The sequence below is a fragment of the Arvicanthis niloticus genome, chromosome 7 (genome assembly GCF_011762505.2).
Source record: "Arvicanthis niloticus isolate mArvNil1 chromosome 7, mArvNil1.pat.X, whole genome shotgun sequence".
Classification (NCBI taxonomy): Eukaryota; Metazoa; Chordata; class Mammalia; order Rodentia; family Muridae; genus Arvicanthis; species Arvicanthis niloticus.
This window is the reverse complement of record NC_047664.1, coordinates 66,406,428-66,517,635: the sequence shown is the minus strand read 5'-3', so window position 1 is coordinate 66,517,635 and position 111,208 is coordinate 66,406,428. Positions and strand designations below refer to the sequence as shown.

Below are 111,208 nucleotides of genomic sequence, written 5' to 3'. Positions count from 1 at the left end.
AAAAAACAAAAACAAAACAAAACAAAAAAACCCCAAAAAAAGAAAAGAAAAAAGAAACATTCCATGTCCTGCTGGACTTGCTGACTTTAGAATAATGTTGTGTGAACATGCAAGCATGCACATGCATATATGTGTGTATGTGTTTTCTCTAGAATTTAGCACTCTTACTTTCATACACCACCGTATCACAGATATTTGTTTATGTCTGTTTCTTCTCCAGACAGGACAAGGGCAGCCACACCCCAGCTTCTGAGTCCCAGCAGCAGAGACTCACTTCTTCCTGGTCTGATCCTTACTTGCAGTCCTCATCCTGGCTGATGATAAATATTAGCTGTAAACTGATTAAGTGGTTGCTGGTAAGGGGATAGGATTGCAGGTTTACTCACCAGGATCTGCTAACACGATATTGATGATGTTCCTTAATAAACAAGGTGGTGGGTACTGTACATAGAAATCTATCCTATGGAATTATACTCAGTCATAAAGAAAAATAGAAATTGCGAGGAAATGGATAGATCTGGAAAATATAGTAACTGAGCTAACCTAGATTCAGGAAGACAAATACATGTTTTTTTTTTCCTCATATGGAGCCTGTTAATGATTGAATGTGTGTGTGTGTGTGTGTGTGTGTGTGTGTGTGTGTGTGTGCATGGCGTGAGACTGAAAAGGGGACCATAAGAGTAGACAAAAAGACGCTGAGGAAGGGAGGGTAGGGTAGTAGAGTCCATGTGTCCTAACAGAATAAACAAGGCTAAGAGGTAGAGGGTCCAAAGGGCTGTGGGAGAATGGAGGGAAGAAGATCAACAGAAACAAATTGTACTTGAAATGCTACAATGAAACCAGCCAGTGCAGCCCAGAGTTGCTGTCCGTCATGAAGGGAAATCAGGGCAGGAACTCAAGCCGGGAACTGAAGTAGAGACCATGGAGAGTTGGGGCTGACTGGCTTGCTCAGGACCACCTGCCCAGTGGTGGCTCTGACCTCACTGGGCTGGACCCTCCCACACCAATCAATCATTAATCAAGACAATACTCCAGACATACCTACAGGCCAATCAGATGGAGGCACAGACTTGCCTATAGGCCAATCAGATGGAGGCATTTTTTTTCAGTTGGGGTTCCTCTTTTCAGATAATTCCAGCATGTATCAAGTTGACAGAAAACAAACTGGGACAGATGACAACCTTAGGATAAGGGATGTGAAAGGCACTTTTGCATTTGAAAAATCTAGCTATGATCTGAGGACAGGGAAGATACTTCCAGATTCTGGATTTAGTCTACCTGCCAAGATTTGGGGTTTTATTTATTAATTTTAACTTAATAACCTAATAAGCTCATACCCATCAAGCAAAAACATCTAAATATGACATGTTATCAAATAAACTTAGAGGTCTAAATGATTTTAAAGTATTTAAATCAGAGTTCTCAACCTTCCTAATTCTGTGATCTTTGATACAGTTTCTTATACTGTGGTGACCCCACACCATAACTGTAACTTTGTTACTTTTGTGAATTGTAATATTAATACCTAATATGTCAGATACCTGATACGCAACCCTCAAAGGGGTTGCAACCCACAGGTTATGAACTACTGATCTAAAGGATACTTTAAAAAAATTCCTCCATGAATTTTATACTTACGTACTGGGAATTGTGTATGTCAGTAGAATGGTTGGTCTTGCAGTACATGTGAAATGAAGAAAAAATGTAGCATGTGTGAACAGGCAGGCAAGAAAACAATATTTCAAAAATCATGATTGGAGAGATGGTTTGGTGGGTAATACGTAAAGGGGAGAGAGAAATTGATGAAGATAACAGCATCAAACCCTGGCCTCTACCCTTCCACATAGATGTACACACACACATGTGTTCATATACATGTATAACACACACACACACAATCCACACAATCTTCACTTTGACTCCTGAGAATTGTAACTATTCCTGGAGAGGGCTGAGCAGATAATACTGTTTACTGGAAGAATATAGTTTTGTTGGTTATCACTTGATGATTTTCATCTTTAAACTATGGAAGGCTCAACCTGAAATCACTTCAGTGATGAGATTATTGTTTTACTTAACATGGAATTCTGGATGTGCTGCCCTCAGGGTTAGTTAATTCAAGACTCATGCCATTGGACATTCAAATTACCTCTTTTGGCTCTGCCACCTTTAGCTTTGGTGTTCAGGCTTTCCCCCATGAGGTTTCTTCATTTATTAAACAGTGCATTCATGACACCAATGGTCATCACAGACCCAATCTCCTTCAAGAGCCAAGAAACTTGACATGAAATCAAAATCAAGCCTGGGGGCATGATAGAGATGAGCTGGAAGGAAATGAGAAGGCACACACACAAAGAAAGGGATGCTATGGGGGCAAACATGGTTAAAGTGTGTGGCATACTTCATCAAATTCCTCCTGAAACCCATCACTATGTACAGTAAATACACACTAATAAAAAGGGGGAGGTTGGAAGATGGCTTAGTGAGTAAGAGTACTTGATGTGCAAACATGAAGACCCCAGTTTGAATTTCCAGCCCTTATATGAAAAACTGGGAATGGGTGAGCATGCCTGTAACCCCAGAATTGGAAGGCAGGGGCAAGAAGATCCCCAAACCTCCACCCCTACATCTAACTAAAATGGTAAGCTTTTCTCATTCAGTGTTAGACCTTGCTGCAAGGCAATAAGCTGGCCAGGGTACAGGGCTGGGGAGTGGATAGAAGAAGGTACCCAATATCCTCCTCTGGTCTTCAAATGTATGTGCAGATGCAAACACTCCCACACAATCATGAACACACACACACACACACACACACAGTTTTAAGAGAGAGAGAAAAAAAGCAGAAGGCAGAACAAAGAAGCCTTTACCAGTCCCTACTCTCATCAGAGCACCTAAAGTGGACCACACATTCACTCCTGGCAACCTCAGGGCAGAGTGCTAGAGACCTACTAGAATTTGACTAGTATAGGCCAATCAGGAGTTGACCTGATTCTCAAATAAGGGAGAGTAGGCAGCCAGTTAAAGATAGGGTTTTGTAAGCAGAGAGGAGGAAACAATTGTTGAGTACCACTGGGAATATTCCTCCTCAATTTCCTCAAAAGTGTGAGGAAGATGTTGTAGAATATATTTACTCTCAACCGTGGGCTTCTACCCCGTCTTTGATCATTTAGTTCCTGGATAAAAGACACACAACTTTCATATTTATAATAAGCCTTAATCAGTATTAGATCTGGGCAGATATCTGCCCTCTCTGCTATTAGAATCTATTTTCCCATCAATAACCCCATCTTATAATATGTCAGGTTCCACCTGGGCAACTCTTAACTTTAATTGGCTAGCCCTCAAGGCCATAGATTGATGGCTCACCTACCCCATGTCGGCTTCCTCCTCTCTCCACCTTCTTCTCTCTTCCTGGTTCTTCAGGAACACCAAGCCTGCTTATCTCAATTCTGCCCAGCTATAGGCTGTAGGCATCTTTATTTAACCAGTAGTTTTAAATTAAGGAGCAAGGTCACATTGTATGTGCAGATTCTCTCATTCCTGGGGTGGGGGGAGAATCCGGCCTTAAGAGCCAATATTTAGCATTACAATACAAGCAGCTCAGACCAACCCACTACAGAGAGAGGCTGACTTAAAACCATATGCTGGGGATTGAACCCAGATTGGGGGGGGTATATTAATCAAGTGTTAGGCACCAAGTTGTACCCTTGGCTCTAGAATAATCTCTTCAAGACTGTTTTTCAGGCATGTGCCATTGCCCAGCATCCTGTAGTGGAAGTCCATGCCTAAGTTTGAAGGCTGTTGTTTGGGGTCACTGACTTTACCCAGAGTCACATGTAATTTCAAGTGATTTGTGAAGATAGTCTATGTGTTTTCACATAGGAAAGTGATCAGATGTGTCACAAAGTCATGTGGCTGTAACAGCAGCACAATAGGTGATATGGCCCCACTCCAGGCTCTTCCTCACTTGTTCAATGCTTGGGAAGACTGTGAGTCAAGGTTGCTTGTCCAGCAGCCAAGGGTACCCAGAGATAGACAGACATGATTATCTACCTCAGGACCTCAAATTATGGGGGTACTGATAGAAAGGTGGGGAAAATGGAACTTATTCACCTCAGAAGCAGAACTGCCCGGTGCTCTAGTCTCCACCCACAAATCTCTCCCTACCTCCCAAGAAGCCTTGTTTCCCAGCTTGGTTCTCCTCGCCTCTCTGTCTCTGTGAGCTCTTGGATGTCAGGTCCAAAGGAAACACCAATTCCCCAAACTCCAAAAAACAAGTCTAAATAGCCAGAAATGTGCTCAGCCTAGACTACAGTTCTGACAGTTGGATAAAAGCTAGCATTCTGAAGAAACACAGTCAGCTTTTGGACACCCAGCTTTTGGACGCTAAGCTTCCCCAGAGCAAACCACTTCCTCTCCAAACTCAGAAGCCCATTCTGTGTGCCAAAAGGAATCTTTTTTTTTTTTAACCTCTGGCAAATGGGATACTTAACTCTCCAATTGACATATACCTGTGGCACTTAGCATATCAAGGTCCATTTTAGTCTCTTGGCTCCTCCAGTCCCCACTTACAAGTACTTGTTACACATCTCAAAGCCCCCACGCCAGTCTCTTGGCCCCTCGCTCCCCTAAGTACTCACCCTCCTTATAACCCAGCTATTCTTGTTACTCGGTCTCTAGTCTCTACCCCTGCTCCCCTCTCTCCAAGATAGCCCTAGCCATGCCCAGTCTTATGGCCATGTTCAGTCTAATTCTTTCTCTCCCTGATTCTTCCAGATGCCTCTGGCTGTTCTCTCTCTCTCATATCTACAATAAAACCTTCTCATACCACGGAGCTGTCATGTCATCTGTTTATAACTCAGGTCATGTCCTTACATAGAGGTCCTTTCTTGTTTACGTTTCTAGAATTGCTTTCCGTTGCCTGCCTTATACATCCGAGATTTACATTACTTTATAAAGCTACAGGCTATTGGAACTCTGAGAATACAGTAGCCCCAGTTCAACATTGTCTTTTTCCAGCACAAGAAGTTAAGGCATGGTCTCCTCCCCTCAGGCTTGGTGTAGGATTGATTTTATTTTAAAGCCCTTTTAAATATAAAGCACAGCCTCTTTCTTTACCCCATTGTCTTAGAATCTGCAATATTTAATAGAGAATAATGGCTTAAATGTTTTGATGTCCCCACAACTGACAGCTTTGAATAGTGTGATTGATTCCTAGGTAGTCCTTTTATGGATTTGACATCTGATAAAGCCAGATGCCTGGGCCTGTCCTTATCCGGAGCTGCATTCTGACTCTCTGTAAATGTTTATTGTTTGAGTTTGGAAAGGAAGTGGTTTGTTCTGGAGAAGCTTGTGGGCTGAGCTTCGGAAAGCAACTGTTTGCAACTCCCAGGCCTGCCTCTTCCAGCTGTGCGCGTGGGGAGAAACTAATCCAGTCACAACACAAAGTCTATTGCTGCTTTGTGCTTTCAGTGGCCCAAGGTCAGTCACAGCTTAGATGAGCACAGCCAGGGGAGCACAGCCAGGGGAGCACAGCCAGGGAGTACTGACATGGCAGCTCCAGGTTGGAGTGGGATTTAAGAGGTGAGTTGTACCAGAAATGATGTGAAGTGCTACCTATGTTTGAATCCATTCGTTTCTTCTCACTTGGCTATGAGGGGAGTCCTTCTGTCAGCCCTCCCTGTGGGGGTTTGAATAGGAATGTCCCCCCCCCATAGGCTCATATATTTAAATGTTTGGTCATTAGGGAGTGGGGATCCTTGACAGAGATTAGGAGGTGTGGCCTTATTGGAGGAAGGGTACATGGGGGTGGGCTTTGAGGTTTCAAATTCTCAAGCCAGGCCTGGATTCTTTCTTTCTCCCTGCTTCCTGTGGATCCAGATGAAGGACTCTCAGTTTCTCCAGCAGCATGTCTGCCTGTGTGTCTCACCATGCTCCCTTCTCACCATGACAGTGATGGACTAAACCTCTGAAAGTGTAAGCCGGCCTCAATTAAATGCTTTCCTTTATAAGAGTTGCTGTGGTCATGGCCTCTCTTCACAGCAACAACACTGATTAAGGCAACCCCCCTTTATTAGGAAAGAAAAGGCAGGGTTAAGTCCCTCGCTCACAGCAAGCTAAAGAGGTGAGATTTGGACACCACCAGGTATGTTTTCTTTTCCTGCGGGTGGGGGGCAGCAACCCCAGGGCCTCACGTGCTAGGCAAGGGCCCTACTCACTGAGGTACAGTCTCAACTCTCCAAGCCCATTCTTTTAACCACAGACGCCCTCCCTGGGAGCTAACGTAGGTCTTCCCTCTTAGGTCTTCCCTTTTGTTCCCTCTTAGGAACAAAAACTCCAGCACAGTAAAATGCCTTTCCAGAAGCTTTTTAATTATTTGTCTCCTTTATTTGAAGGTTGTTCCAAAGATCTACCCCCTAACAATTCTCTACCATAAACCTTCTCTTATGTCTACCCATGTAACCAGACCTCAGAGGCTTCAATTAGGTGCTAATTACGAAGAATCACAACTACAGGCTCTTGGTTTCTTTCCAGGGGCTGGGGGTGGGGGGAGGCATGTTTAGATGTTCATAAAATAAGATCAATAAGTAGTGTGTTAATTGACTTCTTCAAACAAATTCTCAAGATCTTCTAACATGAAAAATATTAATTACAATGCAAAATAATGTTGAGAAAAGCATGAGTCTTTGAAAAGTCTCCTTTCTTCTTCAAGAGTTTAAAACACAGTTTTCTACTTGAGATTTGCTACAGAGAGACAAGAAATAGCTCCAGTCGATTTGTATTTGGGTCAACATATGATGTAGGCTCCTTTCTCTCTTTCGGTCCCTGTGCAGGTGGAGCACGGGTGCGGGCACCGGCAAGGGTGCGGCATGGACGCGGGCACAGGCGCAGGCGTGGGTGTAGGCTCAGGCTCGGTGGGTTGAACCAGTGCCTTGCTTGCTAAGGCTAGGCTCTGTGCTGAGCTTCATCTCTGTCTTCAGGCTCCCTCTTTAGGCAGCTTATTAGTACAGATTTCCACCATGTCAAAAGAAAACAATGGCAGTGCCAAGTGACAGTGTGATTTCTTTTTCTTTTCTTTCTTTCTTTCTTTCTTTTTTTTTAATTCAGAGTGAAATTTTCAAAAGGAATACAAAGTTGTTTACTTCAGCTATAAGAGACTAAGATTAGAAGGAAGGGTTTCTAGGCTCTAGTAATTGGTGCCTTTAACATAATAATTAGTCCACGGCAGGCAGAACCAACCTCCTCCAATACCGTGTGTTGATGCTAGAAATTTATGTGTGTGTGTGTCCCTGTGGGTGCATGTATTAGTGAAGGTATGAGGGCACGTGTGTGGTGTGTGTGTGTGGTCATGGAGGTCAGAGGTCAATCTCTTGGGTTATTTCTCTCTCTCTCTCTCTCTCTCTCTCTCTCTATATATATATATATATATATATATATATATATAACATATATACATATGTATATTACATATACAATCTTATATATACATATATGTGTGTATTTTGTGTGTGTGTGTGTCTGTGTGGCAAATGGAGGCCAGAAGAGGGCATTGGATGCCCTGGAACTGGAGTCCCAGATTGTTGTGGGCCACTCCCTGTGAGTACTGGGCATTGAAGGCCACCTTCTCAGCACTGGGACTGCAAGCATCTCAGGCCACCACACCTGATCTCTTTCTAGGGATTTTGGGCATGCTTTTGGGGAAAACCCTTTAGAAACTGAGCTACCTCCCGAGTTGCTAGGGCCAGAAACTGTATTGGAAGCAGCACTACCACAGACTATGCAGGCTGTTGTTCCGCGCCCCTCCCGTGTCCCCTTTTCACCCGTGGAAGAGAAACACGAGAGGCAGAATTTGGGTAGTTACCACAGCGAGGGTTTAATCTGTATCAGCAGACGTGAAAGACGCGGAAGGGCCAAAGACAGGAAGAGGCACAGCTTAAATACACCCTAGAGTGACGTGTTCACTTCTGATTGGCTGTTCACTCATCACCCCATATTACGCCCCGGGATGGGCAGTGACTTTTGGCACGCTTTTGCCTTTTTGCACCTGCGCAGTTAATTGTTTACTAGTGGAGGACACGATGTCCGAGCCATCTTGGAATGGCGGATTATACCACCGCTAACAGTGGCTTCCTACAGGCTGGGTTAGCACGGATGGGGTGGGGGAATAGCAGGCAGAGTGTTGAGACTCACACTGCCCAGCTTGGGGGCCACTGTGTCCCACCCGAGCTGCTGCTCTGGTCTGTAGGTCAGGGTCTAGCAAGAGAGAGAGTGGGGATGAAGAGGAAGAGACGAAAAGAATGGAGACAAGACAGAGGTTCTGATCAAGTCTCAAGTCTCTCTTATTGAAGGGAAGTCTGGGGTATTTATACGCTTTGCCACGTGCCTTGCAGGTGTGGATACCACGTGCACCTACAGGCATGTATAGTGTGGATAGCACGTGCACAGTGCACACTGCAGGCATGGATACCACATGCTCCATGCAGCTGGGAGCACCAAACAGCAAAACAAGATATGTGGGATAAACAAGATGTTTATCAGAGTGTGCCCAGCTGTTGTAGGCTGTTGAAAAACAAGTCACTTGTCAGGGTATATGGCTCGAGATGGCTGCAAAGATGATAGCCGCTTTTTGCTACTAGTCGGCTCCCAACAGCAGAGGAGCAGGAAAGACTCTGTGATGTGCCAGCTGCATGAACCATAGGTGAGTAACCATCCAAACTGGTCTACCTGAACTCTGGCAAAGCCAATGTGAGATTCCATTTTTCCCCTCTGTTCACTTACCACTGTCACAAGGGCTAAGAGTCCTGGAACTTTTCTCACCTAAGCATCCAGATCTGGCTAATTAATAGATTTTATTTACTTTATTTTATGTGTATGAGTGTTGCAGGGGTAGTTGGGCTACCCCACTTTGGCTCCTGGTGGGAGCGATCTGGATTCTCGAATAAAAGGTACACATACATACACACACACACACACACACACACACACACACACACACACACACACAGAGTTAATTCTTGACATGCTGTGACTAGCTCAAAGGTTGGCCACTCCTAAACCTTCCCCTGCTACCCCAGGCCCAATCAGGGAAGTGACCAGTGGCCACTTACCCGAATTCTTACATGGCTGCTTGGCTTTCTCTCCTGCGGCTCTTATGTCCCATCCTTCTCCCCCAGTCATGATGATTCTCTGTCTTCCTCTTAGTCTGCACAAATCTAAAGGTACCGCCTCAGCCTATTTGCTTAGCCATTGGCCATTGGCTCTTTATTGATCAATCAAAAACCAACTGGGGAAAAGGACCTCCAGCGTTTGGACATGCAGATTCCCGATTTTGGGGGCCGGGTTAATTAAAAGCATTGGAACCAATCCCCAACAGAATGTTTTGCCTATATGTGCACTACATGCATGCTTGGTATCCAAGGAGGCCAGAAGAGGGAGTCAGATTCCTGGAAGGGGAGTTAGGGATGGTGTGAGTCACTCAGTGAATGCTGGGAATCTAACCCGAGCCCTCTGCAAGAGCAAGTAGTGCAGATCTCTGTGAGTGTGAGGCCAGCCTGGTCTACATAGAAAGTTCCAGGACAGCCAGGGCTACATGGAGAGCCCCTGTCTCAATAGATAGATAGATAGCCATTAGTTAGGCTCCAGTGTAAATTGAAAAGGTGTGGGTAGATCTTAGCCTCTCCACCTTGAATCCTAGCTTCTTTTATAAAAATTTTATTTTATTATTTTTGTGTGGGGATGTTTTGTGTGTACCTATGGCTGGCACCACATGCATTGAGAAGATATTGGATCCCCTGGAACTGGAGTTATGGCTAGTTGTGAGCTACCATATGAGTGCTGGAAATTGAACCTGGATCTTCTGCATGAACAACAAGCACATGCACCATAACTTAACCACTGCACCATCTCTCTTTCTAAGGGACTATATCTGAATACCCAGCACGAATACCTGGTGCAAAAAATACCCAGTGTTTGCTAGTGAACAAAGAACTCAAGGAACACCTAGACTGAGGTAAAGGATCCTCAAAGGATGAGCAGGTCAGGGTGAAAGAAACAGACACCTGCACAGTGTGGAGCAGGGGAGAGGGGAGCGGTGGGGTGAGAAGGGAATTGGGAAGATGGCTCAGCAGTGAAACGCTTGCAGTACAAGCTTGAGAATCAGGGTTCCCCGGCGCACAGATAAATGATGGGAATGAAGCCCATCTACATTTCCACAGATCAGAGGGTAGAGACAGGAGATTGCCCAAAGCAAGTTGGCCAGTGAGACTAGCTGCAATGGCGGGTGTCGCCACCATGAAACTATCTGCAGTGTCTACTTGCCCTGGGAGTATCCAGGCCCGAGCTGGACTGGATGTGGGGAAGCGTAGCGGGTTCGGGTGAGTACAGTGCGGTTGGTGATGAGTGAGCTAAACACACCTGTAACAGCTTCTGAGAACTGATTATCTCTTAGGGGTGGGGAGAGAGAAAGGGATATTTATGGTCCTGGTAGTCAGGGTCTCTGGGGAAAGTTTTGTATGGCCTTGTACCATTGGCCAGGGGTATCAGAAGATACTTTATCATCGTACTCAGGGGCTGTAGGGTTCAAGGAAAAACCCTTATAAGGTCAAACATGGAGTAAAGCCTGATAACTGTGAGGGTAATAAATTTCTCTAGGGGTGATGGGGAGAGGGGAGCTTGCTTTATGATGCCAGGTTGGAGGGGGGAGGGAGCCAACTCCTGCCTTCCTCATATTTGAGGTATGCAGGATTGAAGCTTGCTCCACCCTTCCTGGGACTACTACAGGACTTCCTACCAGTCCCACAGGTGGGTTTTGGGTTCAGCTGAAGGATTCCATCTCAGTGACTAAGGGGTCTCAATGACTAATGATCTAGAAAGACTCCTGATGCCATGCACTGATGTCCAGTGAATTTTGAGAAAGACTCCTCACATGTGCCTATATACATGCAAACATGCACACACATCACACGTACAGACACATGCAAAAAAATTAAAAATTATGTGGGCACAGGCATACAAAAAAATGAGAATCTTCAGCCATGCCTAGGTGTTCTCCATCACATGCCCATGCTCTCTCTCTCTCTCTCTCTCTCTCTCTCTCTCTCTCTCTCTCTCTCTCTCTCTCTCTCTCACACACACACACACACACACACACACACACACACACACACACACACGTGCATGCAGGCTTCTAACATTCTGAAGACAGAAGAGTGTTCTCTTTGCAAATGATCACTATGCCATTCCCTATTCCAAGGACACTGCGGTAATTAACATATGGGGGAGATGTGGTCTTTTGCCATGCTTGATAATGTCATAGTTCTTTAGGGGAAAACTGACAATATTGTGATCTATTGTAATATTTTTTTTTACACAGTATGATTTGAGCTTGTAACTGCTTAGCCAATTAAAGATTAAGCAGGCAGGCCTGAAATGCTACTGCACAGCTGAAAGGATGATTTATTGCTCAAAAGGTTACTAGAATACAGGGAAGCCAGACTGCACTAAGAGAAAACCCGCACTCTGTTGCTGTTGTTGATATTCCTGAACCAGGTTTACCTGCTCAACCTAGAGAAAAGATCGTCCTTAAAGCCAGCTCTCAGAGAGCCCCAGTGCACACTTAAAAGAAGTATGAAAGAAATTTCAAAGGAAACCCCAGTATAGTTGGAGAAATACACACCACTTAGAGTAAATGTTTGTAGACTTAGTACCTGCACAGATTGAGCCTGTAACTCTCCATCACCAGTCCACCCCTAACTGAGGAGTGGTTAATGGCTGCTAGGGGCTGGAGGAGACCTTTTCTTGAATGGTGTAGTCACTTGTAAGTGGCCTGTGGCCCAGTAAATAACCCCGTGTCCAAGCGCATGCAAACAGCCTTAATTAGGCACTTCATTATTTAAATAGGTCATATAAAAATTAAAAGGACATGAAAGTAGAGTAGGAACTTGTTAGTAAAAGGAGGAATTCAGAGGAGTGGAAGGGAGATAACAAGGATGAGACTAATGAGATATGATTTAAATACATTATATGTGTTTGTGTGTAAAATTGTCAAAAATAAATTAAACATTTTTAGAAGTTTTATTATTGCTTTTAGTTATGTGTATTTGTGTGTCTATATGTGCACATGACTGTAGGTATCTGCAAAGACCAGAAGGGAATGTGGTCCCCGGACCAGTCATGGAGAGTTACAGGCTCAATTTTGTGCAGGTATTAAGTCTACAAACATTTATTATATGTATATTTCCCCAAGTATGTTGGGTTTCTATTTGGGACCTGGTATTAGCAGGCAGTTGTGAGCTGCCCAGCATGGGAAGCTGGGAACTGTACTCTGCTCCACCCTATGAGAAATTATGAGCTCTGAACCACTGAACCATCTCTCCCATAAATATATTTTCAAAGCACGTTTGTGGGCTGACTGGATGGATCTGTGATTAAACAAATGACAAGCACAGGTTCAGGGAAATCAATAGATTTTTCTCCTGAACTTTAGCTTGCAATTTGTTTCAGTTTCAGCTTTAAAATGGGCCTGCTTCAAAGAAGAAAAAAAAAAAAAGGCAACATTTGGATGCGATACATCGAGAGCTTTATTCCTGCTCTTAAAAACCAATGAGGCTTTCATTCTTTAAGCTTGCCAATTTCAGACCATTTGATGTGGATTCCCAGTGCAGTGGCAGTGACTGGACTTGCCGTGGAAATGACCAGCCAAGCAGGATACTGGGTGCTCTTCAGCAAGCAAACTTGTTATTTTGCACGTGATTTCTCTTGGGGAACTGTGAGTTTTTGCTCTATTTTCTTTGCCAGAGACTGTGTGGTTTTAAACGAGATGGGTAGGATGCCTACTGTGATGGTTAATACTGTCAGCTTGACTGGATTTAAAATCGGTGAGACACACTTTTGGGTCTATCTGTGTTTCTGGGCAGGAGTAACAGAAGGGAAGAGACTCATGTGAATGTGAGCAGCATGATGCTGTGGGCTTGTGGCTCAGATGGAATGAAAGGGGAGGAGGAAGAAGGCCAACTTAGCACTGGCATTCCACTCTTTTTCTCAGTTTTCTGGGAAACTAACTCTGTCACACTGTCCTGCAGCCATGAAGTTCGGCCCCCGTATGTAGGGCCAAACAACCATGGGCAAGATCTTCTGAAATAGTGACTGAGATAAGTCCTTCCAATGTTAAACTGTTTCTGTCAGGTCTCTGCTTATAGTAAGGAAAGTGTGACTGATACATAGTATTTGAATTGTAACATCTCTGTCCAATCTGTCTGGGCTTGCTATGATCGCAGAGACTGCAAACAGACTAAGACTTCTTGGTAACCAATCAGAGTCGATCATCAAGCCAGTGAACAGGAATGGCTGGGAGTATGACTTTCATTGTAGTGACGAGTACTTCTACTTTTATAATGACGTAAGAAAGTACTTATGAGTTACTGAAGTACTTTAAAAGGCACACAGAATGGCCAAAATGATTCAATACCTCCCTATATGCGCCCAATGGTTTAGACCCTGCCAAGGACATTACAATCCTATGCTCTGGTTCTGGGAGGTCATTAGGACTCCAGTTTGCTATGTGCTTTTTATTTATTGGTCTCCTATTGAGTGAAATAGAGCTGTGGAGCAGAGCAGAGTCCCAGATTCATTCAACCCAGACCCATTGTGTCTACAGCTTTCTCATCAATTTAGAGAGGGAGAGACAGAAACTGCAGACACAGGGATTTAACTGCCCTCATGCCGCATCTGTGGAGATGAGCAGATTGTAAACTGTCTCTTGCAAACATGATCTGCATCTGGGCATCAAGCTAGAAACTCCAAAGCACAGTCAATCCATTTGCTGGGCATTTCTCTCCAGAAGTGTCTGAGATTGCTTTCTGTAGTTGTTATAGGTCCCAGAACCAGTCAGGTTGAGAAGGATGAATAGAGACAGAGCATCTGGCTAAGACTTTTCCGATGAGACAGAAACGCCCTCGTTCTCTGTTTAAATCAGCATAATCTTCAGAAGTTTTGCATTTAGAACCCTGGGTTTGCACTATCCTGAGAAAGTCAAGGGCAGATGTTCGTAGTCGTCAACATCAGCCCTGAAAGCATATAAGAAACTCAAATTGTGGACACTTCCAGATACTTCTATTCTCATGAAAACTAATGTGTATATTTCATGTTTTTCTTATCTGGTAAGACTCTTATTTCACCTCCTTATGAGAAACAATTTATTCAGACTCTTTTGCTCATTAAATGTACTTACATTAATTCACCCATTAATACATTTTTATTGAAAAGTTTTAACGACTTGGAGCTGGAGAGATGGCTCAGTGGTAATAGCATTCTGGAGGACCTAAGTTCAATCCCCCTACCCACATGGCAGCTCACAGCTCTCTGTAACTCCACGCCCAGGGGATCTGATGCCTCTTCTGGCTTCTTCCCAACACCAGGGATGCATGTGATTGATACACAGACACATATTAGGGTACAACACTCATACACATTTAAAAAATATATTTAAAAAGTTTTAATTTAACTTTCAAACTGAGCTGGAGTCCTTTTGAATGGTTGTGTCAAATTTTGCTATGCTCAACCACTTGAAACATTCCATTGCCTCAGGGATTTTTATATTTTTGTGTGTAATGTGCTTTGAACACATATTCATGTTAATTTACGTAATGAACCTAGAGCTTCTTGTCCACCTAGCAACTCTACAGTACAGAGGGACATTTCATTCTTTTGGTGGTTCTTCTTCTTCTTCTTCTTCTTCTTCTTCTTCTTCTTCTTCTTCTTCTTCTTCTTCTTCTTCTTTTTGAAAATAGTTTCACATTTTCTAGTTAGCCTAATATTCACTACAGTTAATCCTATCAAAGTCTTGACAGGCACCTCAAAGGGTGAATTCTTCAAAGTAGAAATTACTGAAGGCCAGTTAGGTGCTAAGTAGGGTGGTGCTGCAACCACAACAGAGAGCGAAGAAATGAGAAACCCTGGTGTGTGGAAATCACATCCCAAGGTCAGGCAGAGAGCAGACAGGAGGTATGACACAGCGGATGCTACGTGGAGATGCCCTGGAGGAAAAATGAGCAGGCAGGGGAGGGGCCTCGCTCAAAAAGCGTTGTTGTTATTGTTTTGAAACAGGTAGCCCAGGCTAGCCTTGAATGCTCTATGTAGCCAAGGATGATCTTAACTCCTGACCCTCCTGCCTCCACCTCCTGATTGCTGGGATTATAGTTTGTGGCCACAGGAGGCCTGAGAGAAGCATGAGGCTCTGCAGGAGAAGGCACCTCTAACTGGGATGCTCCTGTTGTTGAACCAATTTAAATTTATCCCCACCTAAGGTACAAATGAATGAGACCCAGACTGACAATTACTGTGGTGTGTGTGTGTGTAACCCTGAATATACTTTTCAAACTGCTGTCCTGGCCTGGCTACTTACATAGCAGAGTACCCCAAATACTTGTTCTTTCTCCTGTCATGTGCTCACGGTCCTTCTTTCTCTCCTGGTAGCTTCCTGCTCTCCTCCTCCGTGTCCTTTTTCTTCCTCCTCTCTGAACCCCCCAACCAGGTAACCCCAAACCTGCCTACCTCTAATCCCTCCAGTAATTGGCTGTAGCCATTTATTTTTAACCTATAGTTTTAAATTAAGGAACAAAGTTTGCAGAGCAAAAGCCGATAAAGGTGAGAATTCACTCGTTAGCAACTAGAACTTCTGTACAGAGCAAGCATTACAATACATAGTGGCAGACCAAGCCTAACAGCTCACGGGTATCAAAGGCCTTTCACTGACAGAGAAATGGCCCGAGTCTGTCTTGTAGCTCACCACTTGCTTTCTCATCCTGTGTTAGCCCCAGCAGCGAACTGCTTCCCCTCTACCCTGTCCTTACTTTGTTCAAAGATGCCAGACTTTCACGTCACAGCATCCCTGTCAGCAAGAGACAATCCGTGTTTCCAGTGAACAATGGGTCACTCAGCATTTGAGGGCCATAACATGAGGACAATGTGACATGCAAGTGACTCACCATCTCCTGGGCTCTAAGGCACTGTCAGGGTCACAGTGCAGCAGCGCTCTGCTGGAGGCTGTGGGATACAGAGATGGACATTCAGGTATTATTAGAAGTAAAGATCTCAGCCAATGGAAAAGCAAGAGAACACCTATTCTCTTTTATTGTATTAGTATTAGCCTGTCCTTGAGCTCTGTCCAGCATTTTATTTACAGCTGGATTAGGAATCTCTGCTCTTGCAGTTCGGAGTTGGATGAACATAGGCAGCTAATTTTACCTCTTTGATTGAGCTTTTGATCTGTAAATGAGTAGGATAGCAACCGTCGCTATTTTATGAGATTAGTGTTGGAGATTAAATGAGACTGGAGGCAGAGTGCTTGCTCCGGGTGTCTGAAACTCAAGAAATAATTAATGTTTACTACCATTATCTCATCGATTGTCACCACCATCACCCCTGTCACCACCACCATTGCATCTTGGCAGCAGTGCCAAATCCAAGGAGCAGGAGGCATCAGCCAGCACTTTTTTAGAATGTTTCTCAGCCGCTTATGGAACTTTGTGAAGACACAGCTTAAAGCTTGTCTAGACAAGGCTGCGATCTTCAAGGCAGGGAGAACATTAAAACCGCCGTGCTCCAGGAAGCAAGGAGAGTGTTCCATGCTCAGGGATGGTGCTGGTTACAGACTGCTTCCCTGACATGGAGAAGGGAACAGGGAAGGAAGAGAAAATGAAGGGGACAGTTCAGCTGAGGTGCTTAGTGTAAATGTCTGAGAAAGGATAACAAGGCTGTGGTGAGAGCCACCAGGAATCAGATAACCCCATATGCTCCCATCTGCTCTCTTTAGCCCCTGCTTTTTCTCAGCTGCATGAGAACAAAGCAGAGCAGACAGCTAAAGCTTTCCGTTGTATACCTACCCCAGGGCTTCCAGGGTGCCTAAGTCTGTAAACCTGAGCGTTCAGATCTCCCTAAAGCCAATAGTGACTTTCCTCTTATGTTAGGTGGTTCTAGCCTGTTCAAAATGCTAGCTAGTGAGGTCAGACTGTCCTGGGTTCAAATTCCAGTTCCGTTGTTACTTGTGCAACTCTGGGCCAGTTACCTACCTTGTCTGAGTCTCTGTTTTTGTTCTTGTGGTGGGGATTAGAATTATAATCACCCAGCTTCCAACTGGGTGATTGTGACTATTTAATGGAACCATGCATTAAGCCCTAAATACACAGCTTAGCATACAGTAAGTACATATGAATGATCATGAAATTCTGAGTGCATAGTTCTCTGGTGAATGGGGAAAGGAAATTAGAGAGAGGGAAAAGCTGGGCAGATTGGTAAAAAACTGATCCAGGATGCTGTGTACTTAATGATGGTTTTTAAGAAAATCCTGTGAGAGAAACAGGATGAAGATGGCAAGAACTCAAAGGCTTAGCTTTGCTTTCTGCCAAGGTCTCACCCATCTGGCCTTGGCTTCTGTACTGCCTTTTCCTTCCAAATCGCATCTGAGAAGCCTGCCAGTTGAACACACAGGGCAGGAAGATAGATCAGCTCTGGATCACCCCAAATTTCTGCACTCAGTGAAGGCATTGAAGACATCCCCATATTATTCTTTTCAGGTTAAACTTCCTTTGAGAGTAAGACAAAAGGCAGGTCAGTCGGGTGAGTCACAGTCACTATAGGCTGGCATAATCCTATTGCTTCTTGGCTGATGGCTCATGCTAGGAAAAAATCCTCTGTGATCCAGAAAAAGGTGGATTTAGTTCAATTCCCAATGCAAAATTCCAACCCTCTGCACTCTCTCTATGTCCAACCTGTGATGACCCCTGACAGTAGAACTAATAGAAATAACATCAATATATTCTCACCATTTGGGTTGTCATGATTTAACCATAAAGTGTAGAGTATAGGATGGAATAGAAATGGAAGAAAACCATGTCTTTCTTCAGACCTGTGAACCTATAGGAAACAAATACAAACCTGCCTATGAAATGAGATAGCTTAGAAAACAACACACACGGTAACCCCTCATTTATCTTCTTTTATGAGAAGGGTGGCTGGTCTGAAGCCTTGTGAACGCTAATCAACTACAAACCCAGCACAGAATCGCCATTCTAAGATGGATTTTTCAATATCATCTTTTCTGAAGCGCCTTTACAAATGTGATAATTTAAGGAGCTAAGTTGAAGCCTGGGTCTAAACATTAGGATGCAGGGCATGCGTAAAGAAAGGATCAAAGGGCACTTTCTTATATTATCAGAAAGAAAAAACAAAGAAAAGAAAGAAAGAAAGAAAGAAAGAAAGAAAGAAAGAAAGAAAGCCCCCAAAACAAAAACCCACTCCAGCTTGGCTCTGTAATTACTTTTGTAAAATTAAACACCATTTGAAGTTGTATAGCATGATCAGCCTTATCTGTTCAGCACTCGTGCACATGTGTTCACGTGTGAGCACACACACAGCATTTTTCATTTTAGGACAAAGAGAAATGCAATGATTATTTCAACATTTTGTAAATTTGAAAGGACCCTTCCTGTGTTTATTTCTTAAACTGGTGCATCGAGGCCAGCCTGCACAGAAGGTGCGTCTCTGGAATCAAAAGCACTTCAGAGCGGCTGATTTCTTTCTACACAGCTCAAGGACACCTTTGCTTCCTGCACTGGGGCGCTTTTTTTTTTTTTTTTCTGTTAATTTGCACTTTCCTTCCGCCATCACATTGCTAATGCTTCTTTCTTATGGGTTGGATCTGAAATGTGCCCACTCCACTCTAGGCTTTGTTTTGAAAGCTTGTTCCCCACTTGGTGGTGGGGTTTTTTGTGAGACCCTGGGAACTTTAGGTGTGGTGTGAGGAATGGAAAAGCTAGTTGCTGAAAACATGTCATTAGGGGCCTTTGAAAGGCCCCCATATCCTGTTAGACTCTCAGGTCCCTTGATTTGCCATGTGATGTGAACAGCTTCCACGCCACAGGCTCCTGCAGCCACGAGCTGTCCAGTCTCACTCTGTCTTCTTCATTACAATGGGCTGAAATATTTCGACCCTGCACCTGGAGAACTTGTCCTTTTCTTATGTTGTTTCTGCCCGGACACAGAAGTGTGGAGACACTCCTGGTCCCCTTTGCTCTGTGTCTGGAGCGTGCCGTTTCTTTGTTGGTGTGTGTGGCTTCCTTTGCTCACAGCTTCAATGAGTCACATGCTCCTTTACCTCTGAGCTTGCGTCCAGCCCTGTGTGAGACCCAGAGAAAGCACACACTGCTGTTCTCCGGGCAGAGGATGCTAACTTAGGCCTGTCCTTCAAGGTCTAGGACTCGGTTTGTCCTTTGCATCTGTGTGTATCAGTATCCCGAAGCAATTTTTTTCTTGAATGCTTTTTACTTTGAATTTGAAATTAGCTTTGGATACTTTTTATTTAATAAGGCACAGACTTGGGGCTACATTCATTATTTAGGCCAGAACTTATGTTGTACTTGATGCAAAATCTGGCATTGCTTGTTCAGGGTAATTGTGTATAGTGCAATGAACCCAGTTTATGTAAAGTATTACTGAAGAAATAGCAAACTTCCATGGTAGGCCTGCTAAATCATTCATTTAGTAATAGATTCACATTTCCTCAGGTCTGGATCATGTGTTTTAACAGTTTTTCAAGTAAAGCAAAGCAGGAATTATTTCAAAGTGATGGTGGAAGCCAGTACTGAGAGAGAGAGAGACATCCTAGACAATGGGTCTACAGTCAATGACTGTTCTCTCTTAAACAGTTAAGTTTACAGATCATAGATCACAGAATCCTTTCAGTTCATGTCTCTACTTGGCAACCTTGAATGTTTTTTCATTAAAAGATAGATATATAAAATGTCAATAATATTGCTTACTTTAAATCTATTATTCTAATGTTGTTTTAGACATTGTTTTATAATTAAATTTTTTTTCTGTACACTAAATGAATGTCTAGGTAGTGTTGTAAGGATGGAACCTCAGGTAGCCCAGCCTGGCCTTGAACTTGCTATGTAGCTGAGGGTGGTCTTGAACTTCTGATCTTCCTGCCTTACCTCCTGAGTGCTGGTATTACAGGCATACACTACCTTGTGTTTTGAACTTCTCTTTCAGGTATGTGTGTGGTGTGCACACATATTTCTACAGGCACTTGTGCCTGTGTTATGTGTCTGAGTTGGCCACGTGCACCTTGGCCATCTTCCCCTACTGTTCTTGTCATTATCTTTTGATGCCGGGTCTCTGTCTTAGGGTTTTACTGCTGTGAACAGACACCATGACCAAGGCAACTCTTATAAGAACAACATTTAGTTAGGACTGGCTTATAGGTTCAGAGGTTCTGTCCATTATCATCAAAGTGGGAACATGGCAACATCCAGATAGGCATGGTGCAGGAGGAGCTGAGAGTACTACATTTTTATCTGGAGGCTGCTAGTAGAAGAGTGGCTTTCAGGCAGCTAGAATGAGGGTCTTCAAGCCCACACCCACAGTGACACACCTCCAATAAGGCCACACCTACTCCAACAGGGCCACACCTAATAGTGCTACTCCCTGGGTGGAACATATACGAACCTTAACACTCTCTGAACCTGGAGGTTACCAATTGGTTACACTGGCTGGCCAGTGAGCCCCAGGGATCCTCCTGTCTCTCCCTCCCACTGCTGGGATTACAATTGTGCACACAGATAGATGCTGGAGAGCCAAACTCAGGTTATTATGCTCTCTCAACACTCTGCCTGCTGAGTCACTGCCCCAGCACTGACAGCCGAGAGACTAAGTCCGAGAATCTAATGTTTGGCGGTATTTGTTTTTATTTTGTATTTCTAGTCAATGTACAAATCCCTCTGATGTGAAGATTACAAATCTAGATTATTTCTTCTGCTCTATACATTTAATTAATTATAGAATTTCATAGAGGTGACTGTGACATGGTCAACAGTTGATCATCACCACACTTAATATCAGAAACATTCCAGATGTCAGGAAAGGAAGAACGTCACACCTTTACTTAATTTTTTTTTAAAGAGAATTTTATTTTTCTAGGTTGCAAATAAATTGTCCTTGTGTTTTTATTTGGTTGTCTCAGGAGATATACAGCTGAAATACAAAACACAGACACACACACACACAAAAATGCTACGGAGAGAATTCAAATATCTGCTTGTCCCATAGGGGACAGACATAGTTGCTTCTACCACAGGAACAAAGGAACAAAGCAAATACAAAGGAGGGATTTCTCCCTTTCAAGACTACAGGCATCATCTGCCCTGGAATAGGCCACTGGGCACGACTATTTTGGACACCGCTGGTAGAGATGTCAGCGATGGTCTCAAACAGAAGCATGCCAGAGAATCTCAGCTTGAAAAAAAATAAAAAAAAAACAAAGCAACAACAACAACAACAACAAAAATCCAGATGCATCTCAGAAGAGCCCGGCATCAGTGCCATTGTCACATACAAGGTCTTTGATGCAAGTCCCTGGACCAATACCCCACTCGGTCAACTTACAACTTTCCACCCTTTGCCACTACCATTCGTGTCGGGTTAGTGGGCATTTTTGAAATGCAGTCAGGGTTTCTACTTGGCTAAAACCCCTTTAGTTTTCTGTTAAAATGCTTCTCAGCTTTGTAATTTTGCCATCACACACCCTAAACTAAAATATTTCCTTCAGGCCAGGCAGGCATAGTTGTGCACACCTTTGATCCTAGTACTTGGGAGGCAAAGGCAGGCAGATGTTTGTGAGTTCTAGGCCAGCCTGGTCTACATAGTGAGTTTCAGGTCAGTCAAGGCTACATAGTGATATTCCTGTCTCAAAAATTAATATTCTTTCATACCCCTTTTCATACATATTTTTACCCTAGAGGTAATCTGGAATTAAAAAGAAGTTCAAAGAGGTTGAAAAATTATAACAAATTTAAGGGTAGCACATTTTAAACAATCACCCATTTACTTGGTTCTTCAAGCATTTTAAGGTTTAGAGAACATCTTAAAGTATGTTAAGGATTATTATAATTCATCTTTAAGAACATGTGATTATTCCTTTATGGTAAACACATAGTAGGTGTTCAATAAATCTTGTCACAAAATGAATGACTACAAAAAGATATTTATGTCCCCTTTTAAACCAAATAAGTAGCATTATTTTTGTTTATGATGTCTATGCAACAAAATGAAATTCAATATAAGAACTTACTTAAAGCCATGTTTTAGAAAAAAAAATAGGGCACAGAAAGGTAGACATTTCAAAGCTGAACAAAAATCTAGAGTCTCTCTATGAATTTCTAAATATAGTCTGATTGACCAGGAAAACAGATATATTTGTGAATGAACTGCAAATTACAGGAAAACTTCAATATAATAAGTACAAGTTTAAGTTAACATAAAGAAAATATAATTATTGATAAAACAGTATACATTAAGAGAAATGTTAGCTCTCTGTATTTTCAACTGTGCAAAAATTGCTTGTAGTGTCCTCAGATGGGTGGTCTGGCCAGTGGCGTAGGAGTCTGTTGCCTTTAAATGGTATGTAGTGAAGAGATGTGGCCTGCCATTGAACTAGCTGGAATCTGGCTGGGCTGTAGCTTTCAAACAGCTGCTACGGATATGGGAGACCTGCAGTACCGGGAGCAACAGCTGGAGGGCGTCCTGGACATATGTGGTGCTATTGCAGCCCTGCAAGAAGGAAAATCAGAGCTGAGGGGTAGTTTCCTAGTTCAGTTTCGATGGCTGTCATTGTATAACCTCTCTCTCTCTCTCTCTCTCTCTCTCCTCTCTCCTCTCTCCTCTCTCTTCTCTCTTTCTCTCATATGCCCTGCCTTAATGAACACAAGAAGAGGGGATCAGATCCCATTACAGATGGTTGTGAGCCACCAACTGGTTGCTGGGAATCAAACTTGGGTCCTCTGGAAGAGCAGCCAGTGCTCTTAACCGCTGACCATCTATTCAGCACCAACAACATCCTTTTCGTCCAAGGAGAGGGAAGTGCGAAAATATCATTCTCAGAATGTCTGCGCTTGCAGCAGATGTCAACACATGTTTTTGGGTGGAGTGTGCCCAGGTCTTTAACAAAAGGACCTCATTCAAAATGAGACAAATCGTTTCCATGGGCTTTAAGGAATGTGAGTATGTGTAAATTCATGGCCCAGCATGGACAGTATTATCTACCCCTTTCTCAGGTCAACCCCATGGTCCTGAAATCACAGGCTAGGGTCTAAACCACAACTGTTTTACAGAGAGCTCTGCACAGAGGGCCCTGGAGAGATGATTGTAAAAATGGCCAACAGATGAAGTTTAGGAAGGGTAACTAGAACATGAAAGTTTCTCCTTGGCCAGCAGATAATTATTGGGTGCCATATTTGTGGTGTACAAATATGGTAAATTAATGTGCGAATGTACATGTTTAATCTGGCAACCAGGACAGAGATCTGGGGTTGGATACTGAGAGTGAGACGGAGTCTCACTATATAGCTTGTGTTGGCCTTAAACTTACCATCCTCCTGCCTCAGACCTCTGAGTACTGGGATTGCTGGTGTACAGCACCATGCCTGGCTGTCCAGAAGATAGATTTTCTTATCTTACACTCTGCCTCTGCCTTCCAGGGTTTCTATTGGTTGTGTCTGTTCCACTGGACTTGTCCCTACAGTTCCTGCCCCTTCTGGTCGACTCCATTGTGTGACTGTGTCCTAAGCAAGGACTCTCACTGCCACCACTTTGCTAAGTTTTGTCCATGGACAGTTTTGCTTAACAGCGAGACATAATAGCAATGCTGCCATCAGTTCTGAGGCAGCATTTCTGATGCTATGTACTCTCCAAAGCTTGCTTACTCTTGTCATCTAAATGTGAAGACAATGGCATTGTGTATTGCCCATGTTCCACAGCTGCTTTCAGGGCCCTGTGGCTACCCCACATGCAAGAGTTTGACAGCCTCGTCTCTGATGGAAGGTCATCCTCCACTGCCCACATGCAGAACACAGTGCCCAATGCTCCAAGACTAAGAAGGCATCTTGGACTGCCTCTCTCTTACATCGCTGGGTTCTTTTTCTGCAGAGGCACAGTAGTGCTGGGCTAGCCTTCTGTCTGTGCAGCTGCTGCTACCAAGTCCTAGTGAGCAGGCAGGGCAAGCAGTGAGCCCTCCCTCATTAGGGACGCTACGCTTGCCGCTGACTGGGCAGACGCTCTGCATCCTTTTCGCTCACCTGAAACTTAAATTCGGCCATGCTCAAAGTTATCGTGAACGAAGAAGGGAAATGCCCGTTTTTATGAAAATCACCCGTGGGTAATAATCCTCCATTGCCACCAACAATCACAGTGTCAAACTTGGCAGCACATATCTGCTGGGGGAAACGGTGGCAGGAAATAACCTGCCAGCTTAGCATTTCCTTTTATAATCAGGAATTCTTGGAAATTAGGCATTGCTGCTCTACCAGACGCTTGACAGCTGGCTGAGCTACAGAAATGGACACACACACAGAGAGAGACTGTTAGACTGTTGATGATAGGATTTAGAATTCCAATAACACTTGCTGACGGGGAGGAAGAAAAGAGAAAAAAAGAACATGGCTGTAACACTCACTTTGATTTGGAGTACTTTCTCTCTGGGGGCTACTTACCTCTAAAAACACACTATTAATCATGGGGTTAAGGACTTCAGCCTTCTTGTTGCTCTGTGAAATTGAAAGTATGAAATTGACAGATTAGGGCTTTGTACCGTAAGGCTTAGCGCATCAAACAAGACAGCACTTTGTAGAGGAATGTCTTAGAGGACGAAGTGCGCTCACCATAGACCAGGCTTTGTGTCTGTGCCTTCCTTATGTAATCTCTAATTCTACTAGCAGTCCTACGGAGTCCTGCCGTAAGGAGCTTGGTGCTGGGATGAGGCTGGGCATTAGCTGGATGAAGAAACGGTGATCGGGGAGGTAGAGTAATTTATGTTGAGTTCACACTGCTAGACATGTAAACTCTTTAGTGGTTAGAAGTTGGTAGTTGATTGGATCCTGCCTTCTACTTCTCCGATCTGCCTGACACCATCCTACACCCAGATCAGCTAGGGTTACAATGTTGATGGAAAATTTGTCATGATTTTTATTATTGTGTCAAAAAAAAAAACAAAAAAAAGAAAACAAAAAAAACCCCACCCAACCCATTTTGGTCTTTGTGTAGCCCAGACTAGTCCAAACTCATCATCCTCCTGCCTCAGGTTTCCAGGGGCTGAGATTATAGACACGCGCCACGCCTCACAGCACATTTTAATTAAGGCATCTGTATAGCTTACTGAGATTCTTATTCTTAAGAATTTTATTCTATTTATTTTTAATTACATGTATATGTTGGTGTAGATGTGTGCATGTGAGTCCAGGTGCCCTCAGGGGCCAGAAGAGGGCATTGAAGTCTCTGAACCTGTAATTATAGACAGTCGTGATCTTCAATATGTAATATGTGGGTGTTGGGAACTGAACTTGGGTCCTCTGCAAGAGTAGTACATGCTTTTAATGACTGAGTCATCTCTCCAGCCCGAGACATTATTATTATTATTATTGTTGCTGTTATTATTGTTGTTTGTCCAGTCCTCCAGTTATCTAACCTAGTAGTCTATTCTGCCTGTTCTTTCTTTGTTCTCCTTGTTCCCTCTCTCCCCCTCTCTCCCCACCTCACCCATGAGCACAATTACTGTAGGTTATCTACCAGAAGAGTAACACGGTGAGAACATTCTTAACTAGAACTTTCAAATAGGTCTGCAGGTCCGGGTTTGAAAAACACAAGTGTGTGTGTGTACAGCACGGAGAACGAATCCCCGTTTCAGGTGCTTTAGAAGGGAGAGATGATAGCTATTTTTATCTATAGTATTTGGCTGTCAATCAGCAGGCTTTCCTACCTAAAACCTCTCATTAATACTCATTAATGGGGTAATCTCAGTCGGCTGGGTTCCCTTACTGTACCTGCAAGGCTCTGTGGCAAGCAAACAGAAGCATATGAATTAAGTATATCTTTTCCAGAGAAGCCTTTCTTTGTTGGCATAACTCTTCAGAGACAGATGCCTCTTTGAGGAAACCACAATGGAGTCGTGCAGGGGGTGGGGGAAGAACCTCTTCAAACACTCAAGTCACTTTAGTAAGTAACCAGAAAACCCGTGATAGTATCCGCTTTCATGTTTATGTGATTATCAATAAACCTCTAAGATACAATCAAAACAAGGGCAGTAAGATGACATCGGTTTTCAGAATCGATGAGATATGTGAGCCATTTAAACAGAGTCTGGAGAGCAATACACACTCGTTAGCTTCAAGTTGTGAATAATGGCTGCTTTGGAGAGCAGAAACAATGATGGATGCAAATGAGTCTTCAGAGCTGCAGACCGGGGCTGTGTGGTGTGTGGTGAGCTCCATTTCCGATGTAGCTTTCGCTGTCTCCAGATGGACAACACACATTTGCTCATGTTTGCACTTGAAAATGTGTGTACTCGTGTTTGGGTTTGTGTACAATTGTAAGTCCAAGCACATATCCACCTGCCAGAAACTTGGCTCAGGCAGTGTAGACCTTGGCTCAGGAAAAGACCTTGGCTTGGTCACTCTAGGGCTGATTAACAATGCAGAATCCCTGTCCTCAGCTCACACAGACTGGCTGAATAAGAATCTGCATTTTAACAAGGTCTCCAGGTGGTTGGCATGCGTGCACTGGGAAGCGCTATGTAGGGTCTGATGTGGTACAGCTTGAAGAAAACAGTGTCACAAATATTACCCACTCAGGGAGAAAAACCTGTTCCACACAAATCATATAAAACCCCACAGACAGCCCCGGGGCACCAAACAGTTGGTTATCTGTCTAATGCCTGCCAGGCTGCTGATGGAGAGCTTCGAGGTCAATGCAGAGGCCTGGGTGCATCAGCTCCTCTCTGTGGGACTTGAGGCCCTCAGCTAGTGAACTGCAGAAAGTGGGGGGACTGAATTGATGAGGAAAGCCCTAGAACTGTCTTGGGGATCCACCATTCCCACCAAAGCCTGTCATCAAGTAATTTGGAGTAGAGGAATGTGCTTCCTTGTCAATACAGATGACTGATAGCCATCTATCAATGGCTTCCATCTCCCCATCATTCTGCTTACAGATGATAACATGGTATTGCTAAAAAGTCTAAACTAGGCAAGCCCAAGATAGAATGAGCAAACCAGACTTTTTGACAGCAGAATGGATTGGTGGCCTCGCAACCCACCCTTTATCTGTAGAGTCACTTAGCGGAAATATGGGGGACGGATATCCCATTTCTCTGAAGAACTGCTCTTTGCCTACCTGCAGTCATACCCCAGCAGCTATGTAGGTTTACATGCCACCATCTTGCCCCCAACCAAAGCTGAGTGAGTTCAAGGTGGCCATCTGACCTTCTGACCCATGCTGGTGATCTGAAACTTCTCAGCCAGAAAAAGGAATGTGAAAGAAGAGACAGATTGTGGGGATAGTTCAGAGTGGGAGTGAGCTCTGTCGCTGGGTCCCCAAAGCTATTCACAGTTTTCCACCAACTTCCATAAAGCTCCCCTTTATCTGAGCCATTTGTAACCCATCCCCAGAGGCCTCAGAGAGAGCATAGCCCTGGTTTCAGACTTCCAGCCATTCCTATAAGACTGTATATTGCAATTGTAAATACCCTGACTCAACCCTTTTTCCTGTGTCTCTGGGAAGGAGAGTCACATCTTACATCTAGGGACTTTAAAGGTAGGAAGATAAAAGGGGAGTAAGTTTCCCACTTGCTCCTCCTGCCTGACTTTATAATATGACTGATTTCTTCTTCCCCCATGTATATGTGTGTACCATGGGGGATCACACATTCTTGCATGCATGTGCGGGTGCATGCGTACGTGCATGTGTCTGGAGGCAGAAGTTGATGCTAAGTTGTCTCCCTCAATCACACTCTTTTTTATTTACTGAGACAAGGTCTCTTGCTGAACCTGGAGCTAGCCCATTTGCCTACTCTAGAGAGCCATCTTGCCCTGGGAGGAGCACCTAGTCTCCCTCCAGAGCACTGAGATTACAGGCATGCTCTGGGGACCTGAACTCACAGTCTCACACTTGCACATGAAATCCTTCATCAGCTAAGCCATCTCCCCCAGCCCACAAGAACCACCTGGGACAGAAAGGGCACAACCTAGCTATGTAATCAGAAGCCACACATTGAAATATATGCAATATTTCACGGCTATTATCTTAAGAACAGAAACACTTAGATGTTCATTGACAACACTTTTTTTTTTCCAATTCTTATCATATGTGGCTTATTAGACTGAGGCAATATTGAATGATAATATTTAAAATTAATTATTTTAATAGAGATTCTTGAGTAATATAATGATAGATAATAAGCAATGGAAAGGAACCTTCATTTGACACCCTTTCTTTTGATATATGAATAAAGTGAGGTTCACGGAGATCTGACCGCTCACCAAACAGCCCAAATGTCTGAGATGCAGACTAAAGTCCATAGCCCAGGCAGACAGCAGACTGGAGTCTATAGCCCAGGCAAAGGAGAGTTCTAGGCTAGTGGTGTTTAGAGAGGGAACCTCGGCCTGATTTTAGAAAACAGCATGACACAGCTGTAATTATGGAGTTGTGCCAAAAGGTATCGTATTCCTGACTTCTCCTCAGGGCTCCACTTCTCTCAAAGATGTAAGAAAATGGTCCGAATTGTATCCTTACCCCAATGGTGGTTAAAGAATTTGTAAACTTCTTCGATAAGGAGGCTACTTCATTGCACATTGCCGTGGTTAATCTGAAATAAGAAAAAAAAAAACAAAAGAGGTTTGTGGGGTTTTCAATAAAGTAACGTAAACCTCATGACGATTAGTGACATGAATGGCAGTATGACGTCAAAAGGGCAGTGCCCGAGTTTGAAGTCGCTCTACAGAAATGTGCGGTCTTCCTCAACAGCTATCCATGGTTCACAGTTTTCTTTCCATGTTTAATTAAGGAATAATCCTCTAATCAATTTGCCCTCCATTTAGAGTCAAAGCCACTTGCAGGGAACTAGCAGGCCTGAGCATCTTTTTCATAGGAGTGGAAACTCAGGCCAGGTGGTTTTCCTCCTATGTCTGGGTCATTTTAAAATAAACGAACGTTCACTAGGGCACTCATTTGCATGTCTCCTAATGACTAAACTGAACCTATAAAGTAACCTGCATGGCACACACAGTGGTGAGTGTAGAAAGGGGATTAAAACGCAAAAAAAAAAGCATTCACGGCATGCACGCACGCACTCATTCACTCACTCACTCACTCACCTCTCCTGGTGCTGGAGAACCACCCGGGTCTTGGGCATGCTCGGCGAAAACGCGAGTCCTTCCTTTCCCTTTCAGCAGTGTGTCACTATGTGTCCCAGTCTGGCCTGCCTTGACTTACAGTGATCCTCCTGCCTCAGCCTACAGAGATCTGGGACTATGGACGTGCTCTGCCACATCCAGCTTCTCTCTGTATCCTGATTGTGTTATTCCTAATTGCCTCAAAATAAAGATCCCTGGAAAATTTCTTTACATCATCTCAAAATTTGGACTTTTCTTTGGCCATTCGCTTTTAAGTCTTTACTCCAAGAAAATAAAGCAAGACGGACAAAATTAATCAGCATGTTTATGCTAACGCCACAGATGACAAAAACTGAAAACAGTATAATCGCCAAACAATGTGTGTTCTGTCTGATTTTCTCCTAACAAATATAGTGTGTGATTTTACAGCTAATAAAATGCTATTAGAAAAACAAAAGTTCCGGATTAAGAATACTCCATGTTAGGAGAGCTACTAAAGGCAAAGAAGACGGTTTGTTTTGTTTTGATAGAGACTCTGCCTAACCTATATATCCAGAGTTTTCTTTGTGTGTGTGTAGGTGTTTATATGTGTATATACCACATGTCAGGCGAAGGGGGTATGGACCCTTCGCTTTCCACCGCCCCAGCTCTGAGATGACAGGTGCCTGCAGCCCTGTCTGGTTTTTTCTTTGTATGGATGCTGGGGATTGAAGTCAGGTGCTCAGGTGAACACAGCAAGTACTTCACTGGATCAGTCGTCTCCCCAGCCCTCCACTCCTTCTGTATAGGGCCTCCATGTGCTAGCAGGCTTGCCACTGAATTATACCCCTAGGTATGATGAAGATATTAAGTATGATGGAGGGGTCCATCCATCTGAAATTCATCTGAAGAAATCATTGGGGGTGAGGCCAGAAGACAGCAGAGAACCATGCTGTGTGCTCTTGGGCAGGTAGGAGGGCACTCATTGAACACTCACCAGCTAGGGGTCAGCACAGCTGGATGAGGTTAGAACAAACAAGGGACTCATGCCCTGGGACTTCTGAGTCTCAGGTCTCCTCCCTCAGATCCGTTACCAAGACAAGGCAGTAGCTAGACGCTACTCAGCATTTCAAAATCTTTCTCTTTTCCTTCCATATGTTAGAAAGTACACCATCTCTCTAGAATTATCACATGATGTGTATTTTATTTCTAAATACATAGTTTCCCTTGTCGGATGTAGTAAAATTAGTGAGCTATCGAAATGCACGTGAGGGGTGTGTGTGTGTGTGAGTGTGTGTGTGTGTGTCCCCAAATGTTCTTTCTTGGGTGATACTTTGACTCCCTTGTTTTAATAATAACAAAGGGGTATTTGGACATCTGCTGATATTCCACATGTCATGTAATTATACACATAAAAATTAATGACTTATTTTTAGCACTATTTTCTATTTTCAAAAAGATTCCACACCAACTGTTTTCATATGTGATATATATATATATATATATGATACATGTAAGATATATATATCTTATGTATATTCATATTTACATAATACTAGATAAACTAATAACAACAACAACTGCTTATTAAAGAACATAAACTCCAGTGAGCAATGCACAGGAATGCAGCCTGCAGTGAACTGTCTTGCATTAGTGGCTAGAATGTCCAGAGAACAGACCAGGCAGTGCAGGTAAAGTTGCTGAAAAGGGTAGTGTGTGTCTGCCTACTTCTGTGCAGGGAACTGAGAAGTTATATTAGACTGTCCTTTCTCTGTTGGTATGGTATGAATATATAATTACCCTCAATGTTCTGTTCTTTGAAACTTTTGATCTATTAAAATAAACATGTTTATACCTCTGAATGCATTAGTGTGTGTGTGTGTCTCCTTTTAAATCTCAAAAACTCTTCTTGTATCATCATCATCAACATCATCATCGTCATCGTCATCATCATCATCATCATTATTGCTGTATTCCTAAAGGAATCCTTATTTTTTAAAATGACCATAACAGTTGACAGGAAAATCTAAATCTTCAGGCGTTTAGGGTATGAACGGCAGACACATACATGCACACATGCCCACATGCACACATACACGTGCAACTTTAAAAGTAAGAATTAAAAGTTGCATTAACTTTATCAGAACTTTTGCTTGGTCTTGAGCTGGTTTTTCCTCCTCTTGTCCATGGAGAATTAACTCTGCCACTTTATGAAGCTGTTCGATGCAGCGTGCAGTGACTTCAGCCAGACTTTCGATGGATAACATGTACACTTCCTGAAATGAACGCACACAAGAGAATTAGTCCCTAAGCAGCCACTTTTCAAAAATCCCTGTTACATTAAAAAATGGGACATGATTCGAAGCACATACTGTATGGCTGAGCTACACCCTGGCCCCTAGATGATGTAATCCTGGATCCCAGGGTGATACGGGGTGGTGGCTTAGTCAGTAGAGTGCTTTTGCACAAGCATGAGGACCTGAGTTTGCATGTTCAGCATCTACATAAGTGCTGCATGGATTTAACCCCAGGGCAGGAGGATGGGGGATGGACTGATGCCTGGGGCTCACTGGCCATAGCCAATGTTATGTTAGCACCAGGTACACTGACCCAAACAATACTGTGGAAAATGACTGAAGAGAGTGAGAAAAGGCAGCCTCTGGTCTCCACACAAAGCCAAACCATGCATACAAAGTGTGTGTGTGTGTGTGTGTGTGTGTGTGTGTGTTGCTCTGAAGGGAAGATGCAGGAAGACACTCCATTGGACATTTTTTCCTTGGAGTACTCTACCTTAGTTGCTTTAAAATTGGAACTCAGCATAAGGAACAATTATCGCAGATGACTTTTGGAGCACAGGCAGGACATAAAGTATAGCAGATGAGTGTACTAAACTGCAGGAAAGAGGCCCCAGCAATGAAACAGGGCTTCAGTTGCCTCATTAGTGAGGGAGCATAAAGACAATTTATAGTAACACATTTGCATAAAGATAAATCAATTATGTTCCCAAAGATCTTTCTGCTTTTAAATTATAAAATTATGGAGAAAAGGCTACAAAAATCTATGCTAAGCCACAGATTGTCTTGGGATAGAGAAGCGGGAGTGTCTGTTGCAGCCTTACTAGAATGGAGGACACAGTGTAAATAGAAAGGGGGTCTCCTCACTGTAAACGAGGCTCCGTATAGAATCATCCCAGGTAAGTGCGGCAGAGGCCGGTAGATTTACCTCTATAGTCTTAGCTCCTTTGCCCCCCATTTTGTCTTCTTCAGGTTCCTCAGCTTTCTCTTCCTCTCCTTCTTTCTTCTCTTCTTCCTCGGACCCTTTGGCCACATCTATTGACACCACACTTTGATCCTCTTCAACCCAGTCATGAGCTTTCTTCATGGCCTGCAATGGCCCCCCGACCAAACAATACATTTATGGTGGGAACGTGAAAACCAAGTCCTCTCAACCCAGAACCTCCAGGGCAGATATGTGGGGCCAGTCCTAAAGCCCCTTAGACGGCAACTTCGTGGCTCATAAAAATTATAAACTAGAAAACAAGGGTGGAATGCAAAGTATATAGATCACATCGAAGGGCCTAAGAACTTCTAAAAGGGCATTTTAAAAATGATATTTAGAGGAGAAAACGGACAGATGCTGCTACAGTGTATTTTTTATATTTCATGGGTGGTGATAAAAAGATGTGTGTGTGTATGTATACATGTGTGTGTATGTGTGTATGTATGTGTGTATGTATGTATGTATGTATGTATGTATGTATGTATGTATAGGCTGGGAATCAGTAAAGGGTCATGGCTGAAGCCAGCTTCCTCATGTGGTGGTTTTCCTAAAGCCCTCATCGTCTCAGGAACCAATAACGTAGTGATGAGAAGATTGACGGCTTTTCTCCTTCTGGTTCATGGAGGGCCCTCCAACCTCTAGGGTGAGCAGAGGCCTGGCTCTGCCAGGATAGCAATATAAGCAACCTGCGACCTACAAAGTCATGGCTAACTGGAAACTGCAGAGACCACCTTTCTCACCCAGTCTGTTGCTTCCCGACTTCGGAGACAGGGCAGACTCATCAGACCCTTTAAGCTGTTTGCTTAAACAAAAGATGTGGCTCATCTTATGTTAAACCTTAAAGCCTGTGTCCAAGTTCAATATGTCAGAATGTTGGGAGGTAATTTAAGAGCTCGCAGATTGGGAGAGAACAACCCTAAAAAAAGTCCTCTTGTAGGAATAAAGGCTGACCCATGCAACTGAGAAGTCCCCTTTCTTCCCTCCAAGCCATAGAGGGTGCTGTAGGGAGAGGAACAAGGTAATTTCCCAGCTGACCTGCCAGATCGTTGACCCCTAACAGAAAGAAATTCCTCATCTCACCACCTCTATTCCTCATTCTGTTCTTTCTTCACCCATTATAACGGGTGAGGGGTGATGCAAACCACTGTTAGGTAAGGTAAGATATAGGAGGAAAGGGAGAGGGAGAAAGAAAAGAAATTACAGAGCCTTGAGTAATTAAGGATCAGCATCTCCTTAAGAAATCTTTACAGCAAGACCAGGTACTAACTTGCAAAATGCACTGCGGTGCCGGACAGTGGTGGCACACACCTTTAATCCCAGCACTTGGGAGGCAGAGGCAGGCAGATTTCTGAGTTTGAGGCCAGCCTGGTCTACAGAGTGAGTTCCAGGACAGCCAGGGCTACACAGAGAAACCCTGTCTTGAAAAACCTAAAAAAAAAAAAAAAAAAAAAAAAAAAGAAATGCACTGTGGTGTTAGAGGAATCTGGAATGCCAAGGCTGGATTCCTAAGATGTGCTAGAGCAGTGGTGGCCCAGGTGAGAGGAGAGGCATGAACCTCTCTCATGGCTCTAAAACTGGCGTGTCTCTTTAAAAAGCAAGGGTGGGAGCGGAGTCTGAAAAGTCCCTTGATGATTCCCCCTCACCTCACTTTGAAGATAATCATCCTCTGACAGAACATTCTATTTCACTGTGAAAGGGCAACTGACTTTTTCAAGGTCACCAGATAATTACTCGTAAATTACAGAACGGAGGTCTCAGAAGCCTTGCATGCATCACGGTGCCTCTGCAGATACTAATTACTGACCCCAGACTCCCCTCCTCCTGCTATGCTGTGAGTGTGTGTGTGTGTGTGTGTGTGTGTGTGTGTGTGTGTGGCAAGCGTGTGTGTGTGTGTGGGGGGGTGTTTTTTTCTATCTTGCAGATCTGAGGAATCTTACCACCGAGACCCTTTTCCCCAGCCCCTTTTAAAACCAAAGACACAGAATGGGTTGGTTCTGACCTTATTGAGTTTGTCAGGTGTGGCGGCGACATGTAATTCAAACAGGAGCTCTGTAAGCATCCTAGCAAATTCTTCCCCGCTTTCTTCTAGGCCTAGAAACAGAACAAGACAGCAGTAAGAGGCGTGATTCATTTATTTTTCATCCTTCAGAATGTGGCAGCTCCCCTGACTTTGCAGCAGGCACTCAGGGTAGACTAAGGAGAGGCTTTGGCAGTGTGCCCTGAGGCTGCCTGGGAAGATGGATGTCACCTTCCATTGGCGAGCACAGCAGGGAAGCATCAGGCTGCCTGGAGAGGGCTGCCAAGGCCTAGCTGCAGGCCTCTGGCACTCGGGCACCCCTGGGCTGGCTCAGAGACAACAGCGGGTAGGGAGAGACCTTGTGTATCTTGGGGACACAGCTGTTACAGCCCGTTGCTGAAAGAATGAGTATGTATGACCTGTGTCAGGCCTCTGGTGCCTGGTACCCAGAGAATGGTTATGCTTCCTATAGCAACTTTGACAATGCCCAGGGTGTGGTGCTGAGGAAGGACTCGAAGGGCTGAGTGAGCAGAATTCTCGTGGGGTGTGTGCTCTGATGTAACACCACCTCTCTGGAGAAATTTCCCAAGGTTCTCTAGAACACCTGTGTGGTACTATGATACTTCTTAATGATCTATTTTCTCAGATGGGAAGCTATTTAAGGACAGAAAAGAGTTTAACTCATTCCTAATATGATATCTGGAACATAATAGGTTCTAAAGAAAATATTATTTGAATTGATAATCTATTAAGATATCATATAATACATAATATAATAATCATATATATATTATACATCATAAAATAAAACTAAATATATTCTCACAAGGGAGACAAGCTAATAAACAAACGGATGAACAAAGCATTTCTGTCAAGTGATGAGTTTTACAGAGAAGTATGAACCATGGGAGAAGGATAGGGGTAGCTAGAACCTAGAAATTATTATAAAGTTTTTTTTTATCTTTTTATTTATTTTATTCTTGCTTGACTGCATTTATGTATGTGTACAGGGTGCATGCCTGGTCCCCACCGAGGTCAGTGGAGGACAGAAGAGGATGTCGGATGGGTGTCTGTGAGTCCAGTTGGTGCTGGGAACTCAACGCAGGTCTTCCGCAAGAGCAGCAAGTGAGTTTGGGGATTTTATATAGAAGGTGCTACATTCTGTGTTTCCCTAAGCTTGTCTGTGGACACCTAATCACTAGGCCGATAGTATTAAGAGTTGGGGCTTTTGGTCATGAGCATGAAATTCACATGAATAAATTAGTGTCTTTGTCCCTAGAGAGCTGGCTGGTCTCCACTCCCATGTGAGGATACAGCTAGAGGATGCTGACTGTGACCCAGAGATGGACCTTCACTACACACCAGATCTGCCAGCACTCTGATTGATCACAGACTTACTTATGAATTGTGAGAAATAAGTTTCTGTTGTTTGTAAGGTCTGCTGTGATGTTTGTTATAGCAGCCTGAACCAGTCAGGATTCGGGGGAAGCTACGAGGAATCAATTTGTCTTTAAAAGCTGGAGCCTCTGGAGCCTCTGGAGCCTCTGGAGCCTCTGGAGCCTCTGGAGCCTCTGGAGCCTCTGGAGCCTCTGGAGCCTCTGTGTTCTCACCCATTCACATTCCTCCCCAACACATTTAAAATCTCTGTGTGTTCGTGTCAGTGTGGTACATAATAATTTATTTACACAAGTTTTTCATTTTTACAAACAGTTCAATATATTTGTTTCATATAGTAACTGAGAAGGGAAAGATGAAGTTGGGGGTGTAGTCCCCACCTGAGGGTAGCCTCAGAGGTGAGGGGAGAAGCGTTCTAGATGCTTGGCAGTGGCAGTAAAGTCTAGCAGGGAACGTGTCTGTCAAGGTCAGGGGCAGTAAGGAGGCCGGCGTGGCTGCACAGGATGATGGACATGTGTGCACTGGGTGTGGACCCTGGCAACGAGAAATGCATAGGAAGAAAGCTTCCGACAGAGTGAGGCCTGAGGAGAGTTGAGAATGAGACTCTATTAGCCAAGTAAGGAGAGGTTGGAAGGGAGGGGGTGAGGCGGAAGAGGAAAAAAGAGAGAGGAAAGAAGTGAGAGTCTACTAAAAGCACATGGGCAAGGCCTCATCTGGGAACAGCTCAGTCTCCATCATTCCTTGGGAGGCTGTGCTGCAGGGCTGAAGCCCTTGGCTGAGACCCACCCCAGCCCTGCTCCTTAACCTCTGGGGCCTGAAACCAGTCAGCAGGCTTCAGTCTCCCCCCTGCGCCCCACCTTCCCCATCAACTGGGGATCATAAAATCACCCTCTGTTTTTTTTGTAAGATTTTATGTTGTACTTTTGGAGGGTTGCTAGGGATCAAATCCAGGGCCTTATTCCTGCTCAGGAAGCACTGAGCCACACCCCGACTCCAGCCTTCCCTTTTTAGTTACTATAAGATTCAAATATAATATTGAATTGTTTCGTAAAGATGGAAAACCATGTTTGTTATGCACCACACTGACATGAACATGCAATATTAAATATATTTGGTGGGAATTGACAGTAAATCAGAACACAAATGCTTCAGGAGGCTCCAGCTTCTGAATGTGCATCATTTCTACTAAACATATACCAGTAACTTTTATTATGTATTTCAGAGGGGAAAAATCACTAAAAATATATAAAAACAGATGATAGTGTTGTAACAAAGACTATTGCTGCTATTCTTGGTCTGTATATATGGCTAAGAGAACGTCCTCGTGGCAATAAAAAACAGAAAATGGGCTTTTAAAGATCTCTTCACAGCCTTGGTAAAGCAGATTGGAGGGCCATGGCTGTGTGGTGTGGTGAGACTACAGTGTGGCAAAAAGACAAACAGGCAAACCATGAGCCCGTGTTATTCAGTGCACAGGAACCTGATATTAAATTTAATCTAAAAGACGACGGCTTGTTATTATACTTTCTGAGACTACCAAATAAATTACTTAATTGTTAGAAGATTTTAGGAGTAAAAGTGCACGTATATGAAAAACAATCCTGGTGAGATGCTTACATTTCTGCCATAATTTTGCTCTCTTTTTTTTTCTTTCTTATATTCCTTTCTGCCGTTATTTTGGGCAACCCCTCCGTCTTCCTGGACCTTTCATATGCCTTTGTGTTGGGGTTGATTTAACAACACTCCTGTTCTTCTCTCCCAGTGCCTCATTAAGTGTCTGGATGACATTTATTTATTAAATTAAGTTAATGAAAATTAATAGTGTTTTGATCATCTGGAGATGGCCTTCAGGGAAAATGGATCTATTATAAGAGATAATCGGGTTTTGTCATGAAGAGAGAGACAAATTTACCACATTCCCCTTCCAGCCACCAAGTTTATCATTTTTTTCTTAAAATATGATATTCAGCACTTCTGTGTGTGTGTGTGTGTGTTTACTGAATGAGACTCTATATTTAAATGAGAACACATCACATCGCCTGTGGCAACACTTTCTGTTTGGCAGCACAACCCAGTTTCTTCTCCAAAGAACAACACCGATGAACAATGTAATAGTATTTCGCTTTGCATTTGCAACAATGACTCTGATGCGTGGGAAAATAAAGAGGCGTGTGTGTGGTGTATATGTGGGGGTTTGAGGTTGTGTGTGTGTTCATATGGGTGTGGATGCATCTGTGGGTGTGGGTACGTGCATACATAGCATATGTGGGGAGACAAGACGACTCAGGGACCTCTCACATGCTGTTTCAGACTGGGTTTCTCATTGGCCAAGGACTTCCACAAAGAGGCCAAAGCCAGGCTAAATGGCCCACATTCTGTCTCTGCCTCCTGTCTCCCCATAGCTGAGATTATAGGAGTATGTCACCTGTTCTAGATTTGCTTGTTATATAGATTTGGGGACTTCAAATCACTTCATTGCTCTTGGAAGGCAAGCACTTTACTTTCTGAGTCATATCCCCAGACTACGGTCCTTTTAAAAATCCTTTCTGAATGACACACACAGTAGGACCAAGATCTAACTCAAGTATCATGGGCTTGAAGAATAGACTAATTGGGGTGACAGTTAGTGCTGGAAAGGGGCATCTGTCGGGCCATTTGGGTCCCCAATGTGAGTTGCAGCTCCTCTGACAACTAGTATTTTAGTTTCTTCATTAGAAAAAATGACAAGGTTGCCATCTTTGGCGACTTTTGTAGGAACATACAGATGTTCAAAAAGATTATTCCCCGTTGCCTGTTTGATATTTATTGCCCCCTTTCTACACTTCAGTATAATTGGCTCTTTCATTTTGATGCAACGAGCATAAATTTTATTAAGGTGAAGGCACAGAAGATCAGGATGTGGGGTTAAAGGGGGAAACCATGATTAAACAGGTTTATGAATGCACAGAATAATTTGCCCTGAGCCTCAAGGCTCAAGCACAGGAGTGCTCATGTCTGAGCTTTGATTAAAGGTATATAACGCACCAGGGAACACAATGATTCTGTGACTTGACAGTGACAATAGGAACACTTATTATCACTCCTCTGCATGGTGAGGAAATGACAGGAACAAACAAGTAAAGGCTGCAGCTCGTTCTACCTTCCCAACCTCCCTGGTAATGTGTGGACACACTAAATAACAATAGTAACAGCCAACATATTTGAGCAGTTCTGTATGCCAAGATCCATGACATGCGATTTTATGGATGGTATTTAATCTGAGCCTTACAACAGTTCCCAGACTAGGCAGTATTGTCCCCAGAATATAGTGAAGATGCTCCATTCAACAGGGTCATATAATTTGTTCAAGGAATTAGTGAAAAGTTTTCCAATGGACTTTTCTGTTGGTTTTAGAAGCAGCCAGCCTTGTGTCTGCAGTTGCTCTGCCCACTGGTATAAACTACAGGAAGCACCTGTGGCCTGGTGCCTGCTACTGCCGTCTGTAGGAAGACATCCCACACGTACACAGGACATGCTTGACTCTGTTCCACTCCCAAGAGGATGACCCAATGTAGTCATTGGGTATGGCCAACTTGGAGAATAGCTTTTCCCTTCTCAAAAGAAGCCTTGCTTCTCATAAAATAGTCTCTAGATTCCTTTGGGTTCCAGTCACTTTTGAGAGGTGTGATGGTTTGAATGAGAATGGCCCCCGTAGGCTCACATATTTGAATGCTTAGTCTCCAGCATTCAGTGGTGGAACTGTTTAGGAACGATTAGAAGGTGTGGCCTTGTTGGAGGAGATGTGTCACTAGGAAGTAGCTGTGAGATTTCAAAAGTCCATGCTAGACCCAGTTTGTCTCTGTCTCTCTCTGTGTGTCTGTCTGTCTCTGTGTCTCTGCCTCTCCCTCCCTCCCTCTCCCCCTCCCCATCTCTTTCTCTGCCTGTAGGTAAGGATGTAAGTTCTTAGCCACTGCTTCAGTACCATGCCCACCCGCCTGCCTCCATGTTCCTTGCCATAATGGTCATAGATACACCCTCTAAAACTACAATTAAATGCTTTCTTTTATAAGTTGCCTGAGTCATGGTCTCTTCACAATTATAGAAAAGTAACTGAAACAAGGGGGAAGACTGCTGGGATGTGTATACCTCAGTCACTCCATGACCTTCAGCTTGAAACACCTTGGAGAAAATGACACAGCCATGGTCAGAACTGGATTTTTTGTATGGTTGTTGGGGATTGACCTCGGGGTCTCAAACAGCTAGACAAGCGCTGTGCTGCTAGGCTACCAGCCTCCCACGCCAAGAACGGCACTGTTCAGGTGGCGTGTGGGATGCTTGCAAATACACAGCTCCTACACACAGAAGTTAAAGGGAATAATGAAGTCATGCAAAGAAATCCATGGCAAGACTGGCACGCCACGTTCCTCAATCACATCCGATAACATGGAGTTAGAAGGTGCCACATATATTGTGGTCATTTAGGCCCAGCACATTGTGCTTGGCTCTTGGTTTGACTTTTTGCATTCATTCGTGTTGGCAATGTGCCAGGGACTATGCTGGCCACCAGAGAAAGAATGGGGTTGCGGTTCAGTAAAGAAAGGGCTACACATGACTGAGACCAGCCCTGTATCCACAACAGCTGCACAGGGCATTCCGGAAGCGGCAGGAGGAACACCTGGGTTAAGGAAATCCCACCCTGTTCCAAGGCCTGTTTCTCAGCAGCCGTGTCTGGAGCCCAGGCCCCTGGTTTACCTTGCTGTTTGTTACTGCTTTTTTACCTTGTTCTTCCGGATTTGCTTCATTCTCTGATTCTTTGGCTACAAAGATGTCTTTGATAGAAATTAGGTCATTTTTCAAGAGTTCTAGCTTCTCTCCATCCAGTGATGCTAAAAAGGACTGAACCTGGAGAAAAAAGAAAAAAAGAGAGAGAGAAAGAAAGAGGTCACTTTAACTGTCATCGTTTCCTCTCACGAATAGCATTTACGTACAGCTGTCTCCAGTTTCCCCAGTAGCTACTGAGCGAGCCATAGTGTGAGAGGTAAGAGGGGGTTGGCTCTACTGCCCATTCACAGCGTGGGCTCCCCGGGCCTCACTCCTTCTCATTGAGTAGTTATTGCTGCTGCTGCTGTTACATCTCTGTATATAGTTCATATTGGCCTTGAACCGATGAGCTAGTCCAGTCTGGTCTTGAACGTGAACTCCTCTTGGCTCAGCTTCTCCATTACTCTTACAGGCACAAGCCACCACGCAGGACTGGCTGTCTCGTTCTTAAAGTGGGATCTGTACTTCCTTGGGGTCCTTGGTGTGGTCAACAATGAATATGAAGTGAAGGGCACTGGTCAACGGTGGCTGGAACCCATTGATTGCAGCGGCCCAAACACACTTTGATGTCCCTCCACTCAGCTCAAATATCAGTTCCTCACTCACTTGTGTAATATTTTACATCCCTATGTCTTGGCTGTGAAATTGGAACTGCTTGCATTTATAAGGTCATTTTGGTCATTAAAGCATAAGAACTGACTTAAAACACCATGTTGCTCAATAAATGAAAGATCTAACACATATGCATATATATATATACACACACACACATATATATATATTCTTATTAGACATGACTTATACTGAATTTACAAAAATGTCCAAGATACATCTTCATTTTCTGAAAACTCTTTGTCTAGAATAGTAGTTCTCGAGCTGAGGGGACCCCTTTTGGGGGATTGGATATCACATATCCTGCATATCAGATGTTTACATTATGATTCACAGCAGTGGCAAGATTACAGTTATGAAGCAGCAATGAAATTGTTTTATGGTTGGGTCACCACTGCACAAGGTATTAAAGGGTCACACTGTTCTGAAGGTTGAAAACCACTGCTCTAGGGCAGGGAAGCCCAAGACAATGGGTATCAGCCATAGTGGACATGGAGGCAGGGTGCTGCAGGGTCAGCAAGGAGGGAACAGCCACTGTCTTGGGGAGGTAAGGATCCCTGCAGGGAGAGCTTGGGGGAGGAGGCTCGGCTTGGACTGACATCACCTCTGCTCACTGTCAGAAAGAGTCTCCCTTTGGATAGTGCCCTCTGTGTACACTTCAAAACAAGTACAGATGGCCACCCTCTGAAGATTAATTTAAATTTCCAAATTGGTCACAGGTCATGGACTATCATATTTAAAATGAGGCGTGACTGTAAAGCTGTATGTTTCTGGTTTTTCATTCTGCAAGTCTGATTCTTGCTCTGGAGGGAGCACTATCAGGGGAGCATAGTCCATGGGATGGTTTCACTGTTCACGTGGTAGCAGATCGGCACACCAGACTAGGAGTCAGCTAGGGCATCCGGGCTGGAAGACTTTGTTTTCCTGAGGGTTTACGCACATCACTGGGTGCTGTGCGCCTGCCCAAGGCTCTGGGAGGAAGCTTGGCAGGAACTCAAAACAAAACCCATTAGCCATGCAGTCCGGCAGGTAGCAGCAGATGTGCCCTGCTCTGTGGCTCCGGCCAGCCCCTCTGGCTTTGGCCTTCTGAGAGCCTTCCTTTCCCTTGCATGTTCCTGCTTCTCCCTCTTTTATGCTAGTCTGCTACAGGGGTGTGCACTGAATTGTAGTCGGATGCAAGAATTAATCATAATTAATCATGCACTCTTCACAAGGGTACACAGAATGTCTTATACCCCCTTTCCATAAAAATAAGAATAAAACAAATGCAACCAAGTGTAATGAAACAAATGATTAGATTTTTCCCACTTATCACGTACCACACTGCCAGGACTGTCTTAGAATCGATCTGACACAACATCATTGATAATAATTCCTTTGTATTGTTTATTTACTTATCTATGTATTATGGCATGTGTGCTGCTGATGGTGTGGTGTGGTTGTTCATGCCACGATGTGGGTGCTAGGGTCTAAACTCCAGGCCTTAAGACTGTGGCAGGCATTGAAACCAGCCAGGTCTCCAGCACTAATACTCCCATTCCTTTCTCTTGGGATGTTTGAGTTTCAGCCAATGACATATCAGTGGATACAACAAGCATCCTTTTTTGTCTACAGCTTTCAAATGGGAGTGTCCTCTCTACTACCTCAGGCTGACGGGACTCAGGCATTAGACCATGGTGACATCCAATACATTTTTAAGACTTGGACACATGGGATATTTCCCCTCCTAGAACACTCTCCAGGTTACTGAGTCGGCCTCTTTCCCATGCTGTGCTGAGACCAGTGTAAACCTAGAAGATGACTCAAGGTAGCTGCCTGCAATGGGAATGTGTGGAGCAGGAACAAAGGTGTCTCGCTTACCTGTACATGGCACTTTGAGGTAAAAGACAGCTGGAGACTAAAAGGCAGACTGGAGAATGCAATAGAAATTCAGGGACTGAGAATCCCACCTGGGAACTCAGCCTTCCCGGTCAGGATGAAAGTTTGTCAAGGGAGAAAGACAGAGCTGATTTCTCCAAAGGTTTGTCTTAAGAGTTCTTTAACTTGTAAAGTACCCATGTAAGATTGCCAGGTAAACACAGGCTACTTAGTAACGTTGTGTTTCAGACACACAATAACATTTTCTTAGTAGAAGTGTGTCCTGAATGTTTCCTTAGCATTAAATTTTAAGGAGTCATCCTGTGAGTTTTGTCTATTGTCATTTTGGGGGTGGTGTAGAATTGAACTCAGGACCTTGTGTATGCTAGGTGAGCACTTTACCTCCAAGCTACAAAGGCCTGCAGACCTTTTCTTATTCACTTTATTTATTTGTACGTGTGTGGAGGTCAGAGATTTTCTTCCTCCACCAGGTATGTTCCAGGGATCAAACTCATGCCATCAGTCTTGGTGGTAAGTGCCTTTACCCAATGTGCCAGCTCCTGACCCTTATTTTTGAGTTCAAATTGAATTTAAATAATTTATTTTCAGTGCTCGGACTGGGGCAAAGTCTATGCCTGAGCTTTATCCTCAGTCATCTCTTTTTTCTTTTTATGCACTTTTTATTCTGAGACAGAGGCGTCAGGATGCAAAGTCTGGCCTTGAACTCACTCTGCAATGCAGACAAGCCTTGAACTTGAAATCTTTCTGCCTCAGCCTCCTCAATACCTGGGATTCAGGCTTATGCCACCGGACCCATCTTAACTTGATTTTGAATTAACAAGTGATTACTTGTATTTATGGGATGCAATGTGGTTATGTGACCTGTGTACATGTATCTGTGGGATACAGTGTGGTGGGTGATCTGACATGTGTACATGTATCTGTGGGATACAGTGCGGTGATGTGACCTGTGTACATGTATCTGTGGGATACAGTGTGGTGGGTGATCTGACATGTGTACACACTGGGGAATAAGTGTTTCTTGCTGATGAATGATGATGAATATACGACCTCACACCATTTTTTCGGTGAGACTGTTCCATGTTTACACCTTTAGGAATTTCGAAATATGTGCATTTCCATTACTCACAGTCCCTGTGCTATAAATACATCTCTCTGGCAGCATTGTATGTCATTAGCTGTGCCTAAAGACCTTGTATTCTTGTTGGAGACCTGAGTACAGGAAGCTGCCTGCTAACTGGGTAACCTGCTCCAGACTGTCATAGGACTGAAAAATGACTTCTGCTGGTTTTCACACAGACTTGTAGGGCTGCTTATGACAGCACCCAGGAACTATCATCACTAAGTTTTTAAAAGTTCCACATTCCTCACCAAATGCCACAGAAATTTCCAGGCTGGGGAAAGAAAACGAAGCTTGTGGAAACAATGTACAAAGAGAAGATTCAGACCCCTCTAGGACGTCCCTCAAAGGTCCTTGTGTTAAAGGCTTTGCTCCCAGCTTGGAGCTACTAGAAGGCGGTAGAGCCTTGGGGGTGGGGACAGGGAGAGGTGTCAGGTCATTGGAGACCTGTCTTTGGAGGGCTTGTGAGATCTTAGTCTAGTCCTCTGCTTCTCGTTTGCTTTTGGGCCTGAGCAAGTGCCATCTTACCATATGCCCCAAAGCAACTTATCATGGATGGGACCTTATAGAGCTCACCCCTGTGATCTCAGCACTTGAGAGGCTGAGGCAGGGGCATTTTGTAAAGAAGCTGAGGGCTATTTTGTAGCTGAGGTCTGTGATGGAACTGGCCAGAATGCAACCTCTCTATATTATCAAGGGGTGGGGGCAGTATCCTGTCTCCTGTCTTAATAATAGTAACAACAGATGTTTACAACATAAAATGCGTAGAAAATACAGTGTCAGCAGCAGTACGCTCACTTATACACACGGATGCTCAAAACAGCAGCCAGCGTTCACTGAGCACCTACCTTGTCCCAGGCAGGCTGCTATGAGCTCATGGGCGTTGTCACTGAATCCCTTTAGAATCCCTATGAGGCCGGCTTTATCATCGTTGTCATTTCAAGCAGATTGCAGTGAGAGGGACCCAAAATCCCACAGGCTCATATTGATGTGTCATCACATAAAGGCTGGTTCCTGACTCAGCTTTCACGGGGAGGGTTCTGTGCTTTGGTGGGAATTTTTTTTTTTTTAAATAGGATTATGGGATTCTGAATGTAAGGGAGCAATTTTACAGCAGCATAAACTGTGGGTGGCTGATGGCAGTGCAAAGCCATTCTCTGCAGACGCAGAGATGAATTTTGTAGGTGGAGGGCAGTCTGCCCTACTGGTGACAAGCTTTTGTCTGTTTGCAACTGTGGTTCAGTGCTCCTCCTCTGGTTTTCTTTACAGCTGGTGGTAACACCTGCCTGCTTTTCCCGTTTAATTAATGAACTAAATAAGTTCTTTACTAGTACCGGTAGTTGAGTTAGCATATTTGTCTTTTCATGTCATTTAAAAAAAATTATCCTCCAATTGTGTTTTGCTTGTTTGTTTGTTTTTATTATTTTAATTTTTTTATCATAGTTGTGTGTGCACATGGAGGTCAGAGGATAAAGAGAGAGTGAATCAACTCTCTCTTTCCACCTTGTATGACCTGGAGACTGAACTCACGTAGCCAGGCTTGGCAGCAAGTGCCTTTACCTGCTGAGCCATATTGCCGGCCCTTTTGGTTTCTTCTCTGAGGCAGGAGCTCAGGCAGCCTAGCTCTGCCTCCATTCCAAACAATTTGTTTGCCTGGGGTCACGTGGGATTGTGAGAACATATAGAGCCATCTGTTTGGTAATCTGGGTTTCATAGGTTTCTAAATAGAAACATTTTCAAATGGTTCTCAGAAGGCTGATTTTGCCCTTTATGGCCCAGATAGTGTGGTAAAGGTGGCCAACTAAGTAAAATGGTAACTCATGAACTAACATGCACCCGATGCCCACAGTTTGACAGAAACCCCAGTCACTCTGTGCTCACTGGGTAGAATAAAGGCACAAACTGGTCAGGGATCCCTAATCTGGGAATGAGATTGCCAAAGGAGGGAAGGGCTTGGTGGGCAAGCTTTAGAGCAGCCTTTCCTGCCATGGGAAGGGGTAGTGGGGACTCTTGGTTTGTCGACCCTTCTGGGCTGGGATAGGTTAGCACAGGGCATAGAGGAGACTGCTTACAAGCTTGAGCGGATGTCTATCAGGTTGTACAGTCTGTGAGACCTCGGCATAAATCACGAGGTGAGAGAACATGTCTTTATGACCCTTCTCAGTGGTTTCTTCCATGCTAAGGAAAACACATCACCAAAGAATGCCATTCAAATGACCCGTGGGAAATGTACCTTGCTCTCACTCTCATTGGACAGAATTTCCAGGGCTTCCAGGTGTGACAAACCTTGATATTCATCAAACAGCATCCCATAGTGTGCAGTCCTCTCCACTGTGAGCTGCTGGGCCAGCCTCTGCTTCTCCTTCTCCTTGGCTTCTCTCAACATCTGCAGAGACACACACTTCATGTACTAGACAGGTCTTTTCATGTTACCTTCCTGTACAAGATATGGAGGTGATGGGGAGGGCAAATAGTATATGAAAACTCTCTTTCATCACTTTGGAATGTCTTTAAAATGACTTTGTAAATAGGTGGTCATAGGTTCTCCTCCATGGTCCGTGAGCTTGCTAGCTCTGGGTAGTTGGTTTGGTTTTCAGTACCAGGTATAATCTCCGTCCTGTTGAGAGGGCCTTTAGTCCAATGAAAAAAGATGTTGGTTACTGCCAAGGTATGTGTGCCACTATTGGACCCTGCCCCATGCTGGTTATTGTTTTAGTTCAGAGGCATCACAGCTGGGTAGGACTAATGGTTGCTCCTTTCCCTTGGAAGCTTGCATGGTGCCTTACAATACCATAAAAACTAGCCCTCGGGGAGGAGGTTTCCCCTCCCCGAGGGTCCCCATGGAAGTCTAATAATCATGGCTGCCTAAACAAGACATGAACCAAAATGACACCAATAAACATACGCGTGTGGAAGCTCATGGGGCCTCAGCCCTACTCAAGGAACTATAGACACCTAAGGAATGCTGAGGTGGAGAAACGGTCTTCTCATGGAAGAGCCTCCAAATTAGGCTATCCAGTACCAAATAGTCGGCCCTGAAAATGTATACCTACACGTGACTTTATATAGACTACACAGGCTGTGTTTCTATATTTGGAAATTATATATATGAATGTATGTGTTACAGTAATTAAACACACACACAGACACACACACACACACACACACACACACACATATGTATATATAAACTGTAATTAGGAAAATAGAGGTCATGAATTTGAGAGAAAGTAAGGAGTACATGGGAAGGGTTAGAGGGAGAAAAAGGAAGGGGAAAGATGATGTAAATATAGTTTAAACTCAAAAACTAAAAATACATTTTAAAAGGATGGTAAAGGTAGATACTAGATTGATACTGTTGACTAATATTTACACCTGTTCATTTCCAGTTTTTTTTTTTTGTTTTTTTTTTTGTGTTTTTTTTTTTGTTTTTTTTTTGTTTTTTTTTTTTTTTTTTTGGTGGAGCCAAACAAAGCAAGTCATCCGTGCCTAGGAGAAGGCTTAGAAAGAAGCATGCGAGGCTTCCTCTGCTTCCCACTGAAGTCTTTCCCCTGTGTAGTTAATTATTTTCTAAATGTCCAAAATTTCTACACTGACAGGCTTTCGAAACACTGCATTATAAAGTGGGGGTGTCATCACCAGACGTGTAAAGTGAGGACCTGGACGCTCCCAGGTGTGGCTGAGGAGAAGGGTTTCATGTAGATGTGAGGGAGAGAACAGCCATGGGCCTCTGGAAGAGTCCAGAGCATGGACAGAGTGGAGGAGACTGAGCTGGGCCACTAGACCGAACCCAGCCATAAGAGGAGAGGAGAGGGGCGAGAGAGAGGGAGGAAAGAGAATGAGAGCAGAAGAGCCAGAGCAAAGAAAACCAAAAGCTAAGGGGCAGAGGCTGAGGGGGAGCAAAGAGAACAGAAAGAGAGAAGAGCAGAAATGGTAGAATTATATAGGAATGGGAAGCTGGGGGCACGGGGAGCCCATGGTACCATGAGTAGGGTGCTGTGTGTGTGTGAGTGAGTGTGTTTGTGTTTGTGTGTGTGTGTGTGTGTGTGTGTGTGTGTGTGTGTGTGTGTGTAAGAGTTGAGAGGAGCCACAGGTCCCGAGTGAGCCTGGAGGCCAGTTAGTATGCTAGTGGGTATCAGTGTTAGCCATGTGTCCTGAGCACTGGAAGAGGCCAATTCTTTGTGAGGGTATTGAGAATTCTGCACCCAGGCAGATTTCAAAATAGAAAGAAGCTGGTTTGATCTTGCTCTGTTACATTTGTTTTGTTTTTTGTTTGTTTGTTTTTTGAGACAGGGCTTCTCTGTATAGCCCTGGCTGTCCTGGAACTCACTCTGTAGACCAGGCTGGCCTCGAACTCAGAAATCCGCCTGCCTCTGCCTCCCAAGTGCTGGGATTAAAGGCGTGCGCCACCACTGCCCGGCACTCTGTTACATTTAAAAAACAACCACAAACCTTCTGTGTGTGAAGATGAAAAGAGTTAATAAATGTAAATTCACAATGTATTCACTAGCAGACACTAGAAATTAACTTATAAATGCTTGTGCTGGGCTCCAGAGGAATGTCTTGATCCTGAGTTTCTGTTCACAGGAATAATGTCTCCCTTTCTGCCTTTTCCTCCCTGCCCCTTCCTTTCTTTTCTGCTATCTTCTCCCTCTTTGCCTCACTTCCTCTTCCCTCTGCTCATCTATACTGTAGTGTTAGGGCTAGAACCCAGGCCTTGTGCGTGCTAAGAGAGAGACACCGCCCCTTAAGCACCTCCAATTATTTTGTTGTTTAAAAACAGAGACGACAGAACATCCGTGAGTCCGTCCATTGTTAGCAACGTTCTGCACTTGCTTGCTTTGATGCTAGGCCTCTTTTATTTGATTTCTCATTAACTTTACAAGGACATTAAGTTGATGGAGTCCTTTAATATCTGCAGAGAGCCCCATAAATACACCGGCCAATGCCACAAGGTCACAGGGGGAAGACCATCCAAGAACAGAGGCTGGTGTTTATTATGTGCCAATAAAACAGGCAGCCTCATTTTCCGTTTGGGTTCTTGAGGTTGTTAGCCAAGAACCCACTAGGCCGTGGAAGGAATTCTCTCTCCTGTCTATCTTTAAGACTAAATTAGTAAGTCTCTGTCTTTTACAGTTTTCAAACTAACACAGTGGAGCCATTCCTGGCAAGGTTTAACACTTGTAATAAAACACAACTGGCCCCCTGACCTCAGGGCACTGGGGGATGGGAAAATAAAACCAAGTGGCCCTGGGATGGTGCCCCTTCTCAGCGCCAGCATCCTCTCTGAATCGCTACTTTGGGCTAGAGTGAAGAGATAAAATGGAAAGGAAAGGGGAGCATCATTAAGCAGAGACAGATTTACTTGTAAGTGAGGAGTAAAAATCAAAGCTGCCCAGGAAACCAGTCCCTTAACCAGGCGGCTGGTCTCAGTGTGCCTCTGGAAAACAGAGGCAGATTGGAGGGAGTGATCATGACACGGAGGGACTCCCACACAGGGACACGGTGGGATGGGAACTGTGGAAGAGGAAACAGTGGAGCAGGAGAACGGCTGACCACTGCATCCTGTTCCCTGTGTTACAGGAATAGGCGTGAATGTTCCTGCAGTCACCAGGAACGCTACAATCTACCCCTGCCCAGATGCGTCTGCAGTGTCTGCCAAAGGCTACATGCTTAAGGCATGATCTCCAGTCCATGACACACTAGTGGGAGGTGGTGGAATTCTTAGTAGCCCAGAGAGTGGAAATTGTTGGGGGTGTACCCTTGCAGGAATATTGGAAGCCTGGTTCCTTGGCCCACCCCCATGGTTCCTGGCCACCATGAGATTAACAGGTATGTTGTTTTCCAGACTCCTCATTCTCATGTTCTGTCTCAGCACAAGCCCCGGAGCAATAGAGCCAGCCACCTGACCAGTCATGGAACCTTCCAGAACAAGGAGGCCAAACAAACTTCTTGTTTATGTCAGGGATTTTGCCACAGGAACAGAAAACTGACTTATATAATATCTTCAGTGTATCAGGAAACACTGTAACAGACTTTCTTTTTGAAGTCTGTTGTTAATAGTGGCTTCTTCCCTCCAGTTGGTGAAGACCTTACAGCCACCCTAGATAATCCTTTTGCCTCAAAGCCTACACTTACTTCGTCAGGAAATCTGAATTTGTTTCCAAACTCTACCTCTACTAGCCACTCATTGCTAGCTGCAGGGACTCCACTCTGTTCTGACCCAACTTTATCTCTCACTTAACACAGCATCTGCTTCCGGGGAGAGTGACAGGGCATCCTGCAGACTTTCCTTCTACTCCAAGGAGCCTACGCAACAAAAGGCTCTAGCTGGTGGTCAGTGAGTCTATTCCCCAACTCTCAACACTTTTCTCTGCCATCTTTGGTGCTGTAGACATCAAAGTAGGCCTGCTCCCGACACTTGACTTTTTGTCCAGAAGACATGATGTTTTTTAATTAAAGGTTTATTTTTACTTATAATTATGTGTATTGTGGGGGTAGGGGGCGTATGTTTACACTTGAGTGTAGCTGCCACAGAGTCCAGAAGAGGGCCTCCTTACAGCCACCCTGAAGCTCAAGTTACAGGCTGTTGTGAGCTGCCCGACATGGGTTCTGGAAACTGAACTCCAGTCCTGTAAGAGCAGCAAATGATCTTAACCACCAAACCATCTCTCCAACACAGGAAGAATTATTATGTTTTACTTTAAAGACATGATAACTGTGAATAAGAGGAACAGTGTGACCCCTGGGTGTGTGTATGTGACGTGTAAGGACTGGTATAGCCATCTCCTCGGACACTGATCATGTCCATGCATTGGGAGAGCCACTGAACCTCTCTCTTCTTTATAAAGTATGTAATAAGTTGCGGTGAGCTAGGGTCGTCTGCTGTCATCGGTTGCCCTCACCAAGCTCCTTAAGCTGCACCCACAGTCTGGCACACTTCCAGTTGGTCTCCTCTTTGGTTCTCCTCCCCTGGATTCTGACATGAACCAGCTCTGATGGTTCCCCCAGGCTTCAGAAGTTCCCACCCTGTTTTCTCTAATATAGGTATTACCCCTCCCCTCCCCCCTCGACTAAATAATCCCTGTCTGTCTCAGCCCACCTTGCCCTCTGCTTTCAGGAGGAACAAGAGTCATCCAGAGTTCCACTTATAGTATATAGCAATATGTATCCTCCTATACCAGATGTTTGTTTATTTATCATCTGAATGGCTTTCCTGGCACAGGTCCTCCCGCCAGCTCATGCGAGTCCCTGTAACCGTCTAAATGCTGTAGCTGTTTCCCCGGTTCATTAACAGCCCTGCAAATGCCCTCCATGGTCTGCCAAAGGCTCCAGCCATTGCCACTCGGGTCTCATCTCTGACAGCTCTCATCCTGACTCACTCTCATCCAACATGTAGCATCCTGGCTGGCCCATGTGGGTGCTGGGTGACACACTTCCGTGCATAGTACAACCCTTTAATTGTAGCTAGCCTGCAGCTGTGACAAAAATAGCCCAGGTGGCCCCCAAATATGGTAGCTTGGTAAATTAACTTGGGCCTCCTCTTCTTTTTCACAACAGGGGTAGAATTTGCCAGTTTTTAAGACCCAGTCTCACTTTCTGCAACCTCACCTAGAATAAATGTTATATGTGTGTGGGCAGACATATCTTTATGGGTTCTGTTCTAGCTTGTGTAACCGTCACAGCAAAGTTATCAGGAGGTACTGATGTCACCTCAGTGCACAGGGGGAAACTGAGGCACAGAGATGGAAAGCAAACCCACGAGGTTGTACAGCTGAAAAGTGGTGGAACTGGGGGTATTTAAAACAACATACTTGGATAAATCTGCGAGGGCTTATTAAATGAATAAAGTAAAACATGAAAGTATGATTAAGGCTGCCTTTGGCTGGAGTGTGTGTGTGTGTGTGTGTGTGTGTGTGAGTGTGTGTGTGTGTGTGAGTGTGTGTGTGTGTGTGTGTGTGAGTGTGTGTGTGTGTGGTCCACTTATAATGCATAACAGCATGTATACTCTATACCAGATGTTTATTTATCACTATGTCTGTATGATAACCAATAGCGTGCATAAGGGACCATTAATTAACCTTGCCCGTCTCCCACGAGGACGTCAGTGAGAGTGTCAGACACTCAGCTTTCTTTCTGCTTCTTCTGTCACATATGTTTGGACATGTGCTTTGAATTTTGTTGAGTGAAAGGAGGAGAAAAAAATCACTAACAGGTCTAGTCTCACCTGGGACAAGGAAACGGTCCTCTCCATTAGTGTCTTGGTCCGCTTAAACCCCGGGTCGCTTTCTGCGAGGACATTCATGGTTTTCTTGCCAATGAATTCTAAAGCATCCAGTCCTCCGGTTAAGACGCTTTTGCCCTGCAAATGAGAAAAGCACATCAGATTAGATTTTCTACAGCTTGCTGTTTGGCAGTGACCAGCAGTTCCCAAGTACCCAGCATTCTCGTCAAATATTTAAAATAAATGGAAAGCCACGGGTTTTTCACATCATGAGATAGATCATCTATTTAATCTTGTTTTCTTTCCTCGAAAAACCACATGTTATATAATTTGTAGAGCATGTGGTGTTATTAAAAAATAATGTTGGGGGGAGGACAGTGCACATTAGGGATTCATGTTAGTAGTTCTGAGCATATCAATAGATGTGTATCTAAGTCACAAAATTAACAAATGACCCGATTGTCTTGTTTGAAAGAGTTTTAGCGTAAGTAACAGAATTATGTGGGGGTGGGTTATTAAAATGTCAAATGCTCATGCTAATTTAGATGATTTTTTAATCCAGGGCCCTGAAGCCACAAACCCTCAGGCTGTTTCAGATGGTTCTTACATACTTTCTGAAACTGGGGAACACCAACTATAATTAGTACATTAATGAAGTAAGACAGTTAGCCTTCTGTGTACTTCCAGTTTTAGAAACTGGTCTATTATCCAGGTAGCACTCTGGAAAAATCATTTTGCCAGCCAATGCTTTCCTTTTAACAAAAATTAAAGCGACCAAGACTCACATACACGGTTCAAATAAACAGAACCACATTGCTCTGAACCCTCCAGTCATAATCCCAACAATACAACTCTGACTACAATTCCCATACATCTGCCTGTTTCTTACCTTACATGAAAATGTTAGATTTTATTTTTATATCATCTATTTAATGTTCACAAATATTTAAATGGCACATTCTATCTTACTGAATGAATGAACTTTATCAGACATCTCCATTTCAGGAATTTATAATTTGTTTTCAAATCTGGAGCCCAATCAAAACTCACACTTTGGAACATATTTGTGAAAGCAGATACTTCAAAGGGAGGTTATGGGTTCAAAATAAAGTATCCCCTCCCCCCAAGCTCATGGACATCTCTGGCTCTCAGAGTACGGTTAATTCAGGACATTCTACAAACTTCTGGAGGTTGAACGTAGTTAGTGGAAGTAGGCCACTTGGGGGTATACCTCAAAGGTTATATCTGGTCCCCAGTCCCTTCCTCTTTCTCAGCATCCTGGCTGCCAGAAGGTAAAGAGCCCCCTTCTTACGTATTCCCACCACCATGATGTCCTGTCCAAGGACTTGGGACCAGGCAACCGTGGGCTAAAGCTTTTCAAACCATGAGCAAAATAAATCTCCTTCCCTGTGTTACTTCGGCTAGGCACTTTGTCCCAGCAATGATAGAAGCAACTAGCACAGAGGATGATGGGCTTCTTCGTAGCTTACACTTTTGCTTGCTTTGATTTCCTGCCCCCCTCCCCCAACATCTTGTCACTACAGCAGAGAATAAACAAAGACTGGGCAGTATCTATGTCCTGTTGGGCAAGTAGCCTTTGGGTGGACTGTGGGAAGAAGAGCAAGCAGGTTCAGGAGGATACAGTTGGGGGTGCACTCAAGACTGGATTGCTCAGAGCTGGCAAGATGGCTCAGTGGATCAATGCAGTTACTGCATGAACCTGGTGACCTGAGTTCCATTCCCAGAACCCACATAAAGTGGAAGGAGAGAGGTGGCTCCACAAAGTTGCCCTCTGACCTCCACATGAGTGCCATGGTATAGGTGCCCTCTTACCATATGCATATACAGTAATCATGTAAAAAATCATTTTAAAAAAGGGTCGGTGAGAAGCCATGAATTCACTTTTTACACCCGAGTTACGGAAAGAGCTTCCTCCACTCTCATGGTGGCCTTGAACAGCTCTGCTATGTGACTCTTAACACTTTCTTGGTGTGCCTCCTTCTTCCTACCCAGTCTAGGGTCCCTGAAGGAGCAAGTACAGGATAGTCATCTCCTTTATTCCTGACACACGTTTGTCCCAACATCTGGGTAAGATAACCTATGATGCCATTCACAGCCCCCTCCTCTCCCATAATGCATCACATCCATTGTTAAATTGCCTTAATATGGCCATCAACCTATGGGTCATAGTGAGGGTCAACTGTCTCTCTTTAAAATAACAAATGGATAAATGACTAAGAAGGGCATGAGCCATATTTCTAGAAAATATAGTTAGCATGTTCTACATAGTAACTGACTCCTTTCTTCCCCGTGCTGAGGAGAGCTGGCTCACGTGTGGTAGCTCTGCTTCCTTTCAATGTTTGTTGTCAATAGCAAGCTTCTTTCAGGAGTGAGATGGTTGTGTATCTGCCTTTAAAAAAAATCAAATCAACTTAAATAAAAAATGAATAAACAAACAAAGGAAAACTAGAACTTTCAGGGGGTACATTTAGGGTTCTGCAAAGAAGGGGACAGTCAGGATCAGAAGGGAGGCTATGGTAGGGTTGGTCTCTGGGTTACTCCCCCTGAATTGTTACTAGTTCTTTTTTATTTAGGTTTCACAATTTTAAGAGAACTGAGACCTGATCCAGGAAGAACAGCTGTCCCAGCTCTGAGTTTCCTCCCTCACCTAGACGCTGTCCTTGAAACAGCTGAAAAGGACACTGTTAGATCAGATTGAAAAAAAAAAGGCCTTCTAAATCACTCTCTTCTTTTAAACACAGACCGCATTTCATCTTGCCCTTATTATTTCAGATCCAAGGTTACACCTACTCTGTGGTAGAAAGCACAGCAAACGGTAATCCAAAGTCAGGAGCAAGGCCGCCTTCTCTCTCATGTATCTGGGTCACGAGCTGGAAAGATCAAAGGAACCGAGCTACAGGGGAGGCTGCTAGGGACTCACCGTGTTTTGAACCACGTTGGTGAGGGCTGACAGCATGCCCCTAGACCCTGCCGCCCCTTGCGGAGGAGGAGTGTGGGGGCCTCCGGCAGGGTCCTGATCTGGAGTCACATCTGTCATGGCAAGAAAGAACACCCTCGTTAGAATTTGTTTTGCTGATCTGAACTTGGGCCCTTTCTCACTGTGCAGTCCTGCACACGTACACACGGGGTAAAAAAAAAAAAATACACCAGGTGAACGCGCCACTCACTTTCTGAGATTTCCTTTTCGGCGTCAGTTGGGGCTCCTTCTGGAGATCCGGAATTGACGCTGTGGATTCGTAGGGTTGCCCCTGCCCTTTCCTTGACTGCTGTTAACCCATGACCTGTAAGAAAATAAATATATAGTTCACAGAGACATTACAATCTGCACAGTCTGTGCAGACCCCTGGACTAACCTCACAAGACCATCTGGCCTGTGGGGGGGTCCACCCTGGATAGCAGTAGGGTGTTCGGATTCCCTGGGATAGGGCCCAAAGATGAGCTCAGCATGGTCAGGCTGAATGACCTTAAAGCCACTCTCCTTTCATGACTCAGTTTCCTCACTATGTTCCCAGACCCCTTTTGGCTTCTGCCTTTCATGGTGGCTATTTTTCACACTGAAATTCCAAATTCAAGTCAACGTCTTTGAAAGACATGGCTGCCATGTCTTCTTCCTGCTTTTTAAAGTGTCATATGGCTGATATGCCATTCTCTTTTGGTTGCTGTTGGCTTGTTGAAGTCCTAGCACATTGTAGGTGCTCAGTTAACACTGGCTGAATTGGAGTCAGATGACCTTCAATACATTTCTATGTGTAAACCTAGGCATGGTGGCACATAATCTTAACACTCAGGAAAGCTGAGGCAGGAGGGTTGCAAGTTTGAGGCCATCTGGACTGCATAAGAGTCTAGGCCAGTGTGAGCTACTTAACAAGATCCTGTCTCTAAACAAAATGAAGCCCTTCAATCAATCAATCAATCAATCAATCAATCAATCAATCAAATAAACAAACAAAATTAACATTACATTTCCTCAAAAATACCAGGAAAGGTCTTGAGCTGATAGCCCTAAATCAAAGGGTCAGTCAGTGGGGAAACTGGGAAAGAGTACCAATCCGAGGGTCACTGAGGGTCACTGGTTTTACTCCATCAGACAAATAACACCTGTATTTCCAAGGAGGGACAGTCTTTATTTCCAAGACACGGGCACAGTTGGGATTCAGTAAGGAGTAGAGAGCAGAACTTCCCACTCACTGGGCAAGAACCAACCCCTGACTTAATAGAAGAGTCTTCTATTCCATCCAAAGACAGACTGACACCCTGCACTAAGATGGCGTAAGCCTTTCTTAGGTGGAAGGAATCAAAGCACTGGTAGACCACTGTGGTCCTCGTGGTTACTGGAGTTCTAGAAGGAAAAACAGGCTGTGCTCCCTCTGTCTGGGTGCCTGCTACCTGCCTTGGCATATAAGGAGAGAAGAAGGATGATTCCTGGGACCCTGGGTTGTTCAAACACAAGCCAGTGGTAACCAAGTCAAAAGAGGACCCCAGAGCTAACTGGAACCAGTCAGAATCACAAAGCACTGTTCAAATGATGGCTTATCCGTCTCCCGAGTTAGAGGGAGACACAGATGAGTCCATACTCAGAGCCGTGTTTTGGACCTGATGTCAATGCATAGAACCCATGTGAAAATCTGGGTTTGGTGCCATAAATTTGTAGTCTCAGAGCTGGGGATGTAGAGACAGAAACATCCCTGGGGATTGACATCCAGCTGTTGTAACTGAATCAGTAAATTTCAGGCCAAGTGAGTCATGATATTTCAAAAGGCAAGGCAGACAGCATTCTGAGGAATAACCTTTGACTTCTGAGGCTAACCTTTGGCTTCAGCACATACTCACACATGCACACCCATGTGCGAACACACACACACACACACACACACACACACACACACACACACAACGATGATTTCTCAATTAAAGCCTGATTTATCAAAGCAACACAAGGCAATGGTATTTACTGGTTCATTCCAACGAAAGCTATTTGTCATCATATATTACCTACAAACCCTGAAAACTTAGGAAACATGATTTACAACTTTAATTACAATAGAAATATGTGCCTACACTGAGGCAGATAATTAAACACAGCTCAAACTCATTACGGACTTACTCGAAAAAACAAACTGCTAAGCCTAAGACTTAATTATAAGCTTTCAATCTGACTTGAATTAATTCTTTCTAGCCTCCAATGAATTCCAAACATTGCAATGGAAGCTCATCGAAATTTCAGAGAACACTTAAGTCATTGACTTCGTGTTCTTCAAGGTAGTTTAAAAACAACAACAACAACAAAACCCACATAGATTTTCCAAAAGAAGACTGCAGAAATTTCCAGCCACGATTCAAAGCTATGAATTTCTGAGAGCCGAAGTCAAGGAGTAAGTGAGCTCTGGAGGCTTGGCTCGCTCAGCCCTGGGGCTCAGGGGCTCTTCCTTACACTCTGGAACCTCCTTGACTTCCTCCGTAGTAGATTAGTCTTGTCTGTTTCTCTGTTGGGAAGAGCAACTTCTCCTCATCTCAGAACACAAAGGAAGGACTGACCAGTCTGTAGTCCCAGCACTTGGAAAGCAGAGGAAGGTAAGAGACTAGCCTCAGCTACCTAAAAAGCCCATGGCTTCCCCGGGCTACACTGTCTCAAACCAAACAACAAAGGGAAAAGAAAAAGCCTCCCAAAATGACCACAGACAAGTGTGCATAAACTGTCTCTAGAACTATCTCTTTGTTTTCGGAATGAAACACGGTTTTTATGTGCATGCAACTAAGATGTGTTTAAGCCGACATGCCACCACGGTGCTATTTTCTGATTAACAATTCTAATTTTTTTTTTTGTAAGTAAAAGAAAATACTTTCTGAATTGTCCTAGAAATTCAAAGTTAAGCTTTATATTTACCTAAAAGCTGTGATTTATTTTTTTTTATAGGTAGAGACTGCCACACCCTACCTAGCCAAGCCACTTTCAAAGCTTGACTTAGTCTGACATCTAGTGCCCAGATAAGGAAATCATAACAAAGCCACTGGTACTTTTTTTTTTTCCCCTAATAACTTCATTTCCAGAGATGGTGGCTGGCTTCTATTAGCAAGAGAAAGACAACAAATGTGTGTGTGTGTGTGTGTGTGTGTGTGTGTGACACTATTTGGTGTCGTTTGTGGAATAACTTCATGCCACCACAAACCTTCCTAAAACATGGAAGGCTCTGGAATCCCCAGGCTCTGAGGCTGGGACTGGGTCTGGTTTTCAGGCTGCAGGAGGTGAGTGCTGGAAAGCTAAACCAGAAAAACAACAAACCCAAACCAAAACAAGAGGGCAAGAATGTCGCAAGAATGTCACAGGACAGTGTCCGTTAGAAACATTCCATGGTCATTTGGCTTTTTAATTACCTGTGCTTATCTGAACAAAATCTAGACTGAAATCCACCGAGGACGTTGAAGCCACCATTTCTTAGCTGTGTGCTGTTGGTTACCTAATTCACTCTTGCGGGTCTCTGCTTCTGTGCTTTCTCTGCCAGAATGATAATATCTACCTTCCATTAAAGTGTGGAATCTCTCCACTATGGACATCTATTGAACCTTTAGGATATCCCAGACAGTGTATTAAATTGTCTACTTTACTTAATAACACTGTGCAAAGAGATGCATTATACCCCTTCCATAACGGAGAAAACCGAAGCCCATCAAGAGGACATCATCTGTCAAAGGTCCTAAAGTTGGTAGGTGAGAGGCAGGATTCAAAGCCAGTCCATTTGATGCCAGAACTAACATGCATAATCCCTTTGACATACTAATGGAGTTTTATGGTCAAGTGCGTTCTAATCCTGATTCTCGAACTCCTCAGAAGTTGGATCCTTGGTCAGGGGCTTCTTTAAAACACTCTGATTTGTGCTAACCTGAACTTGAGTTGCTTCACAACAAGAGCAAGGTGAAGTTCATGTTCACAGTGTGGCCTGACTCTGCCTCCCTTGTCCCGGTCATGCCTTGCAGGGCCAGGGTTAATGTCTGGAATCACCCTGTGCTGTAAGATGTGAGGATGGTGTTGGGTTGGGGCCATGGGGTATGGGGTGATACCACACCCCAGGTTAATTTTCTTCTTAAGTCTTCTTCTTGTGACCCCTATCAAATCCAAAGGCCCAGCCCACTGGGGGAAAGATGAAACAGTACACTTGTGGAGGCTGGGTTTCTGACCAGTGGTAATGATGAACAGCGACTTGAGTGACTGGGTAGCCCAAAGCCGTTTTCTGTTAGTCTTATTTGCCAAAGGCAAGGGCTGCAGCTATGTCTCGAGGAGGTTTTTTTTTTTTTTTTTCCCTGTCTAAATTGCCTTCTTTTAACTATATTTCCTTCTTTTAAAAACTGATACATACATAACAAACAGACAAAATCCCATACAACTGGTTTTCTGATTTATGTGGCTGAATTTCCCCATAATATTCCGAGGGAAATGGGTATAACATAAAATGTATCTCCTTAACTGCTCCAGTAGACAACTTCATGGACCGGACACATCGCTAGTGTCCATTTCCAGACCTCTTTTGTACCCATTAGGCAGTAGAGCCTTCTCTCTCTACCTACCAGACCCTGATAACCTCTGTTTCGCTTTGTACCTCTCTGATTTTGATTACTCTAAGTACCACATCCAGGTGGAACCCCACAGTACTTGCTTCTTGTGGCTGGGCTTGTTTCACTTAGCATGATGCCACTCAAGGTTCATCCATTCACAGTGTGTGTCAGCATCCCCTTCCTTTTTAAGGTTGCATAATATGTCACTGTATAGACATACCATGCTTTACTCATTGGCAGATCTATGGCTTTGCACCTACATGTTACTTTTGTAAATAATGACAGTTTGAACATGGCTATACAATAACTCGCTGAGACCTTACTTTCAAGCCTTCTGAATGTATAACCAGAAATAAAATAGGCAGATCACATTCTAACATTTCCTAATTGGTGTGTATATTTTGGTTGTTAGTTCCTATGTGCATGTTAAACCATCCTTTCCTCTAGGTCTTTGTTCAAATATCACATCTTCAAAGCCTAGCCCCAGTACCCTTTTAAAAACTTTAAACTACATTCCCAGCAACTCTGAACTTTTTCTGATTTGTAGACTTTTAGGGATTTGCCACTTCCTGGAACTCTACATAATTTTCCTATTCAGAGAGTGTATTCTCCACTGGCTTTTTCCTTCCTCTTGGGGGAGGGAGCTTTGATTCATTTGCTCAGCACTCAAGTGACTACAGCAGCACCCAATACAGTAAGTAGTCACTGACTGGCTTCTGTATTGAACATCTGTGCACATACACATCAGTGAGCTTTGCAAAGTACCAGCAGAGTGGACTGGACTGAGGAATGAGCACTTCAAACTGTTTGGAGAATGCCAACAAAAGAAATTAAAGACTTTTTAGAATTTAAAATCAGAACTGAAAAGGGTGACATAACAACAGAAACTGAGGAAATTAAAAAAAACCAACAGATCCTACTACAAAAGCCTATACTCACAAAATTGGAAAATCTGGATGAAATGGACAATTTTCTAGACAAATACCAGTTACCAATGTTAAATGAGGAGCAGATAAACCATCTAAACAGTCCCATAACCCATAAAGAAATACAAGCAGTCATTAAAAGTCTTCCCACTAAAAAAAGTTGGCTTTAGTGCAGAGTTCTATCAGACCTTCAAAGAAGACTTAATACCAATTCTCTATAAACTGTTCCACAAAACAGGAACAGAAGGAACACTACCCAATTCATTTTATGAAGCCACAATTACACTCATACCTAAACTACACAAAGACCCAACAAAGAAAGGGAATTTCAGACCAATCTCCCTTATGAATATGAATATGCAAAAATACTCAACAAAATTCTTGCAAACCAAATCCAAGAACACATCAAAACAATTATCCATCATGATCAAGTAGGCTTTATCCCAGGAATGCAGGGTTGGTTCAATATTCGGAAATCCATCAATGTAATTCACTATATAAACAAACTCAAAGAAAAAACCACATGATCATATCACTAGATGCTGAGAAGGCATTTGACAAAATTCAATATCTCTTCATGATAAAAGTCTTGGAAAGACCAGGAATCCAAGGCCCATACCTAAACATAGTAAAAGCAATATACAACAAACCAGTAGCCAACATCAAACTAAATGGAGAAAAACTTGAAGCAATCCCACTAAAATCAGGGACTAGACAAGGCTGCCCACTCTCTCCCTACCTATTCAGCATAGAATTCCAACCCAGATCAATTAGGCAACAAAAGGAGGTCAAAGGGATATAAATTGGAAAGAAAGAAGTCAAAATTTCACTATTTGCAGATGATATGATAGTAAACTTATGTGACCCCAAAACTCCACCAGAGAACTCCTAAACCCGATAAACAACTTTAGCAAAGTGGCTGGATATAAAATTAACTCAAACAAATCAGTAGCCTTCCTCTACTCAAAAGATAAACAGGCTGAGAAAGAAATTAGGGAAACAATACCCTTCACAATAGTCACAAATAATATAAAATACCTTGGTGTGAATCTAACCAAGCAAGTAAAAGATCTGTATGACAAGAACTTCAAGTCTCTGAAGAAAGAAATCGAAGCAGATCTCAGAAGATGGAAAGATCTCCCATGCTCCTGGATTGGCAGGATTAATATAGTAAAAATGGCCATCTTGCCGAGAGCAATCTACAGATTTAATGCAATACCCATTAAAATTCCCACTCTTCACAGAAATAGAAAGAGCAATTCTCAAAGTCATCTGGAATAACAAAAAACCCAAGATAGCAAAAATTATTCTCAACAATAAAAGAACTTCTGGGGCATCACCATCCCTGACCTCAAGCCATACTACAAAACAATAGTGATAAAAACCGAATGGTATTGGAACAGAGACAGGCAGGAGAATCAATGGAATAGAAGACCCAAAAATGAACCCCCATAGTCACTTGATCTTTGACAAAGGAGCTAAAACTATCCAGTGGAGAAAAGACAGCATTTTCAACAAATGGTACTGGTTCAACTGGAGGTCAGCATGTAGAAGAATGCAAATTGATCCATTCTTATCTCCTTGTACAAAGCTCAAGTCCAAGTGGATCAAGGACCTCCACATAAAACCAGCTACACTGAAACTAATAGAAGAGAAAATGGGAAAAAACCTCGAACACATGGGCACAGGGGAAAGGGGAACAGAACACCAATGGCTTATGCTCTAAGATCAAAAATTGACAAATGGGACCTCATAAAACTGCAAAGCTTTTGTAAAGAAAAGGACACTGTCAATAGGACAAACTGGCAACCAACAGATTGGGAAAAGATCTTTACCAATCCTACATCTGATAGAGGCTTAATATGCAAGGTATACAAAGAACTAAAGTAATTAGACTCTAGACAATCAAATAACCCTATTAAAAATGGGGTACAGAACTAAACAAAGAATTCTCAACTTCAGAAACTAGAATGGCCGAGAAGCACCTAAAGAAGTATTCTGCATCCTTCGACATCAGGGAAATGAAAATCAAAACAACCCTGAGATTCCACCTCATACCAGTCAGAATGGCTAAGATCAAAAACACAGGTGACAGCAAATGTTGGCGAGGATGTGGAGAAAGTGGAACACTCCTCCATTGTTGGTGGGAATATTAGCTGGTACAATCACTCTGGAAATCAGCTTGGCAGTACCTCAGGAAATTGAACATAGTGTTACCTGAGGACCCAGCTATACCACTCCTGGGCATATACCCAAAAGATGTTTCAACATACAACAGGGACACATAATCCACTATGTTCATAGAAGCCTTATTTATAATAGCCAGAATCTGGAAAGAACCCAGATGTCCTTCAACAGAGGAATGGATACAGAAAATGTGGTACATTTACACAATGGAGTATTACTCAGCCTTTAAAAACAATGAGTTCATGAAATACTTAGGCAAATGGATGAAACTGGAAAATATCATCCTGAGTGAGGTAACCCAGTCACAAAAGAACACACATGGTATGTACTCACTGATAAGTGGATATTAGCCCCAAAGCTCACAATACCTAAGATACAATACATAGACCACATGAAACTCAAGAAGAAGAAGGAAGACCAAAGTGTGGGTGCTTTGGTCCTTCTTAAAAGGAGTATCAAAATACTCAACAAGAGCTCCCAGGGTCTAAACTTCCAGCCTGAGAACACAAAGGGAGGGACTCATGGCTCCACCTGTATAGGTAGTTGAGGGTGGCCTTGGTAGGCATCAGTGGAAGAGGAAGGCCTTGGTCCCTGAAAGTTTGGATTCCCTAGTGTTGGGGAATTCGAGAGCAAGGAGGCAAGAATGGGAGGATGGTGGGAGCACACCCTCATAGAAATAGGAGGAGGGGGATGGAATAAGGGATTTGGGGGGGGAATGGGAGAGGAGATAACATTGAAAGGTAAATAAATTGAATATCCAATAATAAAAAAAAAACAGATAATAGGTCTGGCAATTGTAGTTGAGCAGTTGAGACTTTTTGTCAACAATTTATTATGGGGATTTCGTATAATCCTAAAGGACAAGGTATTGTGGAAGTGGCCCATGGCACTTTAAAAAGATTGGTGAATCATACTGTTACTGAGACAAAGAATGATGCCAACCTGTGAGCTTGCTTAGCGCCCTGACAAGAGGGCTGGGGAGTTGTATTGGGCATATGTTCCTGACCCACCTTTGCTTGACTATATCCAAGATGGGACAAACTGCCTTGCCTCAAGTTCTTAGATCTTGTGGGATAGAGAATTGAAAAGAGAAATTGTGTCTTCTGTATCCTTCTTAAAGGAGACCAGCTATTTGGACTCAATCATGTACTGGTTTAGAAATCAATCTAATATGGGAAATAACAGTCTACTTTTGGAAGACTGGATCTGGACTTTGTCAGAGACATGTCTGGAAGCTAGCTGTAGCTCACTATGATGTTATGATAGCAAGAGATAAAGTTGGGACAGGATCTGAACTTCAAACAAGGGTTAGTGCATGCTTTAAGGATCTTTTCATTGTCAAGCTAAAATTGGTTTTGTCTCTTCTACAGCATTTATTGTAAGATGCATTGACTGTATAATTTATAATTATGTTAGCGTGTTGAAACCTGGCATGTCTGTTACGAGGGTCTATCAACCAGCTTTTGTCTCACTGCCCTGAGTATTAGAAAACCTTGATTCTCTGAAAAAAGCTTGAAAGTGCTGGAAGAATTGAGTTAGACTTTAATCAGAAGCAAGAGGGTAGCAGGCTTGATTATTGCTGGTATATCAGCTTTAATTCCATTAATTGCTAGCACCTCTGTTTCTACAATAGCAGTGACAAAAGGAGTTAAGACAACTATTTTTTGTTAACCATCTAGCAAAAAAATGTTACTAATGTTTTGAGTATACAAAAGGATTTACATAGTTATCTGGAACAGCAAATGATGCTCTATAACCCATTCAAATTATCTGAAGGAGGTTCAGGGTTCGAGAGTTAGGATCCATCCCAAGTGTCATGACAAATATCATTGTATTAGTGTTACTTTTGAAATTCACAATGATTATCATTATAATTAGAAAAAAGTTTAAAGATACCTATAGGATATTTGGCATAATCCCGACACCTCTCTGGGTGTGTTAACTTTGCACAGTGAGATTATAAATTTAACGAATGCTGCTCTGTTGACCTTTGATGCTACAGATAATGCTGATAAAATTATCCATGGCCTGAGGTCAGTATTTCCACTTTGGTCAAACCTCAGGATTGGCATATATAGCTTTATCAGGCTAGCACTTCTTGTCCTGGGAATACTTTTATTCCTGCCCATCATGTTAAAGCTTATCTTTAACAACATCAACATGTTGGCAGCCAAAGTACATGGCTTGAACCTGAAAATGGACCCCCCCCCAGACAGAGTTATTAAATTAATAGGCTAGCAAGTCAAGGATGGGTAAGATTCTGCACAGAGCCTTACCAACCTAAGACAGAAATGCATTGCTTTTGATAATGCATATTCCATGATGGATAAGAAAGGCATTCTTGTCAGAATGACCTAAGACAGGCTCAGTCTTGTTAACAAAATAAAAAAGAGGGAGAGGTGGAGAGCCTTTGGGGCTGCTTGGCAAGAAGCTGACATGGGCCAAGGACAAGGAAATGGGCAGCTTGGCAGGAATAGAACATTGGCCAAGGACAAGAAAGTAGGCTTCAGGCAGGAATCTGACATTAGACTAGAACAAAAAAGTAATTTCAGATAGGAATCTAAATCTTAGACTATAACAAAGAAGTAATCCCAGGCAGGAATCTAAATCTTAGGGCAGAATAAAGAAGCAATTTCAAAGTGTAAATAAAATATCTAATAAAAAAAATAAAAAAAAAGAAAACTTAAATAAAAAAAAAAAAGAAGAAGAAAATGCAAACTGGTGCCACATTGAAAAAAAAAAAAAAAGAAGAAGCAATTTCAGACAAGAATGTAAATTTTAGGCTAGAACAAGGAAGTAGGCCGCAGACATGTAAATGACCTTGGGCTAGGATAGGGAAGTAGGCTCAGATACTTTGGTCATCCTGATAAGCCTTTAGAAACAGTGATCACAGGAGTGTTCACATAATTGGGTTTAATGCCCTGCTTTGCCTTTGACTATTTGTGTTTATTGTATTGCTCGTTCCTCGACTGTTCGCATCTATTGTATTGCTAGACCCTCAGCCTAGAACTGACCTTAATACATACATGTAATCAAATTGGTATAAAAGCATAAAGGAAGAGGAGGTATAGGATAGGGGGTTCTAGGGAGGGGAAATGGGGAAAGGGGATGACATCTGTATTGTAAATAAATAAAATATCCAATAAAAAATTTTTAAAATCAACATTAAAAAAAATGCTACTGGGCTGACAGTGCTTGCATGAAAGCCCAAAAGAAACCCATCAGTCTTGTTCCTGATGCAGAGATTTCAAAGCACTGTGGAAAACTGTAGCATCAATCAATCATCCTTTTCATGGATGAACTGTGATGATTATTCTTGGTTGTCAACTTCACTACATCTGGAATTAACTAAACCCAAATGGCTGAGCTCGCCTGTGAGATACTTTCTTCTCAATGAAACCCTTTGAAATGGGAAGACCCACTTCTAATCCAGATCTTTTGTGGTGGGAAGATCCATCTTTCATCTGGGCTACACCTTCTGCTGGTAGCCTATATAAAGGACATGAAAAAACAGAAGCTCTCTCTCTTTATTTGCTTGCCAGTTCTTTCCTTTGCTGGTATTAGAGCCTATGTCTTTGGGATTCTGGCGTATACTGAAGACCAGCTAAGACATCCAGCTTCATGGACTGAACAACTATTGGATTTTTTTTTAACCTTCCATTGGTAGATAGCCATTGTTGAACTAGCTGAACTACAGTCTGTAAACCACTTTAATAAATTTTCATGTATATATATATATATGTATATATATATATATATATGTATATATGGAATACATAAGGGATATACATACATATGTATATATATGTGTGTATACACACACACACACACACACACACACACACACACACACACATATATATATATATATATATATATATATATATATATATATATATATATATATCAGCTTTGTAAGTTCTATTCCTCTAGAGAACCCTGACTAATTCAGGGTTATCTAAAATTCTTAACCCATAGGAGTTTTTATATCATCAACATCACTTCACAATAGAGAGATAGATAGATAGATAGATAGATAGATAGATAGATAGACAGACAGACAGATAGATATTCCCTTTCAGTTGATGTTACATTTGTACAGAGGGAAGTTTTCACAGTAGCACAATTTTGATGCATTTGCCATTCTTTGCAATAAACATTGATGCTATTTGGATAGGGCTGGTAGAGGGTGTCACCAGAATGTGAAAACTTGCAACCTGGGCAAGGATGGGAAAGGACAAAGAGTGACTTTGAGAAAGAAATATCAGATGCATTCTATTCCCCAATCAAATACTCTGGCATTAGATATTTGGAGTCATAATACTGTCACAACCAACTTTTCAAATAAGCATTTAGGCCTTCGGCTGATCTAGTAACAAATTCCCCATTCTGAGGTTTGACTCAGTTTGACAGATGGACCATCTCTTTCTTCTTAGTGATATATTCTAAAGGTAAGTCATCTCTATGATGTGCTTGTGGGAAATCACTGCTGATTTTCATGATATTGCTTTGAAGTTATCAGTATTATCATCTATTGGGCCCTTTTTCTGTATTTTTAAGATTTCTCCACTTTGATTTCCGAATGGAATGACAGATTTTTGTTGCATTTTGTGAATTTTCCCATAGGCATGTGTGGCAGATGATTAAGTCTTCTTAGACTGTGACACAGTTTGTCTCTGAATGATGAAAATATCTTTTAAGAGCGAGGGTCCCTCAAAGAACTGGTGGCTGAGGAAGGCTTGGTTCCACATATGCATCCCTCTTGTCCTTAGACTCAAAGCAGTGCGCCAAAAGACAAGGCAGAACAATGCAGAGGAGTTAAATGCAAGTCTCCTTGCTATGCGTTTCCACTCAGCACAGGGGCTACACGCACACATATACATGGTTTCCTTCTACAGGTAACCATGAAGTGGAAGTATCGTTTTCTAAAAGTGGGAAGAGACTTTGTGCTTTATCAAGTATCTTCTTTTTAAAAAATATATAGTTATTCATTGTATGTATATGAGTACACTGTAGCTGTCTTCAGACAAACCAGAAAAGGGCATAGAATCACATGGTTGTGAGCCACCATTGGTTGCTGGGAATTGAACTCTGGACCTCTGGAAGAGGTCAGTGCCTTTAACTGTTGAGCCATCTCTCCAAAAGCACCTCCCCCCACCCTTTTTCAAATAGAGAACTTGGGTCTCACAAAGGGCTGCTAGCAGGTGTAGCTATTGAGTCAGACTCATACTATGACAGGTCAGAAGTACTCAGGACTGGGTCTCTATTCCTAGCACTCATGGTACAGTGTTCATTTCAAGAAACTACCACCTTCCAAAAGCGTCTATTCTCTGATTACTTTCCTGCCGACTGTAAAGACTTACAACCACCACGACTGCAGGGTTTCTGCCTTTGTGAGCTGGACTTGTGTCTCTAGTGCAGTTGGCAGCTCTGTGTAAAAAACTGTATTTCGCGCGCCTATCTGCAACTGACTTACCCTGGGGGTGACATGAGGCTGGGAGTGGAAATCAATAGCAGTTGAATGTGGTTATCTACTCTCTTTACTTTCTGAGGGCAATCTATAAACCTCCAAGAGCATATCCATGCCTGCGAGTGCCCTGCTTTCTAACAAGGTTCTTTGCCCCTTGATGTTAAACTGTTAATGCTACAAAGCCCTGGTATTGACACTTTTTTCTGAATGCCATGGAAGTTATCCCTCATTACTTTTCTCATTACTGGGAGGTGATGAAAGGTGCCTATGTAGTAAGCCTCATGGAGTATGTTCTTAGAACTGCTGTCTCCCTCCTGCCTCCCTTTGTCCTGCCTCCTGCCTTCTACGTGGGGCAGGAGAGACTCTCCTCTGCCACAGGCTCCTGCCACCATGGTGTTTAACCTCATCCTGGATGCAGAAATGCTGAGGCAAAGGACCACAGACTGGAGCTCTGAAACTGAGCCAGCACATGGCTTTCCCTTTAAGTTATCCTTGGGTATTTTGGTCACAGTGACACAAAGGTCACTATGACAGGCCACCGCTACTGTGTAGAGCTAGAGCTATACCATGTATTGACCACAAGTCTATAAAATATGCCTCGAGGGCAATCTAGGAGTGGCACTTAGTGACCAAATTGGCAGTGGTGCCTTAAGAGCAGTAGAAGAAATGAACACAAGGGGGTATACCCAAACTGTATTCCTCAAGTTCATGGGGGACATGCAAATGTCACTGCACAAAAGCACTTCTTGGCCATATGAAAGAGTAGGATAGTTAATGCTGACTGTCAACTTGGTCAGCTCTAGAATCACCTAGGAGACATTCCTCCAGGGACACCTTTGAGGGGTTATTTATGTTGAGTTAGTCTCTGAGTATGTCTATGGGGAATTATCTTGATTAAGTTAATTAAGGGAAGACCTGCCCATTGTGGATGGCTCCATTTCCTAGTGTGTGATCTTAGACTGTATAAAAAGGAGAAAGTGGGCAAGCAGAATGGCTCTACAGGTAAAACTTCTTGCCACTAAACCTGCTGATCAGAGTTCATGCTCCAGAACCAGCATGGAGGAGGGAGAACTGACTCCTACGTGTGACATGCTCACCCCTCTCCCCAATAAGAATAAATAAAATGTAATTTAAAAAAATTTTTTAAGAAGACAAAGGGAAAAGCGGATGGAGTACATGCATTAATTGCCCTCTGCTTCCTGACATGGATGGAATGTGACAGGTCATCTCAGGCTCCTGCTGTCATGACTCGTCTGTCATGATAGATTGCACCTCAGAACTGTGAGTCAAAATCAACTCTTTCTCCTTAAGTTGTTTTTGTCAAGGTGTTGTGCGATAGCCACAGGAAAAGAAACCAAGGCTATGGGGATGGGGCACAATTCTGATGCTGGTTCATGGGCAGTATTGTAAGATCTAGGCTCTGCTGGATGAACTGTTAGGCTGGGACTGGGGGTGGGGCAGTCAGCAGGGCTTTTGTGTGGCTGTGAAGGTAGCAGGATACTGTACTTAGCATCTTCATGGCGCCTCAGGTAGAGGGACTTCAAGATTAACACCAAACACAAGTGGAGGCAGCAGCTAGAACGCTGACTGCCCAGGAGTCCTGAAGGACAGGGTGCAGTGTGCACAAAAGTCGATGCCTGCTTTCTAAGCACAGGCATCACTGGTTAGTTCTTTTAGAGAATAAAAGAGAGTGAAGTCATGGCAAGACCCTTTCTCAAGCAGACAGACAGAACACCAAATGACATAAGACAAACACTACTAAAGTTGGATGATAAACACATAACTTAAAGACTATAGCAACCTGGGTGTGGTGATCTCGGCACTGAGGAGGCTGAGGCAGGAGAATCACAAGTTCAAGGTCAGCCTAGATTACACAGTAAGGCTCAATTCTTAAAATTGTGTGTGTGTGTGTGTGTGTGTGTGTGTGTGTGTGTGTGTGTGCATCTGTATTTGTGTATATGTACAAATATGTCCATACATATGCATATATCTATATCTTAAATCTATATTTAATGGACAATATAAGATAGTGGTTTAAAACCACATCAAATGTTTTTCAAATCCCACAACAAACAATGCTGACTTGAACAATGTCCTAGTCTCTCAGCTGTTCAGCTTTTTTATCTGTAAAATGGAGGAAGAAAGACTATCTCTCCACAGAGCCATTGTGAGTAGCAAACAGACCATATGTGAGATGCCCTTAGAGCAGTACTACCGAATGGATTTCTCCTGGGCAAACGTTAAACTCCATCAACATATGGTATGTCCAAATCTCTTGTCCCGTCAAGCTTCTGAACTCTATTCTGGTGTAACACCCAACACTTACTTACCTACTGTGGCTGATGCAGATGAGAGCAGAGATTTCCCCCAGGACCCCCAGCCTGCCCATCTTCCTGCCTGTGGTGAGGAGTCCACAGCCTGCAGAAGAACAGATTAACAGGTCAGATATTTGCTTTGCCCCTGAATGGAAAAAATATTCATTCAGAGAAGCAGTTGAGACACAGAGAAGGCTCAGGAACAAAACCCACCACTACCCAACTGCATCTCCCAGGCTTATGGTGTATGAGGGTCATAAAAGAGTATCTTGACCCACACAGCAATATGTACTTTGGAACCAAACTGAGTAATGAAGGTGTTGGCTCCTGTGGACCTGGCCCAATGTGAGGAGGGATCTGTAGCCCTCTCATGAAAGACAGCGACAAGGGCTGCCAGGGCTGAGGGGTCAAGGCCAGGGGATTGGCAGAGGGCAGAGAGAGAAATGTAACATATCAGAACACAAAAGTGATTCAAGACCATTTAAATAACCCTGGTTTAGCCAGTTCTTACAAAGCTAATTAAATGTGCCTTGCAAGACAGAGTTAACTTCCAGACTTGTCGGATGGGGTGGAAATTCTAGTGTGGTTGGCAGATAGTGGTGTCCAGCATTGACTGAGGGAATCAGCTAGTCTGGAGAGAGGTCTCGACAACAGAAAGCTTTGTGGGACATCTGTATTCAAGCTGTTGGCTTCACTCAAATGACCCCTGTAACTCAGCCCTCACCTGTAGGGATAAATATGTTCCTGGCTTGTCATATTCTGTCTCCCTGGTTTCTGAACTATAAGCTGGAGACTGTGGTTTGGTGTGAGTTGTTTCAACATAATATGAAAATTCAGGCATGGCAGATCATCCTATTCTATTCACCGAGCTAGCTAAGAGAAAGCAGGGTGTGCAAGATGGCGGCGCACCCAGGCCACTGCATAGACTTCCAGTAGCAACTTAGATCTGGGCTTTCTAGTCTTAAGACTGGCTGTATTCCTAACTTTGCATTCTAGAAGATTCCCTCATTGTTTTGCTTCCCTCCCTGCCTTTCAGTCTCTCTCTCTCTCTCTCTCTCTCTCTCTCTCTCTCTCTCTCTCTCTCTCTCTCTCTCTGTGTGTGTGTTTGTCTGTCTGTCTCTCTCTCTTTCTCCACCTGTGTGTGTGTGTGTGTGTCCTCTTCCCTTTCTTTCTGGTCCTGATCACTAATTCATCCCTGGAGTCTAAAAAAGTGCCTAATATTATTTGTTAGATAAATGCCTGAAATTCGTCCATTTTCTTGCATAAGAATGCAGTAGTTTCTGTTAATCTCATCAAGTGAGTCCTGACTCTGGAAGCACAGCTTTCTCTATTCACAAACGGATCACAGAAAGCAAAGGAAGAATATATAGATTGGGAGTAAGCATAGAAAAAGTAAGAGAGCCTTCTTTATAGGGAGGGAGGGAGGGAGGAGAGGAAGAGGCCTATATAACATAGATTCTGTAACTCTGAGGCTGGCCATCAGTCACCCCCAATTCCCTTTCCCCTGCAGTCTCCCTTGCAGTAAGGGTTGTATATTGACCAGTTTTTCACAAAGACATATATAAATGGGGAAGCTTTTGCTTTTGTGATACAATTTCAGTTATGGCTGTTGCAAGTCTTTCTCCCGTTCTAAATGTGGAAATGATGCTTGGCAGTGAAGCAGGGAAATTTGCTGCCTCAGAGAAAGGTCAAAGAATCCCTGGTCCTGATGCTGATGGAGCACTGAGCCAATGCCGGGAGCTACTTGTCCCCATCTTTTGTATTACAGGAGAAAAATACATCGCTGTTCTGTAAACCACTATATGTGGATTTTAGTTATTTGTATTTCTCTGAGTTCCTAACTGATTTACTCAGTAAATATCAAATATCATCCATTCAGCAGAGAGATGCATGCGACCAATGGAAAAGGTCACAGAATTGATTTGCTAGGGTTTGAGTCAACGTTCTGCCGTTCTGTGTCATGAATTACTGAAGCTCTTCTAAGCCCTCATTCATTTGTTACAAAATGCAAGACGAGACAGAGGAGAGCTCTCAGAATTGGGGGGTAAACTCAATGATATCGTAGACTTTTGTAAAATTGTACCTTGAGTATATGCAATGAATTTTTTACACACGTAAAAGAACTCTCAGAGCCAATAACCCCACAGGTCTTGAGAAGATTAAAATAATTTCATACGAATTTGTCATATAAACACTCCATAAATGTTAGGTTGAAACGCCAGCTTTAAGGCCGTGCAGGAGAGAGCTTTGCAAGCTGGCTGTCAGTTTTTCCTTCTGTCTGGAAACAGAGAGAGACTTGTCAACATGAGTGGAACGCCCGTGACTCATTACTGTCTGCCCTCATTTGTGGTGTCTACATTGATTCGCCCCATTTGGCAATAGAATCCAGTAGCAATTTTATATCACCAGGAAAACAGATGGAAGTTGATGACTAATATCATTCTTTCACTGGGCCAATCACTGCCTGTGATTAGAAAGAACAATACACTCAAGGGTGATGGCTTCTGACTCAGATCTACAATATTGACTGTGCTCTGACAGCTGGTAATTGGCTAGCAAATAAAACAGAAAGTCAAATGACTCTAGAACGTTTGGCTATGTGATAAGCGACAACTTCAATTGCTTTATTAATGAAGTCCTTGACACTGAGCTGGAACTTTTGACAAGTTACAAGGAATATCTATAATTAATAGAAACTCCTCAAGTACCTAGATGTACACATTTAACAAAAAAAATATAAACTAAATAAATGTTAACCATGAATTATATATCTCAGCATAAATATTATCTCCACTAACTGGTCATTGTGTGACACACTTAGAAGCCTGTAAAATAGCAGCATGGGTCCCATGAGATGGCTCAGGAAGTAAAGGTACTTGCCATGCAGGTCTAATGACGTGAGTTAAATTCTTGGAACCAATTTGAAGGGAGAAGGACCTCTGACCTCTAAATGTGTGCTATGGCATGTGAGCATGTGCAAACGCACACATACACATTCAAATCACAATAAAACAGGCCGAGTGGGTCAACTTGCTTCTCACATTATTAAATGCTGCTGTAAAGCTTTGTTTCTCACCTCTCACCTATGTATCTCTCACCTCCTTTAACAGAGACCTTTGTGGCCCAACTCAGAAAGCAGAAGGCATCCTATGAGAACTCTCTACGGTTTGTTTGGTTTTTCTCCTTCCCATAAACTCAGAAGAATGACCTTGTATAGTTGGGGCAAATCAGACTTGGATTGATTAAGGACGTCTAAAACATAATTAGAGGAGCTGGAGAGACGGCTCAGCAGTTAAGAGCACTGGCTGCTTTTTCAGAGGACCTGTGTTTAATTCCCAGCAACCACACGGTGGCTCGAAACCATCTATAACTGCAGTCCTGGGGGATCCGATGCTCCCTTGAAATCTCTGGGCATTAGGTATGCATGTGATGCACAAACATACATACAGACAAAACACTGGTATACATGAAATAAATAAATAAATAAATAAATATTAAACAAAAAATAAAACCCAATTGGTCCTTTGAACATCCACAACCATTGTGTGGTCCCAAGAATATTTAACTATCTAAGATTCCATCAAGTTCAAAGTTCCTTAAATACAGAAGACATTTAAATACCTAGTATCCCACTTAACATCAGATAAAAAGTACTTTTTAGGTTGGACCTGTGGCTTAGTGGTACAGCACTCACCTAGCTTGAACGAGGCCCAAGTTCCATCCCTGACACCACCAAACCCACTATCCAAACGACCCCATCACTTACTGAGTTTGGAATGTGCCTCTGTCACAAAGCATCTGCCTAGCTTGTGTGAGACTCTGAGTCAGAGCTCCAGGAAAACCAATTTTTTGTTTAATTTAGGGGAACAAGTTCAAAACTATAAATAGATACAAGGTAGAAAAAAAAATCTAGAAGGGCCTGTCAAACACAAGGACCATTCACATTTATATAGAAATATATATTCCTGTGTTAAGGTAAAAGACCAATCTGGATTCCTGATTCATCCCAAGAGAGATGAGGAATCAGGTACAGTGTTTATCTCACACCAGGGAAGTCTGTCATTAGACCCACGAGACCAGGTCTTCCTGTAACTCACAGCACAGATACCCTGAAAGGAGCCTCAATACATCAAGGAGGCTGCAAGCTTTCCTGAGTACCTGCAGCTCTGTCAGAAGGTCTGACTCGAAATGACCTCAGTTACTTCCAAGTAATTTTCTTCCCTCATGGGTAAACCTTTTCCAACTCTGGGAAGATTTAAAACTTATATGTGGAAAGGCTAAAATGCCAAAGCCATGCTACTAATTTTTTTTTTTTGTGCGAATTTGACCTTTTCTGTCCTACTGATATTTATGAAAGTTAACAGGGTCACAAGGTTTGAAAACCAATTTACAATGAATAGCTGAATTATCACATCACACACTTTAGCTGACACGGCCCACATTTAGGAATACTGTATTATATTAACATTGAGGTCTTTAAGCCCACTTTATACATTTAATAGTTTTTATAACAATTATTAAGTATTCAGCAAGGTTTTGTAATCTATAGATGAGGCACTTAAAAAGGAAATAGAATGTATTACATTTAAAACATTCAAGTTGGTAAGAAAAAAAAAAGTATCAAACATTAAACAAATTTCCCTAGAAAGCAGCTGCTTGATTTTGCTGGGCTTGTATACAGAATCATGATTTGTGAGACAAACATAAATGCTAAAGAAGAACTGTGTGTTTAAAATTGCAGTCATAATAAACTAAACACTATTTAAATCAAATTAAGCACTGATATACAATACACACATCAGCTTACACCAAAACCCACCTAAATCCAAATCTAAGGATACCCAAGTCAACGGAACATGGTTTCATTCTTCTGTTGTCATGGAAACAATGTCAATCTTTTAGTTACCACTGTCCTTACCACCTGACACCACCCCACCCCGGGCTGGTTCGAGGTCTCTTGGCTTTGTCTTCCTCCCACCAGTGTCTTCTCACATTTAACTATGCCCACGGTGTCTCCATCACAGCACCTCAACAGGAACAAGGGGTTTCTTTCAAACCTCTCAGCTTTATGCTCCACATCTCTCTTCTCCACCTCTTCAGAGTGATGAGGATCTTCGATACCCACTCCTGTCATCACTCTTCCATCGAACACAGCACACACACATCGAACACAGGAGAGTCCTCCTGCCACCACCTTATGAAGCCATTTGCGTCAAAGTCACAATGGCTTCCTTGTTGTCAAGCTATGTTAGTCTTTCATTGCCTGACCTCTCAGGAGGATTTGAAACTTAACATATTTGGATTTAAAACACTCTAGTTTCATAGCATTGGTACCTGTCAACTCTTCTTTATTATAACAAAATACCAGAGGCAGGCACATTTTATAAGGAAAAGATGTTTACTGACTACACAGTTTTGGAGACTTGAAGGCAAGCTCCAGCACTGGCTTGGTTCTGCTGAGGATCTCAAGGTGGATGGTGTCGCAGTAGTGGGAGCATGTGAGGAAGGAATTACATCTCAAAACAGGAAGCCAGAGAAGAACTAGACTTTTAACAACCCGTTCTTGTGAGAGCTCAAGAGTCTCATGAGGGGCACCTTAATCCTTTCTTAGGACAGCTTCCCCCAGGAACCCTAGGAATGACCACTGGGCCCTACTTGCCAGATGTACAGTTTTCCAATATCTCCTCACTGAGAACCAATAATCTAACCCCATCCCTTAGGGATCCAACTCAAACTATATCCAAAGCACAGCATTGCGTCGGCCCTATCTTTCCATTATTACTTAGTGTCAGCATTCAGTATTATGACTCCAGTTATTTTTAGGACACTCTTACATACATAGTATGCTATTATGTATGCTTCTTAGATTAAGCTACAATCTGAGAGTCGTCAGCATTCCAATAAAATATGTACAGCCCGGGTCAGCAGGGCATTGTCATTAGGAAACCCGTGCTCCAGAGACGGCCATAATAAGCAATCCTATTATCTCTGCCTCCATTACCAGCTGATGGTTTGCCAGTTAGCATTCTGAAATGCAGGAATATATTTTAACTGGTGAATACAGCAGACTTTTTATTCGCATCCTCAATATCTGAAATGAAAGGGCTTCGAGATTTGTAGATGGTTAAATACATTGGAGAAAGTCTTCCTACCTTTCCATGTCCAGGCATAAGGAAACCTTTCAGCCAGCAAGATGAATGAGCAGTTACAGGTGCCTGCTGCCAAGCCTAAGGAGCTGAGTGATCCCAGGAGCCACATTGTGGAAGGAGAGGATTGACACCTGCAGGTTACCTCTGACTCCCACACATGAACTACAACACATGTGCACTCATACATATACAAGCATGTGTGCACATATGCACACAGAAATAAATATAATATATATAATATAATGTAATATATAATATAATATAGAAAGGCCTTTGCCTTGTGTCAGAGTTCAACTTTGAACTCTGGGGAATTCTGGTTACACATACCTGGATTCTTCTCAGGGAACTAAATCTTCCTCTGAAATTCAGTGAGGCTTTTATGCAAAGTGGTAGACAGAGACTTGAAGGATGGAACAGAGGACCAGGCTCAAACCAACACAGGAAACAATTTCCATGGACTATCTTATCTCTCATGTCCATTATTTTATTCAAAAATATCAACTGTCTGCAAAAGATCCTCACTTTGCTGTCCCATGAACTCAGAATCTTCTCAACTCCTCTGCATCCTATTAAGCTTCTGTATCTTGGCTTTAGCAATCCCCACCGTTATCCACAGACACTGTGGGAATGCCATGCGGCTGTGTACTAGATATAGAGTCTCATCCTCTGCTATGATCATCTGTATAAAAGTATTTCAAGGCAGAACCCAGAGGTCTGATGTTGTTGACACAGGGTCTCACTATATAACTCAGCATATAGACCAGGTTGGCCTTGAACTCACAGAGATCCACCTGCCTCTACCTCCTAGCTGCCATGATGAAAGGTGTGAGCCACTATGCCCAGGCCAGAAGCATGGATTCTTTTTTTTTTCTTTTTTTTTTATTAGATATTTTATTTACACTTCAGATGCCATCCCCTTTCCCCATCCCCCCCTTAGAAAACCCCTATCCCATGCCCCCTTTTCCTTTTTGCATTTATACATTTTTTTAAAATAATGTTAATCATAAGCGTTATAAGTTTGGAATTGTTCAATCAGAGGTGTAACCCACTGACCGACCTAGATATAACAACTATCTTTGACTGGTGGAGATACATGAATATCTGCCTCCCTGTCTCCCCCCTCTTTCTCTCTTTCATCACCTAGCTTCTCCTATCCTTCTTCTTCTCCTCTTCTTACTCCTTTTCTTCCTCTCAGTACTCCTCCTACCTTAGCTCCTCCTACACATCACCCTTCCTGTTAAAATAAAACTTTTCTCTCAAAATACAATTAGAGCATAATTATGCCAATTTGTACCAGTGAGGTACAAGATAGTCTTAATACCCAGTCCATCATTTTGTTGACTAACCAGAACCTCTGTCATCTATCCTAACTAAAACATTTAGTTCTGAACCTGGCTTTAGGATGAATGTCAGCTGTCGACCATCCACTCAAATCTTTTCTCTTACAGTAAATAGCTATAAGTTTTCAACCCCGTCAGAAATCCAGAATGACTGAGTTAACTATAATTGTGGGAAGCACAAATCATAGCTTCTAAAACTTAGCCAACTTATAGAGACCTCTGAACACCTGAAAAGCCCCTATACTACTGAACGTTGGAGCATCAAATCTTCAGCCTTCTGGCCCAGAATCATCTGACAGACCTTGGTGATGCAGGATTATTAAGGACTGATTACTCTGTCTAGGCAGATATAATCAGTCGACTATTCTGCATGTGTGTCCTTTTCTGGACAGTAATGCATGGATTCTTAATAAGCATCTCAACTATTCTAATACACAGTTCCATCTGGCCCCAAGCTAAGTAGCCCAGGATGACCTTGAAGTTCTGCCTTTGTCTCAACTGCTAGTGTGTTGGGATTTCTATTGCTGTGACAAACACCATGACCAAAAGCAACTCGGAGTGGAAATGCTTTATTTCATCTTATAACTCTCCGGTTACACTGTACCACTAGGAAAATCAGAGTTAGAACTCAAGGTAGGAACTTAGAGGCAAAAACTAAATCAGAGGCCATAGAGGTGTGCTGCTTACAGGCTTGCTCCTTATGGCTTGTTCAGCCTTCTTTCCTACAGAACCCAGGAACACGAGCCTAGGGATGGTTCCGCCCACAGTGGGCTGTGCCTCATACATCAATCATTAGTCAAGAAAATATTTCTACATACCTGCCTATAGGCAAATCTTATTTTTGATTGGATTTGTTTTGTTTTGTTTTTCTAGACAGAGTTTCTCTGGATAGCCTTGGCTGTCCTGGAACTCACTCTGTAGACTAGGCTGGCCTCAAACTCAGAAATCCTCCTGCCTCTGCCTCCCAAGTGCTGGGATTAAAGGTGTGCACCACCACTGCCTGGCGGCAAGTCTTCTTTTTAAATGTGCACTGATAGGTGTTTTGCTTGCATGTGTGTTTGTGTGAGGGTGTTGGATCCCCTGGAAACAGAGCTACAGACAGTTGTGAGCTGCCATGTGGGTACTGGGAATTGAACCAGGTCCTATGGAAGAGCAGCCAATTCTCTTAATTGGTGAGCCATCTCTCCAGTCCCATCCTATAAGCAAATCTTAGGGAGGGATTTTTTTTTTTCAGTTGAGAGTCCCTCTTCCCAAACAACTTTAGCTTGCATCAAGTTGCTATAACATTAACCAGCACACACGCACTGGCATTATGAACTTGTGCCACTATGCTTGACTCTATTTTTCCTTTGGTAGGAAAAGAACTCTCTGTTGTAGTCCATACTCCTGAATCTCCCTTTGCAAGTATTTGTAGCATTAACATTGGAATTCTTCCTCATAATGTCCTTTATGAACTGCTATGACCTGTGATGAACAAAGATGACTTTTTAACAAATCCTAGGTAACACTTTTGGTTGATGACAATCTAGAGAAACTTAGGCTATGGAGGTGGGGAGCTGGCTTAATTGCTAAAGTACCTTCAGCACAAACATAAGGACATGAGTTCAAATCTCTGGCACCCATGTGAAAACCAAGAGTAGTTGTGTGTATCTGTGACTCTAGGGCCAAGAGATCAAAGACAGGCAAGTCTCTGGAGCTCACTAGCCAGTTAATTTAGTCAATCAGTGAGCTCTGGATTCAGTGACAGATATTGGCTCAAAAAATAAGGTAGATTACAAAAATGTAGCAAACTCGATGTTAACCTCCTCTAGCCTCCACATGCACACACACACACACACACACACACACACACACACACACCAGACTCTAGAAAAACTTGACCCAGGCTGGATCTTTTAAGGGTTACTGGGCTGATATATCACAAAGTTTTATAACATTCATAAGAACAAGGACCACTCTCAAACAGTACTCAAGACTCTCTGAACTGACATGAGAGACTTACCTGATCCTCAAGGTTGGTTTAAATAAATGTCCTACTAAAGGCTTCCCTCATGCTGCAGCTATAACTGCTTCCATATGGCTGCCTGCCCTAGCTAGACTGCAGAAATCATGCAGATGCCACATTTCTTGGATTCTTGGTGACACGAAGCTGGTAGAGGTGTAAAAGGAGGTGTCACGCTAATATCTGACATTCAAGTGAGGACAGAGACTCTCTCCCATAGATGTTTTGAGTAAATCTTGCAGAAAGAATCTGTCTGTGGGACTCCACAGCTTCTGAGCCTGCAGGCCAGAGGAGTCCCACGGACAGATTGTTTCCTTGAGAGCATAAACAGTGTGATCCTTCAGAGCAGCATGATGGGAAGTCTTGACAGACAACACGGATAAAGATAACACAGGAGAGCCTGAAGCACATCTCGTCTCCAAGTGTGTCTGATGGTGTTTCCAGAGACAATCAGACACAAGGATGCTGATGAAGTGAGTGTACTCATCCCTTAGTGGATTCACAACATGAAGGCATTATTAGAAGATGGTAAGAACAGGAAGTAGGGAGTCACTTGGGGCATATCCTTGGGAGCTAGATTGGTCCTGGCCTCTTTCTGTGTCTTCCTTTCCTGTTTCCTGTTTGTCACGAGGTGAAACACATCCTCTGTCATAGGTTCCTTCCTCTGTGATGTTTGGACAAAGTGATCATGGCCCAAGTCCTCTGAGACTATGCATCGAAATAAATACTCCCTTTCCTCAGGTTGTGCACCATGAAATAACAGTTCAAGTCGTCACCTGATAGACTACTGGCCACGTCATTTGCTCTCACCTTGTCCTGGTCACACCATCCCATCTGTCAAGGTAGAGCCTCTACCCTGTCAGGTTTTAAAAGTGACTTTAACAGCAGGGCCCAGAGACAAAGCAACTCTGCAGATACACATCACTTGATGATAGACATTATACACAGTGTGACAAAGTTAATGTGTTCTTGAAGACATTTTTCCCACAGAAACTTTTTTTCCGAGGCAACGACACTTCATCAGGGTTAAATACTTTAGGACCTTAGATATTTTAGGAGCTTGACTATTTTCCAATAGAATCTGACATTACCAAGAAACCTGTATGCAAGAGCCAAGTAACCAATTTAGAAATGAACTTCCTATTTTAAGGGCTTCCTTCCTCCCTGCCTCTCTATTTTTATTTATTAATTTCTTGTCTAGAGAATTTATTTTTACCTGGATTTATAGAATTATTTTTATCATTGCAAGAAGATTGCTTGTAAATATCAAACAAAGGGGGAATACAATAAGTGACCAGCATTTGAAGATTAGGTGCAAAATTGATTACTTCTAATAGTAACTTAAGGAACGCAGGGTCAGAATCGAAGGGAGCTAATCTAAGTAGAATGTCCTGTTTTGGTAATTCCTTAAGCGAGACTAAATCTACCCCTACAGAGAAGGGTTTAAATTTGACCCCATGGTATAAGCATAAATGAAGGAAATTTGACAACATGACCATTTACCAAAATAATATCAAGTTCTACAATAGGGTCTATGACTGCCCAAGCCATGTGCATTTGACTAGGATTACAGTAGCAGACCCTAAAATTCTTTCCAGTGGATCAGGTCTCGTAGCAAATCAAAAAGCGGTTGGTTATCCCTACACCACTATTACACCTGCAGGCACACCCTGCCACTATTACACCTGCAGCATCTGGGTCCAGAGCTGATAAGAAGACCACGCATGCCTTTCCTCTCCTCCAGCAGTGCAATAGTAAGGTCCAGGACTATGACAGTTAACCAACAGGAACGAGGCTTCCCCAGTAGGTTTGAGATGGCATTCTCTATGCTCTACAGCCAAAGAGTGTGTAACATCAGCAATAGGGTCATACCATATAGTCATGGTGGGCATCCAGGAGTAATGATAATAGCATGGTGTTTTGCATACCTCTGGGACCTGCCTTGAATTGGGATATTCATTTAATAAACCATGTTTTCTGGGAGCAACATTGTCTACCTATGCAGGGTAAAATTCTGTTCAAATTCTTTTTTTTTTTTTAAGTTCAGCATTCTAACTAGTGGGTTTTCGTACAGCTTTTTAATAGATACATAGCTTGGTTAACCCATTGATTACCCTTTTCTCTCCCCCATCCCCTGGTTCTAATCCTTCCCCACCTCTTTTTTTTATTTCACATGTGTTCTGTTATCCTTCCATCTCATGTTTTAAGTTGATTTTGAGATGGTAGGTTTCCATATTATACCCACCTTCCTTTAGGTTAGCCCATCCTTTCAATCCCTGGTTTCACCCAGATTCCCAAAGCAGTAGACAATAGTCAAGAGAGAGAGATAGACCTGGTCAAAGTGCTGAAAGTAAGTGTTCAGCCCTAAATGATTCCTCTGTATTAACCCCACTACCCCAGGGCTTAGGGGACATCAGAGAAGCAGAAACAGAACTGAAGGGTAAGGAGGAGTTTTGATGGGTGCTGTCTTCTGGACATGACATGTTTGATATAATCATGAGTGCATAGCAGCTAGGGATACCTGCACAAGATCAAGCCAGTCAAAATTCTGGCTTGGATACGGTAGATGGTCTCCAGGCCCCACCCTCAGCAAAAATCCATTGGTGGTGAATAGTTGCTGGGATGTCAATCATTCTTGTTAACGGTGTGGCCACTGATAGATTGCCTGTGCTCCAGGGATGACTCCACACTCTTGCGCATATAGGCAATACTAACTCGACTTAGTGGGTTATTATTTTTTTTTAAAGGTGCATGAAGTTGGGTTGGGGAATATATTGGAGGACAATGGGGAGAGCTGGAAAGGTGGAAATGGGAGTAGATATGATCATATTTCATTGTATACATGTATGAAATTCTCAAAAATAAAGAAAAGAAAACCTGGCCTAGGACTGACCTCCCATCCCTTTCTGCTTTCTGCTCTTCTGGGAACAAACATGCTGTGATGGTTTATATATGCTCGGCCCAGGGAGTGGCTCTATTAGGAGGTGTGGCCTTGTTGGAGTAGGTGTGTCACTGTGGGTGTGGGCTTTAAGACCCTCATCCTAGCTGCCTGGAAGCCAGTATTCTGCTAGCAGATGAAGATGTAGAACTGTCAGCTCCTCCTGCACCATGCTCCTGCCTTGATGATAATGGACTAAACCTCTGAACCTGTAAGCCATTCCCAATTAAATGCTGTTCTCTATAAGAGTTGCCTTGGTCATGGCGTCTGTTCACAGCAGTAGAGCCCTCACTAAGACACATGTGTACAAACCCTGGCCCCATTCCTTGGTTCTATCTAAGCTCTGGATGCAGAGCCACAGACCCAGTGCTATGGACAATAGGCAGCCTCTACACTGCCATTTCAATACTTCTGGGATGTCTGATGGCCCAAGCACGGAGGAAATGCCCACTTTTTCAAAGTTCTTGCAATGTCAGCAGGGAGGTGTGTATGTCTGTGTGTGTGTGTGTGTGTCTCTCTCTGTGTGGGGGAGGGTCTGTGTATCTGTGTGTGTGTGTGTCTGTGTGTGTGTGTGCCTGTGTGTGTGTGTGCCTGTGTGTGTCCGTGTGTGTGTGTCTATGTGTGATGTAGGGGGTAGCAGTGGTATGTCTGCTGCCAGGCAACTCTACCCCTGTAGCTCTGAGGTGTGTCCAGTGCAGATTTCACCCCATTTCGCTTGATGTGTTCAAGCCTCTTGTGAAGGGAGACTGGGAGGCACCCAGTGCTGTCTTTTACTGCTTTTTCCCCACTAACAATCCTATTATAGTTATCTGAGATCTGAAGTTGAAGTGTATTATTTATTCATCAGTGCATGGATTATGAATTAGCAGAGCTGCTTTTCTAATGAAATTTTTTTTTAGATTTTTAAAAAGTTTTACTTTATAAGAACTTTGTGTGCATGTATGTCTGTACACCATATGTGGACCAGGTACCAGGGGAGATGCCTTCAGCCTGGTACATGAAGAGATCTGAAGAAGGCATCCCTTATAACTTATAACTTATAACTTATAACATACATCCCTTGTAACTGGATTTACACTATGTGGGTGCTAGGAACTGAACCAAGGTTCTCTGCAAGAGCTACAAGTATTTTTAACTGCTGTGCCATCTCTCCAGCCCCTAGTGGCATTTCTTTTAAGTGGTTTAGTGTGGTTTCTTCAAATCTTTGCTAACAAATGATGTGATTTGATTTTTTTTAACTTTACCTATATCATCATCATCATCATCAATATTATTATAGATGGGGTCTCTTCTTGCCTAGGCTGGTCTCAACCTTTCTGTATAGTCAGGGATGGCCTTAAACTTGATCTTTCTGCTTCTTCATCCTGCTGAGATTTTTATCTGACACTAAGGTTGAACCCAGAGCCTGGCACTCTGCCAGTTAAGCTATGTCCTCACCCTGTGTCTGTCTATCAGCAGTGATGCCTACAGTTTCAGACCTCTTCCTTACAGTATAAACAGCAAGTATGTAGGATGGGTTCAAAATTAGAAAGACTTAGCTTGAATCCCCTTCCATCCTTCGCTTTATTTTGGGTGAATAATGGGATCTCTTAATGTACTTGGTAAACACTACACGAATTGCCTGCTTGGAGATTAGGTATGTCCCACTCCTGCCTCTGGCTATCGTTTCTGTTTAAAGACTAACTTTTAAAAAGGGTCTGGGCCCAAGCACGGAGCAGATCCTGGGTGTCAGTTCTGGCCCCAATCTCATAGAACCCAGAGGAAGCGGGCCTCCCAGGAACTCTAACTGGGGCAGTACCTTAGGTAAGGAGTCAGCAACACCCGCCCAAAACAGGGAGTAACTGGGACCCACTGGGACCCAGGAGTTCACTCCTGGCCTGGAGCACTGGTTCCTTCCGGTCTGGGCCTGGGCACTGAACAGATCTTGGGCCCCAGCTCCAAACCCAGTAGTAACATCCACCCCACACAGTTATGATATAATCAAGATAATGGGAAAGACAGGCTCCAGTCAGAGACAGGGCAGGTAGCATTAAGGAGATCCAGATGGCAAAAGGCAAGTGCAAGAACATAAGCATCAGCAACCCAGGGTACTTGGCATCAGTAGAACCTAGTTCTCCCACACTAGAAAGTCCTGAAGTCCCCATATCACCAGGAAAGCAAGATTCAAATTTAAAATCACTTCTAATGATGATGATAGAGGACTTTAAAAAGGACATAAATAACACTCTCAAAGAATTTGACACAGGTAAACAGGTAGCAGCCCTTAAAGAGGAAGCACAAAAGTCCCTTAAAGAATTACAAGAGAACACAACCAAACAGGTGAAAGAATTGAACAAAACCATCCAAGACATAAAAATGGAAGTAAAAACAATAAAGAAATCTCAAAGGGAAACTACCCTGGAGATAGAAAACCTAGGGAAAAGATCAGGAGTCATAGATTCAAGCATCACCAACAGAATACAAGAGATAGAAGAGAGAATCTCAAGAACAGAAGATACCATTGAAAATATTGACACAACTGTCAAAGAAAACGCAAAATGCAAAAAGCTTTTAACACAAAACATCCAGGAAATCCAGGACACAATGAGAAGACCAAACCTAAGGATAATAGGTATAGAAGAGAGTGAAGATTCCCAACTTAAAGGGCCAATAAATATCCTCAACAAAATTATAGAAGAAAACTTCCCTAACCTAAAGAACGAGATGCCCATAAGCATACAAGAAGCCTACAGAACGCCAAATAGACTAGACCAGAAAAGAAATACCTCCTGTCACATAATAATCAAAACACCAAATGTGCAAAACAAAGAAAGAATATTAAATGCAGTAAGGGAAAAAGGCCAAGTAACATATAAAGGCAGACCTATCAGAATTACACCAGAGTTCTCACCAGATACTATAAAAGCGAGAAGATGCTGGACAGATGCCATACAGACTCTAAAAGAACACAAATGCCAGCTCAGGCTACTATACCCAGCAAAACTCTCAATTACTATAGATGGAGAAACCAAGATAGTCCACGATAAACCAAATTTGCACAATATCTTTCTACAAACCCAGCACTACAAAGGATAGTAGTGGGAAAGCTCCAATAAAAGGAGGGAAAATATACCCTAGAAAGAGCAAGAAAGTTACCCTCTTCCAACAAATCCAAAAGAAGATAGCCACACATACAATGCCACTGTAATAGCAAAAATAACAGGAAGCAACAATCAGTGTTCCTTAATATCTCTTAACATCAATAGACTCAATTTCTCAATAAAAAGACATAGGCTAATGGACTGGATACTTAAACAGGACCCAGCATTTTGCTGCATACAGGAAACCCACCCCAGTGACAAAGACAGACAGAGTAAAAGGCTGGAAAACAATTTTTCAAGCAAATGGTCCTAAGAAACAAGCTGGAGTAGCCATTCTAAAACCTCCAGCCCGAGAACACAAAGAAAGGGACTCATGGCTCCACCTGTATAGGTAGTTGAGGGTGGCCTTGCCAGGCATCAGTGGAAGTGGAAGGCCTTGGTGCCTGAACGTTTGGATTCCCTAGTGTTGGGGAATTCGAGAGCAGGAAAGCAGGAATGGGAGGATGGTGGGAGCACACCCTCATAGAAACTCCCAGAATTATATGGATTAGACATGACAGAGGCAGGCCACCAAAAGACTAGATTTCAGAATTCAAACACAAAAATTATCTTGATACTAAAATTCATTTTGAGAATTGCAGATTCTCAAATTGCAGATTGTATACTGCAGAATACACAGCCTTGGTGTATCTACTCATCAAGCAAGCCGAGCAGACCTGCTTGAACCTCTGATGTCCTGGAATTTCAGCTGGATGCAGTGAAGACACAGTCACCAGAGGCTTATCAATTTACTCTTCCCTGCCCCTCTTCTAATATCTCAATGCCTGTAATCAGCTTGAAGAAGTTAATGAAGAGTTGGCGCCCCTATTCCTTGGGCTTGGGGACTGAGGTGGTTAATACTGGGCTGACTTTCTAGGGGAAAGTAGTGGTTTTGTTGGAACAAGGAGGAATAGCTAGGAGTTATTGCATAGCCATAACCTATTGGTAGAAATATGTATAATTGTTATTAAGATGAAGTTATAACTTCTTAAATGTACAAAATTTACTTTGATTTCAAAGATAAGGTGTTCATTGGTATGAGTTTCTTATTGATATAAAAGTGAGATTAATATTGTTACTCTCATAGGCATTGTGCCTATATAACACATTTAGGAATACAAGGCTTAGACCCAGTCCTTCTTTAACTTTTTTTAACTGATTTGAGATGGTTAGCCCGTGAGTTAAGGGCCTATAGCAAATTCATGGCTCTGAGTTTATTGTCAGGGTATTTTCTATATTTTATTTAGAAATAGCTGAGAGGAGTTAACAGACAACAGTCCAGATTACCTTACATGGATAGTTGGTTTTCAAAACATCGGAAGTCCACAGAATTGACGTTACAAACATTTCTGTATTAATGTTCATTTTGATTAGAGACATGTCTGCTCCTGACAGCTTCCCTGTTTTGGATTCTAAGAAGAAATTGAGCATCTTTGGAGTTACTCCAGTTGTGGTGTGACAGCCACTAGGCAAGAATTGCCTCTTTTTATCTACAGACAAATTACTGTCCAGAAAAGAACAAACTTGTGGAATAGTCGACTGATTATATCTACCAAGAAAGAGTAATCAGCCCTTAACAATTCTGCAGCACCAAGGTCTGTCAGATGATTCTGGGCCAGAAGGCTGAAGATCAGATGCTTCAACGTCTTGTAGTATAGGGACTGTCTAGGTGTTCAGCGGTCTCTAAATTGGCTAAGTTTTAGAAGCTATGCTTTGTGCTTCCCATAATTTCAGTTAATTCAGTCATTCTGGATTTCTGATGGGGTTGAAGACTTACAGTCTCATAGCCAATCCAGACTACTCACTTTGAGAGAAAAGATTTGAGAGGATGATTTTCAGCTGACATTCATTCTAAAGCCAAGAAAAAAGCCAGGTCCAGAACTAAGTCTTCTAGTTAGGAAAGATGAGAGAGGTTCTGTTTAGTCAACAAAATGATGGACTGGGTATTAGGTCTATCTTGTACTTTACTGACACAAATGGTATAGTTATGCTCTAATTGTATTTTGAGAGAAAAGTTTTTTTTAAACAGGAAGGGTAATATGTAGGAGGAGCTAAGGTGGGAGGAGTAAGGAGAGGAAGAAGAGAAGAAAGGAGAGGAGGAGGAGGAGAGGATGAACTAGGAGACAAAAGGGGAGGGGGGAAGGGGAGACATGGAGGCAGATGTTCCCATGTCTCCACCAGTCAAAGGTAGTTGGTATATCTAGGTTGGATATTGGGTTACACTTCTGATTGTATGGGCATCTTGTTATTGAGCATTACCAAACTTATAAAGCTTTTGATTAACATTTTTTTTAAAAGTTACTAATTAAAAAAAAATAACCTTTCAAAAAGCTACCTAGGGCTGAAAGGACAGATTGGCATGCTCCCTCCAAATGCTGAGGACCATGACCCATGCTAGCCTCTGTCACTGTGCCAAACACCCAACCCTCTTCAGATGCTTTTGAAGTGCTGGGTTAGCACTTCAACATTTAAGGCTGAAGTGGTATGGAGAGGTCCCCTACTCAAAGAATCATTAAAAGTCCCCTCAGGGTTCTTTGCCTTGGAATAATTATTTTCAGCTTCGGATGAACATCAGAACTATCTGTGGTTCCTTAGAAGGCATACATCACAGCCGTATCCACAAATCAGACTCTGTTAGGGTGGGACTCAGGAGGCAGGCTGAGTAGGCAACCCCAGTGGCTGGGATGCTTGGCTAGAGCTGAGAGTCGAGGTGAGGTCTGTGAGTCTGTGATCCTTTAAGAGGTTCATGGCTGGCTCCAAAGGCCTTGTACACGACCTCTCAGAAGTGAAAAGCTTTTGTGGATATTTTCCACATCTGATCCAAAAATGCCCAGCTGTTTCTCAAGTCTCCTCCACACCATTCTCACAGAATGAACACTTAGCTTTAGTTAGAATTCCAGGCCTGTCCACCCTGCACCAGGATAGCTTTGAATGTAACCTAACACAAAATTGTAAACTTTCTTAAGATTGTTTTGCATTTTTCCCTTGTTTTTAAATGTGTGTGTCTCTTGAGAGTGAACTTTGTAGATAACCTGTGGCGATGCCAAACGGTTGGATGTTTCCAGTGATAGGAAACCAATCCCTCCTCCTTCTGGGAGCTCATTTATCTTTGAGCAGGGTTGAGAGTCAAAGCTTTGAGGAAAATAAAGAGAAGCCATACCTTGACTACAAGTTATAAAACATGCGAAGCAATCACCAAAATCTTTACTTGAAAAATTTTCATTTTATAGAGGAAAAAATTCAGACAAAGAAATATGGTGTTTCTTGATCAAACCAACATAGGTAATGACCACTGGAAAATGAATGGCCATACTGTTTCATGTCTGTTCTCAGAATATTCCACTCAATCTCTTCTAGGTGACTTGACATGCACAGTTCAGGGTTACTAAAACTAGTCTTTGGTGAAAGCTAGACCCCAACCCTCTCATGCACAATCATTCTAGATCACCCAAACAGCTTACCTCTTGTTCTACGCCTTGGAGCAGAAAGTACCAGAAAACCAAGTTTAGATGGCCATGTTGTTGTAGCACACGAGTGCCTATGATTTCAGCACTCAGGAGGCTAAGGCAGGAGGCTGAACTTGAAGCTGGCCTACAGAACATGGCAAGACCTTTTCTCAAAAACTCCTCCCTCTACGAGGTGGGGTGGGGACCAACAGGGAGAGATTGGCTTAGCTTATCCAGGGGAAGGATAGGTGCAGGCGCTGAGGGGAGGGCCACCAAGTGAGTGTTGCTTCCAGTCCCCTGGAAGGTGACAAGTGATAATAAACTTGTGGTAATGAAAACTTGTGGTAAACTTGTGATATTAAAATGTTGAAGACCTTTACTTATGCAGCATAGCTCTTGTGGTTATCCAGAGACTCCTGGGCCTTACCATCTGGAATTATTAAGGCCAACACAATTATATATGTGTGTTTATATGTATACGTGTGTGTGTGTGTGTGTGTGTGTGTGTGCATATCTGTATCTGTATCTATATCTGTATCTGTATCTGTATCTATATCTATTAATCTTTGAGCTTAGGTGCTATTAACTGGAGTCAGAAAATCTGGCTTGGAACCATTGCATGCAAACCATGTGGCCAGAAGAGCTCCTGGAGTACAGGCTATGTCCAGGAACTGGTGGCTCTCATGACTCTTGATGCAATGATCAAAATACAAATATTAGATCCACAAATTCCTTTTCTCAGTGTCTTTCTTCCCACCAGAAAGCATGTTTCAGGACAAATGTGGTGTCACAGCGCACTCAGAACGCTCGAACTCAGAACTCTCAGCAGCAGAGCTTTGTATTAAGTTCTGCACTTGGTGGGTTGCATATGGTGCCACTTCAGAATATGGTTTCCAACTTCCCTCTGAAAATTAGATTACGTTGGAATCTAATTTCCAGAGATAATAAGAAGTAGGGCCTTTAGAGACTTAGCTAGAAGACCTAGAATGTAGCTCAGTGGTCAAGAATTTGTCTAGAATTGGAGAAACCACGGATTTGATTCCCAGCACCCAAAATAAACAAACACAGGTGGTTAGGCCTCTGCCATTACAAACAGGTGAGCTCATTTCTGGGCTTAATCCATCAGTGAGTTAGACTGAGACCAGGGCTGCTGTAACAGCCATTGGTGAGGTGTCTCATGAACAACTATCCCTTGCCAAATGATGCCTTGAATTACCTTGAGACACTGCTAGCAAGAAGGTCATATATCCCTCTACCCTGGAGTCAAACTGTGAGTCAAAATAAACCTCTTTTCTTGATAACTTATCCAGTTTGTGGCATTCTGTTCTTAGCAACAGTGGACAGAGACTGGATGTCAGAGTTTAGGTTAAAATATGGTGATTTTTTTTCTTACCACGTCGTTCTGTTCTTTCAGAGGTATTTCAGATCCGGTGTCTCCCTCAAGGCTGACGGAATCAATGCACTCAACCAGGGGGTCTTCAGTTACTTCTCCATTGAGGGGAGTCTCGTCGGCATCACTGGCCTTGGACTGGTCTAGAAGCCCTGTAGGGGCGGTCTCTGCACACACAGCTGTGATCTCAGGCTGCTCTCCTGTGTGGTCAGCCGGTGCAGGCTCATTTGAAGCTGTAGCTGGACCACACTGCACTTCTGCTGCATCTTCAGCAGGGGAGTCACTGTTGGGCATCTCCACAGCATCTTCTCCGACTCCGTTGGCTATGGCGTCACGAGCATCATCAGACATTGTAATATCTGTAAATGTGATCACAAACACTTGTGTTGGTAACATTCATTCAAAGCCTGTAGTAACTGAATTATACCTAGTAGGAGGTAAACAGTCTTCTACCAAGCAGTAACTCTTTGTGTCCTTGCGTAGGCAGACTCAGAAAGATATCCATTTCTTGACCCTGGACCTTGTGAGTGCTTTCTTACATGGCAATGGGAACTCTCGATTCCATTGAGGACCTGGGGCATGGGAAGGCTGCCTTCATTCCTCTGAGTGACCCTAACACAGTGATGAGTGTCCTCACTACTCTTCTCCACAGTGGGCATGATGGGGAAGCAGAGTGACGTGTGGAGAAGAAGATGGCATGAAAGCAGAGGCAGAGGCTGAAGTGATGCACTTCGAGGATGGGTGGGGGTGGGGCACAAGCCAAGGACTGAGGCAGCTACCAGAGACTGAAGAAGGCAAAAAAAACAACTCATCTTTTCAAGAGTCTAGGAGAGCCCAGCCCCACCACCATCTTGATCTAAGCTCAAGGAAAACCATTGTCTGACCCAGTCTGACCTCTACACTGTAAGAGTAAATATGTGTTGTGTAAGTAATAGAATCTGTTGTAAGAGGCAGCTAGCACTGCAGATGGGGCTCTGATGGCGTTCAGTCTTGTGGTCAGACATGGCTCAAATTCTGTCGTATGTCCTTAGTTTTCTGGTCTGGAAAAAGGATTTTGAGGACAGCCTGGGCTACCTATGAAGAGACTATGTCAAAAAAAAAAAAAAAAAAAAAAAAAAAAAAAAAAAAAAAGCAAACAAAAAAAGAAAAGAACAGAGAATGGCTGGTAACCACCAGAGTTATCCCAGACCCACATGGTGAAAAGAGAGACTGTCCTTCTGGGAGTGGTCCTCTGACTCCACAGGGAATCAGTGCAAGTGGGAACCCTCCGTACATGCCAACGAATGGATGGATGAATGAATGAATGAATGAACGAGTGAGAACATTTTACTTGAAGAAAAAAAATGTATCTGTAACTTGATTAATAAGTGCTATGAATTTTTGCAGCAGCATCAACACACACAAGGACTTACAGACACACATGGCTCCTGATGACCACAGTCCTTTGTAACAGGTTTCATACACTGCTTGCTTGTTGTGGTTCTCAAACACCTACCTCCATACCATGAACAGAAAATGGACAAGTGGCTGTTTGGGGGGCTCAAAGGAAGAGGAGTGGGAGTAATTGCTAATGCAGAGGAGGGTGTTCTTGGAGGCAACACGAATACTCTACAGTTGAGGGGTGTCTGGCTGTATAGATGTGTTAATACACCAAAACCCACTAACCAGAATGCCTAAACACCGGAAACTTCATAGTAAGTGGGTTTTATGATTTTATGATTTGTAAACAATAGCTTAATATGCTGATAAGTAATTCTAGTGGCCAAGTGAACATCTTTCCATGACTTATTGCTTCTTCCTTCCTTCCTTCCTTCCTTCCTTCCTTCCTTTCTTTCTTTCTTTCTTTCTTTCTTTCTCTTTCTTTCTTCTTTCTTTCTCTTTCTTTCTTCTCTCTCTCTCTTTCCCTCCCTTCCTTCCTTCCTTCCTTCCTTCCTTCCTTCCTTCCTTCCTTTCCTGTTTTTTTTTTCTTAGACAGAGTTTCTCTGTAGCCCTGGCTGTCCTGAAACTTACTCTGTAGACTAGGCTGGCCTCAAACTCAAAGATCCACCAGCCTCTGCCTCCCATGTGCTGGGATTTCTTAAGAGCAGGTCTCCTTGTCTTGCGTATTTCTTGCAACAAATCCTATATGTCTTCCAATATCAGACTTTAAATCTCAGTGCTGTTGTCCAGAAAAACTTCACTTCCCTAAGAATATATAGTATATAAAAGTCATGGACTCTAAAGCAAATCTACTCCGGCCACTTTCTTAAGCCAGTATAATTTCTCACTTCATCCTAATGCTTGTCTTTATGTCTTCAGACAGGTAGTTCTCGCCCTTTATCAAAGACGTTTATTTGCAGCAGATGGAGACCATTTCAGGAACCCCCAAATGGTCAAAACTTGTCTGTGGGGGTGCCTGACCCCAGTTCATACATTGACAACGCAGCTCTCACAGCTAAGACTCAGGAGACACCGTGGAAGGGAGGGCGGGGAGGTTACAAGAGCCAGTGGGCCAGGACGTCGGCTGTGAGATCATGCTTTCCATAGAAGTCAGGGGGGCTGCACCCAAGAAATCTTAACAACATGGTCACCCAATCAAGACCCGAGTAATGACAACACCAGCTGACCTGCTCAAGTGGATAGCAGAAGTCTCCCAAGCCTCCGCCCCTAAATGAAGAGCTCCAGGCGATTGATGGTTACTAAGGAGACAGCCTTCTTCAATGGATGAGCCCTCTGATAGGTTACTCAATCCCAAGGGGTCAGCCATAAACAAACAGTAAATGGACTCAGCAGGTATGTACACACGTGTATGCATATCTTTACATATATACCTATACATGTAATAATAATTAAAGACGAGGTCAGGAATTTGAGGGGTGGGACGGCATGGGAGGAGGGGGAGAGAACAGTGGTAATGATGTAAATAAAGTACTCGTGCATAAAATTCCCAAATCAAAACTTTAAATTGAAACAGAGACTATAAAACACCCAGAGCTATGATTTTACTGAGCGCTCACAGTAGCCAGGCTATGCAAATGTATTGTTTCCTGTGAGCTAGGTTTGGTGATCTCCATTCTCCAGATCGGAAAACTGAGGCTTAGAAGGCATATCTTTAGTCAATGACAGAATTAAAGTTCGAGAAACGTCTGACCTTGAGACTGAAACCAAACCAGAGCTTTGGTGTTCAGAAGCCACGCCCATTTCCCCCACTTCTCTTCCCTGCCGGGTCCTCAGTGTGGAGCTGCTCTTGGTTTCACCATTGGGCTTTCCTTCTCCCCTTCAGCGAACCAAATCGTCATTCGACTGGTTCTACTTATACGGCTGTCAAGGATGCACCTCAGAGGTTCTCCATTCCTAGCCCCCTTGAGGTGAAGCCACACACATCTACCGCCATCCGAGGTCCCATGCTCTGATCCCGTTGGGCTTAGCTCCCACTATTCTATTCCAAACATTAAATGAGACAACATTACTGTCTGCAGACACATTCACAACAGACTGCAGCTGGCTATTAAAATCTGATCCTCCACAATAGACGGGCCCAGAAGACACACCCTTCACTAACGCTCTAAGACACGACGCGGTGGGAGGGGTAGCAGTGCATTCGAAGGGCTTTACCATTGCTCTTCTCCTTTAACTCAGAGTTCAAGACACTGCTGCTCAAGTGGATGAATTAAATGTAAGGGGTTTAACTGGGCCCGGAGTAGCTTGGTTCCCAGAGCAGCACTAAATCACCAACGGCCAGGGGAGCTGGAGGTAGTTACTGTCATGGGCAGCACAAACTCCATGGCGGCAAGCATGACTATGGACCTTGGTACTGGCTAATCAATCAGATAGGATATCTGCTAAGTATTTATTCTCTCTGTCTTTGTCTAATGCATTGTTTCGCTAACATTTTTAAGGTCCAGGTAAAACCATCACTTGTTCATTCTTTGTGTTTCCCACCTAGATTTAATGTTTCTTCTGAATTCCTAGAATGCTTTGCTTCTGTTTTATCTTGGACAAAAAAAACTATCTGAATAAAGTTACTACAGATATTTTTCTTATTGTACTGAAAATCCAAGGAAGACAAGGGTCTTGGCTATATATAAAATATTATTATATTATGATTATTTATTATTTTATTATTGATCATTGATTATTTTCACAATTATTTATTATTTTCTCAATTTTCAATTATGTTAATATGTATATTACACATGTGTTTCTGCATATATTAGAAAGGTCAAGAAATATCCTCAACACTTAAGACTGCATAGAGATTGCTCTTACGGCAGGTGGTTTCAAAAGACGCTATGATGAGACTATTCTGTCACTATAGCAAATTCCTGAGATAATCAATCTGTGGAGATGAAAGGGTTACTTTGAGTCACATCTTGGAAGGTTTATGCCCGGTTAGTCCCTAACTTTGGAGTGGGGTCATACACTGTAACATGAATGAATGGTCACTCAGTGGCTGGTACCCCTCACTTCATAGTCAGGAAGCAAACAGAACCGGGTCTCACTCTCCTTCAAGGGCAACACCTCCAATGACTGGTGTTCCTCCTACGAGGCCCCACCTCCCTCTCAGTGCCAAGTTGAGACTTAGTGCTCTGGCTGGTGTCTGAGGTCTAAGGCAGTCAGTGCTAGCTGTGGGAGATCAAGGAGTCTGTCTGAAACCTGCTGAAGCAGTAAAGATGGCTGAGGCCACTGGGCTGAGAGAGGCTGTTGTGTTGGGTCATGGGAGCAAGATGGAACGGACTGGACATCAGGGAACACTTGAAAAGGCATTGCCAGGGGGAAGCCGACAATGAAAACTTCCTTGTGACCTGGGCCTGGCCTGAAGTAAGGGGTTGGCAAAGTACAACCAGTGGGTCAAATCTTGCCCTTTGCCCTTCCCTGCCTGGGTAAATAAAATTTTATTGAACACAGATGAGCCTTTCTGTTCACACGCAGTTATTACTTCTCGATAATGGCGGATCACTGCAGAGGCAACACAGACCGTGTGGCTGTAAAGCCGCAGGAACAGAAATACTTACTGTCTAAGCCAGCACACAGACCACTATCTGGCCTAAAGAGTAAGATCTCTTTCTAACTCTTGTCTTCTTGCCTGATCTTCCAGATATAACCTGGAGAACAGGCTTCAGAAGAAACAGCAGAAAGCACATCCACACATCCACATCACTTTTCTCTCTGCTTTTTGTTTGTTTCAGTTTGGTTTTGTCAACTCTAGCTAGTCATAGACCTTATCTGATACTTTCATTTCTTCGTAAGCTAATTTGAACACCCTTATTGTTGATCTGGATCACCAAGAAGCCCCAGGCAACTTCATTTTCTTTAGCTTTTCTTCTTTTCTTTTTGAGACCAGGTCTTACTATGTAGACTGGCCTAGAGCTTCCTCTGTAAACCAGGCTAGCCTCAAACTCACAGAGATCTGTCTGCTTCTGCCTCCTACATGCGGGGATTAAAGACATATATCCCTATGTACGGCAATTTGACTTCTCCTCTAGCACAGATGTGAGAGCGAACAAGGTCATGACAAACATGTGTGGGCAAATGAGAACCACGACGAATGCTTCCATCATCACAGTACTCACCGGTGTCCTAATACACGGCGGCATGTGCCATATGACCTATGTGCACGTTAATAAATTTTCATTTGTATCCTATGATGATTGGCTGATATCTATGTTACTCAGCCCAGGTTCACAATCTCAGAGGTCTTTAGTTAGCACCATGGTTTATCACTGGGTGTCTATCTTTTGAGAGGCCTCAGTTGTCACCCTCTTGGATATTTTTGTTTTTGTTCTTTTTTTGCATGGCAAATTGCATACTCCTGGGTAGAAATTTATTCCACATGGCATGGCAAGTCCTTAAAACACATGTTCCCATTAGAAACAATGCCCTGGTGTCCTCTGTTCTTAGGCCCTATGTATGGGCCTAAGGTTGTATCAAGCCCAACAGACTATGGTCCTTCGGGGTTGGGCTTCTCTATAGCTTCTTGCTGACTGCAGAACTCTAAAGCCTGAAGCTAGCTGGGCACTGGCTCTGCCCTGGCTCTAGAATACAGGCCTAAAAAGACGATGAGCAAGGACCACAGGCTTCCAGAGACAGGCTGTAGCCAAGCCTGACTGCTAGAATGCATGTAAGTATTCGTCAGAAACCCAGGGGGACCCGTGGGAGAGCAGCAGAGGGCAGGACCCCCAGCCCTCAGCTACCTCTGCTAGCCAAATGGCCTTCAGTTAGTTCATCTAAAGTACAGAAAGATTGCTGCGGTTAAAGGTCTCCTCTTGGTGCCTGTGCTGTATTCAACCAACAGCAAAAAACAGTCCTTCAAAAACAGACAAAGAATCATCCATAAGGTGTTCACTGGGGGATTGTTAAAATGAATTTACAGAATGCCTACACTGCACAAAGGCCACAGTGATTATAGGGATGAGTCCTGTTTTAACTTCTAATTATTCCTTATCTGTGTTCATTTATTTATTTTATTTTATTTCTGTTTTCTGTTATAGGTCTGATTTTTCTCTATTACCTACCAAAACAAAGAACAAAACAATAATTTCCCCCCCCCTTTTCTTTCTTTTTTGCTTAAAAAAAAAAAGATGGGATATCATTTAGCCTAGGCTGGCCTTCTACATAGCCGAGGATGACCCTGCATCTTTGGTTCTCCTGCAGTCACCTGCAGAGTGTTCAGATTACAGACATTCACCAACACACCTGCTTTATGCACTGCTGTGGCTGGAACTGGGATATCAGGCAAGCACTCTGCCAACTGAGCTACATCCCAAGCCGCCCCCACCCCCGTCTGTTTGTTCTGACAGACCTTCACTGGTTCTGGATGATACTGTGATGGGGAACATTCATCGGTTTTGAGACTGTGCCTTTTTGTCTGTCACCACCAGAAACTGTGTTCTAGATGGACAGCTGTTTCTGAGCAGGGACTAGGGCAGTGCACGGGGACTCAAGTGAGCGCCATGTGTCCTGGGTGGCTGCTGCTCATCCTATCTGAGCGGTTGGAAGTCTCTTCCAGTTTGGGTTGGGAACACTGGTCTCTGTCTGCAGCCGTGTCGGTGACTTTGACCCACGGAAACAAGGAAGCTGCTTCACGAAACTCCAAGGAGAGGAAGGGGGTGCATAATGAAGCCATTGTGGGCTGGGAATAAGTTAGTTTTTCATGAGCAAATTTATTCATCATCTAAAATGCCCCTGGAACCGTCGGAGCAGTTATATCATGGCACTCCAAGTAAGTGCGGAAGGCATAGGGACTGCATTTCAGAAATGAGAAATGTGTGAGACACTAGAACAGACTCATTTAAAAGCCATCCAGGGATGGTCTGTGGCTCAGTGGGAGAATTGCTTGCCTAGCATGCACAAGGCACTGGGCTCCTAACACTGAAAAAAATATTAAATTAAAAGAATTCGAAAATATTAAATTAATTAAACCGGAAAGATAACTATGCAAAATAGCATAATAAACAACACCCTAAACTAAAGCAAGGGAGAATCTTGACCATGCCTTTGGCGTGAGTATTCAGGCTGGCAAGAGTATGTGCAAATACCTAAACATCAGACGTGAGCTCTAGATTGACAAGATGCACATCCGAGTGTCGGAGCCCAGAGGCTGCACGGAATAGTGAGTTGGATTCTGAAGTGGAAAGGCCAAACAGTGGCCTCTGGGTCTGGCTGCAGTGTTCCTCTGTAGACAAACAACTCACTAGGTCTCACTGGGCTTCCAGCTCCCTCCTCTGTCAAGCTGGGATGGATAACCTGATCTGGGAACTTTGTTCCTAAGTCCTGACTGCAGAGAAAAATGAGGAGAGGGTTTCAAGGTTTTCATAAGTCTAAATTTATTGGAATCAAAGCTCCGCCTTCATCGGGCCATTTAGCACCCGTGCTTATCTTGGTATTAAAATGTCATGAAAACGTAGTGACAGTAGATGGCTTACTTTCTAAGTAGCCTCATTTGGTGAGATACAAATGTGGTTACATGATACTCTGTCCCAGATCGCCTCCTTTTACAAAATGTGTGGCTCAGAGAAGAACCAGGGTAAACCCACAAAGGAGAGGCCCCAGATCTGTCCAGTTTCACAATGCACATACTCTGAGCCCAGGCCTGTCTATACCTGGCAGGTATTTTTGGAAGCACAGCAGAGAACTGTATTTGCGTTGCTTATAAACTAAGTGGGGGCTAGAGAGATGGCTCGGCGGTTAAGAACACAGGCTGCTTTTCCAGAGGACCTGCGTGGATTGGGTTTCCAGCACCCACATAGCAGCTCACAACCCTCCATAACTCCAGTCCCTAGGGGAATCCAGCGCCCTTTTCTGGCCTCAGTGGGCACTGCATGTAAAACACCCACCCAAACAAATACTAACAGGGGTGTCTGTGTGGCCCTTTACAGTCCAAGGCCACCCTATCTCTTGAAACTCAACACTTTTGTTTCTCCACACTGCTCCTCTCTCCTCACACTGCTCCTAAACCTCTAGGCTGGCTGTCTCCACTGATGTTATGTCTTCCGGTCAGGCCAATTCTGGTTCCCATGACTACCCAGCATCTAGTGTCATCCTTAATTTTAAGTTGCTCTTTGTCTACACCACACCCTCCTAAGACTTAACTGCTCCTGTGTCTCTTCTTCTTCTGAGACCTTCACAGATTTCTCTAATGCCTTTGGAAGTCTCTTCTGTGCCGCCCTTCAAGCCTGTAAGCCACGAGACCTTGCTTCGTTCTGACCCACAAATATTCACTCAGCTGAAATATACTGTGTTTGATATTGATTTGAAAGAAAACGGTGTTTCACATCAGCCTGCTCTGATGAAAGAAGTAGCTACTTACACATATGAACCCCCAAGATTCAGAAAGCTCCCCTCCACCCCCGTCCCAAATTCCTTCTACACTGTCTAACTTGTGTTTCAAATCCCACCCCAGGAGTTTCATTCCATTGCTGGCAGCTTTCAGTGTAAGAAGTTAATCAGGACATTTCAGGATTGATAGAGGGAATGGAGGAGCGAGCCTAGGAATGTAGGTGGGGGAGGGGGGGAAGATCCTCTAGGAAGCCAGGTGAGCTGGGGCAGGGGGTGGGGGTGGGGCTCTTGTTCTGGTGTCCCTAGAAGGAGTTCAAGGGCTGACAATTTAAAAAGCCATCAGCTTCCATCAAGAGGTTCAGTGTGGACACTGATGGTATGGCCCAGAACTAGTGCTCCCATAGTCCCATAGAAGGGAAAGTCCTCCTTCTTTAAGAAAAGCCAGTGAAATCCAAGTGCGAACTGACTGACAGCTGGGAAATACTCACCAGATTCCTTGGAGAAGACAAGCCGGCTGGGTAAAGGGGCAACCTTTGGGGTGGGTAAGAGGGGGCCCAAGAGGGTCCTGGGAATGCACGCGGTACTAGCCTAGGGTGTTGCAGGCGCAGGAGCGCAGGCATGCCCTGGGACACGCCAGGGAGAGGTGATGGATCAGGATGGAGGTCAAGGACTGTGCTCGGTTTTCCCAGGGGGAGGGCAGGCCCACCCTTGGAATGGAGATCTTTGACTAGCAAGAGCTGGTTCCCTCAGAGCGTCGCTCTGGGAGGACCCTACCGCCCAACCCAGACTTGGGACACTTGGGGAAACTTTTGTCGAGAGCCTCTGGCAGCGGATTCCGCGGAGCTCCAGGCGGGACGAGGGTGCAGACCGGGCGTGCGGGCGTGTGGGTGTGTGCATGAGCGTGGACACGGAGCGACACACACTCACACACACACACTCACACGCCCGCACCCACGCAGGGCCCTCGGCCGCGCCTCCCCCGACCTTCGTCCCCAAGCAAGTTGCTTTCTCGGGACCTTTCTCCGCCGATGACTTCTCACGACCCGCAGCGGACAGGGGTCGCGGCGCTCTGGTCCCCTCCCGCCCAGAAAGGGGATGGGGAGAGGGCGCCCCGGGCTCTTACCGCTTGGCCGGCCGAGTGCGCGCGGGAGCCCCGGGTCCCGCCCCGCCACGTCGGCAGGACCGGCGGGGACGCGGCCGCAGGGGAGGGACCGGCGGAGCTGCCCCGCCCCGGGCCGCCCTCCTCCGCCCCTGCCCAGCCCCACTGTGCCCTGACCCGCTGCGAACTCCGCTGTCCCAGCTCGGTGGTCCGGGCAGAGCGCGGGGTCCCCTGCTTTCCCTTACAAAGCCCCGGGGAAGCCCTGCACGTACTAAGGAAGGAGTCCCCTAGTCTCACTGTGGGATTCCCGGGTTCTAAGTTAGGTGGACTTCTCTGACCACGTCAGCGATGAGAGTGAGATGTGATGAGAAGCAAAAACAAAAAGAATCAATCAAACGAGCCACGCTTTCTAGAAGGACAGCTTGGAAATATGGATCAAAGCCCAAATTCATTCTCTTTGGCCTGGGAACTGCACATCTGCGTCTGGCGTGGAAAAATGTATTTATCCTAAGCAAACAAAATCTCATTCTTTCCCTCTCCCCCTCCCCCTTCCTCTCCCCTTCCTCTCTCCCCTTACCCTCCCTCCCCCCTCCTTCCCCTCTCCCCTTCCCCTCCTTCTCTCCCCCTTCCCCTCCTCCCCTCCCCCTCCCTCTCCCTCTCTCTGATAGCAGCAGGGGGCAGGGTAAGGTGGGGTGGAGTGGGAGTGGGCTGGGGTTTGCTCCACGTGGATTCTTTGAGTTGCCCTGGCTATCCTAGAACTCACTCTGTAGAGCAGCCTGGCCTTAAGCTCAGAGATCTGCCAGCCTCTGCCTGGAATTAAAGGCATGCACCTCCAAGGCTTGACTGGTCACCATTTCTCATGGGCACCCTCCTTTCTGGCCTTCACTTTGTAAGCTACTCTTTCTTTTTAGGCAGCTTCCGTTTGTGTGCGTGTTTCTTTCCTTTGAAGAGTTGCTTGTGCGTGTCTGTTCAGTTGCCAAAACAAACAAGCAAACGAGCACCTGTGAGAATAGAACTTTGTGTGCTTGGGGGCATTTTTCACCACCCTGGCGTTCTTAATTTTAAGTAGACAGTTGTTGGTGTGATGGTTTGTATATGCTTGGGCCAAGGAGTGGCACCATTAGGAGGTGTGGCCTTGTTGGATGAAATGTGTCATTGTGAGCATGGGCTTTAATAACCTTGTCTTAGCTGCCTGGAAGCCAGTCTTCTAGCAGCCTTCAGATGAAGATGTAGAACTCTCAGCTCCTCCTGCACCATGCCTGCCTGGACGCTGCCATGTTCCCGCCTTGATAATAATGGACTGGACCTCTGAACCTGTAAGCCAGCTCCAGTTAAATGTTGTCCCTTATAAGAGTTGCCATGGTCATGATGTCTGTTCACAACAGTAAAACTCTAAGGCTTTTACTAGTTTGTTGCTTTCTTTCTTTCCTTTCTTTCTTTCTTTCTTTTTTTTTTCTTTTTAGGAAAATGAGAAAAAACTTTCAGAGCGGGAGGGGCTCTGAGTGGGGACATTCTGATACTTTTGGATTCCTAAGCTAGTTAAGGTATTTCCATTTGTTTCCATTAACTTCGTTTGTTTGTCTGTTTCCCTCTGATATTGAGATCACTAAACAGGGCTGAAAGTCATACCTGGTCCACCCTGCTATTGGTACTGAGTGTTCTGAGCCCTTAGATTCTGGTTCTCATTGGTTGTTGCCAGGCTGTATTGCTTGCTAACTATTGTATGTCCCTTCTAAATCCTCTGAAGTGCACCTTTGTGTGGGACAGCAAGTTTCATTTTATTTTAAATCATATAATGTGCCAGTTTAAAAATCTCTCTACTAAAAAGCCATTAATTTTCTAGTCTGATTTTCACAAAAATATGTCAACTTCTTTTTTAAAAATTTGTGAAAATATGTCATTCCTTTGAATTTTAGAACATTCAAATAATGTGTGATATGGTATAGCCTACAGGTTTTTTTCCCTGATTTTTGTATGCCCATCAGTGAATTTGGACACATTAATATTATGTATTTAGTCTCAACTGAATAAAGAATTTTTTTTACCTAAAAATTAAGTAAATTCTGAATTCAAAATTAAAGAAAATGGCTATGACCTCATTCTTATCCCTTCAATGTTACTATCACACATCATCACCACCATCACCATCATCACCGCCATCATCACCATCACCGCCATCATCACCACCATCATTGCCATCACCATCACCATCACTTTGTCAGGACTAAGGTAAACACAGGGCTTTGTACATGTGAGACATAAGCTACATTCCTAACCCTTTCTAATTCTTTCTCTTATTTTGAGACAGGGTCTTGCTAGGTTGTTCTGGTTGTCCTTGAACTGGTTATGTAGTTCAAGCAGTTCTTGAACTTGTCACTAGGATTGCAGGGGCGTGCCATTGCATCACCACCATTTTTAAGTGCCTGGATTCTACTGTGGTTCCTTTCCACTTACAGAAACACATATATACATAGGCAGGTGGGTTTTTTTTTTTCTTCATAAAAGTGGCAAGATGCTGAAGTGGGCATGATGGGCAAGCCTATAAATCTAGAACTCAGAAGACTGAGGCAGGAGAATGGCAAGTTTGAGACCAGCCAGGGCCACACAACAAACTTGAGGCCAGCATGAGCTGCATAGCAACACCTTGTGTCAAAAGTTTTTTTAAAAAATGAAGGCAAGATTATGATATTTTTTCCTTACTGATAATAATTGTTCTTGGTCAACATGGATCAATCAAAGCATTCTACTACAATCTACATCATATTTTGTTTATATAACAATATATCTGATCACTCTACAATTAGGTCATTTTGGTTTTCTTCCTTATATTTTCCCTATGAAATAAAGAAATTGAAGCTAATTAAACCTATTTGTTTATTTATTTACTTTCTTTGTGTTTTTAAGACAGAGTCTTACTGTATAGCCCTGACTATCCTGGTTCTCTCTCTCTCTCTCTCTCTCTCTCTCTCTCTCTCTCTCTCTCTCTCTCTCTATACAAGGGTGGCCTCAAAGTCAGAGATCTACCTGACTCGGCCTCCCAAGTGCTGGAATCAAGGGTGTGTGCCACCACTACCCAGCTTTTTATTTTTATATTCATAGAAAAACTGGAAAGTCATCTGGATGTGACTGAGGATAGAAATCACTTTAATTCAAGGTTGGTTGAAGTAGAAATTTTTAATCCTGATGTGGGGTTTCTACCTCGCCTTTGACTATTTAGTTCCCAGATAAAAGACACACAAAACCTTCATATCTATAATAAGCCTTAATCAGTACAATAGCTGGGCAGGTGTCTGCCCTCCATGCTGTTAGAATCTGCTTTCCTATAGATAACCCTGAGTTATTACCACGTTTCATCTGGGCTGCTCTTGACTCCTGTTAGCCAACCCTCAGCTCGTGGTTCTCCTCTGACCCCAAGCCAAAGAAACCTAAACCCCACCTATGTCTCTCCTGCCCAGCTATTGGCTGTTGGCATCTCTATTTACCAATCAGAAATAACTTGAGGGCATAGTCGCTTGCAGACTCCAGGTCTTGGGGACAGAATTTAGCACCAGAGTAGACAGTAAAAGACAAAACAGCTGGTCTTTGTGAATTGAGCCAGAACTTAAAACCTAATCTAGTGCTTGCCTCCTGTACCCCACTTTCTATTTCAAAAATAGAGCACAGAGCACCCCTACTCCACCCCACCTGGTCCAGTCCTGAAATTGGCCCTTAATAAAATGTGTCTCAGGTGGAACAGGAATATTTCAGTGAACCACTGACTTCAGCATCCTAGAGACAGCCATTGCCTCTGCCGTAGCTGCCACGCTACTGAGGGGCAGCAGCCCAGTCAGACAGGGAGTGTTTCCTTTTTCTCCTTTGACCTCATCATGCCTATGCAGCAAAGAATTGCCACCCAGACAATCCTAGCACCACGGTTCCTGGTGCTCGTGCCGAATCGTAAACTATGAAAGGTGGCCATGTCCAAGCCAGCCTGGTCTTTTCAGATGGTTTACTTTTTTGCAAGAATTTTTTTCATTGATTTAAAATATCTTGAACTGTTTAAAACACATAGAGAAGTCAAAGATAACAGGATAAACACTCATCTGTGGGCACAAAAAGGAGATAGTGTCATGACAGTGCTAAGATGTATCAGGTTTTAAGTTTTTTGACATATTTATTTTAGAATTAATTTTTTCCTTTATTTCAAAGGAAAAAAATGTTAAGGATCTTCGTGAAAGCCCTTTCCTTTCTTTCCCTGTTTTCTCTGAAGGTTGGCACTGCCCTGAGGTAGTTCACCCATATTGGTGTGTGTTTATTGCTAATATCCTTACCTATAAATTTAATGCTACAGATGATTTAAATAATGACTAAATAAATCTGTAAATAATTTAGAAATTTACAAATAATACTTGTTAATTCAACATTAAATTCTTGGTTTATTTGAGATAGGGTCTTAGGTATCCCAGGCTAGCCTCAAACTTGCTGTATAAACAAGGACGGCCTTAAACTCCTGATTCCCCTTACCCTACCTCCTAAGTGATGGATTACAGGAATTCTCCACTATACCCAAGTTATAAGTACTGGGAATCAAATCCAGGGCATCCTGCATGCTAGGCTATCACTCTACCAACTGAACTATATCTCCAGTCTGAGGATCAATCATGTTCATATATGTAGCTCTAGGACACTCATTTTTGACGTCTTTTAGACATCTATTCTATGTCACAATGTAGCAATTTCCTAGTTAGTGGATATTTCCTGTGCTTTGTATTTTACTCACTTATAGAGAATGCTGCAATAACTGTCTTTGTATATATGTTCCTCCAAGAGCATATATACGAAAATTGAATAGCTGGGCTGCCTTTACCAGACATGTACCAATTTCTGTCCATTGTGATTCTGCATGGCCGAACAGTTTATTCAACATTTTTCTTTTTTCACGTGTGTATGGGGGTGTGTGTATGTGTGTGCACATTTGCATGTATGTATGTGTGCACGTGTGTGGAAGGGTGCATAAATGTGGGTATACATGATAGGCAAGCACAAGGTGGATGTTGGGAATCATTCTCAGTTGCTCTCTTACCTTAGTCAAAGAGACAGGACCTATTGTTCAAACCGAGAGCTCACTGATCTGTCTGATCTCAACAGCCAGCTTGCTCTAAGAATCTCATCTCTGCCTTTCAAGACTAGAATTACAGGTGGGCTGCCAAGCCCACCCAGTGTTTACTTGGACTCTGAGGATCTAAACTCCAATCTCATACTTCTGTGGCAAGCACTTTAACCACTGAGTTATCGCTCAACCCCACCCCCCCCCCAGGCTTTCAAAACAACTTTTCAAAAGCATTTATTATGTAGTAAGTAATGCGGCGTCTCCTCTGGAGGCCCTAACTTGATAACATACTAGGAGGAATAAAGGTTTTGTAGAACCTATAAGGCCTTGAGTGTGGTGGGGTGGGTGGGAAGGATTGGGGTTCATCTATAATTTTGAGTAGAAGGAAAGCCTTCACATTTTTTAATAGAAGAGTCATGGTTCTGGGGTCTGAGTCTCGTCGGGTTGGGTGGATACGGCTGAATGAGCAGAGAGAAATGTAGAGACCAATAAGGAACTATTTCACTTATCCCTGTGAACCAAAGACGGGGATGATGCCCTTGGCCATCTCATCATCAAAACAGAAGATCTGAGACAGAAAGGACCCAAGAGAGTGGGGAGGAAAGTCAGAGTGAGCTCACAGAGAACTCAAGAAAAGGAGACAGAAGGTGGATGACCAGAACGCCCAGAGAGAAAAGCTTTTAAGGTGGGTGGTAATGGCACACACCTTTAATCGCAGCACTCAGGAGGCAGAGGCAGGTGGATCTCTGTGAAGTTCAAGGCCAGCCTGACCTACAGGAAGAGTCCAGGACAGCCAGGGCTCTATAACTAGCCTTGAACTACTCCCAACAAAAGATGTTTTAACCACATAAAATGTTGCTTGATAATTCAAATGAGATGAAAAATGAAACTTGACACTTTTATTTGGTACTGTGATAGTGGGATTGGTGTGTATCTAATGGAACAGAGGGAGAATAATTAGTGACAGTGACTAGGGGGAAAAAAATCAAGACATGTTCTGGTGTGAGGAGGAACAAGGATCAGGAGTCTGTGCCTTCAAGGAAGGGTTTTGCTTCTTAGAGGTGAAGAAACTACAATGTTGTGTTGTGTGTGGGTCAGAAGTCCCACACTAGGGAAGAATAATGTTGACATTAAAGCAGTGTCTTAGTTTGGATTTCTTTTTTCTTTTTCTTTTGTTTTTTTTCTAGACAGGGTTTCTCTGTATAGCCCTGGCTGTCCTGGAACTCACTCTGAAGACCAGGCTGGCCTCGAACTCAGAAATCCGCCTGCCTCTGCCTCCCAAGTGCTGGAATTAAAAGCGTGCGCCACCACTGCCCAGCCTAGTTTGGATTTCTATTGCTGTGGAGAGACACCATGGCCAAGGCCATGTTGTCTTACAAAAGGCAACATTGAACTGAAGCTGGCTACAGTTTCAGTGGTTTAGTCCATGATCGTCACAACAGGAAGCATGGCAGTGTCTGGGCAGACGTGGGGCTGGAGGAGCCTGGAGTTCTACATCTTGATCTCAAAGCAGCCAGGAGGAAACTGGGCTTCTATACTGGACAGAGCTCGAGTACCTATATGAGACCTCAAAGCCCGCCTCCACAGTGACACCTTCCTCCAACAAAGCCACACCTACTCCAACAAGGCCACACCTCCTGACAGTGCCATTTCCTATGGACCAGGCATTCAAAGACATGAATCTATGGGGCCATTCCTATTTAAATCACTACAAGTGGAGAAAGGATAATTGCAAGAGAGATTTACGGAGTAGACAAGGCAAAAGTGAGTCTTCTGCTCCCCGAGGGAAGGACAGAGGGAAGGTCAGCTGGCGGAGCTTGGCAGACTGTAAAGCGCTGCTCTTCTTGAGAGGTCTATTTTCTTTGTGCAATATGAGGCATCATCAGCTAAGAATGAAGAAGGGAGAGTGACGTCAGACAAGTAACAGAGGACAAGGGTGGGTGTGAGAAAGAGTAGAAAAGTGTTGGGCCAGGGAAGGGCGGTGGAAAGCCGGTAGAATGGCGCCCCCTTTAGGTCAGGACACAATATGCAGTCCACACGAGACTAGCTTTGGTTAGTGTGAATGTTTACTGGCAACTCTGTTAAGCCAGCCAGTCAGGCAATGTGGTCCTGGGAAGACAGTGACTTAATTTGGTTTGAGGAGAGAGGCGTGAGGTAGCTGAGTATGGACGCAGAGGTATAATGAAGGGGTGGACCATGGTGTTTCGGATCAGTGCAATGGGGCTAGCATCAGAGGGAAAGACATGCGATAGAAATCAGAATGCTGACGAGCTAGATCATGGCGGGAGTCAATAGCGTCAGGGATGTAATCAGGGGTGTTCTACATGACTACCAAAAACTAAATTAGTGAAGGGCTGGTGTTCACCTTGGTGAACCAAACACCGAATCTGAAACATCAGGCAGAGCGGTAGAGATGAGTAGGTGACCGATTTCAAGGAATGGTTTCAAATGTTGGAGGGAAAGACAGGGATGGGGAAATCAGAAAGTCAAGGACAGACACCTCCAGGACCCTGTAAGGATCCAGTTAGGAAACCAGACACCAGGCTAGTGTGCAAGTCTCAGTGCCCAGATCCTTCTAGGACACCAAAAGAGTCATGAGAAGAGCTTCAAAAATGGAGTCCATGTCTGGCTCCTCTGACCATTTATAAACAAATCAGGGGCACTGAAAGTGTTGGCAAGCTCCTGTTTCCTAACATTCTGACTCACGCTTGGTGTCTCTGAATGTCCTGTTCTTTGTCTGTTTCAGGAGTGTGCAGTGAATAGTGTCTGAATCTATATTTTCCCATAGACAGTGAGGGTGCTTGTCTGTGAACTTTCTCATTTGAAAGTTCATGCATTTCTCCCTCCCCCGGTCCATCTGATTAAATCCTTGGCTTAATTTGTTGCCTCCCCTTTGGGTTTCTCAGCCACATTTTTATTGATTTGTTGAAAACCTTATATATTTTGGATACTATTATATGGTTGTATGCACTGCAAATACCATTTTTATTCAGCCCGAGGCTTGTCTCCCCCACGAATTCAACAGCAAATGTTAACTTTAATATCAATACTTAATAATGTTTTGCTTCTGTCTGAACTGGCACAGGACATTAGCTGGCTTTAGGCTATATTATCTTATTTATCCCACTGTGACATTTAAAAAAAATTAAAATAGCTTAGCACATAAAATTGGATAGGGTGGCACATGCTTGCAGTGTCAACACTGGGGAGCTGAGGCAGGAGGATATGAGATCCACCCTGTAAGATGCAATCTCATAAATATATGACACATATATGGTATTTTAAAAGGACAAACGAAGTTAAAATGGTGGATGGGAATCTCTGTCAGTTATGCTGGAAGACAGGAGTTCTGAAGAAAAGCAATGCATACGTTTCAGCATATGTAGCAATTCATTCTTCTGATGGTGCTAGAAGTCAGACAATTGGAAGTGAAGGCAGGGTGTTGCTCCATCCACCTTCTGGGTGCAGGCACCCATCGGTTTGTGTCTCTGAACATCAGCTTCCGCTTCTGAGTCGAAAGGCTGCCTCTCTGTGTCTCCTTATGTGATACTTGGAACCTGACACACTGTGATGCTAAACGCACAGTCTTGGGGCCGCCTGCCCCCTGATCAGTCCAGTTCTTAGCTGCTCCTCAACCAGTGTGAGGTGGGGTAATAAAAACGCTTATCTCACGGCACCTTTATGAGTGTTGGCAAGGACTTGTAAAGTGCCCAGAGTGAAGCTGGCAGGAGATGAGCCCTGGGTATGCATGCCAGGCCATGGTTCTGTATCCTGCTTTGCTTCATGTGATCTCAGTGTTCTATGATCTTTCTACTTTCCCATGTAAAAACATGGCTGTCACAGGGTTCAAATCTCCGGCTCTTCTGGCTCCTCTGTTTTCAATCATCATTCTGGCTTCTTGGTACTCATTATCATGAAATCACAGCTCTGACTGTTCTGTAGATAAAAATAATCTCAGTGAGGTTACACAACTTGCCCAAAGCTACACAGTTGGCTAAGCCAGGAGCTCATCCCAATGTGTTCTCTTTTCTGCTCATTTTCCTGTCATGTGGTCCCTTCCTTGTGAGTTACATGAATCAGGTTGGCTTTACCTTCCCCTTGAAGGCGTCTCATAGAGTTGTGGCAGCTTCAACAAGAATAGCACCTGCATTCCCAAATGTCATCGTTATCGTGCAACACAACCGAGACGGGAGTCATATGACCACTCTTCAGTGCTAGGCGCACGTATGTGCATGCCTGTGTGCATGCATGCCTGTTTGCTCAAGCTGGTGTGCGTACATCTGTATCATGTGGTTTCTTAAGAAGTAGGCCCAGGGTTGCCTGCAATCCCTTTTGTCTCATTGGCTCCCCTCTGCTCTGGCTAGGTCTCCAATCAGGTCCCAGCATTTTCCCTCACACCCTCCAGTCACCAGCTGCCAGCTTCACCCCATCCCTCCTTGCTGAGGCTCTCCAGTTCTGAGAAGACTTCCTCTTATGTTTGATGAGTAAGGATGAATGGTAAAATGTTGTTCTTCTTTTCTTCCTGAAAGCAGAAGTGACTTCTCCCCCGGCTTAATATTGGCCAACGTGCAGTCTTGTTAGTTTTTTTTTCTTGTTTTTTTGTTTGTTTGTTTGTTTTTTGTAAAGATGAGAGGATGGCAGCCAGAGAGATCCGTTAGGAAATGGTCATCTAGTTAAACAAGTGAGAAGCCTGGGTATAGGGACACCTGCTCGAAGTGTCTCTCCTTCATTCTCTTTGCCTTTCAGCCTTGACTAAACGTATTTCTCACATTCTAGACGGTCTTTAGAAAACCAAGTTCTAAGCTGCTCTAGAAGAATTCCAGCATTGCTTGTTCTTCCAGAATAAGAATTGAAGCACCCAATAGCAGCGAATGTTGATAAACTGTAGAAGCTGGTTA

The 111,208-nt window shown here is 43.5% G+C and overlaps 1 protein-coding gene and 1 long non-coding RNA gene across 2 annotated transcripts; one reads left to right on the top strand and one right to left on the bottom strand.

Annotated features, from left to right (window-relative positions):
* The first annotated feature begins 12,630 nt into the window (after positions 1-12,630).
* LOC143443114 (uncharacterized) lies at positions 12,631-38,054 on the top strand. The gene is made up of 3 exons (XR_013111858.1): positions 12,631-12,766; positions 35,496-35,610; positions 35,765-38,054. It is a non-coding gene; the product is annotated as an uncharacterized LOC143443114 (long non-coding RNA).
* Positions 20,937-101,341, bottom strand: Fam114a1 (family with sequence similarity 114 member A1). Its single transcript, XM_034509234.2, has 14 exons — positions 101,246-101,341; positions 91,369-91,724; positions 70,997-71,084; positions 55,703-55,816; positions 55,456-55,565; positions 52,518-52,652; positions 46,524-46,676; positions 40,638-40,761; positions 34,468-34,559; positions 32,412-32,573; positions 31,326-31,465; positions 28,612-28,684; positions 24,543-24,596; positions 20,937-22,605 (listed from the first exon to the last, which is right to left on the bottom strand). The coding sequence occupies exons 2-14, from the start codon at positions 91,714-91,716 to the stop codon at positions 22,489-22,491; spliced, it is 1,710 nt and encodes a 569-aa protein (XP_034365125.1). The 5' UTR covers positions 91,717-91,724; positions 101,246-101,341; the 3' UTR covers positions 20,937-22,488.
* Positions 101,342-111,208: the final 9,867 nt, after the last annotated feature.

Bases quoted from the DNA above. Each gene is read 5' to 3' on its own strand.
- Fam114a1 (XM_034509234.2), bottom strand. From the start codon at position 91,716: ATGTCTGATGATGCTCGTGACGCCATAGCCAACGGAGTCGGAGAAGAT. The intron at 40,762-46,523 runs GTACATTTCCCA...TTTTTTCTCCAG, and splicing joins CCAATGAGAGTGAGAGCAAG to GTTCAGTCCTTTTTAGCATC. The intron at 28,685-31,325 runs GTTAATGCAACT...TTCTTATTTCAG, and splicing joins CAAGCAAAAGTTCTGATAAA to ATTAACCACGGCAATGTGCA.